The sequence below is a fragment of the Panicum virgatum genome, chromosome 9K (assembly GCF_016808335.1).
Source record: "Panicum virgatum strain AP13 chromosome 9K, P.virgatum_v5, whole genome shotgun sequence".
In the NCBI taxonomy this organism is placed as follows: domain Eukaryota; kingdom Viridiplantae; phylum Streptophyta; class Magnoliopsida; order Poales; family Poaceae; genus Panicum; species Panicum virgatum.
Genome location: NC_053144.1, coordinates 56382345 through 56521954, shown reverse-complemented (window position 1 = coordinate 56521954; position 139610 = coordinate 56382345). Strand labels below are relative to the sequence as shown.

The 139610-nt window shown below is 48.4% G+C and overlaps 9 protein-coding genes, 5 long non-coding RNA genes and 3 pseudogenes across 20 annotated transcripts; 6 read left to right on the top strand and 11 right to left on the bottom strand.

Annotated features, from left to right (window-relative positions):
- The first annotated feature begins 18389 nt into the window (after nt 1–18389).
- Nucleotides 18390–19673, top strand: LOC120652548. Its single transcript, XR_005666605.1, has 2 exons — nt 18390–18833; nt 19252–19673. It is a non-coding gene; the product is annotated as an uncharacterized LOC120652548 (long non-coding RNA).
- Nucleotides 19674–25309: 5636 nt separating this feature from the next.
- LOC120652546 (endoplasmic reticulum-Golgi intermediate compartment protein 3-like) lies at nt 25310–30263 on the bottom strand. The gene is made up of 13 exons (XM_039930400.1): nt 29997–30263; nt 29088–29161; nt 28574–28657; nt 28375–28455; nt 27713–27793; nt 27436–27528; nt 26817–26996; nt 26657–26724; nt 26501–26561; nt 26302–26355; nt 26136–26225; nt 25789–25855; nt 25310–25702 (listed from the first exon to the last, which is right to left on the bottom strand). Exons 1-13 carry the CDS (start codon nt 30133–30135, stop codon nt 25611–25613), a joined length of 1164 nt encoding a protein of 387 aa, XP_039786334.1. The 5' UTR covers nt 30136–30263; the 3' UTR covers nt 25310–25610.
- A 1672-nt stretch (nt 30264–31935) lies between these two features.
- On the bottom strand, nt 31936–32264 carry LOC120652547. Its single transcript, XR_005666604.1, has 2 exons — nt 32146–32264; nt 31936–32056 (listed from the first exon to the last, which is right to left on the bottom strand). It is a non-coding gene; the product is annotated as an uncharacterized LOC120652547 (long non-coding RNA).
- Nucleotides 32265–41185: 8921 nt separating this feature from the next.
- On the bottom strand, nt 41186–48011 carry LOC120652545 (protein ROLLING AND ERECT LEAF 2-like). 2 transcript variants are annotated; one of them, XM_039930399.1, is made up of 6 exons: nt 47798–48011; nt 44920–46444; nt 44611–44685; nt 44050–44264; nt 43374–43597; nt 41186–42244 (listed from the first exon to the last, which is right to left on the bottom strand). In XM_039930399.1, the coding sequence occupies exons 2-6, from the start codon at nt 46307–46309 to the stop codon at nt 41590–41592; spliced, it is 2559 nt and encodes an 852-aa protein (XP_039786333.1). In that variant the 5' UTR covers nt 46310–46444; nt 47798–48011; the 3' UTR covers nt 41186–41589. The 2 variants fall into 2 exon arrangements, with proteins under 2 accessions (XP_039786333.1, XP_039786331.1); XM_039930397.1 differs by having other exon boundaries at nt 44920–46449; nt 47798–48010.
- Nucleotides 48012–57183: 9172 nt separating this feature from the next.
- LOC120652543 (probable WRKY transcription factor 35) lies at nt 57184–58925 on the top strand. The gene is made up of 3 exons (XM_039930395.1): nt 57184–57740; nt 57866–57970; nt 58236–58925. The coding sequence occupies exons 1-3, from the start codon at nt 57697–57699 to the stop codon at nt 58747–58749; spliced, it is 663 nt and encodes a 220-aa protein (XP_039786329.1). The 5' UTR covers nt 57184–57696; the 3' UTR covers nt 58750–58925.
- A 965-nt stretch (nt 58926–59890) lies between these two features.
- LOC120652541 (octanoyltransferase LIP2, mitochondrial-like) lies at nt 59891–60995 on the bottom strand. The gene has a single exon (XM_039930394.1). It carries the CDS (start codon nt 60904–60906, stop codon nt 60160–60162), a length of 747 nt encoding a protein of 248 aa, XP_039786328.1. The 5' UTR covers nt 60907–60995; the 3' UTR covers nt 59891–60159.
- A 73-nt stretch (nt 60996–61068) lies between these two features.
- Nucleotides 61069–63105, top strand: LOC120652544 (tRNA-specific adenosine deaminase TAD2-like). The gene is made up of 7 exons (XM_039930396.1): nt 61069–61264; nt 61353–61390; nt 61500–61566; nt 61673–61832; nt 61931–62033; nt 62257–62360; nt 62758–63105. The coding sequence occupies exons 1-7, from the start codon at nt 61220–61222 to the stop codon at nt 62796–62798; spliced, it is 558 nt and encodes a 185-aa protein (XP_039786330.1). The 5' UTR covers nt 61069–61219; the 3' UTR covers nt 62799–63105.
- Nucleotides 63106–63355: 250 nt separating this feature from the next.
- On the bottom strand, nt 63356–66421 carry LOC120648158 (annotated as a pseudogene).
- Nucleotides 66422–67948: 1527 nt separating this feature from the next.
- On the bottom strand, nt 67949–70731 carry LOC120652540. 3 transcript variants are annotated; one of them, XR_005666603.1, is made up of 7 exons: nt 70720–70731; nt 70431–70576; nt 70183–70267; nt 69592–69714; nt 69156–69220; nt 68539–68706; nt 67949–68435 (listed from the first exon to the last, which is right to left on the bottom strand). It is a non-coding gene; the product is annotated as an uncharacterized LOC120652540 (long non-coding RNA). The 3 variants fall into 3 exon arrangements; XR_005666602.1 differs by lacking the exon at nt 69592–69714; XR_005666601.1 differs by lacking the exons at nt 70183–70267; nt 70431–70576; nt 70720–70731 and having other exon boundaries at nt 69592–70176.
- Nucleotides 70732–74380: 3649 nt separating this feature from the next.
- On the bottom strand, nt 74381–75313 carry LOC120652539. Its single transcript, XM_039930393.1, has 2 exons — nt 75188–75313; nt 74381–75023 (listed from the first exon to the last, which is right to left on the bottom strand). The coding sequence occupies exon 2, from the start codon at nt 74991–74993 to the stop codon at nt 74673–74675; it is 321 nt and encodes a 106-aa protein (XP_039786327.1). The 5' UTR covers nt 74994–75023; nt 75188–75313; the 3' UTR covers nt 74381–74672.
- Nucleotides 75314–79292: 3979 nt separating this feature from the next.
- Nucleotides 79293–81867, top strand: LOC120652538 (14 kDa zinc-binding protein). Its single transcript, XM_039930392.1, has 5 exons — nt 79293–79494; nt 80066–80123; nt 81185–81274; nt 81405–81522; nt 81592–81867. The coding sequence occupies exons 1-5, from the start codon at nt 79439–79441 to the stop codon at nt 81657–81659; spliced, it is 390 nt and encodes a 129-aa protein (XP_039786326.1). The 5' UTR covers nt 79293–79438; the 3' UTR covers nt 81660–81867.
- A 392-nt stretch (nt 81868–82259) lies between these two features.
- LOC120652536 lies at nt 82260–84847 on the top strand. Its single transcript, XM_039930388.1, has 9 exons — nt 82260–82494; nt 82634–82809; nt 82882–82986; nt 83098–83154; nt 83249–83329; nt 83905–83939; nt 84038–84127; nt 84242–84398; nt 84540–84847. The coding sequence occupies exons 1-9, from the start codon at nt 82359–82361 to the stop codon at nt 84663–84665; spliced, it is 963 nt and encodes a 320-aa protein (XP_039786322.1). The 5' UTR covers nt 82260–82358; the 3' UTR covers nt 84666–84847.
- Nucleotides 84848–84858: 11 nt separating this feature from the next.
- LOC120652537 (ABSCISIC ACID-INSENSITIVE 5-like protein 2) lies at nt 84859–88846 on the bottom strand. 3 transcript variants are annotated; one of them, XM_039930391.1, is made up of 4 exons: nt 88216–88846; nt 87527–88114; nt 87323–87394; nt 84859–85232 (listed from the first exon to the last, which is right to left on the bottom strand). In XM_039930391.1, exons 2-4 carry the CDS (start codon nt 88064–88066, stop codon nt 85152–85154), a joined length of 693 nt encoding a protein of 230 aa, XP_039786325.1. In that variant the 5' UTR covers nt 88067–88114; nt 88216–88846; the 3' UTR covers nt 84859–85151. The 3 variants fall into 3 exon arrangements, with proteins under 3 accessions (XP_039786325.1, XP_039786324.1, XP_039786323.1); XM_039930390.1 differs by having other exon boundaries at nt 88225–88846; XM_039930389.1 differs by having other exon boundaries at nt 87527–88846.
- Nucleotides 88847–98669: 9823 nt separating this feature from the next.
- LOC120648817 lies at nt 98670–99697 on the bottom strand. Its single transcript, XR_005665097.1, has 2 exons — nt 99183–99697; nt 98670–99091 (listed from the first exon to the last, which is right to left on the bottom strand). It is a non-coding gene; the product is annotated as an uncharacterized LOC120648817 (long non-coding RNA).
- Nucleotides 99698–100358: 661 nt separating this feature from the next.
- LOC120648157 lies at nt 100359–113892 on the bottom strand (annotated as a pseudogene).
- A 14581-nt stretch (nt 113893–128473) lies between these two features.
- Nucleotides 128474–130955, top strand: LOC120652535. Of its 2 annotated transcripts, none has more exons than XR_005666599.1 (2): nt 128474–129009; nt 129710–130955. It is a non-coding gene; the product is annotated as an uncharacterized LOC120652535 (long non-coding RNA). The 2 variants fall into 2 exon arrangements; XR_005666600.1 differs by having other exon boundaries at nt 129277–130955.
- Nucleotides 130956–138923: 7968 nt separating this feature from the next.
- LOC120652534 overlaps nt 138924–139610 on the bottom strand; it is a 2740-nt pseudogene continuing 2053 nt past the window's right edge.

The following is a 139610-nucleotide window of genomic DNA, read 5'->3' as shown; positions in this document are numbered from 1 at the left end:
TGCATCATCTATGATCTCAGGGCCAAAGAGCTGCTTTTCACCAATCTGATCCCAATAGAGAGGAGTCCTGCACTTTCTGCCATACAATGCCTCAAATGGGGACTTCTTTAGACTGGCCTGATAGCTGTTGTTATATGAGAACTCAGCAAATGACAGGCACTTATCCCAACTAGTACCATACTGAATAGCACAAGCTCTCAGCATATCCTCCAACACTTGGTTGGTTCTCTCTGTCTGTCCATCTGTCTGAGGGTGATAAGTCGTACTGAAACGCAGCTTCGTATCCAACGAATCATGGAGCTGCTCCCAGAACCGAGAAGTGAACTGAGACCCTCTGTCAGATATGATCTTCTTGGGCACACCATGCAAGCAGACAATCCGAGAGATGTACAACTCTGCAAGTCTAGCACCGGAGTAAGTAGTGTTCACTGGAATGAAGTGAGCCACATTCGTCAGACGATCCACTACTACCCATATGGAGTTGTACCCTTTCTGAGTACGAGGCAATCCAACAATGAAGTCCATAGTGATTTCCTCCCATTTCCACTCTGGAATCTTCAAAGGCTGTAATAGACCTGCTGGCCTCTGATGCTCAGCCTTGACACGCTGACAGGTGTCACAAATAGCCACGTACTCTGCCACTGAACGCTTCATCCCGTTCCACCAGAAACATTCCTTCAGATCATAGTACATCTTCGTGCTGCCCGGATGAATAGGGTATGCTGTATCATGGGCCTCACTCAGAATCAACTTCCGGAGATCATGCACATCAGGCACGCAGATCCGGTTCTTGTACCACAAAGTACCCTGATCATCCTCTCTGAAATGAGGAGCCTTGCCCTTCTTGAGCAACTCACGGATCTCCTGCAGCTTCTCATCATCTTTCTGATGCTGCCTGATCTCTGACTCTAGAGTCGGTACTGCCTCAAATGCTGCACTGGAAGTATGATGCAAGAAACCCAGACTCAACTGCTCGAACTCCTCGCATAACTCTGGAGGCATCTGGAAAGCAACGGCCATGTTGACATAACTCCTTCTGCTCAAAGCATCTGCTACAACATTGGCCTTGCCCGGATGATAGTGAATCTCCAGATCATAGTCCTTGACCAACTCTAGCCATCTTCTCTGCCGCATGTTCAGCTCATTCTGCGTGAAAATATACTTGAGGCTCTTGTGATCAGTGTAGATATCACACCGCTGCCCATACAAGTAATGCCTCCAAATCTTCAGAGCATGCACAACTGCGGCTAACTCAAGATCATGAGTAGGATAATTCAGCTCATGCCGACGTAACTGCCGTGAAGCATAAGCAATCACTCTGCCCTCCTGCATCAGAACACACCCAAGACCATCCTTCGAAGCATCACAATATACCGTGAACCTCTTCGTCTGGTCTGGCAGAGTCAGGACTGGCGCCGTAGTCAACCTTTTTATCAGCTCATCAAAGGCCATCTGACGCTCATCAGTCGATATGAATGCCACATTCTTCTCTAGCAAAGAAGTCAAAGGCTTCGCGATCTTGGAGAAATTCTCGATGAACCTCCGATAATATCCAGCTAAGCCCAAGAAAGATCTGACTTCCTTCACTGTCTGCGGTGTCTCCCACTCGAGCACATCCTTCACCTTGCTTGGATCAACAGCAATGCCTCCCTGAGAGATAACATGACCGAGGAATGGAACCTCGTCAATCCAGAACTCGCACTTGCTAAACTTGGCATACAGCTGATGCTCTCTCAATCTCTGCAATACGAGTCTCAGGTGCTCCTCATGCTCTTCTTCTGTCTTGGAAAAGATCAGGATATCATCAATGAAAATCACCACGAAGACATCCAGATAGTCCATGAAAACCATGTTCATCAGATGCATGAAGTAAGCCGGGGCATTAGTCAGGCCGAAGGACATGACTGTATACTCATATAGCCCGTACTTGCAGGTGAATGCCGTCTTCGGAATATCCCCAGGACGGATCCTCAGCTGAAAATAGCCCGAACGAAGATCAATCTTCGAGAATATACGAGCACCTCGAAGCAAATCGAAGAGATCCTCAATACGGGGCAGTGGATGCTTGTTCTTGATAGTAACTGCATTCAGCTCCCGATAATCGACACACATCCTCTTCGAGCCATCCTTCTTATCTACCAGCAATAATGGAAAAGCCCAAGGAGAGAAGCTGCGACGGATATAGCCCTTGGCTAGCAACTCATCAATAGTCTTCTTGACTTCTTCATGCTCTATAGGTGCCATACGGTAGGGCCGCTTTGCAATAGGAGCTGTGCCAGGCAAGAGATCAATACAAAACTCAATGGCGCGTTCAGGCGGCATACCTGGCAGATCATCCGGAAAGACATCCGGGAATTCAGACACCACGCGAATACCGTCCGTGGGTCTAGCCTCCATCTGATGAAGAAATCCAGAAGGCTCTACTGCACTGATAACAACCTCTTGGCCACTGGAAGCTGATAATAAGACTGTCCTCTGAGCACAATCTATCCGAACTCCCCATTTGGCCAGAGTCTCCATTCCCAGAATGACATCAATGCCCTTGGTGTCTAGCACCATCAGATCAGTGCAGAACTCTACTCCCCTCAAAGAAACACTGACTCTCGGGCAGTAAGTGTGAGACCTCAACTGTCCTCCCGGTGAAGATACTAACAGGCACCTCTTTAATGTGCTAGTATGAATACCATGATGCTCGACAAAAGACTGAGTAATGAAGGAATGCGTAGCACCAGTATCAAAAAGCACTGTAGCTGGATATGAATTAACCATGAACGTACCAATAACCACGTTGGGAGCCTCGGCCGCTGACTCGGCCGTCACGTGGTTCACCTGCCCTGTGCTGGCGCCCTGGGCTGAGCTGGGCGCCCCTGCTATCCCGCCTGCGCCTTCCGGGGGCAAGCGTTGGCGTAGTGCCCCGGCTGGCCGCAGTGAAAGCAGGTGCGAGGAGGTCCCTGAGCCTGCTGTCCGGTAGGAGCTGCCGGACGTGGAGCCTGCGGTGCCGGTGGAGCTGGTAGAGCAGTACGAGCCGGAGGTGCCGGTAACCTCTGGCCCTGACCTGCCTGCTGCTGTCGAGGCGGGTACTGCTGCGGTGGCCTCTGCTGGTACTGCTGAGGAGGCCGGTACTGCTACTGGTACTGCTGGGGCTGCTGGAGTCGAGGGCGAGTGTTGCTGCCGGAAGCAACGGGGACAATCTTCCTCTTCTTGTCCTCCATCTCCAAGTGCTTACGCTCGGTGTTGAGCGCGCTGTCAACCAGATGGTTGAAGTCGTCGAAGCGGAGGTTGAGCAGCGCGTACTGGAGGTAGTCCTCAAGACCCTCCATGAAGTGCTCCTGCTTCTTGCGGTCATCCGCAACCTCGGCAGGGGCGTAGCGAGCCAGCTGAAGAAAGCGATCACGATACTCCGTGACCGACATAGTCCCCTGAATTGACAAAGACAGATAGATATCGGAAGATTAACTCAAGATTCATAAGGATAGAACAAGGGGCATTAGCTCAAAAGAAACCGCTGAATAATTATATTTAAGGTTACCTGCTTCAGTGCAAGGAACTCCTTCTGCTTCATCTTCATAACGCCCGCGGGGACGTTGTGGCTGCGAAAGCGCTCCCTGAACTGGAGCCAAGTGAGAGACTCACGGTCATGGACCGGGTGGGACTCCCACCAGTCCAAAGCTGCCCCTCGCAGCTGTCCTGCTGCGTACAAGACGCGCTCACGATCATCGCACTGGGCGATGTCCAGCTGACGCTCCACTGCACGGAGCCAGTCGTCGGCCTGAAGAGGGTCGGACGTGTGAGAGAACGTCGGCGGGTGACCCCTCAGGAACTCAGCACGCCTGTTGCGAGGCTGCGGCGGTGGAGGAGGCGGAGGCTGAGTGTGAGCGTGCTGAAGAGCCTGAACAGTGTTGTTCAGGGTAGCCATCATCTGCATCTGGAGCTGGAAGTACTGCTCCGGAGTCAAGGGCGGAGGCATCGGGATCCCAGTACCCTGGTTGTTCTGACCCTGCTGCTGGCCAGAACCGGAACCGGTGCTCCTGGTGTTCACCATCTGATTTGAACAAAAGATTTCACGAGTAAGGATATTGCAGGAATAAATTCAGATGGATATGATAACTCTTTGCGGAAAAAGACTCAGTCATGATAAAGTAGACAGGATAGAGTGGACTGTTTTACCCCCCAACGATCTAACTCCTTTTATTAATTAGTTAACTTTAACATCTGAGTAATTTTCTCTAAACAAATTTAAACTACTAAGCTATGCAATCAGTCAAAAATCCAAATCAACCATGTAGCATAATAACAAGCAGACAATTTTCACAACTTAGCCGAGTTTAGCAATAGACTCGACTAACACAACGCGTCGCAGAACGTGCTATCGTATTATTATAAAAGGGTCACCTAGCTAATACTCATGGTGGTCAGATGACTGATTCAGGCCAAAATCTACGAAACTATTCTTCAGAGAGAGAAATCAAGGCAAGAAGGGTAAAAAGTCAAAGAAGTCAAGGGGTATAATAGTAAAATAGTTTCAGCAGACAAGGATTGGTGAGGAGAAGTCCTAAAACTCGACCAGTTCTATCTAGGCTTCGTCCTACAGTCGATATGGCTCTGATACCACTCTGTAACACCCGGTTTATAAAAGAACATAAACCGAGCAATCATATACGTGCCAGGATCAAGTCACACGTATATACAACAGAATGAACAGTATATCATAGCACATATCACGTAAAAAGATATAATAAAGCGAATACGAATGTTATTTATTACAATAATGACAAAAATGTCTGATACAGCGGAAGCGAAGTACAAAATACGAATAAAGCTCTCCGAAGCTGAAGCAGGGCGCCACAGGGACGTCGACTGGGAGACGAAGCACCTAGAAGTCCTCGTAGTCCTGATAACGCTGGACGAACTCCCTCGTGTCGGCAGGAACTGAGCAGCAGTAGCGTAGCCAAGAGGAAAAAGTAGAGAAGAGGCAAGAGTGAGTACACAACTTGTACTCAACAAGTATAACACAAACTATGAGGCTCTAGGCTGGCTAACTCAACTGCATTAGCTTTTAAGTGTTGGCAAAATTTTATTAAAGCTATTTACTATGAGTTGATGAATTACCATTAACCCAGTTACATAGTAATTAATCAGAATTAATTAAGAAACTACTGAGAACCAAACCGAAACCAAGCCACCAAGGTAACCCCGAGAAGCACCTCCCTCGTCGGAAGGAGATAACTCCACTAATCAAAAGGAGGATCTGGGCCGCTCATAACCGTGATCACGGCTAGTATACCAGTTTTACACTCTGCAGAGGTTGCACATCTTTACCCACAAGTCGTGAGCTACGCCAGTTGTTCATCACACTTCCTTAGGTGAGATGGCCAGCGACTCACTACGAGGCCTTTAAAAAGAATCTCGTTGGTAAGGCGTAACCGCGAGAGTTAGGTCGGCGACGATGGGGCCCACCTCCGGGGGTACAAGCACAGGAGCGCAATCCAAGCACAGACCAAGCCGGAGGAGCAGGGACCATTGAAGCTTACTCTCAGAATTAAGTTCAAGTAAACCATTAATCAAATTAATTAAAAAGGACCAGAGTGTGTTATAGCGCAGCAACCTAGCACAACTAACCAAAATGCAACCCAAAGGTATATATAAAGGATATAAAGTGGCTAGGAAAGTCCTTATAGGCATACAATATTAAAATGCAGTATGAAAATGTATTTAAAGGTGATGGGTTGTTCATGTTATACTTGCCTTCCTTGTACTGCTCTGGCTGCTGCTCAAACTGCTCAGAAGACGGCTGCTCCTGGTACTGGTACTGGGGCTCCTCAGATGGATCAACGTCTACTCACGAACACATGGCCAAAACAATGCACAAAAATAAGCATACAAGCAAACACTAACAAAAACTAAGAAGCAGTACAACAATACATAAAAACAGCAAGAAAAACTAAGCTAAAACTATTCTACGCGTTACAACGATCGCGTGGATATAAAGAATGCTAAAAACGGAGCTAAAACGCGTATTCTAGGCTAAAAACTAGTTCTAGGGGCTTATTTGTAAGAAAACTGAAGTTCCAGGGGGTCTAACTCGCGAAAAGGACAGGTCTGGACCGCGGGTTCAAAAAGGGAAAAGCTCAGGGTCCTATTCGTTAAAAACCGGACCTATCTGGAAATATTTTTGAACGCGACTGGACGGCGGGTTGAATCAGGGAAAATCCAGGGGCTCTTTAGCAAAAGACGCAGGCCGAAGGGGTATGTTTAGATCTGGATCGCCGGATCTGGATCCGATGGCTCAGGATAGACTGGATCCCGATCTAATCTCAGGCGTTGAGACGAGATCTGACGGCTGGGATTGATTTGGGCGCGGGGCGGCGGCGGGACGTCGCCGGCGGCTCTGTTTCGCGGCGGCGCGGCGGAAAACTCGCCGGACTTGGCCAAATCTGGCCGTCCGGGGGTCAAATCGACCCGTTCTTGGGTCTGGGGTGACCTACAGGGCATGTGTAGTCTACCTGGGCTCTAAACGGAGCTCGGGGAGGCTCGGCTGAGGCTCGCCACGGCGCGGGGCGGACTGCACGGCGGCGCATCGCCGGAGCGAGCTCGCACGGCCTCTGGGGTGCGCTACAGGCTAAAGCAGCTAGCGCAAAAGTACGGCGGGGCCTTGGGGGCGCTCACCGTGCTTTGGATTGAAGGGAAGGCCGGCGCGGTGTGCTCGGCGACGAGGATCGGCGGCGGGGAGACGGAGCTCGCGTCCTGGGTCGAGGGAGGGGGTGCGCCGGGCTCCTGGACGCCTCAGATCGACGCGGGGTGCTCCTGCGGCGAGGCCAGGGGTTCAGGGTGGCCCAGAACTCAACGGCGGTGAGCAATTGCTCAAGTCAGAGAGCTCACCGGCGTGGCGGAGTGCGGCGGAGCGGGATGGAGGCGGCGCTAGGGTTTATGGCGGCGATTGCGAGGCGAGGTGGGGGGCGCAGAGGGTCTCGGGCGGTGTTTAAAGGAGGGGGGGCCGAGCATCCTGGGCGTGCGTGCCCAGCGTGATCCCGGCGGGGATCGCGGCCATCTGTTGCAGCGCGGGCGTTGCGGGAGGAGGAGGACGGCCCTGACAGCGGGGCCCTGGCTGTCAGCGAGAGGAGGGGCGACGCTGTGGTGGGGAATCGGTGCCGACGGATGGGCCCGGGGGCGCAGCGAGACGGGGCTCTGCGGGCGCGAGGCGACGGGCTGGCTGACAGGTGGAGCCGGGTTGCAGCGGCTCGGGGGAAAACACGGGGTGACGGGCGGCCCAGTTGACAGGCGAGCGTAGCGCGCGGGTAAGGGAGAGGGTGAGGGTGAGTGCTGGGCCGCGCGGGCCGTGCGGGGTAGCCGGCTGGGCCAGCGAGCTGGGCCCATGCGGGGGAAGGAAAGGGCCGGGTTGGGTTGCTGTTGGGTTGGGTTTTGGTTGTGGGTTTGGGTTTGTTTTCCTTTCTATTTCTACTCCTCTCTCTCTCTATTCCTAATTCAAACAGGGTTTGAATTCAAATTCAAATTTGAATTCGAACCACACTCAAATAAAAAATATGCACCAGCATGAATGCAACACAAATTTCTAAACCTATGATAAATTTTAATTACTTAAGGAACAAAAATTAGATTAAATGCCAACTAAACACAATAAACCTTAGAAAATTAAATAAAGCCAATTAAATTTATTGATAAATGCTGAAATTTAAATCAGGGTGTTACAGCCGATGCCGAGGAGGCCGGCCAAGGTGGCGTGGATGGCGCCACCCTGGCCGTCACTGAAGTTAAGGCCGGTCGGGGTGACGCGGCCAGCGCCGCCCGACCGGATACGGAAGGAGAAGCTGGCTCGGCGCGCAGAAGTGCCCTGCCTGCCAAGCAGAGGAGGACACCCTCGTCCCCGAGCCCCTGAGGGCCGAGGGCGAGGGCGTCACAGAGGAAGAGACAGCGCAAGGGGTGCCAGTGGTGGAGGGAGCCCCCGTCTCGGAGCCCAACGAGGCCCGGGACGAGAGTATTGTCGCGGTAGTGGCCGTGCCAACGGCGCAAGGGAGCACAGCGGCGGTGGTGGAGCTGCCGGACAGCAGCGAGGAGTACGGGGACTCGATGGACATCGACCCCGCTGCTGCGGCAAGCGCCGCCGCGCACATCGCCGAGTTCACGTCGGCCAGCGCGGGCACGCTCGAGGCGAGGACTTCCGAGGGGGGCCATCTCGGGGCGATCGTCCCATCCGGGGTCCCCTCGGAGTTCCTCCGTAAGGAGCAAGAGGAGGAGGAAGCCTGGAACGTGCAGATGCGCGTCGGTTGCGAGATCTTGCAAGCCCTCGACCGCGCCTTCCAGCTCCACCAGAATGCGGATTACCAGGTCAGCCAGGTAAATATCCCCCCCCCCGAAAATTGCTCGGATTCGGTTTAACTTTAACGTGTCTTTACCCACGTCCTTCCTTTTGCAGCAGCAGAGGGGCATATCGCGCGAAAAGAGTGCCGAGATGACCCGGCTATACTCCCAGATGAGCCAGCTCGGGCAGCACAATGCTAAGCTGGTGCTCAAGAACATTGATGCCAATACGAAAATGGCGGATCTGGGAGCGTGTCAGCAGGCGCTGGAGGAGGAACTGGCGCGGGTTGCCGATGAGCGGGACGTCCAGAGGGCGGCAGCGGAGCAGAAGGCCCGGGAGGCCGAGGCGCAAGCTGCCGAGCTGCAACGCCTTCGGACGGTGCTCGAGGATAGGGCTCGGGAGGCTGAGGCGCAGAGCGCCGAGCTGCAGCGCCTCAGCACAACGCTCGAGCAGCAAAAGGCCGAGCTCCTCCACAAGGAGGTGGCCGTGGTTGCGCTCACCGGGACCCTCCAGGAAGAGGGCGAGGCCCTCGAGGGGAAGGAGGTGGCCCTCCAGAACATGGGGGCCGCCCTTAGGGAGAAGGAAGCCTCCTTGTCCTCGCTCAAAGAGGCCGCCCGGACCCAGAGGGAGGAGGCGCAGAGGAACATCATGGGTGAGTACATTCGAGTTTTGTCGATTTGTTTCTTTTCGTAACTGACGTTGATTTCCTTTGCTCAGAGCTGAGGCAGAAGGTGGCGGACAAGACCGCGGCGAAGGAAGCGGTCCACACCGTGCTCACGGCGGCACAGATGGAGTTTGCTGAGTTGGAGCAGACCGTCGTGAGCGTGTGTCAAGAGCTCGAGGGGGAGGGTGCCGTCTCGGGCAGTTCGGTGATCAGCCGCCTGCGCGCTAGGCGGCCGGATTGCCGAACACGCCATGAGCATCTTCCCGTCTCGGTGTCCTGCGGGCTCTCGCCATGGCCTCGATGCATTACCTCATGGATCTCCAGAGGGTGTCGTCGGGGTATCTCATTCTCGATGTTGCTGATGCGGACGCCGCATCGGCCATCATGGATGAAGCCGACGCAGCCGCGGAGGAGTTCGCCACCGTCCTCGCCGAGAAGCTCGAAGCAGACATCCCTCCCATCGCCGAATTCGACGCCCCTGAGGGCCCGCAAGGGGGGGATGGTAGCCTGTAGGAAAACTCGGCCTCGAAGCCCTATGTAATAGATTAGTGATTATTGTAGTCGCACTTTGTAAGCGTACTTTTTGAGTATAAGAGATTTTATTTCGTTGAATTGACTGCGTGGCCCATCGAGGCCTTTGTGCGTTCGAGCCTATGTTTCTTTACTTTATTTCCGTGTTCTTCGTATGCGACTTAGATAAACATCTGCGGGGAAGTTCGCGTTCATAAGCAACGTAGGCGTAGGGTGGTGAGGGGGGTGCCATATCCCGGAGGCGTAGGCGGCCCCACGACTCGGCTGGCCCCGTACCGTAGTTGCTTACGCCTCGCGTCCGTTTTTTCCAAGGATACGAGAAGCTTAGGGTCGAGACGGAAATATTTCGAAAAAACATTGGCGATTTTTGGGGACGTTCGGGGGTTCCCCCGTAGTAGCCCCCGAGGGAGGCTTGGCTTTGCCGAGGGTAAGGCCAAGCATACCTCAGTGTTCGTGTGCATCCGAGCCCTCGAGGGTCCGGAAGGTTCCCAAAAATAAACAAGCAAAGCGTACTTCTTTTTTATTTCGGGAAATTGAAAATGCGGGCACAAACAATGTACAAAAAGCTCGAAATTCTAGGGATAGAAGCGACGTAGCTGTTGTATATTCCAAGCGTTGGTGAGGACTTTGCCTTTTTGTTTGCCAGCTTGTACGTGCCGGGTTTGAGCACCTCGGCGATTATGTACGGTCCTTCCCATGGTGGTGAGAGCTTGTGGCGGCCCCTGTTGTCCTGTCGAAGCCTCAGCACCAAGTCCCCTTCGTTGAGGTCTCGGCGCCGGACCCTCTGCGCTTGATACCTTCGCAAGGATTTCTGGAAGCGCACAGAGTGTAGGAGTGCCACGTCTTGAGCCTCTTCCACTTGAACCAGCGAGTCTTCGCGAACTCGCTGGTTTTGTTGTTCTTTGTATGCCTTGAGCCTTGGCCACCCGTACTCCAAGTCAGTGGGGAGAATGGCCTCGGCGCCATAGACGAGGAAGAATGGGGAAAAGCCCGTGGCTCTGCTTGGGGTTGTCCTCAGGCTCCAAATGACCGAGGGTAGCTCCGTGAGCCAACTCCGGCCAAACTTGTTCAGCTTGTTGAAGATTCTCGGCTTCAGTCCTTGGAGGATCATGCCATTGGCACGCTCCACTTGCCCATTCGTCTGTGGGTGTGCCACAGCCGACCAGTCCACACGTATGTGGAAACTATCGTAGAACGCCAAGAACTTCTTGCCTGTGAACTGGGTGACGTTGTCGGTGATGATCGAGTTCGGGACCCCGAACCTGAAGACGATGTCGGTGAAGAATAGGACTGCTTGCTCGGATTTGATCTTGCCGATGGGTCGAGCATCGATCCACTTGGAGAACTTGTCGACCGCCACCAGCAAGTGGGTGAAGCCCCCGGGCGCCTTCTTCAGCGGACCGACGAGGTCTAGTCCCCACACGGCGAACAACCACGTGATGGGGATGGTCTGCAGAGCATGGGCCGGGAGATGTGTTTTTCGCGCATAAAACTGGCAACCCTCGCAGGTCAGCACAACGTCGGTGGCGTCGGCGACCGCGGTGGGTCAGTAAAAACCTTGCCGAAACGCGTTACCCACGAGGGTGCGCGGCGCGGCGTGATGGCCACAGATGCCGGCATGGATGTCGCGGATTAGCTCCCTGCCCACAGGGACGGGGATGCATCGCTGCATAACGCCCGAGGGACTGCGCTTGTATAGCACGTCGTCGATTAGGACGAAGGACTTGGCCCGTCTAGTGAAGCGCCGCGCCTGGGCGCGGTTCGAGGGTAGGGCCCCTCGAATCATCCAGTCAAGGTACTGGACGCGCCAGTCTCGTGAAGTGGGGGCCTCATCGACTTCCATTGCTTCGGCCTCGTCCGCGAAGGCGGTCTCGAAGTCAATGTTCATGGGCTCGACCCCGTCCGTCGGGGGGTTCCCGCCGGGGGACCCGGTGGACGAGGGGCCCGGCTCCGCCGGATCCTTGAATTCGGCGGAGGGCTTGGTGATGTCGTGAGTGAAGATGTTCGGGGGGATGGTGGTCCGCCCCGACGCGATCTTGGCTAATTCATCGGCGTCCTCATTGTACTTGCGTGGGGCATGATTGAGCTCTAGGCCGTCGAACTTGTCTTCGAGGCGGCGCACTGCATTGCAGTATGCCTCCATCTTCGGGTCGTGACAGCTAGACTCCTTCATTACTTGATCGACGATGAGTTGAGAGTCACCGCGTACGTCGAGGCGTTTGACGCCGAGCTCGATGGCGATGCGGAGGCCACTGAGGAGGGCCTCATACTCCGCCATATTGTTTGACGCAGGGAAGTGTAGGCGTATCACATATCGCATATGTTATCCGAGGGGTGAGATGAAAAGGAGGCCGGCACCGGCGCCGGTTTTCATCACCGACTCGTTGAAGTACATAGTCCGGCATTCGCCCTGGATTTGCGATGGGGGTAGCTGAGTGTCCGTCCACTCAGCCACGAAGTTAGCCAAGATTTGGGACTTGATCGCCTTGCGGGGGGCGTAGGTGAGTGTCTCTCCCATCAGCTCCACAGACCATTTGGCAATTCTACCCACGGCTTCCCGGTTGCGGACTATCTCTCCCAAAGGAAAAGACGAGACTACGGCGACGGGATGGGCCTCGAAGTAGTGGTGCAGCTTGCGCCGAGCCAGAACCACTGCGTAGAGCAGCTTATGAATCTGCGGATAGCGTGTCTTAGTTTCAGACAACACCTCGCTGATGTAGTACACCGGCCGCTGGACGGGCATTGCATGGCCCTCCTCTTGTCTTTCGACTACGATCACCGCGCTGACCACTTGGGTCGTCGCAGCTACGTACAGGTAGAGGGGCTCGCCGTCTGTGGGTGGTGTGAGAATGGGGGCACGAGTGAGTGATGCCCTCAGCCTTTCGAGGGCTTCTTGAGCTTCGGGGGTCCACGTGAAGTGCTCGGTTTTCCTCAAGAGTCGATACAGGGGTAAGCCTTTGTCGCCGAGACGCGAGATGAACCGGCTAAGGGACGCTAGGCATCCCATGACCCTCTGTACCCCATTTAGGTCTCGGATCGGTCCCATCCGAGTGATGGCCGAGACTTTGTCAGGGTTGGGTTCGATGCCCCGCTGGGAGACAATGAAGCCCAAGAGCATGCCTCGAGGCACCCCGAACACGCACTTCTCGGGGTTAAGTTTTACCCCTTTGGCCCGTAGGCAATCGAATGCGATCCTGAGATCAGCAACCAGGTCGTCCGCCTTCCTGGATTTTACAACGATGTCATCGACATATGCCTCCACGCTGCGCCCGAGATGGTCTCCGAAAACGTGGAGCATACACCGCTGGTATGTGGCTCCGGCGTTTCTGAGGCCAAAGAGCATCGTAACGTAGCAGTACATGCCGAAGGGTGTGATAAAAGAAGTCGCGAGCTGGTCGAACTCTTTCATCTCGATTTGGTGGTAACCGGAATAAGCATCAAGAAAGGATAGGAGTTCACATCCTGCAGTAGTATCTACAATCTGATCAATTTGTGGCAAAGGAAAGGGAACCTTCGGACATGTCTTATTTAAACTAGTGTAATCTACACACATCCTCCAGTTTCCACTCTTTTTCTTCACTAATACTGGATTAGCTAGCCACTCGGGGTGGAATACCTCTTTGATGAATCCGGCCGCCAGAAGTTTCTGCAACTCCTCGCCGATCGCCCGGCGCTTGAGCTCGTCGAAGCGTCGCAGGCGCTGCTTCACCGGCTTGGAGTTGGGTCGGACATCAAGGGAGTGCTCGGCGACCTCCCTCGGTATGCCAGGCATGTCCGAGGGGCTCCACGCAAAGATGTCTGCGTTGGCACGGAGGAAATCGACGAGCACCACTTCCTATTTGCCGTCGAGGTTGGCGCTGATCTACAACGCCTTGTCGTTGGGGTGGCTCGGGTCGAGGGGCACCTTCTTGATACCCTCGGCGGGTTCGAAGCTCCCAGCGTGTCGGTGCGTGGAGTCCAAGGCGTGTCGAAGCTCCCGCCGTTTTGTCGAGGGTGGCTGCGAGGGCCTCGTCCTCCGCTTGAGCTTCCACGCGCTCAACGCACTCAACGTCGCACTCGTAGGCGTGCTCGAACGAAGAGCCGATGGTGATGACGCCCTTTGGACCCGACATCTTCAGCTTGAGGCAGGTGTAGTTGGGGACGGCCATGAACTTGGTGTAGCAAGGACGACCAAGGATGGCATGATAGGATCCTCGGAGTGAGTACCTCCTTGCGGAAGTTGGCTGCCGTGCCGAAGCAGACGGGCAGATCGATTTGGCCGAGGGGTTGGACTCGCTTCCCCGGCGCAACGCCATGGAATGGCGACTTGCTGGGGCGGAGCTTGTCCAGTCCGATCCCCATAAGCTCCAAGGTGTGGGCATACATGATGTTGAGGCTATTTCCTCCGTCCATGAGCACCTTGGAGAAGCGCGTGTTGCCGATGATGGGATCGACAACGAGCGGATACCGTCCCGGATGCGGGACGTAGTCGGGGTGGTCCTCGCGGCCAAAGGAGATGGTATCCTTCGACCAGTCGAGGTAGGATGGCGTGGCTTTGGTGACGGAGAAAACTTCCCGGCGCTCACGCTTGCGCTGCGGAGAAGTCATGTTCGTCGTTGCTCCTCCAAAGATGAAGAAGGCGTTCTCCACTGGGGGGAACTCATCATCTCCACCTTTGTCGCCCGCATCCTTCTTCTTGTCTTCGTCGCGATGCGCGACACGGTTGTAATACTTCTTGAGCATTTCACACTGCTCGAGGGTATGATTGACTGGGCCCTTGTGGTAAGGGCACGGCTTCTTAAGCATGTCATCAAATTGGCCACCACCACCTCGAGGGGGGCCTCGAGGTCCTTTGCGGTCTGGGGCGGCAGCGAAGGCCTCCTCGGAGTCCTCTGCCTGCCCCGACCCATGCTGGTTCGGTGGGACCGGCTTCTTTCCCTTCCTCCCCGGCTTCAGTTTCTTGGCGGGGGCGTTGGGCTTGACGTTGCCGCCCTCCGCGGGCGCATCGTCCTTGCGCTTGCTCGATTTGTCGTCGAAGATGGCTCCAACAGCCTCCTCGCCGGCGGCGTAGTTGGTGGCAGCGTCGAACAACTCATTGGTGTTGACGGGTTGGCTTCTCGCGAGCTCATGCACCAGGTTTCTGCACGTCGTACCCTCGAGGAAAGCGTTGATGACCTCGATGTGGGTGACGCTGGGGAGCTCGGTGCACTGCTTGGAGAAGCGTCGCACGTAGTCACGCAGGGACTCGCGGGGCTTCTGGTGACACCCTTTGAGGTCCCAGGAGTTCCCAGGGCACACGTACGTGCCCTGGAAATTGCCCACGAAGATATGGACCAAGTCGGCCCAGTTGTGGATCTGATCCGCAGGCAGGTGCTCGAGCCACGTTCATGTGGCGTCAGCAAGATGAAGATGAAGGTTGCGGATGATGACCGCGTCCTCCGTCGCGCCGCCTAGTTGACACGCTAGGCGGTAGTCGTTGAGCCAGACTACAGGATCAGTCTCGCCCGAGTACTTGACGAGGGTGTTGGGTTGTCGAAAGCGCGGGGGAAAAGATGCAGTTCGGATCTCCCGGCTGAACATCCGGGTGCCCGGAGGCTCCGGGGACTCACCCCTGTCGTGCTCGGGGTCGAAGCGTCCACCCCGTCGAGGGGTGTACCTCCCGCCGTCGATGACGTTGCGGACGTCGTCGTCGCCAGCGTGCCCGCGAGTGTCACGAATTCGCTCCCTTACGGGAACTCTCCCGATGCGCTCGTGCACCGAGGGTGCCTTCGCGCCGGGCGCTACGGCTGCCTTGCCCTTCCCTGCTAGTGGTGTGTGCACAGAAACCTCGCGGTCCTGGTGCGCAGTCCCACCAGGCTACTCCAGGGCCCTCAAGCGCATACGAGACGTAGAACTCTCGTCCTGCTGCACGGCAGCTTGCTCGATGAGCTCCTGTGCCTCGCGGCGCAGGTTGCGGCCCGAAGGCATCGTTGGCTCGGGCATAGCTTGAAGTAGATAGGCCACAGCGACGAGTTTTTCGCCAGCCGTTTGCAGTTCCGGAGATTTGTCGATGTTGTCGTCGGCCAGGATGCGCCCCCGGGCAACACGTCTCGCCTCCTGGGCGTGTGCACCACGCGCGGTACGCTGCTGCTCGAGTGCGGCGCGCAGCTCCTGGGTTTGTTGATGCTGCTCGTCGAGCTTGGCTTGAACCTCGTTGAGCTGCGCCAGCTGAGCCTGTCGCGCCGCCGAGCTTGACGAGGAAGGGGCTGCAGGCGGGACCACCGGTCGGTTTGCCTGCGCGTCCGCCCCGCCGTCCCCGTCGTCGCTCGGGGCGTTGTCGTTTTGCTCGTCCGCAAGGTACGCCATGAAGCACTCCCGGGAAGGATTGAAATCCCCCTCGCTGGAGTCTTCGGAGCAGGTGAGGCAGCAAGCCATCGCCAGCTGGAACGAGCAAAGAGCGTCGGGGTCGCGAACCCCGGAGTAGTCCTCGGCCTCCTCGGCCATGAAGTTGTTCATGAAGAAGTTGACGTCGTCGGCGATCGAGCTCGCCGTCTCGGGGTAGGCGCCGTCTCGGGGTAGGATTCGTCAGGGGACGACGCGATGAGGCTGCGGATCGACAGGAGATGATGACCCGGCAGATCCTCATGCTCGATGAAGTTAGTGCTGGTTGACGAGGCGTGGTCGGCAGCGTTGTGCATCCCGAAGGGGAAGGGCGACGCCGAAGTCGAGCACCCCTGGGAGGCACTAGTGCTGCAGCAAGTGACGATGCCGGCGCAGATGACGCCGAGGCACGTGATGACGAAGCGGCGGCCCCGTTGGCCGTGATGCTGAGTTGCGACATGCCAGCCTCGACCCACGTGGGGGAGCAGTGGCATGCCGCGCGACGTCGCTCCGCGCGTGCTTGTCGCGAACGTTGGCCTGAGCGCCTGTTGCGCCGGGCTGGTGAATTCGGAATGACGGGGTTGCGTCCGGGCGAGAGGAGCTGCATGAGGTAACCGTTGCCGGTTGCTCTAAACTCGAGACTCCCGAACCGGATCATGTGTCCCGCTGGGAGCAGATCCGAAACACCCATAGGGTATGGGTTGGATCTGCCCGCCATCCCTGGAGATCAAATGGGAAAAAGAGAGAAAAATGTCACGCATCGGCCCCTACCTGGCGCGCCAACTGTCGGTGTCCCGCCCCGGGGGGGGGGCGAATCCGAACTAGTAAATGTTGCATGTTTCCTCGTCCCAGATGATGATGCAAGAGGCAACACAGTAACACACGGTTTATCCTGGTTCCGGCCGCGGGGCCGTACGTCCAGCAAAGGGGGTGTGCGAGGGCACTGTATTATCTTGCACCCGGAGTGCTTGTAGTAGGTGATACAAGCGAGGCGAAAGAGGGAGGGAAGCTCCCAAGTCTCTGCTAGAAGAAGGGTTGAACGTGGCGAATAGGGGTGCCGGAGTGTAAGTGATGACGGATCACGTCGGGAGGCGTTTGAGCGTCCTCAGAGTGAGAGAAAAACCAGACCGCGCTAAAGGAAGCCCGCCTCCTCCTTTTATAGTTACAAGGAGGGGCGGTGCACATGAGTGAGGGCATGGAAGTCGTCGTTTTCCCCTGAATCGCGGGGGTACAGTGGTCTGACACTGTAGGAAGTACATTGTGGAAAGGCGGCGTGCATCGCAGTCGTCCTGGATATCGACCTTGGTCCTGCGAATATCGCGACGGCCGTCCTGCAGTGTCCCTGCAGGCGGCGTGGTCGTGGCTGATGTATGGTCTTCTATATACGGCGCGGTGGCGTTCGGTGGGCCCTACGGACTGGGGTCCTGCATGCACCAACGGCAGTGGGGCGCGCGGCGGCCCCGGACCCCCTGGTCGGAGTGCGGGCGTGCACACTAGGAGGTCCGGGGGACGCGTGGAGGTCCCGGACTCCTGAAAAGGGGGGAGGTCCGGGGCTCCGTCCGTGCGTGCTAAGCGCCCCTCTCGGAAGGACACGTGACGTCGCCGGACCCCTTCGCCAGTGTGAGGCGAGTCCGGATGGTCGGTGTCGGCAAAACAGTAACGAGAGCAGTGTCGAGCCTGTCTTGTCCCGCGTCGCATGTCCCACAGTGCTGCTACAGCCTCCGGGATGGCGGAGCGGTGACCGAAGTCAGCGGATGGGACCCCGGTCACATCCACTGTGGGAGTGGCGGCCTGACGCCGCCTGTCCTGGGCGCCGTGGCGGAGTGGCTGGCTTTTAATGCCTTCGTACGGCGAGTGGTTGGGTGGCGGGGCTATTTGTTCCTTGTGCCGAGGGGTGGCCTCGAGCGAGGCGGAGATGGCTTACCTGCTCGAGGGTAGATTCGCTACCCTCGAACGAGGCGGAGATGAGTCACCCGCTCGAGGGTAGATCCGCTACCCTCGAGCGAGGCGGAGATTGCCCAGCGGGCCCGAGAGGGACCCTTGAGCGAGGCGGAGATCGTTCCGCGGGTTCGAGGGGATGTGAATGGGCCGCACGCTGGACTTCTTTGAGCCCTTTCTTTTCTTCCGAATGGGAAGCAGGCCGTGGGCCTTTATGGGCCCAGGTGCTTGCGTTTTTAAAAACGATCTCAGTACCCCGATTAGGGTGTCCCTAATCGTGGTACCCGACAAATATAATTTTGTTTCTCTCTCAGGGTTTCTGGTGTAAGTTAGATCTGGGTTTGGCAAGTGAATTATGCCAAACTGTTGGAGATAAGCTCTTTTTTTACATGGCATATTTTTTTAGAAGTTGGCAAAACATAAAATATGTCAAATAAAATATGGTAAACTAATGGAGATGCACTTAGCTCCCGATTATCTGGTTGGCAAAACGATTGGTGAAACGACTTTTCCAGTTATTTAAAATAATAATATGTACATATTACCTTTATATTGTCTTTTTTGTTTCTTTTTCCCTTTTACTTCCATTAATTCATTCTCTCTCCTTCTTATCCATTCACCCAGCTCCATGACTCCATCCATTCATCCCCGTCCGTTAGGCTTTAGCTGCTGCCCTACGACCTAAGCCTCTCGCGTAGGCGTAGCTGTCCGCCGACCGCCGCTCAGCCGCTCGCGCAGCCTCCCGCCACCTGCACTCGCTTGTACTCCCGCGCCGCCTGCTGCTGCCCCGCCCGCCTCCGCTCGGCCTCCCACGCAGCCTCCAAGCCAGCCCCACCCGCCGCTGCTCGGCCTCCCGTTGATAGCCGCGCACACCGAGGCCGGTGCCGGGGCCGGGAGGGGCGGCCCCGCGAGCCGACACGGACGCTAGCGGGGAGGGGACAGGCAGTCGCTCGCGCCGAGGCGCCGCCGCCGGCGAGGATGCATGGGGCAGCGTGTGGCGTGGAGCGAAGGGAGTGGAGGCGCTACTCATGGGCGGAGCTAGGGGTATGCCCCTGTATTCCTTGGCATACCCAAGATTTAGAAAGAAATACTAGTAAAGATATATAGATGTATCTTCAAGAGTCTTTCTAAAACACACTATCTAAATTATCATTTGAGGAGCCTTCTACATCAAAGTTGTTTTCTATATGTTTTCACTCTCCAACAGCTTTTATATATCTTGTGTACACTCTAGAAAGTCATTTTCGTTATCTATCTTTAGTTAGCAAGAAATACAGAACAGGGGATGGCTACATTTGGACAACCACTTAGAGAAACTGTTGTAGGGTATTTTTCATCAAAATCTCTATTCCTAGCAATGAGAGGAAAGATATAGAGAGTCTCTTGGAGTTGCTCTTATACTGTCAAACATGGTTCATTGGCTCAATACACCAAAGCTCACGAACCAAACCTAGAAATGCAGAAACTTACATCCCTCATGTGATCTCAACGCTGCGGAGTACCGCTCGTGTCCTGCTATGCGAGTCGCGTCCAGTCGGTGCTCGGTGCTCGACGGGACGGTGGCTCTCCGCTCGGATGCTCCCCCACTCTGGTGATCAGCAACCGGAGACCTGACGGCCTCGCGACCTCATGTCCTCGCCCACATGGGCCATGGCTTGCGTCCTCTCCTGCTAGCGCGAGTTGCGAAGAATAGAAGGTGCCTACCACCAGCCCACCGGGCACCGGCGGCCAAGACAACGACGTCCAAAGCCCTCCTCTGACCGGTGGCCCTCTCGGACCACTGTTCTATAATATTGTTTAATTATTCATGTTTAGAACTTAAATTTTGGTTACTATTATGGATTTGTTATGATCATTATAATTTATCGTCCATTATATTGTGTATTTGCTTTGAAACTTGGTATACCCAGCCACAAATTCCTGGCTCCGCCACTGGCGCTACTGCAGGCTGATCCTCTTCAGCCTGCACGCGTTGAGACCGCCATCGCCGGCGAGAGCAGCGCCGCGGCGGGAAGGGGCGGCAGCGTGGGTTGAGGCATACGCCGGTGGGGAAAAGTGGCTTCGGGGAGGGAACAAGCGGCCGCGCGCGCCGTGGCCGTTGCCGGGGCCAGGAAGGTTGGCCGCGCGAGCCGATGCGGACGCCGGCAGGAAGGAGCAGCGTCGTGGAGGGGACAGGCGCGACGTGCCAAGCCGCCGCCGCCGGCGGTGAAGAAGGGGTGGCGCGCGGCAAGTGGATATTTTATTTGGGATGAGGATTTTTTTTACTGTGAGGTGGGTTTATCGTCGCCGTTTATTTTGGATGCAATGGTAATGATTTTTTTTGGACGACGTGGCCCTATCGGTAGGCCACCGCCCTTCGGGGCTTTGTCATATGGAAAAGTCGCCGATGGCTGCAATACATGGCGATCTTAAAAAAAATTTCGCCAACGTGACTTAAGCATGTATTTCATTGAGAGGAGCAGATTACAAATATAACTTGATGCTAGCCAAACAAGAGTTGACCGACACAAGCACACAAAAGAGTAACAATAGTGAAAAAACTGAAAAGGGACCAACGAAAACAAACAGCCACAGTACTAGCAAAACGACGACCACAGAATAGAAGACCACCAACCTGCCAAGACCTGCCAAACAACCTAACACAGATGAACCTACATGAAGAACAACATCACCGAGGCCGCCAACTGACCACGGAAACAACCAATGGGTGGCCAAGCATCCACCAGAATAAGCAGCTCAACAGCAGCGAAGCATCCGCCAGAGACGACCAATCAGCAGCGCAAACACGACAGCAAAGCATCCGCTAGAGTAGGAGTAACAAGGGCGGCAAAGTATCCGTCGGACCGAGCGAAATAGGGGCGGCAAAGCATCCGCCATCATAACGACGGCAAAGCATCCGTCAAGGTAGCCGCTGCGTAAGCAGACCAAGGTGATGAAGCATCAATGGAGCACGGTAGGTAACATCCAAAGGCCGACCCCCCTGAGCGTGAAGAAGTCCCAAGATGACGCCCTCAACAGGGACCATGACGCGGCAGGCGCCAACGTCGTCAGTCCGAGCACCGTAGCCCGGACATGGTTTTCACCAGGGAACCAATCTGCGGATTGCCGCAACCGTAGCCCGAGGCAGGCCCGAGGACGGCGGCCGAGATGCGGAGACCAGCAGAGGAGGCATTGGAGGTGTCCATGGCGACGCCCCCAACAGGGACATGACGCACAAGGCGCCAACGTCGCCTGTCCGCAGCACGGACATGGTTTTCACCAGGAGCAAAAACCTCCCTGCCATGCCGAGCCAGCATCCAAGCGCCACAAGGGCGGCGCAAGCCGCGGAGTGACCCCGGTCCACCGACCACCAGTGGGGCGGCGGCGGCGTGGCAGAGCACCCACGCCAAGAGGTCGGCAGCAGCAGCCACGACCACCATCCACTGAGAGCGACGAGGACCGGAGGCCGGCGGTCGGCCACCAGACACCGGCCCCGACAAGGGCAGGCAAACAGAGGCGCGGCCAAACGAGGTGGCGCACGGCGAGCCCAGGCCAGCCGAGGCGAGGCCCACCCAGGGCAAGCGGCACCGCGGCCAGGCGCAGCGGCGACGGCGCAACCGGGAGCCCCCAGCCACCCGAGGCGGCGGCGGCATGGCCAGGCGCCCCCGGCCCACCGGAGACGACGGCGGCGACGCGGCCAGGGCCACCGGCGGCGGCTATGGCCACCCGAGGACGAGGCGCGGCCAAGGACCTCCAACACCAGAGAGCAGGCAGGGTGAAACCATCTAGGCCCCTAATTCTAGTTTTGGTAATTAATGACAACGGTTTGTGGATTAACGATTTCATTTGAGATAATGAGTATAGGTTGATCCACGGATGAAAGAGATTTGGTTGTGAACATATGGAGTTTTGGAGATGATAAGCAAAGCTCGGGCTCAAGGCAAAGGTAAAATAGGGCTTTTGTATTTTACCGGTCACAAGGCGTTTAGTGGATGAAAAGTGACCGGATTTGTTGGATTGATAACCGTACTATCAAGAGGGGTTGTGTACTCATGCTTGACGGGTCTTTAGTGCCATTTTGCTCAAAATGTCTAGTTGCATGCATGAGGGCTAACGGCGTTTTGAAAAGATTTGAAAAAGACTAAAATTGAGAGCTGACTGAGTAACGGCGGACAGTCCGCACCCGACGGGTGGACAGTCCGCGCTCGTTCCAGAGAGCTTGCAAAGGCTCTGGTGGGCTGGCGGACAGTCCGGCCCAAGTGGGCGGACGGTCCGCCACTATATTTCAAAATTGTACCAGAAAGGGTGTCTCTCTGGTGGGCTTCAAAGTTGAACGGCTGACAGTCCACCCATGGGGCGCGGACGGTCCGCCGACTAATCTTAAATTTGTACCAGAGAGGTTGTTTCTCTGGTTTGGGCTGAAAAGTGAACTGCGGACGGTCCGCCCTTGGGGCTCGGACAGTCCGCAGTCTAATTCAAATTTGTACCAGAGAGCATGTTTGTCTCTGGTGAGTTAGATCTCATAACCGCGGACGGTACGCCAGGGCTTAACGGCTAGTTTTGACACGCATTAAATGCACTATGACTCACTGGTTTATAATGGCGGACAGTCCGGTTTTTGAAACGCGAACGGTCCGCGACTTCGCAAAAAAAGAGTGTAACGACTAGTTTTTGAAGGGATGTCTATATATACCAAATGCCCGGCCATTGGGTGGCTCTCTTGGCCATTTGGACTGCATACTTGACATCATAGAGCTAAGGCATCCCTCTCTCACACACACTTGCTTAGAGATTGCATTCTTGAGGGTGTGAGGGCTTCCTAGTGCATTGCATCAAGAGTTTGAGCTTTGTGGCACTAGGGAAACTTCAAGCAAGCGTCATCGACTTGTTACTCTTGGGAGTTGCTGCTCCCTAAACGGCTTGGAGAAGAGGATTTTGTGGAGCTCTTCCAAGGAGATTATTGAGGAGCCCTGATTTCGGTTGTGAGAGGTCTTGTGCTCACCTCACCGGAGTGGTGAAGAGCAATTCTAGTGGAATCGAGGTGTGGAGCGGTTCCTTGATTCAAGCCGGCTCAAGATCAAGAGGTTCTTGATAGAGGAGCGGTTGATTCTTGGAATCCACCTCAACGTGGATTAGGGGTGACCGGCAAGTCATCGACACCACGGGATAAATTCTTGTGTCAACCTTGGTTACTTCTCTTGCTCACTTTAATTCTTGTTTTTACTTTGAGCAATTTACTTTACTAGAGTTTGATTTGTATCTTATCACCCTAGGTTGCAAACCCATCTAGAGATAGTAATAGCATGACATAGGGCTTTCCTTTGTTACTAATTAAATTTCTCTAGTGTTATTGGCTTTAGTTTTTAAACCGCATATTCATCCCCCTCTAGTCGGTGTTCTTGATCCTACACAGGGGCACAAGGGCGGCGGCGGCGGCACCCGAACCGCGTCCCCCACCCGAGCCAGCGGCGAAGGAGCACCCGCACCCGACGGCAGATCCGGCCATGGGGGACCCGAATCTGGCGAGGAGGAGGCCGGATCCGACCCCAACCGGCGGCGGCTCCGAGGAACGGTGAGGTCGTGGGGAGGGAGAAGAAACGGGGCGGGAGAAGAAAGGAAAAGACGACGGCGCAGGCGGAGCCGACTTCGGCTCGGCCACGGGCCGCCGCTGCCGCCCGGACGGTTGCCGGCGGTGGCGGCGGCCATCGGAGGCGGGCTGGCGAGGGGTCATGGGCGGCGGCGCGCCGCGCCCCCGTGTCGCCCAACGAGAGCGACGCGGGGGGAACGGTCGTTTACGGGCCTTGAATGTGACAACCCGCGATCTTAAATTCTTAGTGCCATTCATGACCTGCATTACGAAGCAGCACTGTCAGCCAAGGGAAGGGGAAAAAAAGATAGAGGAAGAAACGGAGACGTTGCAGTAGCCGTGCCACAAGTGCCCGCGCTCTCGGATCTGCAGAGCTTATCGTCCCCCGACGGGTTCCTATCCCTGAATCCATCGTTACAAGGATGAAGCGGCCGACACGTCGTCTCCCTCTCCCCTTTGAAACACTGTCGATGCAAGCATCCCTGTCGCGTCGAACAATCAATGCGATCCCTTCGCCTTTCTCACTTCAATTCTCCCGCTGAACTGCACATTCAGCAAGAGGCCAATCGTTGCAAGGTCAGTTGGAAGCATACACTGAACTGAGCAGTCGAGACTGGGCTTTGGGCGATGTCCGGAGACATCCCTTCGGCCGGCGCTGCGCATTCAGTGGGCGTGATCGGGACAGTTCACCGACGCCGGGGGGGCCCTCGCCGCCGGCCGGCCGGAGCAGCCCGTTCGCTCGTCCGTTGCTCCGATGCTCCGCCCCGACAGAACACTTCACACTTGGATTGGGTGGCATCATTGATGGGGAGACCATGCCTTAGGGCGATATATTCCTCCTGTCCGGGCCTTCCTCGGCCGGGCACATCAGCACATCCATTCTCGCCCGCTGCGGCGGCCGAAGGGGGGCAGCCGGAGGAGGGAGTGTCATCGCCGAGGGGGCCCTCCCTGCCTGCTTGTCTGACCACGGCATCTCTCGCCTTTTCGGGTTGGGCGATCGCGCATCTCCCCCGTCGACGGCCGCGTTGATTGATGGAGAAAAAGGCCGTCGACGGCGACGCCGGACGACCGGGGGCCCCGCCGCTGCCGGTGACGTCGCCGTCAGACGACCACGTGAAAAGGGCCGCGCGGCCGCCGCACGACACCTCCTTTTCGGGGGGCACGTCGCGACGTGCAGCGAGGCGGCCACCCCGGGCTCCCCTGCCTGGCTGGTATGGCAACGGGCGGGCGACGACGCCGGGGTGACAAGCGCTGGTCGCCGAGCGGCAAGCGCGGCAGCTGGGACGGCAACGTGGGCGGCCGCGCGGCCGCTGGGCGCTGGCCGGCACGCCGCCGCTGCGTGTACTTGCGTGCCGGGAGAATGGTTCCGGCCTCATCCGAATCCAGAAAGTCTGATTGGTTGCCGTGGCCCAGCGCATGCGCATGCGCATGCAAGATGAAGTCTATTGGTTTTTTTTTTTGAGCCGAACCTATCCACCTTTATTAATTATCAAATGTATAGGTATTACAAACACCAAAAGGTGGATTCAAGAACCATACATGACGACCCACATCACCATAGACGGCGCTACGAGCTATGTTATGAGCATCAGCATTGTGCTCCCTTCTCTCATGAACAATTTCAGCAGTATCAAAGGAAGTCATCCGGGCTCTGACTTCCAGCCAGGCCACAAGCAGCATGCGATTAATTTCATGTAGTATGTGAGACCACAGCAGGCAAAACTAGACCACACAGCAGGCAAATTCCTCGCACCGAGCGAGCCAAGCTGAGAAGCGCCGAATGCATCTCGGGGGCCTGGCGCCCTGGCCCGGTACCTGATGCACGCATCCAATCACAGGCTGATTGCATCAGGCAGCCATCCAATGAGCCCCCTTAAATGCTGGAGACCGACCCAAGCAAAAAAGGGATACGCGGCGCGGGGCAGGATCACAAATTTTAACAGCGGTTTGAGAATGTTGCAACAGGATTGACTTATATATATATGACAAAACATCGGTCGGAAGTGATCCAGCTGCCTACACGTCTTTGGATAATAATAGAGTGGTGAGGTGCCGACCTCTCTGCACCACGATGGAAGTCGCTGAAACGTGAAGCTCTAGGTCCAAAGAAGTTAGCAGGTCTGAGTGATTACATATGTATTACAGCTTATCAAAATTCCTCAGTTCTCATCGCCAAGCCTTTCGAGGCAGTGCAAGCACAAGTTAACTCAGTTTTGACTAGGGTCCTAGTGACTAGTATATGCTAAGAATCGGAATTACCCAAGCTTTCCGAGCTCCATCTTTTTCTTGATGGCACGATGACCATGGTACACGAAAGAATCGACGATGCCAGCAACTGTGAAAATACCTGCAGAAGTGTAGATGGACATGGGGTTGGCAATTTGTGACTTTCGTTTATCAGATGATTATGCATGGCAGCAAGTTATGACAAACCTCCAACAATAGCACATATGTTTGTCAGGAAGTGAAGGAGCGATGTATTTTCTTCAGTAAAATCAACCTGTCAAGGAGCAGTCAGACCAACTAGTGAATTTAATGCAGAGGATGACATATACCTGTACAGATGGTGATCTTCGCATGTTATCTTGAAGAGGCCAACATGATAAGAAAACTGGAGTGTCGATTCTAAGAAATAAATGCAGAGTATGCTTTTTGCTTTTAGAGCAAAAGGATGATTGAATGTCAAAAGTTGCCGGCTATCAATAGATGAACCACAACGAACAAAAGAGAAATGCTAGTCTGACAATATAAAATCACAGCACAGGGATATCCTTCATCACCTTAATTGGTGAAAATTCGTAGAAGAAATATACACCAGGTGGAGGCCTAGGATAGCCAATTGCCTCTCTGAAGTGCTCAGTTACGGAAAACTGCAAAAAGAAAGCAGCTAATTAATCACAAACTTAGGCTTCAGAAGTACAACTAGGCATGGAGAATGCTACTTACCTGATTTGAGTGAATCTTCCGTCCCCTAATATCCGTGTAGATCGTAGGAACAACCTGTACAAAAGAGATGGTATCAGGTTGAAGCAGGCAGGATCAATATCTTCATGTCCCCAGCAGCTTACATGTAAGGAATTGTATTTAAGAATATCACCAGTAGTTACCAAAAAAAATTTTGAAGGGGTAGTTACCAAAATTTTACCTTCACAAAATACTGGTACATCCCTGTTAACCCATTGGAGTTATCCTGTGTCCACCCAACTCTGAAATATTCAGCAAAATCAGGCATTGGAAAAGTTGTAGAGCAAAGTGAAATATAAATTATGTTCTGAAATGTAGTCTAAATTCCAAAGCATACCCATCAAGAGGATTGACAACACCGGGGAACTCTTCCCCAAAGGACAGTTTGTTTATCTTGTGACTTATCTGTTTCCAGGAAAGCGACAATTATCAGTTTATGGTTATGAACAAAATTATAATTGCTCCGATAAGGATAAAGAGAATTTAATTCTACTTGCATTGTAAGATTCAGGTTGGAGGTTCAACAGATCTTGCAGGAAGTTGAATGACTGCTCCAAGCTTTTCCCAGGGGCAAAGTGAAAGTTGCCAGCTACTTTATTCACATTTACAAATCCATGGATTTTACAACCTTCCCCTGTCTCATCTTTTAACCTTTGTACGAAGCCCTCTCTCTTGCACTGGAATGTGAGGAAACTAACCAGTTAAAAAGAAAACACAACAAAGTAAAACCAAAGACGTCTACATGAATCAGCTGCATGCAGAAAAAAATCTTAGCTAAAGCTAAGTAAAAGAATGCAGTATGCACAAACAAATTAAGGTGGCTCAAATATTTTTGTAGCTTTAAAGTTTAAAGAAATGAACACCAAGTACACATTTAAAGAAGGCCACCAATAGTATACTGCAAAGAAATGAATGCAGGTGTGTGCAGAAACCATTGATTTGATAAGCATAAGGGCTCCCTATGTACCAGAAAACCTAACTAAGGACTCGAGGACAAATCATGCATCACAATTCACAATAGAGTGCTGCACATACGGGTTTTGTTAAGACACATTTGATTGAACATGATTGTGCTACTTTCATAAGACTGGCCAAAATTAATAGAGCAAATAGTACCTGATCAATTAATTCTACATTGGTGAGAGCCCATCCTTTCTTCCGATATGCATCACGAACTTCTTCACAGGAGTTACAACACTGATCATCTGACTGGTGAAGTGGCAAATGCAAACATTAGGGCTTCTTACAGGATGCAATGAAATTTTAAAGGAGAAATCTGGTGGTGTTTATTAACTGAAGTGACAGAAAGACCATGGGATAAATAACATCAATGTGAAAAAATTGCATGTATAAAAATAAGTAGCATCAGCGTAACAATGTCACAGATGTATACCTCCTCAGAACCATAACAAGATCCACAGTAAACCTCATTGTGGTCAAGCCTACCGCCATGCTTTTGTAATGGTCTTTCAATCTATAGAAGAGGGAAACCAGGATGGGGGGAAGGAGTTAGTTCAAGGAAGAATCATCTTGGTATAGAAATATGCTGCTATTCCACATTTGACAATTAATGAAAGAAGATGACAGCCTCTTTGCGCCACCAGCAAGTTTGAAATCACTACCTATTTACAGTCGTTCCCAACATACGAATTTAGGAATGCAATTTAAGCAGATCGTCCACCAGTCAACAGTTCTTTATCTTAAATATTAAAAAGAGTTTTATACTGCCCTTGTGAGGTACCAAATTTTTATGAGAACAAAAATAACAATAACTAACATGATATCTCTCGGTACCTCTTCAAGGTCATAGAAAGCTCACTGAAAAAATATTAAATATGAGGACATTTATAACTTCATTAATAAATAAAACAAGAATCGTAAATGCTGCAACAAATCAAAATAGCAATAAAAAGGTAATGATAAGAAATAACAAATGCTGCACAATTTAGTACTAAAAGACATGGTTCTTGCTAAAAGCAGGTCCAAATTTGGTAAATATTAAACCAGACCAACTTCACTCACATTCTAGTTCATGTTAGAAGTAGAATGATATACCTTAGGGGCACCAACTCCATCTTTTCTTGATTCAATTACATTACCAAGATGATCAATTCTTTTCTTTATAATGTCATGTTTCTGCAAAATGGATGTTTATCCAATCAAGAAACAGTTTATGCAGTAAAGCTTGAGATACAATTTAGAAGATGTAAAACAAAGCATAAAAGAGGAAACTGGCAAAAATCAGTGCACATACTATATCATAATGTTGCTCTCCACTGACATCCATTGTATCAACAGCAACTAGAGAGCAAGGAAGGGCCGGGAATGTAACATCAAACTGCAAAAGCAATCATGCATATTAAGAATCAAAAAGAAAAGCAGCATCTTCACATACAGCAAAAGATGACATATATTATGGGCTGGGCCTCCCCAAATTAGTAATTTTAAATATCTCAACTAGCTGCCTACCAATTGTTCTTTCACATTTGAAATGTATAAACTCTACAGATATTTTGTTCACTAGCTGTCAAGTTGCAATGTGCCAATAACTAACATGAAGAAAATCTTAGCTAAACTTGAAGAGAATAATTCCAAATTTCACACTACTGATAGTTCATAGACTAAATTGAAGTTGATGAAAGATGACAAAAAAACATAAATTTTAGCATAACTAGATTTCGATGGGCTGCTTTCTAAATATGGTAAGTGGTACTAGAAAGTACAAGAAAATTGGAAGATTTGGGAGAGGAAACAACATTGGCACTAACATTGATATGTAGTCTTTCCCCTCTTGAGGTATCAACAGTGAGCTTACTCTCTGTAGCAGAATATAGATACAGCCCTACAGGAAAGTTATCATAACAATAAGTTAAAGTACAGTGCATGAAGTATTATGTAGATAAACAAAGAAAGGAACAAGCCCCATTGCGAGAGAAGGTACTTGCAGCATCTAACAAGTTAAAGTGTTTCTCTTGATTTAGCATGAAAAATAGTAAGTATCAGTTATAGTCCATAGGTATGAATAAAGGTGATCATGCATAGCATCACATAGCATTCGTGCTTGCAAAAACGAATGCAACAGAAACTTAGCACAAGCACAAACACCAAAATGATGTAGCAATCCCTAAGATCTTATGACAAAACTATTAATCCTATGAATGAAGAAATAACTTCACAGTACTAACTGAACAGAAAATCTAACTCACCGTGAGTGTTAAATTCATATGCTAACTTAAAAACCAAATCATCACAGAAGGGTACAAAATCATTGCCTATTAAGTCCTTGTTGACACCAAACTAGGAAACAAAATCAAAACTGAAACAAAACCACCATTATGTTGTTGCCACATCAATACATGCATGTATTTCACACTGGCCCCTATTACCAAATGCCTTCGATTTAGCTTCCATACCCGAATTTCAATGCATGTTAACAGGGCCGCTAATTTTAACAATTGCTGTTGCTTCGAATTCACGCCATTGGTATGAAAAAGCACAAAATTCATTACACCACAAAGTACTCTTGTTCCGCATCCGAATACATTCACTTTTGTACGCAAAGCCAGCGAGATGGTACGGCGAGATCAAAGCTGCACCGCAGCTAGGTAGGGCGAAATTAAAATGGATCTGAGGCGAAGATGTCAAGGGGGAGAACAGCGAGGGGGAATGATACGTACGGATCTCGGAGAAGAAGAGGAGGAGGATGGCGAGGGAGGAGAGGATGGTGATGAGGCCGCCGGAGAGGGTGCGGCTGTAGAAGTCCTCGTTCACCTTCGGGTAGGCGTCCAGGTTCCGCAGCTTGCTCCAGAGCTCCATGGCTTGAGCTCACGCTGCCAGCGAGACCGCCGGAAACCTGGGACGAGGAGGAGATCTACGACGTCGGCGTGGCCGCCGCGAGAAATGGGGAGGGTATCTCTGGAATTTTTCGGAGCGAGGGGGGCTAATCGGCGATTTTCTTTGGAAGTTTGGATTCGTGTTGGCCTGTTGGGTGGGGTCCACTTGGAAGTGTAATAAGACAGGAGTGAGGAATTACTGGCATTTTATTTTGTTTTCTCTAAAACATACTAGATGGCTAGGAATAGATTATTCTAAAGGTCCCGTTTGTAATCTTGGAATTAAATTCCATTCTAGTAATAATCACAGTTTAGATATAAAATTATTAAGTTAATATGATTATATACGAAATATATTTGCAGAGCCGTCTTCAGAAATTTTAGATCTTGGTGCGAAATGCAAAATGGGCCACTAGAATTTTCCAAAGAACAAACGTCAATTTCATAAATTAAAGAAAACATAGTTGAATTCATTGATTTAATTGGGCCGACCGTGATAGGGAACACTGCTCACCTCACGTTGAGTCTTGTTGAGCCTAATCACCGCAATGTGCAGATAGGAGTTTTGCTGAGCCTGATCGCTGGAGTGCTGGTGGCTGGCCGCCGATGCTGGTCATGGTGATTCGCTAATGGCGATTTGCGGACTGCCGTTGCCCGTTCTTCCAAGGTTGGAACAAACACATTTGCTACAGCAATGGCGACGTATCTTCCGGACGAGGAATACAAAGCAAATAGCAATAGATATAGTATAGACCTGTGGGCTGTTCAAATTTTTGACCCTACATTTTTTTTTTGCCCCAGAGAGATTGCCCACCTCGCTCTTGGCCTTCAATGGGCCTGTATATTTGTATATTATAGTTGGCCATATGAGGGAAATACTTATGCACTATGTTTCTACTATAGAGTAGTGAGTCAGAGTGTGTAAGTTACATAATAGAAACATAGCTTGGTGACGTATATAATCAACTAGGACAGCAGCGCGCTCCGCCGCGCGCAGCCGGAATTGCGGAATCCATGGGCCGGAAGCTGCGCTTGTATGGGCCGCAGAATTGTTCTGGGCGGCGATATCATTTATGGGCTGGCCCGTTACCTACGTGATGTTGTGTGAAGCAAGTCGGTTAGCTGACGGCGATGGGACAGAGGCGGTTTCAAGAAGTTTGGTTTCTGCCTTTGGTTTCGTCAACGGCAAGGCAAGGGATCTGATATAATGCTTGGTTTTTCCTGCAGCGGCAAACCAAAGGAGAAGGCTGTTCTTTTTTCTTTTCGGCGTCAGAGCAGTGGGAGAGGTGTGGCTCCGAGACTCACAGCGGTGAGGAGATGGCTGGCGTTCCTGCTGTGCATAGTGGCCATTTGGGCTGGCACTTCTGCGGTGCAAGAGCTGGCTAGCGAGTTCATGGTTGAGACTTGAGTTCGTGAGGGTGTTCTTTTGGCAAAATAGAAGATGCAGTAACCACCTATATGCCTGTGAACGGGCAGCCGAGCCTAGTTGATTTTGTATGCTATGTTTCCTGTATTATCATGTGAGACTACATGTACGCGTATCCATATATTGGACTATATGAAGTATTGTTGCAATTGATATTCCCAGTGTGATGGTTGCAAAGATTCAAGAATTGGTGTGACCATTGTATCTCTGATTGCATATATACTGGCATTTAAATGTTTAGGCGCATGTCAGTTAGCAGGTTGCAGAAAGCAAAAAAAGTTTATAGACTGGACAACACAGAGTTTTGATAACTAAGCTGCAGCCTGAAGCATGATAGGTGAAGTGAAGAGAGAATCATTGGATACACTTAACAAAGGAAGTGGGTGTGCACCTCAGGCTTGATGATGACAGGTGAAGTGAAGAGAGAATCATTGGAGAGATCGTGAAATGATTTCTTATCATCCAAGCACAGAAGCACCTGTTGAGGCAATGTACAGAGGGATAACAGGTGTGTTAGTCAGAATTGAGGAACATCCAAGCTTGGTACAAATGAAAGATGTTGATTACCGTTTCTTTTTTGACACCTTCACCATGAGAGGGTGGCTTGAAGTTGCTGGCAGTGGCGCGATCGAAAAGATCGGCGGGCACATCTGCTCCCAAGCTGCATCGCGGATCTGGAAGAGCCAGTGTCTGTCCCATCTCTGCCTTGTTCAGAACAGGGGCATGCAAAAAGGCTGCGCATTGATTGCGGCGTGTTGCGAACTGTCCATCTTTTGGCAACACATTAAAAAGGAAAGAAGTCAATAGTTTGTTTGCTGCAAAGATCCAGAGAAAGTGACAAAGAAAGGTAGCTTTTTTTCAGATGATGCTACATACATGGCCTTCGGTTGTTTTGATCCCAAGATCGCCATCATCATGCAAATCTTGGACGGGTACATGGATCTGGGCTTCTTTGTTTTCAGCAGAGGTCATGTTCTTGTTTTGAAAATGAACAACATGTGCATTAGTCCAGATGGTCATGCAGAATAATTATAAGTCATTCAACATGGTGAACACAAATTAGTGAAGAAGGATGAATCTGCATTGTAGTGTTGGATAATGCAGCTAATTGTAACTGGAGTACAAAGAGCAGAGAAATCTTTACCTGGTTCATGCCGACTGGTCCACGCAAGGTCCACTGCCTGAGTATTTTTTTCTTTGAGTGAACTGGGTGGTGGAGATCCATTGCCGGTGTGGGGGAACAGGGAATCCAAGGAAAACGTAGTATATGTAGGCCTACTCCTGCAAGGAACAGGGAAGTACATCACGTGTCGATCAGTGAGAGGTCTCCTGGGAAAACCGGCCAGGGGAAACTGGTGGCGGTATTGGTATTTTCGGTATGGTGGAACAGGAAGGCAAGAAAAAGCTCGTAGAACCGGGCTGAAAGATAGTTGGGCTGGGCCATAGGACTCTGTTTGTGCATAACATAACACAGCTATGCTCTACAGCAATTAATTGCATGGGCCACTAACCTCTGCAACACTCACGCACGACGGTTCAGCACATGCATTAGACACTATCAGCATTGCCAATAAGAAGTCTCAGCTCTAAGTTCTAAGTTCTAAGTTTACATTACAGACTCTGGAATCTGGGCACAGTAAGCTGCAGCTAGGCAAGTACAAAAGAGTTAGTCCAACAACATCTTAGAGCGGTTGAGCCTGCGGCCACATGTTCCTGGCCTAGGAGTTTTAAGTACAATTCATGTTATAGAGTACACACTAACAGCAGCTGCAGCCTCCATCTACGTTAATATGGCTGGTCGCCTATTCACCGTCTTCGTCGTTGTTCATGGACAGCTTCCTAGCCGCACGTGGCCTCTTGTTCTTCATAGAGAGCATGCTGATGAATTGAATCATAAAGCAAGTAAGAGTTCGTTTGAGATGGCAGATATGTTAGAAAATGTGATGGGGGAGAAGGTGACCTCTCCTCACCTTCTCTATAGTATCAGCAACTACAAACAAACAAAACAACGGTAATGTCTAGACAGTTTGCTTTATGAGCAGGGTAGAAGACAAAATGTTGTAATCTTAAATTCTCACATGATGTGACAGGACCGTACGCTTCTCCGCTCCTAATATCCTCTATATATTCTTGCAGTTTCATGTGGAATACACGGCTAGTGATATCAGCACGATCAGGAGGTTTTTGGCCAGGCTCACATCTCAATGCCTCTTCAACCTCTGGCCAGTTAGCATTGCAAGTGAAAGTTGTGAACAAAGTGGGACAACCATAGACTCTAGTAATGGTCAAGCAATCATGATAGTTCTGATTCAGATTGCGTCTGCTGCCTGGATAAGAAGAAGGCAGCACTGTTTTGACCCCTACATCCTTACCCGTTGAGGCACCTCTACCAAGTGCATCAGAGATTCCTTGATACGTCTCACTACGGAGGAGTTTCTGATTGAAAAAGTGGAAAGAAAGTCTATTGGCCTCAACACATGAGTAGGCGTTGACACCATACTGCTGTGAAAGACGGCCTGAACAGAGGACTGGGTTTGGTTCGCCTCTACGGTAATGCTGGTAATAGCAATGAAATTCCATCATGCTCACTTCATCGCGAGCACCTCTACATCCTGCGGAAACCTCTCTGAACTTTATTCCCAACTGGTAAACCCTTATCACCGTAAGGAAACATAATTGGATACTGCAATGCCATAAGAGCAGGATGTATAGGAGATACACGCGTGAACTTTCCCTGCTTTGATTCTAGAACTATATCAAAAGGATGTGTGGAAGAGGACATATCCCCCACAAGAAGCGCGTCCAATTCATTTACCGCTGGTAGACTGTATCTATCTGCACTTGTATCAGATGATCCATAAAGCTTGATACGAACATCTGGAGCAGTAGGAGAAAGAAGTCTATCCCTAGCCATGCGAAATTGCTTAACCAAAGGGTTGCAGCGATCGAACATGGAAATCAGAGAGTCGACAATCTGAGCATCCGCCCCAGAATCGCGGCCTGCATCAGAAGAGTGGATAGCAAGCCTATTCTGCACCTCATTTGCAGTATCATATATGTACAGCTGCGCATACTGCGGTCTATTCCCTTCTTCTGGAATCAAAGAACCAATACGGTGGTGAACCACTCCATTGATTCGGAATATGTAGGGGCCTCGACCAGTATTTATGGATTTGTCAATGTCTACTCCTAAAGAGGTAAAGGAAAACATAGAATTGTTCTGCCTAATAAGTTTCATGAAATTGTTAGCTACTGGACCTCCATTGAACTTTATCAAATCACACAGCGGAGGAGGGAATGGGCGGTGCTTTGGAAGAGAGATACGACCACCACGGCAGCAAGAATGGTACACGATGCGTTTCTGCACATAGGAACTCAGACTAACTACGCGCTCTTGGTAAAAGAAAAAGCGTTGCAGTGCTCGCACTCGTAATCTGGGCCCCCATAGTAAGAACGGGCGGAATAGTTCTCTACAGCAGAAAGGTAAGGTGGTAAGATGCGCAGGCACAGGAAATGGCTAGGAAACAAAGAGAAAGAAGAAATCAGAACTGCACCTTTTAGCTGACTGGCATATTCTTTTGTGAATGCAACAATAGGCTCACTAAAAGTATCAAAAGGGATACAGGCTGCATGTTTGAACCGGAGTGTTAAAATTTAGGCCACCAAATCATTTCAGCAGAACAAAATAGTGCGGTCCAAACAAAGCAAACCTTTTCTGAGCAGGACCTTTTTTTTGTTCCTGGACATTCTCCTGGCCCTGTTTTCTCGAGCAGCGGTTGCAGACAGAAGAGGACAAAAATGGTCTCCTAAAGATAAGGTCCACCCAAATCATATATATAGGAAAAAGCATAGGTAAGATAAATTTCAGTGGTCTGAGCTGAACTCACGGACGACAACGTAACGTCGTGGAGCAGCAAAGCTAGGATTTTGAGCAGCAAAGGCAGGAGCTGTTGTTCCAGAGAAAGGAACATGCGGCAGAGGCACATGCTGGCATACATTTCTAGCAGAAACGGCTCCGGCACAAGCAGCTAAAGTAGCCGCTGCAGCCTCCTCGCGACGTCGACGTCGCGAGGCAGCCAAATCTAGCACAGGACACCTAGCACGCACATTCCTCGCACTGGAAGGTATATCTTCTCTGCAACGACGCCGAGAAGGACCAGGAACATCCATCTAAACACTTACAGGGAAAGTTCTTGTCACGTGAGAGGCCAAAGAAACAGGAACCAAGAAAATATCACTACAGCAGGGTAGGAGGGCTCAGGTGCAAAAGCAGGCACAAACAACACCTAAGCACACACAAGAGCAATCTAATGCGACAAAGATCCTGAATCTGTGTACTGGCTAACCAAACAGCATGGGCCAAAAACAGGAACAAAGAAAGCAGCACTACAGCAGGGTAGGAGGGGCCAGGTGCAGGAGCAGGCACAAACAGCACACAGCCAGAGATAGCGGCAATACAGCGGACCGAAAATCCTAAATCTATATACTAAAAAGTAAACAGCAGGCGCAGCTCCATGAAACACAAAAAAAAGTGTATAGACAACTACACTCTGCGCATCTCAGAAAGGACAAAGTAGCAAGCATCTCCATACACATATGAATGGCTATATCGCAGCCCAGATCCATAAATAGACCATGGAAGAAGGAAACACACACCTGACGAACTGCAGTCAGAGGTCACCCACAACAATGCGCTCCACAGCCACGGCACCTAGACATAATAGAGGCAGAAGGGAACAAATCAGCCGAAAGTTAAAGCAATACCAATCCCAACATTTGCGCAGACACAAATTCGCAGGCAATACTCTGGAGAAGCGAGCACGAAGCACGGGAGAGGAGAAGCAGTAGCACGAACCCGTCGCAGATAGCAAAGCCAGGCAGCAAGCGACGGCCGAAGCAGGTTCACCAGCAGCACGGACTTGCTTCAGAGCCCGCAGGCAACACCACCGGCGAAGGGAAGAACGCACGGAAGGGGCACACGAAGGAGGAACGCAAGCATCAGTAACAAATCATAGAAGAAGCGCAGGGCCAACGGATTTGGAGGCGACATCTCACAGATCTAGAACTCACCACAGGGCCCGGACGTAGAGAGGCAGGTTCACCAGCAGCACGGACTCGCTTCAGAGCCCACAGGCAACACCGACGGCGAAGGGAAGAACGCACGGAAGGAGCACATGAAGGAGGAACACAAGCATCAGTAAGAAATCACAGAAGAAGCGCAAGGCCAACGGATTTGGAGGCGACATCTCACAGATCTAGAACTCACCGCAAGGGCCGGACGCAGAGGCAATGCAGTGGAAGACCCGCGCTCAGGCATGAGCGCGGCGGCTACACTGCGCCGTCGTCCGAGCTGGCCGCCCGGCGCACCAGCGGCGGGCTCGCCGCTGGCGGGCTCCTCCACTGAATCTCACCCCCACCCCGAGAACTGCGAAATGGAGCACTCCCCAAACCCTAGACCGCCTCCACCGCAGCGAGGCGAACCCGAAAAGAAAAGGGGCGAGAGGCTGCGGCGGCCCATGGAGACGGGTTCACGGGACCCCGGCGGAGCCCAGCCCGAGCGGCCCCCACCGCGTCTGAGACGGGCGCGAGGCGGTGCGACAGGGCTGTGGGCCCCGACACGGCGCGTCCGCGCGATGCCGATGCAGCAAATCAACGGACCGCGTCTGGTGTCCCTCCCGCGGAACAGGACACGCGTCGTCTCACGGGGAGCAGAGTGCTCCCACAGCTTCTCCTCCACGCTGTATAGAGTATAGAGTATTTCCATCTTCTATCCTATGAATTTAGGATAGGGTTATATCTAAACTTTGGAAAATGATTAAAAAGTGGTAGAATGTCGAATTAGCTAAATAGTCTAATCTATTAGGTAGATTTTAATTCCTCCCAAATAACAGGATCCAAACAACCCCTAACAGGAAATAGAAGCCTTCAATCATCACGCAAAAATAAAGTTATATTATCGAGCAATAATTTGCTCTACCTCTACATATGTTATAAGCCTATATCATTCAAATGATTTCAAAGAGTAAGCAATCGAGTGTGCAATACGCTTCACTGGTTGTGCAATTTTTGCAACACAGCCCGTGTTTAGATGCAAAAACCAAAATTCCAAAAAAAAATTCCGGCACCTGCATGGAGACTTAAATCTAGACGAAATAAAAAACGCATTGCGACTGCTGTCTGTAAATAGCGAGACGAATCTAATGAACCTAATTAGGCTGTAATTAGATGCTAAATTGCTACAGTAATGCTACAGTAAATAACCTCTAATGACGGATTAATTAGTCTCATTAGATTCGTCTCGCGATTTACAGACGAATTCTGTAATTATTTTTGTAATTAGTCTATATTTAGTACTTCAAATGTAGAAAGATGCTTTTTCAAAAATTTTACATCGCGCAACTAAACGGGGCCACAATTGTGTGTCCTTACCGAATGATCGAGCCTTCCACCAGCCTCCAGTACTTTGTATCAAGTACTTTGGATTCTAAACTTCTAATGTTACATTTAATATTACCACCGGGTCAGTTTCTCTTTCATGTTTAGGAGGTATGTTAGGATTTTTAGATGTCAGATTTTATGAACTCACTGATTGGTCATTGGTCAAACATTTGCACGCATAGTGTATTAAGGTATAAATATTGTATGAAATATATTTTAATACGAAATTGATTTTTGTAGAAATTTGTGATATGTTTTTAGCGGAAGTGGTGGACAAAGTATACCTCCATAAACTTCTTTTCAAATCCTAATACACCTACTAAAAATGGACAAAATTAGCATAGTATTGTACTTTTATTGCTTTCATATATAAATCATTAAAATTAAAAGTTTCTTTTATAAATATCATATTTAGCTATGTTAATTATAATGAAAGATGGCAATCAATAATGAATTTCAATAAATGGAATGAATGTGGTGGATTTTATTATGGTAGATTGAAGACAGCTCATTATGTACTTCATCTTCAACATGGATATACTTCCTCCGATTCATTTTAAGTAGGCATGACTGTATTTTAGATGCCAAAGTTTTTACAAACTTTGACCATTTATTAGTCAGACACTCAGAACTATATTAAGCTTGGTGTAAAATTTACATGAATAAATTCATATTTCATATGAATTTTAATATGCCTTTAGTTTTTGCAGGACTTTTGAAATCCTAATATGCCAACTAAAATCAGAACAAATTGATATAATATTATACTTTTAAAGCTTTAATATATAAATCACTAATATTGCAGTATTTGTTTATAAATTTTAATGGAAGAGCAAGCACCATATTTAACTATGTAAATTATAACTGCGTAGAAGATAAATCGACATATTTCAATTTATTCGGTATGTAGAAATATTTTTTGTAATAAATCGTAAATGATGGATAATAATGAGGGTTAGTTGAGATTATGGGAATTTATGAAAGACCGATGGCCTGATGACTACTTTTAGTAAAGAGAGAGCTTTATTGGATACTAAAGCATTCTTACAATTGATGAAGAAATTGTTAAATATAAGATGGGTATTTCCTCACTAAACTACTACGAAACAAACGTTTTGCCACACTAGCACGGTCGTAAGCAAAATCGTACTCAAATTCAGATTCCTGTTGGTTGCCAAATAATATGAAAATGTTGAGACGGACATCATCTGGTCGACTGGTCTAGCGCGATGAGCACAGCAGTGGGTTGTGATTAGGGGTGGTAAAGGGCCCTTAAATTTTACGCTATATAATCTAAAGATTGAGTCCTAATTTTATACAATTTTAAGCTAAAAGTGTATAAAGATCAAGTTAGATTGTGAAGAGAGCACTAGGGTCAATAATCCGTTTCCACCTACTACCAGGGTTTTACATACCGACCGGTCCGGCCAAACCGGTGCGCTCCGGTACCGGTATACCGGTCCGGTTTGGCCGGTAACCGGTCGGTACCGGTGGAAGTCAAATTTGAATTCAAATTTCGCAGTTCAAATGGTTCGTACCGGTCGGTTTGACTGGTAACCGGCCAAATTCAAATTTTTTTCTTTTTTGGTTTAAATTCAAATGGCCGCAAAGTATACTAAATGAATGTTTGTATAACATGTTTTAGTCTAAATGAACCCTCCAATTCTTTTTTTACTACTTTTACATTGTATTTGTATACTTTTGTATGCACGTTTTTTTGTTTAACTTCAAATCCCCGCAAACTATACTAAATGAACGAATTTTTGAGAAAAATTGACACCATTAGATTCGTCGCACCTTTAAGTATTTTTAGAATTTTTTATTTTTTTAATTTGAATTTGAGCCGGTTTGGTACCGGTCCAAACCGAACCGGTTCCCACCAGTTTGGTGTACCCTGCCTACTACTTGCTACAACAAGACCAGAGGAAGATACATTCTGGTGGCAGCAATGCGCTGATAAGGGTAAGGGTCAGGAGCCGCATCCACCTACTCGAAATCAGATTTTTTTGGCCTTTGCAGTTATGGTCCAACTTCAACATCAAAAGCATCCAAACACCACGAAAACGAAAGAGCCTTTTTTTTTGCAAAAGGGGGTTATATTAATAAAAAAGCACCGTACATCCCTAGAAATTTGCAAGGAACACCCTGGAATAACTGGAATTTACATCACAGCACCCCCAAGACCGAGCCACGGCTCTGAGCTTCCGGTCGCCGGCGACGAGCGCCCCGACCAAGGTTGATCCACCATCCTCCTCCATGAATGGCTCCAAATCATGGATCTGCCGCATGAACCAACGCCTGGACCTCCAGCACGCATCATAGATGCTGAACGAGCATCGGCCACCATCACGCAGAGAGGGGAAGGGGAATAGCAGTCCCTCGCCGCCGACACCGCCGACGACGAGGAGAACCGAAGTCCAGCGTCGGTGACTAAAGCAACGACGCAGACAGAGGGCGCAATCCCAGGGGCGCGCAAGAACTCCACCCTTTCGCAAGGACGAAGGACACAAGACCTGGATGCCGTCGCCAACGACATTGGGGAAGGAGACGGTGAAGCAGTCCATTTCGCCGAGGCCGAACATGGATCCACCATCTTCCCATCCACCGCCGGAGAGACAGTACAGGTAGACGCCGCCTCCCGCCGGATCCTCATGGACCAGCGGAAGCAAAATCAACCGCCATGAAGCCAAACTCGCCACCGTCGCCGCCGCGGCCGCAGACGCCGGCGCTCGCTTCACCGGCAACACCAACTACCTAGCACTAAAATACCCTAATACTAGGAGCTATATGTACGCCAGCCACCGATTCCCACGCCGCTCGGCCGCCGGAGAGGCCGCCGGCGAGGGGAATCGGGCAGATCGACGGCGGCAGCGAGGATCCCATTTTTCGCCTCCCTCTTTACTGTAGCGCTCAAGAAAGATACCCGGGCCAGAGTTTCGCAAACCAAACAGTCCCTGGCGCATCAGTCCCCTTATTGTGGCTCTGGTGTTCATACTGCTTTACGTGATCTATCAATTACCATGATTCATCACTTGGTCACTTAGCTACAGTAAATCGGGAAACAAGTACCAACATCGATATCAAATACACAAAATCACCAAAATAAATTAGGAGTGACTGATCGAAATTTTATTTTTCAGCACATGCATTCCATAGCACGAACTACATATAAATTACAAATATAGCATTCATTGTCCTATCATGTACTGGTGAAAGAGATGGAGAATTGCATTGCTTGTATAAAAACTCTAAAAGAAATGAGAAGAATGAAAAAAAATTGATCCCACATATACTGATATAACCACAGGAATGTACATCTTTATATCCCCGCATCTTTGAATTTAATTACCACCACGTCACATTTACAACTGCAAACTTAAGGCGGCATAGCACTAGGCAGTAATCTACAATTCTTTCCTAGCCTTAGCTTGAAATTTAAAAAATGGTAAAAAGTAATTTATCCCTATTATTTTGGCAAACATATACTACACCCGGATGATTTAATTATCCATCTATAAATGACTGCTATGTTCAATTCCAGAAATTAGAGCCACTAGTCTGACTGCACCAAATCTACTTCCACTTCTCATAATTCGTCTTCGCCTCATCAATTTTCTTTTTGAGATTCATATACTCCTGCAACGAAACCTCCGAAAAGGTTTCAAGCTTCCCTAGGAATATCTCCAAACTTGATTGTAAATCAGTAGGCGGGTCACTCCTCTGGACTTCCCCCATATCGCCATTTAACCTAACACTATGGGATAATGAGAAAGTCAGCTTTGAACTACCACGTCGCTTCTCTTGGTGTGGCATAGAGCGGTTTATATCTGCGGCAAGGCCTTTAATGGAATCCCCCAAGTCCTTGGTTGGTAAGTTATCCAATAAGTCTATCCAGCTCTCACAAGTTTTAAATATGGGTGCAACAGCATACTTTGTTATTGGATCAGCTTCAACCTTCTTTTTCCTGGAACTCTTCCTCCTCCTCTGTAGTGACTTCACACACTTGAGTAGCCACGAATTTAGGCTATTCAAATATGTTCTGTGGGATGATATCCATTTCTGGAAGTGTGAACATAATGTGCTTAGCTCAACCTGGAGGAGCAGACTGGCTTGTAACTGTGATTCTGACCGAATTGAGACCTTCATGCTGCCACTGTTGCATATTAGCTTAATAATCTCATGTTGATGCCGGTGACACTCAAGCATTGTTGCCCACATGCGAGTTAAGCTGCAAATGAGACAAATATTGTGTTCATTCAATAAAGATACCATAAAAAAAGATTACCAAATTTGAACATGATTAATGCACTACATAAATGCTAAACCAGATATTGCAAGCATCATTACATGAAAATTTTTGGTATTGCCGCAAAATAAAAAGGCATTACCCACCATGTAATCATAACTAGTAATTTATCATTCATTAAGATAGACCTGAATGAGCAGGAGGACCAGGCCAGAACATAGCCCAATTTCATTCAGGTCATATTTACTTGCTGTAGCATTTATTAATGTAGATCAAAACAACACCAGAACCAGGCCAGTTTCATTCCGGCCACATAGCGAGACTTCTCTTTTTTTTTTATTGGGTCCAGACCATAGCCTAAGTGTGTAAATCAGTTTTAAAACTGACCATAATTATACTGGGCCAAAAGGGTAATCAGGTCTACATTAAGGTGCCAACTGAATTGTAGTCAGGGTTTTAAATCCCGACCGGAACCGGTCCGGATACCGCGGTTACCAGTCAAACCGGTCCGGACCGGTTCCAGTTCCGGCCGGTTTCAAACCGGCCCAAATTCAAAATTCAAATTTAAATTTAAAAAAAATAAAAAATTCCTAAAAATACTTCAAGTTGCGACGAATCTAATGGTGTCAAATTTTTTCAAATATTCGTTCATTTAGTATACTTTGCGAGCATTTGAAGTTAAACAAAAAAAAAAGCATGCATACAAAAGTATACAAATACAATGTAAAACATGTTATACATTGTATTAATGTAAAAGTAGTAAAAAAGAGGGTTGGAGGGTTCATTTAGGCTAAAACATGTTATACAAACATTCAGTTAGTATACTTTGCGGGCATTTGAATTTAAACCAAAAAAGAAAAAAATTGAATTTGACCGGTTACCACTCAAACCGACCGGTTACCACTCAAACCGGACCAGTAAACCGGTCGGCTAACCGGTGGAAACCGGTTGAACTGCCGTTTTTGGTTTGAAATTTGAATTTGGCCGGTTTTTTCCGGTAACCGGTCAAACCGGTCCGGTTTACCGGAATCGGAGGGCGGCGGTTTTGTCAGACCGGTCGGTAAAAAAAACCCTGATTGTAGTTCGGTCCAAACTGAAGGGATAAATATACCTTCCAATCAATTCCTCTAGCTGTGGTTGAAGCTCTTTGTCCCTTAGATCCTCTATATTCTTCGAAACCATGTCTATTCTCTGAATGGCCACTAAAATTCTGGAGTGCAAATCCTTCACAACAGCACGGGTTTTGTCAATACTCATTTGGCTTTCTCCTCTTGATTCCTGGTGTCTTAGGTGCCTACATTTCTCATCATATTGCCTGCAAATTGCACTGCTCGCCTGGAGGAATGGAAAAGAAAAGGTGTCAGATCAACATATTTTGGCTATCTAAAGCAAAAAAAGTACATGGTTCTAGAATGTACAACAATTATCTAATTGTAACTAGATAAAATTAAGTTGAACATTTGGTGAGCATTTCACTGTAGGAGGTATGGGGTAGTGTGCACTACATAATATAGCCATATCGCATTGTAAAGCAGGTTTCCAGGGCAGTCACAGACATGTATCTCCAATTCGCCATAATATAATAGTGTGCCACCATATCGCATTGTAAAGCAGGTTTCCAGGGCAGTCACAGACATGTATTGCCACCATATAATAGTGTGCGAGTGTGGCAGCACTTCAGTTAAAATACATGCTGGGCATCAGTATGGTCTATTTGTTCCACCCTCTAGTCATCTCAAATTTGGAAACTCGTCAGAGAACAGATTCTGAAAAGACAGTCCTTTTACCTTAACTTCGTCATAAAGCTTTCTCTCCCATGCATACAACCTGTCCAGTGTGGACGCATGACTGCCAGCATTCATGTATACGCCACTAAAGATATTTCCAGTGAGACCATCAGTGTCATCTTTTGTTGTTGTCCCAAGAGGATTTCTGGATGAAGAAGAAATTGAAGACATTGATCTATGCCAGGTAAGGTACTTCACTTCAGCCTGAGGAGGAGCTGCATTACAACATTAGGCATTTATATGTCATTGTGGACAAGAATACAAGCCCTACTACTGCTCATCACACAAGTTAACTACTCCCTCCAAACTTGCATTAGTTGTTTCAACTTCAACCATACTATATGTTAGAACAAAAAGTGACCACATGACAATGAGATCGATATAGTTCTCCAAACTACCAACACATCAGTGCATTTAATGAGCAAAGCTATATGCCAGGGTAATAAATATTGCGTTGGATCAAAATAACAATATATTGTGCTACAATTACTTACAGGAACTTGTGTTATAATAAGGAAAAAGGAGCTGTAGTAATTACTAGATAAGAGTAAAATAACTTACGTTGAGGAACAGGGACTTCCTCTCTGCAACAAGCAAATAATTTTGCAAAAAAACCTGATGCCGTTGATCGAGGTGCTGCATCAAAAAATCAAGATAAACCCAATAGTAAGTGAACTAGAATAGATGGAGTGACAAAAAATAATGGCCACTAGTGAAGTTTTAGCTGTGGTAACTGGTAACAAATAAATAGTGAAATTTCATATCATTGTGTGTATTCATCCCAAAACCTTTCTAGTTCTTATCTTCATTTTAAGCAAAACTTGAATGCATGTGTTATGGAACAGTAATGTAAATCTACTAAGATATAACCTTTTTCTTCTGGAAGTAAAGGGCGGAAATTGACTTTATCTGCTTCAAGCATCCTCGGAACTTCTTTTCCAGAATCAGATGCCTTGATAAATAAGACCTCAATCTCCTTCATGCATGAGTTTAAATCCCTCACAACATTCCTTACATCACGAAAAGTTTCCTTTGATTTCCCATTCATAGGAAGAGCAGCAGTTGAAGATGGAACTTCTTTCACAGGGCTTGCCACAGGAGTTTCGTCACTTTCATACATGCTAATGTCCAGTTCCCTCGTGTCATCTTTTGGTCTTACAGTCTGAGAATCAACTCCAGTGTCATCTTTTGGTCTTTCAGTTTGAGAATCAATTCTCATGCCATCTTCTGACCTTTCAGTCTGAGAATCAACTCTCATGTTATCTTTTGGTGTTTCAGTCTGAGAATCAACTCTTAGGCCATCTCTAGGTGTTTCAGCCTGAGAATCACCTCCCGTGCCATCTTTTGGTCCTGCGGTCTGAGAACCAATCGTTTCTGAAGTTAACTCATCCGTAGGAAGCTGTACAGGTGACTGACCTGTTGCAGTATATCCAATAGGTGTGTCATTGCGATTCTTGAACACACGTACTAAAGATTCAGAAGTTGGATTGTCAAAATCATCTTCTGAAAATGCAAGATCATCCTCTCCACCATTCATAGGAGACTTCTCAACATCTTTGAGATCTGGAGCTTTCTCCTCTCCTAGCCGCCTTGTTATAAAATCAGAATGAGCAGGAGACTTTTCCACTTCCTCTTCAAGCTCTGGGATTCCCTCCTTCTCACGAAGACGCCTGATATCATCGGAATTCTCAAATTCATGAACAAGTTCCTTTTCATCATGAAATGAGATCTGGCTCTCAACAGGTTGAAACAGGCCAAAGTAGTCCCATGGTGGTGTACCGGGCGGAGCTTCAAATGTGGAACTATCATCCAGATCATGGATAGCTTGTCTACGCACAGGGGACGATGTTTGCAGAGTGGCTCTTACAGGTTCAAGCAACTTCTCCTTGACAGTTGTCACTGAGCTCCCCCCAGCTTTCATATGGTTGACATGGAAACGTCCTGAAGATAAAGGTGATGGAACTGGGGAGAAAGAGTCACTAGCATGATGTGAAAGGGATGGGGAAAGGTTCATCGATTTCTGCCTCATGGTAGGAAGCTCTGGAGTAGCAGATGTTGATGTGAACAGGGACGAATCTGTTGGCACTTCAGGCTCCATGAATTTTCTCAGGGCAAATCCTGTGTGCCTAAGTGACTGAATATAAGCGAAATGAGCAGCTGCAAAAGCGCATCTTCCATCAAGAGCTTCTCTGACAAACCGTTTTCTTTCCTGACACAAGACAAGAGCCTTGTCATCTTCGCTCTTTGATCGCGAGCCCATTGTCAGTGCACCACCCTCAATAACTAACAAAAATTACTGGTCAATGCAAAGCCTCAGCCATGCACTGTAGATCTATGATAGTATTGAGGGAAGCTGATCTGCAGGGGAGATCACCCAGGCAGTACACCTTTGTGCCTGCACTAAAGTAGTAAAGAATTTTGCTATTAGATTGTATCCAAGAATTGAGTAAAGCTGCCATGTAAGAAAATTAAGCTGATGTTTCCCCAGATATTTTGTATAACCATTAAAGTACATTCTGGGGGAATGGAAATTGCACGAACTAAATGCCTTAATGTTGTAAAATTAACTTAAACGTATAAATTATAATGCACAAACTGGTCACACGAAAACCTAACACTATAATAAGGCGATACCATATATCATAAACAAGTGCAATGGCAAACTCTGGACAAGTCATCCATATCAAAATCCAAAAGTGACCTGCAGAACTCAGGCCATAAATTCTATGTTTTTCTTAGTGGCCACTGGCTTGTAATGCACCCATGCTTAGAAATAAATTTGGAAGGTGAAACTTACGTAAATGAAAACAGCTTCCTAGACCATTGTACCATACTGATATGTAACGGAAAACTGGCGAAATAGGCACATACTAAAAACAAAACAAACAACCAGGTGTTCCATTTTTGGAAATTTCTTCGGTCGTCTCAAACTTGAAACGCAATCCTCGGAAAATCCAAGTGGTGTAACGGACAATCATATCCACTACACAAATCAGTTTTACACCCAAGTGTACACGCTCCAACCTTCTTGGCTTCTTGGCATGCCAATAACGACAACACGTTTGGCCGTATTCGGAAATCTTAAACGCGTCATCCGAATCCTTCACTAGCAAAGGCCTAATCTCAACTGAGATAATTCCAGGCACACTGAATTCACCAACGAGCGTTGCAGGAACCCAACCCTCAAGAGATTGGGACTACACAAGCTCGGATTGCACCGAGGGCAGTACTGACCAAGGGTTCCGGTGATGAAGTACATGCCTAGAACCACAAGCGGCGCTGTGCTGGAGCTTTACCAGCCATCCAACGGGTGAGCAAAACAGGTTCAGATGTATAAAACGGATTCAGATACTGCAGTGCCCGCTGCGCGATTACGCGATTCCTCGCGCGCGGAACCAATCATCCACCCTACTTTCCACGGATACCCTAGTAGTAGTAGAACACCCACTGGTACCCTAACTGGACCCATCAGTGTTACCAAGTAAATCAGGAAACGAAGTAGCTAAGTCATCAACGCCGCGTACTACAACTACAAGCCCAGGACGAAGAACCGCCAGCTGGAGAGCAGAGAGATCCGATTTTCTGCTCGCATCCACCACCACGACCTCGACTCCTCCCCCCAAACCGCCCGCCACCGCGGAGAGCGCGGCCGCGCTCCCCAATTCCCCTCGAAACGCGGAGCGAACCGCCCGACGAGGCCGAACCTGGGCGAGTCCGAGAGAGAGAGAGAGAGAGAGAGAATAGTCACCTCGCTGGGCCCTGGGGTAGAGCTCGGCGCCGGGCTCCCGCGGCTGGACGCAGGGAAGAAGAAGAAGACGACGAAGAAGATCGCCGCTGGCCCGGTGGCCGTCTCTCGTCGGGGTGGTGTGGCGAGGACGGGACGGGAGAGGAGAGTCAGTAGCGAGAGGAGAAGGTTCGACGGTGGGCAGGGTGCGGGGCGCCGACTGCGAACAACACTAGCGGAAGGATGGGGAGCGGATGCGTGTGTGCGTGTGGGCTTGGGGATTCGTGTCGCGGCTTGCGGGCTCGGTGCCAGGTCTCTGACAAGAGGGGCCCGCCCGGGGCTCGCGGGTTGGTTGGGGCGCGTCACCGCAAGGAGGTCAGGTGGCCCGCTAGCCGGCCGGGTGTGTGGCCGCTAGCCGGTGGTGGAAGGAACGAGCCGGAAGGGCGGCGGAGAGGCTGGCGTTTCGTTGGCTTTGGGGGTTTTTTTTTTATGGGGTTTCGTTGGCTTTGTTTCGCCTCCTTCCCCGAATCCCCGTTGTTTTCGCGTGTTCTCTTCCAGGGGGTGTGCCGGCAGGGTGGGCTGCCATTCGCGCCCCACAGCGCGCTACGGGCTAGGAGGGCTCGCGCGATCTCGCTAGCCCGTCTCGTCAGATTTGTTTGGGTCTGCGCCAGCCCAGCCTCGGCGCCGGCACCACCGCAGCTGAGGCCGTGTTTGGATGAAGGGTGGAAAAGTTTTGATGAGAGAGAAACGATGCTTTGACTACTAATTAGTGGTATTAAATAAAGTCTAATTATAAAATTACCTCCACAACTGTGGTACTGTAGCAGTTGCTCTAGCTAATGAGGTCTTTGACCGCATGATTAGAGGATGATTGAGCGCGGTTACTGTAGCATCACTGTAGCCAATAATGATGAAACTTGGCTCATTAGATTCGTCTCGAAAAATTACACTCATTCCTAAAAGGGTTTTGCAAATAAACTTCGTTTAGTACTTCATGCATGCATTCGTCTTTTTTGCAAAAGTTTTGATAGTTTTATGCAAACATGGCCTGAGGTGGATTCGTGGTCCCCGGCGAGGAGAAAAAGGAGAATTTTGCCTTTGGAGACCGCAGGGGTAGTACGTACGCTTGTCCACCGCTGGTGGCTACTGGTTTGTGTTCGGGTTCGTGTAACTCGGCAGAGAAAAAATTACACACGGTCGAGATCTCCACAGGCATTGGATGGGTCCTGGCGCTGACTCACATGGGGATGGGGCGTGTCACGTGTGCACAGTGCGCTCATGGGGGCGACGCTGTAGCAGTTTGTCTTGGCTAACATCCCCGTACGGGCTCTGAATTTGGTAGCGAGGCTGCCCTCTGCTCCGGTAAAATCTCTCTAGGCTGGCTTGCCCCCAACCCGTTGGTGTGTCCAACGGCACGACGAGATGCCGAGAGTTGTTTACACTAGAAGCTGTTTGGAAAAGCTAAAGTTTGCACCCTAAATATTAGCATCTATTAGTCCTCACATGTTTGCTAAAATTTTAGTAAATTTTTAGTCCATTCTATTAGCACTTGAATCCAAATGGATCTAAAGCTACTAGATACTAATCCACAATTATCGTTTCGTAGAAATTCAAACATACTTCAAGCCATTATCGGTAACCTGACTACGACAAACAGATGGGTTTCTTGCACGGCACGATGACTGTGACCCTAGTCGGTTGCAGAGCTGGCTAGTCAACGCGACTTTAAAAAAAAATTTGAAAAAAAAAGAAGAAGGGCAGCTTCGACTTTTGACGCCTATTTTTCCCTTTCTATCGCCCCAGACCTACGCGGTTAGGACTTGCACTTCTTTTTTCCGATGATGATTTTCCGTGGCCGTCGACTGGCTGTGAAGACAATAGGGCCTAATTTGCCCATTGACTCCTAAGGGTGCGTTTGGTTAGAGAGCGAAATGGAATAGAGTGGTTCCATTCCTGATTTTAGGAATGAGCTCGTTCTATGCTATGTGTTTGGTTGGAGGGATGGAATGGCTCCATTTGTTGTTTGGTTGGAGGAACTAGCATCAAACTATCATCAATCTGTCAAACACCGTTACATGGGTCCACATGTCGGTCACCGATTCCTTTCCTCTCCTCTCTTCCACCCTATTCTCTCTCCACACGCTGGCCGCCGGCCGCCATCTCCCGCGCCGCCCGAGCTCCCGCCCCTGTGCCGGTCTAGCTTCACTTGGCCGGGAGCCCGAGCTCCGCCCCACGCCGCCCGTGCTCGTTCCCCTGTGCCGCCCGAGCTTCGCCTGAGCGGGAGCCCAAGCTTCGGCTCGCACCACCCGCGCTCCGCCCCGCTCGAGCTCCACCCCTCCCTCCCCTCCAAGCTCTTGTCAAGCTCATCCCTGGTGCTCCCGCATGCGCTCCACTCTTTCCCTCCGAGCTCCGGTGGAGCTCCGTGCTCTGCGCTCCAGCCCAAGCTCCGCCCCCTCCCTCCCTCCGTGGTCCGCCCGAGCTTCGCTCGCGACTGCTCTCCACCCGCTCCGCCCGAGATCCGTGCACTTCGGTCGCGCCGCCGGGCTCCAAGCGTGCCCGCGCCGGCGAGGGGCAGGTGCGGCGGCCACGACGCGACGTGGGAGGGGAGCGACGCGCCTAGGATGGAGATGACGCCGTCCAAGTGGGATGAGTGCGTTCGGTCGATTTTCTGGAGCGAGCTCGTCCTAGAATCTGAGGGTATATTCTTCACTCGAGCCACTCTATTCTGTCCGCTCTTCAACCAAACGCGGGACGGGATGGCTCCATCCTCACCCGCTCCTGAACCAAACACATCCCAAGTCGATTGCGTGAGACGTGACATCCAAACGATCTTACCACGCATCATGGTACTCAACGGATTCGACCCAACCACCAAAACAGTCGTCGCGCTATTACCAGGCGCCGAGACCCAACCACCGACGGCGACGGCGCACCCAACAGGTCCTCCCCTAGCGCCGAGCCGGACGTGGCTACAGGCAGCACATCCACGAGGTTGTTAGAGCAACTCTAGTAGGGCTTCTAAATTTGAGTGAGCAAATATTCATTTAAAAGTCCACTTCTAAATTTTACTCACCCAAATATGGGCCTCCACTCCAGCAGACTGAGTAAATTGGGCTTACAACAGTTGGCAGCCCAAATAGAGGGCCATTAAATTGGAGGTGGTGGGGGGATATAGAAGGTCTACCAAAATAGTAGCCAATTTAATCCTCCTAATGGAGATTTATTTTTTATATTTACCGAATAAATCTTTATATTGAAGCACATTTACTCTCTTGCACTTATCATCATCGATCGATTGGCGCGCGACCGCTCGCTCCAGACCGAGCAAAAGCGCCAAGATTCCCTCAGGGATGGGTGCGGAACCAAAAGCTGCTTTCCTTCGGGAACGTACGGGTCGGTGCAAATGCGGCGTCGCCGCCCGCACGCTGCCGATGCTTTTCTTCCCGTGCGCGCGTTGCGTTGCGCTCGTGGTCGTGGGCGCGGGGTGGCGTCCGGTGCGCGCATCGCTTTGCTACTGTACCAGCCACCGCCAGCGGTGCGCGGCGGTGGCTCGGAAGCAGTTTCGTTGCATCTAGCCAGTGATGACACGGCAGGCGAAACCACGTGGATCTGCCAGTGCCATCCCCCCGGGCAGCCGATCGGAAAAGCCTCGCGTGCTTTTGCAGATTTTTTACTTCAGAAAAAAAACACTTTTCCAGATGCGACGAACGCCACGCACCCGTTGGGAAAAAGGCAAAGGCGCGTCGTCGACCTCGGTCGCGGTTGCTCTGTACCGTACCCGTTGGGAGTACTTCTCTGCTCTGGAGTCTGGAACGTACCAGAACCACATGCGTGCACGATTTGTTTGGCTTTAACATGGGTTCGCTCCGAAAGGAGGCTCTCGTTCTACTCCGGTTCATGTGGCGTCCACTCCACTTGAGAGAAAAATGCACCCGGAGCTGCCGCGTCACGCTGAGCTGGAGCACGGAATCTCCAGATCTTGCCCGGCGGAAGGAAAATGAAAAGGCCAACTCGAGCGGACGTATCCCGTGCCCTGCTGGATCCGGTTTCCAGTGAAAGCAACGCTTTTAAGTTTTAAACCCACATCAGCGAGACAGCGTGAGAATGGGCATTTTCCCGGTGAAAAGTCCTTGCACGAAACCCGGTGTCTCGAGCAAAGCCTTGAGAGTTTGAGACCGATTAAAGGCAGAGGCAGTTTATAACTGTCAGCCCCCATCCCCAGCGCGAACAATGGTTATCATCAGATCATTTGCCTTCGCTGTTTGAAAAATCTAGTATGCTCAGCTCGTGGATAATAATTGATTAGTGTGTGATGGCGACCAGATATATCAATACTATGCAGGGCGCTTTCTCCAAAAGCAAACGAATATGATGGACCAATGCGTGGTAAGTTTTTTTTTTCTCAACCACCAGAGCTAACTAACGAAAGCCTTTGTATTAACCGGTCAATTTCGGGGCTTTTTTTACGGCACATTCTGCTACACCTCAGTGCGCCAGCGGCGGACATGCGTCCGTTTTCTCCTTTTCCTCCTTTTTTCAATAGCCACGGGATGCCGGTAGTAAAAGAATCCGAGGACGTTGGCGAGTTGACAGCATCGATTGCATGTCCTCTAAAGTAGAAGAATGTTCTGCTCCCCACATCACGTCGCTGGCACGAGATGTTTTTATTCTTCACGGAGGGGAAGCCATTTTTCCTTCTTATTCCTCCGTTATGCTTCATGCTTGTTCGTCTCGCTGCTTCGTGGAGCATCAGATCTGATCTCTCACATGCCTGCTCAAGAAAGGAATCCGGACGATCGTGTCAAGTGTCATTGGGCTGCGCATGTGCGATGAGTTTGCAAATGCAGCGCTGTACCCCGGGTGCTGTACTGCTGTTTGGGCTGCTGACTCACCGTGCAATTGCAAAGTGGGCCACAAGTGTACTACCCTCAAGTCTCAACTACTCCCAACTGTAAGTCTAGAACGGTAACTGTAAGTTTTGTACGTAGAACTGTAAGTTTTGTACGTAGAACTGTAAGTGGAAGTGTACCGTTGTACAGTACGTTTGGTGTATAGTATACCCAACTGCAGTAGCTTGCTCGTGCCAGCCAAAAAAAATAAAAATAAAAAATAAAACTGCCGTAGCTCGTGTCTTGTCCAGTCCATGAGACGAAAACAAACGCAGGACTAGCCGAGCGCGCGCAGGCTTGATTGGGGCCCGGGCGCCCGGCCGCGGTGCTCCTCTCAATTTCTTCCGCAGGGCAAGCAAGGAAACGGCCCATGGGCTGAATATCATGGCCCGTGTCCATTGACCCCTTTCTCGCGTTCCAGCAGCCCAGTCTCGTTTAGGTAAGAGACTAAGAGTTGCCATACTGTCGTAACTGGGCCTCATTGCAGATTGGGCTATCCAGAGCTTTGGCACTTCCTTTGAGCGATGTTTGGGGCACACAGATTTCCCCTGAGAATTGAACAAGGGAACCTAGCAAACTCTGAAAACTGAACAAACCTCTCGTGTTCACTTTAGAAAACCTCATATCACACGAAAAAGGGGTTGTGCACGTGCGCAGCAGCAATTCTTTTCCATTTTTTGATGCGCAAATGAGTAAACAAAAGACGGCAAAGAAACCTTTGGAATCTCAATTTTGGGTGTTTTCACGTGTTCCTGTACAAGCAACGCTACGAATAAATGGCGCAAAGGAAATCGCACTAGCAAAAGAACGCTATGTCCTTTATACCTGCGAAAGATGCAAAAGCTCAGGAATTCCTGCCTTCTATCCGAGTTTTCAGTTGTGTTCAAGTTGGGTAAACATAAACATCCCATTGTATCCGAGGGGAATCATTTCCAGGTAAGGAGCGAACTGATAATCTCCAAACGTGGTGACGACTTGAGAGACTCTGATGGCTACAGCTGCGCACACTTCGCGCTGGTCACGTAATTATGTGCAACTGATCCGCTAACTGCGAAAGCCACTTCCTCGCGGTCCAGCCACTTTTTCCGGCCGCGTGGCAAACCGGCATCTATGGACTATGGGCGCCAACAGGAAAATCACAGCGGTATCCCGGTGTCCCAATAGCGGTAACCGCCGGCCTCCGGTTCCGGTTTACCAAACCGTCAGTAACCGGTTCGGTTTGACTAAAATATATAAATATAATGTAAAAATAGTACAAAAGGAAAAAAATGTTTTTTTATACAAGTATACCTGTTCCTTTTGTTCAAAAGGAAGAAAAAAAAGGCTCAAAGCTGTTCCAGGAAACATTCAAGGCTGCTGCGCCCAATTTAGCTCTGACCAACGACGGCCCTCTTTTAAAACATTTGAATTCGTTTCCATCTTTTTGCGAAAAACCTAACATTTGAAGACCGCTGCAAATTTAGACCGGGGACACATCTTTTCCGGGTGCAGGGAACGAGAGATGGGCGTCTTGGTTTTATGCCACTGTCTTCATCTCATCGTGTGTCTTTTTCTAAAGCAATGATTTTTCTAATTTTTTACCTTTTGTCGTTGGCCGATGGCCGCCGAGCGCTAAGCTAAGACTGTGCCTAAAGCAGGGTCAACTCCTTAAAAGGCCGTCGAGGCGTCGACCTGACTCGCGGCCGGCTGGTGCCACGTCGATGCGTCGTGTCGTTTGCTCTGACCGCAACAACACAAGCGGCCCGGGGCCGGGCGCGCGCGGGGTCAGTTTTAACAAAGGCTAATGAATCTAAAGGTGCTTTTCAGATAAGCAAAGACTCGCCCAATCGAAACGGTTCGATGTAGGAGTATGTAGTATAAGTTTACCACGGTGCCACGAAAATTCGGTCACGGCTCTAACAAGGGAAAAAAAAGAAGGCTAGTAGAGTATTTTCCAAAGGCTACTCGGTACCAGGGTTAACAATTTCGTTTTTACTGTTCGGAATTTCGTTTGTTTGACCAAAATTTGATTTTTATATTTTTGAATTTGGAATTCAAATATACAATTTTCCGAACCGAAATTTCCGTCCCGATGAGTAGCGAAAACGGAAAAAATGACCGAAATTTCGGTCTTCCCGACCGAAATTGTTAACCCTGCTCGGTACTCGTTGAGTAGCTTGGCGCTATGTAGATCCAAACTTGGCCGTCCGCTTCGTGGTTTGACGTTTGGCCGGAGCTGTTGCATGCCGGCACGGCAGGGACGGGCACAGTATTTTTCCACGAGTATCATTACTGGCACGCATACAAGGCAGAGGGCATCAAACTTGTTATTGTCATCTTTCTGACTATACTGCGGTTATTATATTTTCAGATGGGTGGTAAGTACAGTGAATGGCATGATATTCCAAACTAAAGCTTTGTTTAAGTGATTCCAGTGTTAGGTTCCAGTGGCTCTCATGCCAGTTTAGTTTTTTAATCCCTAGTACTTGACATCAACTTTTTTCGCCCTATTTATATCTCTTACTACTAGTAACCAATCCAATAAGTTCATGGAAATATCAGCGGATTGATTTTTAGTTTGATTATTGTTGAAAACTTTGGTGAGATGGTTTTGCGTGTGCGAGCGGGGAACGCCGGCAGCTGCATGTCATCACGTACCGGCTGGGATGGCACACGTAGGCCGGCCGCAAACTAGTATATACGCCTTTTCTATCCCCGGGTCTCTTGGCCCCAAGTTGTTAATCGTGTTGTTCATTGTGGCCACACTTCTATGCTTGTTTTCTCCCGTTTTATCAGGGACTGCGGCGCCATAGTTTAGTCCGTTACTATCTGCATTTATATTTATGTTTAATATATCTGCAGGTCAATGAATAAGCCAAGATCTGGATTGCTGAAGGAGCTGAACGCATCGCATGCAACCCCACCTCCGCGCGCTCTCTCTCTCCTCCCCCACCAACCAGCCAATCAGGAGGCGATACCCGTCCACTCTCTAGAAGGGCCCGTTATAAAATGGGCTTAGCTAGCGTGTCCCAGTCTTCCTCTAGCGTTTTTTATGCCTTCTATTCGCTGTGGTGTGGATGGTGACTGGTGCTAATTTGTTGTGAAAGAAAAGTACTGTTGGGTGGCTGCTGTTTGGTGCTGGTTTAGTGTGAGAGAAAAATACTATTGGCTGGTTATAGTGAACAGAGTGTATGTGTTCAAAGTATTTGTAAATATAGTAAATCCCAAGAGGAGATGGGGGGAGAAGAGTAGGACTAACTGCTCCGGATGCATAATCAAATCCCAATCCCGACTTGTGGTTTGCGAGGCCGGGTAGAAAGTCAGATCTCTCTGCTGAACGGAGAGTCTTATTCAGTGATGCGATGCATTAAACTAAGTCATCTCTGGTGGCCCTGTTCTACTGTTAGCCTGTCCCCTCCCTCCCATTTTCTCCTCTGACTTCGCTGGCCCCGGAGCCGGAGCGGAGCTAGGGTTTCATCGTTGATGTGCGTCCGCCCCGCCCATCCACCCACCGAGCCAGTTCCGAAGAGATTAGATTAATTAATTATCTCCGTGGCTGTCATTTTCACCGCACAGAAAAACAGATGGTGCGGTGCAGTGCAGCCCTCTCAACATTTCTTCTTCCAGCTCTGCTTTTCTTTTACCTGCTCTCTCTTTTACCGCTTCTGCGTCTCTGCGTTCTTTTCACCGCGTCATGGACGGCCGCCGCTCGATCCGCGGCGCATCAACGGCCAAATCAACCACTGGCACCAAGCTTATCGCCATCGTGATTCGCGGCGGCGCGGCCAATTGGGCCCGGTTGCCTTGCCTCCAAGCTGCGGGATTGAAGCTAGTGGCCGCGTGGATGTTCCGGTGACCGGGCGCCCACCCGGCGAGCCAATCGTCGGTGGCCGGAGTTGGTTTGGTTTTAACTAAGACCCAGTGGGGGCGGGTAACATCAGGGCTGAGCTCACGTCCATGGTCCTAAAAAAGAACTCGGCGGCGAAGAAAGCGAGCAAAGGGGAGATTCCTTGCCGCCCCAACTTGGGCTCCGGCATGTGCAGGTCTTTTTAAAAAAAACCCCGGCGAGCGATCCTCCATCGGGAGGCGCGCGGTAGGTATCAGCATTCAGCAGAGAGCAGCAGCAGCTAGTCGCCCTCCTTCCCAAGCAACGAGACGATTCCTCTGGCCTCCGCCAGGGAAAGGCATCAATCAGGTCAAGCCCAACTGGTTACTTCTTTTCTTTTCTTTTTTTTCTTTTCTCCATCATGTGTTTGGAAACAAGATTTGAACCGGTCCAGCCCGTCCCAAAATAAATGCAATAATTGCATTTATTTTACTATCAGATATTGTTTTGACTATTCGTCTTATTCAAAAATTTTACATAAATATTATTTATCTTTTATGATTTATTATATCACTAAAGATATTTTAATAATAAATTATTTATTTTATAATTTATGTAAAAATTTGAATAAAACGAATGGTCAAACACGATGTCTGATGGTAAAAAAATACATTTATTTTGAGACGGAGGGTGTATATATATATAGACCCGAGTTCCGATCAGCCGGAGGCGTTTTTTAGTCCAAGTTGCGAGATCGATGACAGTGCTTAGGGCAATAAACAAACACGGGCGACACATCATCCGAGGCCACTTGTACGCTGCTCCGGCTCCGGCACTGCTGCGCTGGGGGCTTCTGCAGAAGCCGCAGCGAAATTTCGTCAGGGAGGGTCGCCCCGTCGGTGCGCGGGGGCACGTGACAGCGATACGCCCGGAGGCCAAGATAATCTTTGCAACGTTCTTGGTCTCGGTTTCGGGGAGTTTTATATGGCCGCGAGGGTTCAATTATTATGGAGTTCATTCATCTTCTCTCTCTCTGATGTGCTGTTAAGCTGTTAAGCTGCGAAGCTAAAAAGCGGTGCTCGTCTGCCGCCCTGGAGGCTGGTCAAGCACGCTTCCGAATTAAAAGCGCTCTGGCCCGCCTGCTCTCTCCTCCACGGCCGGCCGCGTCCCCCCCCCCCCCCCCCCCCCCCCCCCCCCGCATTTCTTGATTTCTTCTTCCACCGGGAACAATGTCTCCGGCGCCGACCTCGCATCAGTCGCAGATCAATTCGAGGTAACCGCCGCAGGGGCTTCCGTTTCTCTGGGTGGTCTTTGCTGTTGCCGCGGTTCAATTCGGAGTGGGCAGCGCCTGATTTGTGTTTCCTTCTGTTGTGGGGGAAAAAATTGAAATCTTGGCAGGAAGGAGAAGCGCATGAGGAAGGTGGACACCTTCGCGCCGCACAACGACGGCCACCAATGGAGGAAGTACGGCGAGAAGAAGATCAACAACACCAACTTCCCCAGGTCCGAACGGATGAACATCTCTCTATCCTGTTTCGTTTCGTCCTCGTTTGTTCCTGAAAAAAAAGTCTGCATCTGCCCGTGTTCCGAGAAATCGACCTTGAGCGGCAAAGAATCCACCTTTATCAGCCAGCCTTCTTTGACTTTATTACTCCCATTCACCGCACCCAAATCGGCCGTACCGTAATATACAGCCAAAAGAAAAGCTGGATCTTCTCTTGGTCATTCCGCTCACATGTTTGATTTCCTCCCCCATGTTTTGCTGCAGATACTACTACAGATGCACCTACAAGGACAACATGAACTGCCCGGCCACGAAGCAGGTGCAGCAGAAGGACCACAGCGACCCGCCATTGTACGCGGTCACCTACTACAACGAGCACTCGTGCAACAGCGCCTTTCTCCCGCTCTCCCCCTCCGAGTTCCAGCTTCAGACCTCGTCGGGGAAGGCCGTCTCCATCTGCTTCGACTCCTCGTCCGGGCCGGCCGCGCAAGAACCGCCGTCCGTCGCCGCAGCCTCCGCCGCGGCGGCCACCAATGCCAGCGGCGGCTCGCCCTCCTCCAGCGCCGCGCCGCGGCGAGGCACGCCGCCGGAGATCAGCAACCAGCCCGTGCTGCGGCGGTCGGAGACGTACCCGTGGGGCGCGGGCGCCGTGGAGCAGAAGCCGGCGTCCTGCAGCACCGAGTGCCACGACGCGTTCCCGGGTGGCGCCGGCGCGGTGCCGGAAGAGGTGGTAGATGCAGGCAGATTTGGGTCTATCAGGTTCTTCCACTTTTTGTAAATTGATCGGTGGAAGGCAATTGATTTTACTTCATCAAGAAACTAATATGATACAGATGTCTTTTTTCTTTTTGTTCCTTTATTACGTGCGGAAGAGTACTAGAGATTCGCATGTTACTTTTGTTCTCTTGGTTCAAGAATCGAAATGCCACTGCTAATTTAAATCCAGTTCATCTCTGCATGCAGTGTCACTAATTTTGTTCCGGTAACTAATGTATAGAGTGAAAAAAAATACTGTTCCCAGCAAATTGAAGTGGGAAAAGGGGAGCCGAATTAGACAAAGACGCAGCATGGCCACAAATAATTTTCTTTTGCAGAGGTGATGGTGCAGAGTTTGTGATGTTTAAAAAGACATGTAAATGCCAACCTCCCGAAGAATATGACCATGGACAAGGAAGTCGAGCACAATCTTATCTTCATCCAAGCCATATTTTGTGCGCTCCGCGTATGTAGTATTATCATGAAGGCGTTTTTTTAATAGTAGCATGAATTGAAGTCTGCTTTGTAATTTACCATCACAGGCACGGGCGCACGGCCATCACTCATCAGGAATTCAGGATGTCCAGCCCCAGATCCAGAAGCCAATGAAGAAGGTCTCTAAGAAGGTCGTTTTAAGTTTTTCTCAAGTCAAATATTTTAAATTTTAACTATAAATAAATTATTTTGGGTTAGGTTTGAAAATATGAAATCGAAGAAAGTAAATTCATTTCGTAATGTAATTTCATAAAAGTATATATTGATTATATTTTATAATTTTTTTTTAAAATACAGTGGTCAAAGTTGTTTTTTTGAGATCATATCAACCTTCGAAACAGACTTTTTTTACCAACATGGAGGGAGTAGAAGAGGAAAGTAGTGCAAAGATTCACACGAGTTTGATTCCTCGTGTTGTTCTTTCAGACCTCGGGTTAAGGTTTTCGAACCGTCCTGTATTTATCGAAATAGCTAGGCTTTAGGCTAGTCTCAGTGGCAAATGTCATCATATGGTTGCTAAGACTATGAACTAGGTAATCGCCGGAGCTCACATTCCATGACACTCTCCCTTCTCTCTATTATGTCATTAGTTGAAAAACAACTTCGCATATTCAGAGAACTGAAGAGAATTTCAGCATCAACAGTGATAACTGCGTCTGCATTCAATCTCCACTAACCACCACTAACGATTTCGAAATTCCAAACTGCAAAACAACGGCTGAAGCATATTTTGCTGTTGCTCTATCACCAAATACAAACAGATTTGTGCCTAATTCCATTAAGCAATGTACAAGCTGTCTAGCTGCAGATTTGCAGTAAACTAAAGCTTGCTACCATCTATCGTACATACACTAGGAATACCTTGAGCACAATCGCATGAAAAATATTCCAAAAATTGATCCGAAGACATTCTGAAGGATGCCGATTGCAGAGTGCGTCAGGATTGTGAAGCTGCTGCATCTTGAGCTGCACCAGTCATGCCTCCACACTCAGAATCGTCCTTGAATTCCACATCGGTGAAGCCCAAAGTTCTCCCCAGGCACCGGACAAGCTCGTCATGGATGGCCTCGTCGGCTGGAAGCTCCACTCTGTCCGGCACCTCCCGCCGCAGCGATGTGACCCCTTTGCCGGCGATGCCGCACGGCACGATGTGCTCGAAGTACCCGAGATCGGGGTCGATGTTGAAGGCCAGCCCGTGCCACGTGAACCCGGACGAGATCCTGACCCCGATGGCGCCGATCTTGCGGTCCCCGACCCACACGCCGGTCTCCCCGGGGTCCCCCCGCCGCGCGGCCACGGCGTGGAGCGCCGCCGCCTGGATCATCGTGGCCTCGAGCCCCTCGACGTACCTCCGCGCGCCGAGCCCCAGGGGGCGGAGCGAGAGGATCGGGTACAGCACGGCCTGCCGCGGCCCGTGGAAGGTGACGTCGCCGCCCCGCTCCGTGCGGTGGAGCTCGGCGCCCAGGGCGCTCAGCTCGGCCTCCGTGGCGAGCAGGTTGCGCTCGGCCTTGTCGCGCCGCTTGCCGAGGGTGTAGGTCGGCGGGTGCTGCAGCGACAGCACGAGGTCGCCGACGCGGCCGGCCTTGCGGTCCGCGACGAGACGCTCCTGGAGCCTGAGCGCGTCGCCGTACCTGACCACCCCGAGCCTCCACGCCTCCAGGACCCTCCTCGAGCCACCGCTCATCTTCCTCGCGGTCGGTGGGAGGGGGAGAACGGAGACAGGCGGCGCTGGCTGCCGCGACGGTGAGAGAGGAGAGGAGGGACACCAAGTGATGGGCCACGGCCCACGGGCTCAATAGACGCCGAGGAGGCGAGGAGTCTCGGAGACCTAGTTGACAGGTTGAACTCAACCCACCAGCGTCAGGGCGGTGGCGCCGCCGAATCGCTGCGCCGGCGCGCAGCGCGCTCCCCCGCCGATTGCCGGGCCGCTTCACTGAGCTTGTTCCGCAGCCTCCGCTGGGATTTGCAACCCGGTTTCTCGCTGGCCGTTTCGAAGGATGACCGCGGCGTCGGCGGCGTTCATGGAGCGGGCGCTCGAGCAGGTACGTTGCTTAATCCTGCTCATCTTGCAACTGGTGGACGAATGATTTTGCCTCCGGTGCTTAGCTTCGGCTTAATTGATTTGTGCAGGCCAAGTTCGCGCTGGACAACCTCGAGGTCCCTGTAGGGTACGCTTTTGTTTGGATTCATCATCCGTCCCAGCCCTTTCCTAGCTCCATGTGTGCTAACTGTTAACTGCATGGTTTTGTACTTGTTAATAACCTTTGCTGATATTAGATGCGTGATTGTTGAGGATGGGAAGGTGATTTCCTCTGGTAGCAACAGGACGAATGCCACTCGAAATGTACGTCTGCTCTTCTTGTTTTCGCTGGAGCCTGGACATGTCTGTTTTATAGTGTTTCTGTGCTCTTCTGCCTGGGACATTTACCTTGTGATATTCGTACTGCCAGGCTACCAGACACGCTGAGATGGAGGCCATCGATATCCTACTTCGGGAGTGGCAGAAGATGGGTCTTGATCAGGCACAGGTTGCGGATAAATTCGCAGGATGCGACCTTTATGTCACTTGTGAACCCTGTATAATGTGTGCAACGGCATTGTCGATCCTTGGTATGAATTCCGAAGTGTTTGAATCATATATTCTCCTGTATAAGCTGCTGTGCAGTATAAGTATTTATGATTTTAATTGTTTCACTTCCTTTGGTTAGGAATAAGAGAAGTATACTTTGGTTGTGCCAATGACAAATTTGGAGGATGTGGCTCAATCATGTCGTTGCACCAGGGTTCTACTTCATCAGATGATTTGTCAGGGTAAGTAAAAGGCAGCACGCCGCAACATGCTTGTAAAGCTGTACTTATTCATGAGAGCATGTCAATTGTGTGCTCTCATTTGTGCTGTATTTCAAAGTGCTGCGTACATTGTCACATTTAACACAAAGTTGAACTTGCTTGATCTTTCAATTTTCGTTCTTGTGATGTGATGCATGTTTTATGGCACCAACTTGTATGGCTGACATTGTTTTTGTCTTGCTAGGAGCCAACCCCCTAAACCAAAAGGTTTCAAATGCACCGGAGGGATCATGGCTGGAGAGGCAGTGGCTCTTTTTAAGTGTTTCTATGAGCAAGGAAACCCGAATGGTATGTGCTTTTGCATGCACATATTAATACAGTGATTTGTTTAATTATTGTTGCGCATAGACTTCTGATGCAGGTCCTAAGTTAAAAGGTCTGTGTTGCTTATTTTGTTTTGCGCAGTTATTTTGGCTCATGAATTTTTGCTGGCATTGTTTCACAATTAGTATGATTCATTTTCTTAAGCATCTCATGATCATGCAAAGAATGGAAACCATGTATAGATGTGCTACAAAGTAGATATAGAAACTTTTGTATGCCACATAGCAAGCACGGTTATCCTCCATCATTTTGTATGTTGGATCAGTCTTCATTTCATGTTTTCATACAACAACAAAAACTTATCATGTCATTTAACCTTCAGTGTTATGATTAAAATAATTCTCCCCTCTACATTTTTCAGCACCAAGGCCTCACAGACCAGTACGAATACCTCTACAGTGACAGGTTTCTTTAGCTTGACTACAAACTTAATGCGGAGGATATCAGTTCTCAGCAGCGCAGGCATACAGACTCTGTACAAGATACAATGCCACCTTTTCCACTTGACTCTTTAAACAATATGCATTTCTTTTCGCGAAGAATGCCTTTGACATATAATTTTATATTTTTATGCTTAACCCTTAGATAATTGTGAATTTGAGAGCGGAAACAGTTTCATTCTAGTTGCTCACAGGTTGAACCATGTCACAAAATGTGCAACTCCTTTCAGGAGCATGAAAATACTAAATTGCTTTTATTGGTTCCGAAAGGCTTGATGCGTCCTCTGGGTTGTCCTTGCGGGCAACAGAGCTGTATTGGCTGCTAAAATGAAGAATATACCGTATTGGCTAAACGAGCACGGCCATGAGCCGTGGTTCAGTGTTCACAAATATTTGAACTCTATGTAAAGAGCGATAAAAGCTATTTGTTATGCAATAAAAGCACGACTATTATCTTTGTACAGAAAGGAAAATAACATCCATTTCAAAATCAAGTTCTGCTATTTGTTCTGTGCAAATTTACTCCAAGCCAAACTGCTTCATGGACCGAGGGCTGCAGATGTCAAACGGTTTGTCAATACTGTCCTTTAATATTGAAATCTCACCGTCCCGAAGCAGTATCTCGCTCTCCTTGATCATTATATCCTCATCAAGCGATTTAATCTTCTGCTTCAGCGAAGCAACTTCATTTTGCAAGCCATTGACAGTTCTTTTCAGCTGTTCTGATTCCTGCCACGAAACATCTCTTTCATCGCTTACTGTTTTGAGCATGCACCGAAGAGCAGTCAGCTCCTTGGCAGATTCCTGGTAATCCTGCTCGATCTGATTAATTGTCCCGTCTTTCTTTAAAACCTGCAATGTGCAAAGTTGAAACCAAAGATGGCATTGGAATCATGGGCATGCGTACATATCGGCAGAACCAAGTGAAGAAAAAAAAGATGGCAATACTTGACTGTCCACCTTGAGAAGGATAATGAATGAAGATAGAAACAACATATTTTACGAATTTCTTAGATGATATTAGTTGAAGACTGGACAAAATGACAAATAGTGCATACAGTGACACAACCTAAGATTTATTTGACAAGGGAGAAATACTGTGAAAAAAATACTCTTCAGGGGGCAGGGTTTTCAGGTCACCTGAACTTCCAAATGTTTGGACTTGTGTGTAAGGCAACGTAGTTCGTCTTGAACTCTCTGGATCTCATTTTGCAGTACATCTTGGATCCTAACTGAAGCTGCTAGATCTGACTGCAATTGCTCAATGTCTAGTTCCTTGGACACTAGCTTCTCCTTTAGTATTCTACCGATCATAGCTTCTTCTCTTAGCCTAATTTCAATGTCATCCTGCATAAAATATACAAAAAGCGCAGATTGATTTGAGTTTCTGATAACAGCTTCAGTTTCACAAGCTATAATTTTGTCTCAGCAACTTGCTCCATGTTCAGAAATATCTTTTTTTATATTGTACAAAAAATACCCACACAGTATTAATTTATTACAATATGACTGGCAAGAAAATATTTTTCATATTCTCTAAATGAAAGTCATAATATCATTAACAACATCTAAAGAGTTAAGATATCAAGACCGCGGTATTATTTCTAAACATAAGAAACTCAAAGATAGGTCATACCCTGGCTACCTTTTCTTGTTCCAGAAGACAACCTCCAGCACTCTGTCTAGTCTCTTCTTTGTTTTGCTTCTCCATCAGCAGGGATTTGATTGCACGCAGCCTCTGTTTTACATTCTCAATTCCTCCATTCATGCTCTGGTACTTTAGAGTATGCTCGATGACTACTAATGCATCAACATCACCACTGTTCTTGCTACTCTTTGATTTGATCAATTCCAACAACTTGGCACAAAGTTGGCTAGCATCATCAAGTAATGATAAAGCTTGTGTCTGCAGACTTTCCACTCTAGCATGAAGCTCCTGGTCAAGACGAATTGTGGAAAATTTCACTCCATCTTCACTCTTTTGTAGACGATTTAAAATCCCTATATTCTCTTGCCTAAGAGACTCCATCTCATGGGTACAGGATTGAATTTCTCTTCTCAGATTTTGCTCAATCCCGGTAAGTCTATTAAGTTCCATTTGCATCCTATTTATCATATCACTATTTCCAGCAGCTCTCTTTTTTGATTCAGTGCCGAATCCTTGTCTCAGGCCAGTTATTGTTTTCTCCTGTTCGTTGCATGCCCTTTGTAATCTTGCAATAATTTTGTGTAATGCCTTATTGGCCTCCTCTTTGTCTTTTACAAATTCTCGGATTCTCGGATTGTATCCCTTTCCTTTATAGCTTGAGCAAGTTTATCATGTGATTCTACTAAGGAGTTGTGAAGGTTGTCGCGATCAACTTTTACTTTCTGTAACTCATTGTCCAGATGCTTATTTTGCAGCTCTAGACTTTTAATCCTACTAGTAGCATCAACTTTGTAGGATTGAAGCAAAGCAATCTCTCTCTGAAATGCCACATTCTGCTCTGCAAGCTCTCTTACCCTTTCCCGTAGTCTTTGTTCTTCAGATTAGCTTGACTGACCAATCACTTGACCTTCTATCCAGTTCTGTCTCCAAATCACTTTGTATGTCGATCATCTCCTTTTCCAGCCTTATAGTTCTAGTTTCTAATTCTAACTTGGATCTCTTATATTCTTCTTTGATTGCAAATCTTTCAGTGAGACGTGCCTTAATCTGTGAAGATAATTCAGATGCCAACTTTTTTCTATCTTCAATCAGACCCTGAATGAGTTGCAACATTTCAGTTGAACCCAACCTCTGGTCCCTGAGTGCATTAAGCTTACTGTTTTCTATTGGAGAAAGCACAAACCATGCATCAACGTCTTTGGTTCTTTGAAGCAACTTTTCATCAGTCTCTTGTTCCCAGCTGAAATCACGAACACCATGAGACTCCTCTTGAAAACTAATGTCTGCAGCAAAGTATCTCGAGGTAGCACTGGAAACAGGATCCGTTGAAGAGCTGTAGAAGAATGGAGATGGAGGTCGTACATCTTGCAAGTCCTCATAGATATCTTCCACAGTAGTCATAGTTTGTGATCTGGGCTCTTCAAAATGTGAAAGCTTCTCAGAAGATACTTTAAAATGTCTTGCATCATGGCCACCTCCATGACACATAGATGCAACCTTGCAGGTGCCATTAGTCCCCCCATGAGCAAGTTGGGAGTGCCAGGCATCATCAATATCAATGTTGGAGGGGCTTTCAATTGTCTCTTTACGCAATTTTGGTGAAGATGGCACTGTAGAATGTGGCCGTGGTGGCCGTCCCTGTCCCAAGTATGGAGCTGTAGATCTGCTGGGGAATTGCTGGTTCTGTTTCTCAAACCTGGTAACTTCTTGCTCACCATCGATGCACAGATCTAGCACCTCATTCTTATTCAATAAATTGGTCAACCTAGCAGGCCTGCATTTTAATGCAACAGGAGAACCGACAGGAGAGTGTCCTGTTGAGCATGACTGGCATCTTGAATGAGACTAGTTGGCGCGCTAAGCGCGCCTATAAAAAAAAACATTGACCTAAAATATTAATGGAAAGATATTATTTGCTACTATGTTTGAAACAACATCGTATCGATGTATAGAGTTAAATCAAAAAATTACAGTAAAACGGCATAGTAGTTTAGAGTCTGAGAACGCGCCAATCTCAAGCAATTTAGTATAAAGGTACAGACAATTTTTCCTTAGGAATTCGTTTTTTTTTGTGTCAGTAGGTATAGTTTGATTACTTTAGTAGGAAAAAAAAAAGATTAGAAGTGAATGAACAGTTCAAGTATATTTTGTGAGTTTACGGAGGGAAACCCAAAGCCAAAAAATAGTAAAACTACCACGTGTGAATGTAATATACAAAGTTTAGTTATTATTTTTATATGTAGGAAGTAGTTAAATATATTTTGTATTGTCAAATAATGGAAGGAAAATAATTTTTTAAGATAAAAATGCTCACTTAATAGAACTGTGGGCCCCACGTGGGTCCCGCCTGAATAGTGCGTGGGTCCCACCTGAATAGTATGTGGGACCCGCATAAACAGTGTGTGGGTCCCACGTGGGGCCACGATTCACGGAAACGCTCCGATTCTTGGAGCTTTAGTATAGTACTAGACAGGTTGGCGCGCGATGCGCGCATGTACAAAAAAAATTATTTAAAATAATTAAAAGAAGAAACATTATATAGTGAAAAAAGTTGTATGAAAATTAAAATTCAATTATTTGGATGTGAATATTTGTTGGGATTTGTACGTTACATTAGAATGGTTCAAGGCTTTTGGTAATTTTTTAAATATGTATTAAAATTTATGATTAATAGTATTTGTGTGAGTGTAGTTGTGAACAGTATGTGGGTCATTGTAAATATGTATTAAAAAAAATGAAGAAGGGTAATGTAGAAAGAGAAGGAAGCATTGAATTAAATTTAAAAATTACGTGGGTCCCACGTGGGTCCCACCTGAATAGTACGTGGGTCCCATGTGGGTCCCACCTAAATAGTACATGGGACCCGCATGGACAGTATGCGGGTCCCACGTGGGACCCGCGTGAACAGTGCACAGGCCCACGTGGGATCGCGTGCACAGTGCACAGGGCCCACGTGGGGCCAGAACTCACGGGAGGCCAGCAATTCTTGGCCCGATAGGTTTACGGTTGTGAGGTGTGGGAAAAAATTAAAATGGTGTTGCATATGACTTTTTGTATATCAATTATTAGTATAAGAAAAGAGAAAAATAAAAAAAATGAAGAAGGGTAATGTAGAAAGAGAAGGAAGCATTGAATTAAATTTAAAAATTACGTGGGTCCCACCTGAATAGTACGTGGGTCCCATGTGGGTCCCACCTAAATAGTACATGGGACCCGCATAGACAGTATGCGGGGCCCACGTGGGACCCGCGTGAACAGTGCACGGGCCCACGTGGGACCCGCGTGAACAGTGCACAGGGCCCACGTGGGGCCAGAACTCACGGGAGGCCAGCAATTCTTGGCCCGATAGTATAGTACTCAACTAGTGCATGACGCGCGCTATCGCGCGCGCTCATTGCCTATTTGCAATCAGCTTTTGTTTTAATACATATTCTTTTTTCACTGCCTGGTGTGATTAGTTGGAATTTCAATCGTCATATGGAGCTCTGCTTTTCTGTATTGAGTTTGTAAGGTAAAGTAAATAAATAAGCTGTTATAAGCGAAGGAATAATAATGACCGCTAAATCAAAAACGATTAACATTATCAGTTAGAGGAGCGAGGAATGTTGCTCAAATATCAGTGCTAACAATGACGTCGGCAGCCACATAATTACCTTAAAGGATCATACAGCCAGTATGCCATTGTCGTAGACATCTTAGAGTAGCAGCTAATTATAGGATAAGTACATTAGTGATTACTCATCATAAAGGAGGTACTCCTTGGTAATAGCATGCAAATGGTTCAAGGCTAGGCTGGTTTCATGGAGCAGAGAGCAAGATAGTGTAATGGCACTTGATCCTTGGCAAAATAGTCCGTGCTCCATAACCGCATAGTTTACCATTTGAGGTTTATTTATTCATAGGAATAGACTGCAATGGGGCCATATTTGGCTTCCGAGATAGCTTAATGTTCTGCACGAAGGAAGCATGGAAAAAGTAATGTTAGTACATTTAAGTAAACTGCAAGTAGTAGGATCGGAATTTGTCAGAGAAATTGAAGCTTCTCATGACGTACCAGTAGAGGCTAACACCTGGTTTTTGGTAATGCGAAAGCTCGGGCTTTGATTGTTTCTGAGGCGGCTGGCAATATTCATATAAACTGATATTAAAATAGGCTCAAATCTGAACCAAGATGCCTCCATCATGTTGGCCACTGTCAGCAGTGCAGGGATAATCATTTGACCTAAGAAGGTAGTTGTCAGTCTGATCTGCATGCTTGTTTCAGTGTTTGGCAAGCAAATGATAAATGTGGTTGCCCAGGTGAGCATGCCTGATTTGAAGCATCCTTCTATGTTTGCGGCCAAGGTTTTGCATACCCGCCGAAGTGGGTGTAAGCGAGGAGGCAGGCGTGAGTTTGTATATGCAATAGCAGCTTTTATCCATGCGGGGATAGGGGAAAGTTTGACACCATGATAGACAAAGATAAAGTGCATCATTCTCTTCCAAAGGATTGTGGGCTACAAGGAAAGCTAGGGCAGAACAGAGTGGTTCTTTGAAGAGAATTTTAAATGTTAACTGAAGTGACAAGGCAAGTGCAGACTGCAGACCCTAGTATAGGAGCAGCTAGTTCAAAGGTTGCCGGCTGGGATTTGTTTCCGGTTGCTATTGATTAAACTGTTTCACCAGTCGTACCTGTATCATTTGGTTGCTCAAATTGGCCTGTATAAATGTAATATCATTTGGTAGCTCCAATTGGGCTGTATAAATGTAATAGATAGTTAGATTGTAAATTCTAAGTGGGTCAGAAAGACTGTAGTAGCTGGGTAAATAAGTAAAATGAATATTTCCAAAAGGGGGTGGCTATATAGTAATTCTGTCCTAAGCATTGGGCATTGAAGGCTACAGCTGTAGATATATTGTAAATATGAAGGAAGAATAAATCCTTGTAGCTAAATTTTCAGTAAAGAAGATTGTAGCAATACCGTTGGTAATGCGAAATAATTAATTTAGTAGCAGCAAGTGGACATTGGTCAAATCTCAAGTGTGGGTAGGGTCCTTTTTTTTTGTAAGGCTGCATAGTAAGAGGTCAAATAAAAGTGAGTTGTGAATGGGAATTTAAAAGAGATACCTAGCATAAGTGTAAGTGTACAGTATGGTGCTTTTCTGAACTCCATTCATAGTATAACCAAGCTTTCCTAAGATGACATTGCTGGAAAAGCAAGTGCGGGCAGTCCAAGTTTTTCTAGCTTGCCTAACAGGAGGCGAAGTAAAAGTGAGTTGCGGATGGAAATTAAAGAGGGAATGCCTAAGATAAGTGCACTTAATCAATTGTGTAATAGGGGTTTTTTTGTGATCCTGATTTATAGCACAGCACAGTTAATATTTCTTAAGCTTACATTGATCTAAGAGCAAGTGTTAGTAGGACATTTTTTCTAAGCCTGCCTAATAAGAGGTCAAATAAAAGTATGTTCTGAGTAGAAATTAAAGAGAGGATACCTACAATAAGTGTATTTAAGCAAGTGTGCAGAAGGGTGTTTTTCTGAAATGCATCTGCAGGATAACCAAGATTTCTTAAGCTGTATATGGCAAGACAAATGTACTGCTTGAAAATGCTATATCTATCTAACATCATCTTTTTGTTGTTCCGTAATCTGATGTGCTGCAGTTATACCTTATGCAGACTTTGATATAATAAACCATAGATTTGAGTTTGATGTACCTGTAAGCTAGGCATGACTGCTTTGTGATGTGGAGGCAAAGGCTTCGTCTTCCATAACAGTGATGAGCTTAGCATGCTGTGGTGCCTGGGAGGGTAAGTTAAGCAGATCCAAGATTAATAACGTGGCCTCCATTTTTTTTAACCGGAACGTGGCCTCCATTTGGGGTGGAAATCACAGTTTGAGTGGGGTATATTATGGGGCATGCTTATGTGAATGAAAGTATGCTACCAATCGGAAAGAATCGCACCTCTTTTGCTGCAGATCTAAGCAGGCTCGCCCCTTCTTCTGCTCTCTGATTGCTGCTGCTTTTTGGCAAGAAACGAAGAGGAGGAGAGCTGTGATAAACCAGCAATATTTGGGGTCCATACTTTTAGTACTCAGAAACAGGAAGGCCTATGCAAAAAATGCAGAGCATAAATGGGGCTGGACAATGATTTGCTTAAAACAAATCTAAAAAACGTAGGCGGTCTAGAACTGCATAGGTCCCTAAGCAAGCAATGAAGCAAGTGTGAATAAATGCCATTGCGAGGGAATACCTTATTGTGTTCCCCACCCTCCACTTCTTTACCTAGGTGTCCACTCAGTTCGGCCTCACCGTTAAGGCCGTCCAGTGTGACAACGGGCGGGAGTTCGACAACTCCACCTCCCGTTCTTTCTTCCTCTCTCGGGGTGTTCAGATGCGTATGTCTTGTCCGTATACCTCTCCTCAGAATGGCAAGGCCGAGCGGATGATTCACACGACGAACGACGTCGTTCGCACCCTTCTGATCCAGGTCTCTCTACTCCCGCGCTTCTGGGCTGAGAGCCTCCACACCGCCACCTACTTGCTCAACCGTCTTCCGTCCACTGCTTCTCCTGCTCCCACTCCACACCACGCTCTTTTCGGTACCCCTCCTCGCTACGATCACCTTCGGGTCTTCGGGTGTGCGTGTTACCCTAACACCACCGCCACTGCTCCTCACAAGCTGGCGCCCCGCTCGACTCGTTGTGTGTTCCTTTGTTACTCCCCTGACCACAAGGGGTACCGATGCTTTGACCTCACCTCTCGCCTCCTCCTGATCTCCCGACACGTCATCTTTGACGAGTCGGATTTCCCCTACTCCACCTCCTCCACACCTTCTCCTGACACCGAGTTGGAGTCCCTGTTTCCGACTGACCTGGTGGTTCAGCCACCTTTAACTGTCTTTCCTTTCCCTGCAGGTTTTTCCGGCACACCGGCACCGCTGCTGGTGATCCCTGCTACGCCACGCGCGGCCCCGGTGCCAGCGGTCGCGCCACACGCGGCCCCCGGACCTCCAGTCGTGCCGCGCGCGGACCCGGTGTCTCCTGTTGTGCCACGCGCGGCCCCGGTGCCTCCCGTTGCACCTACGCGGTACGCTCAGCCGGTGCAGGTGTACCAGCATCGTCTGGCGCCGACTCCGGCGCCGCCACGGTACGCTCAGCCAGTGCAGGTGTACCGGCATCGTTCGGTGCTGGCACAGGCGCCGACTCTGGCTCCGGAGGCTCCTCCGACACCTACATTGGAGTCGTCGCCGCCGCCATCTACACCGGAGCTTCCGCTGGCTCCGCCTCCGCCGACTCGCTCTCGAGTCGAGCCGGAGGTCTACCACCTGCCCGTCGTCTATCGGGATCCTCGGCATATCCATCCCATGGTGACTCGGCGGATGGCGTCTCCGGCCGCGACTCTCTCCGCCACCGAGGGCGAGCCGCGGGTCTCTCCGGTACCCTCCTCTGTCCACGACGCCCTGGCGGATCCTCACTGGCGTCGCGCGATGGAAGAGGAGTACGCGGTTCTCCTTGCCAACCAGACGTGGGACTTCGTGCCGCGTCCGTCTGGTTACAATGTGGTCACCGGCAAGTGGATCTGGACGCATAAGCGTCGGGCTGATGGCACACTAGAGTGCTACAAGACTCACTGGGTTCTCCAGGGTTTCACTCAGCGGCCTGATGTGGACTATGATGAGACCTTCAGCCCTGTGGTGAAGTCTGTTACTGTGCGCACGGTCCTCTCGCTTGCGCTCTCGTGCTCCTGGCCTGTGCACTAGCTGGACGTGAAGAATGCCTTTCTTCACGGCACTCTGTCGGAGACAGTGTAATACTCTCAGTCGGCGGGATTTGTGGACTCGAGTCATTCGGATATGGTCTGCCGGCTCAACAAGTCCCTCTATGGTCTGAAGCAGGCTCCTCGGGCTTGGTACTCTCGGTTCGCCATATTCTTGCTGACTTTGGGGTTCACCGAGGTCAAGTCTGACACGTCTCTCTTCATCTACCACCATGGGGCTGAGACTGCATATCTGCTGCTCTATGTCGATGACATTGTGCTCACAACCTCCAGTCAGCAGTTGCTTCAGAGTGTCATCTCCTCTCTGCAGCAGGAGTTTGCTATGAAGGATCTGGGTCAGCTCCACCACTTTTTGGGCGTCACTGTTGAGCCTCGCTCATCTGGTCTTCTCCTTCACCAGCGGTAGTACGCACTCGATATTCTAAAGCGGGCTGGGATGACTGATTGCAAGCCCTGCTCCACTCCTGTCGACACTCAGGCGAAGCTGTCTGCTGATCTGGGTGGTCCGGTGGCTGATCCTACTGCCTACCGGAATCTGTCTGGCGCTTTGCAGTACCTCACCTTCACCAGGCCGGACCTCACCTATGCTGTTCAGCAGGTCTATCTCCATATGCATGATCTCCGGGAGTCACACCTTGCTGCGCTGAAGCGTCTCCTCCGCTACGTCCGTGGCACTGTGGACCTCGGCCTAGTGATTCACCGCCCGTCCTCTGCTGAGCTGGTGGTCTACACCGATGCTGACTGGGTTGGCTGCCCGGACACTCGTCGCTCCACTTCCGGCTACGCCGTCTTCCTGGGCGGCAACCTGATCTCCTGGTCGTCCAAGCGGCAGCCGGTTGTCTCCCGCTCCAGTGTTGAGGCGGAGTACCGGGCTGTCGCTAACGGCGTGGCGGAGGCGTCCTGGCTACGACAGCTCTTGGCGGAGCTCCACAACCCGCTCGCCAAGAGCACGCTCGTCTACTGTGACAATGTCAGCGCCGTGTATCTTTCCACCAACCCCGTCCAGCATCAGCGGACGAAGCATGTGGAGATCGACCTACACTTCGTGCGCGACAGAGTCGCCATCGGCGATGTTCGGGTACTCTATGTCCCGACTACCTCCTAGTTTGCTGACATCTTCACCAAGAGACTGCCCTCCTCGACCTTCTCGCAGTTTCGCTCCAGCCTCAACGTAGCCGATGGCTAATTGTGGCTGCGGGAGTATTTGTCATTTGTACTCTATTTGTACTCTCTGCTTGTCCATATTTGAACACCGTTGCGCCGGTAGTTAAGACTGTGGGAGGGTGTTGGCTTTCTTGTTGTCTAGTCTTGAATACCGCTGCGCCGGTAGTTCAGACAGCGGGGGGTGTTGGTGTATATGTGAGCTCATGTATAGAGACTCATTTAGAAGCCCATGTATATGATCTATATATCCCATTTTTTTTAAGATTTGAAGAAATATATTTTATTATTCTCTCCTACAGGATGTTCGATTTCGCACAGCACAAAAGGAAGGGAAGGGAAAGGAATGGGCGGACATACCCTTGTCGGCCGGCGAAGCGTCCAACGAAAGACTGCCAAGTGCCAAGGGCGGCGCCACTCGCTCCGTCGCCGCCGCCAAGAAAGAGTACCGAGAGAGAGAGTTGTTTCCACGTCGAAGAGGCCCAGCATAGGAAAGCAAACCAGAAGGCCCAGTTTGGCCCAGCGCGCGAGAAAGGCCTGCCTAGCTTAGTGTCTTACTATTCCATCCCTTATTTTGGACATCTTTCTTTTCATACTTTTAGTAATTCATTATTCCATAAATATCTGCCTTGAAAAACGAATAAGTGATTAATTAAATATTTTTTGGAGGATACTTTAACAATTCTAACATATATTTAACATTTCATGTTCAAACGCTGAAACTAATGCTGACATTGTAAATCCCAGATGTTGAATGATACAATCCAAAAAATTTGAAATATACTTTGAGTTGGCATACAGCCGAAAATTACACGTGCTACGGTCCATAAAATTTAAACAAGCGCACTGTATACCTATACAACTCTTTCGGATTTCTTTCATGAGGCTATCAGGTAGAGCAGACAATAAGTTGAGAGTAAAAAAGAAGCGCTAATTTGTACGCCTGCTGGATCCGTATGGGAATGCTGGGATCATATGCGAGAAATGGACACTCTTTAATTATTGTACACGTCTCTTTTCAAAAAGACTAAGGAAAAATTTTATTTACACGTCATGTTGTCATGCTGAGCCGGCAGCGCAGCACTTCATTATTCTAGATCTTGCCAAGCATAAAAAGAAAAAAAAGATAATAAAACAGAAAAACCTCCACACCAAAGTCTCGAAAATGACACAGAAGGAAGACGTCGGCGCGCCAGGGTGCGCCGTGTGAGCGCACGACGACGTACAAAAGCAAAGCGGCGGCGGCGGCGGCGGCACAGGAGAGCCTCACGACGACTTGTCCGCCTGCTGATCGGCGTCGGGCGCCGTTCCCTGGGCCTCGTCGTGCTTCGCGTCGGCGTCGGGAGCAGCGGGGGACGCGGCGGCGGCGCCGAGGTTGGAGGCGTGGTGGCGGTGGTGCTTGCAGCGGAAGGAGCCCGGGTGCGTGGTGGGCGCGCACACGCAGGAGGCCCTGCCGCCGTAGCCGGCGAGCGAGTCGTTGGACCAGGACTGGCGCATGCCCCGCGGCCTGGGCGCCGCCCGGTGCCCGTATCGGTACGCCCGCCGCTCGCTGTCCGTCATCACCGGGCTGCTGTCGCCGCCGTCCATCGCTAGTATCTCCCCGGCGATCGAAGCTCACTGCGAATGAGAAAAAAAAAACATGTGTTGGTCTGTTCGTATATAACTGTGCAAATCCATTCACCATATAAAAAACGAGCTCTGCAGCTGCAATGAATTTATCATGGAGAAGAAGAAGGAAGAAGTCGATGAACGCAGCAAAGATGTGGCTGGTCTGTTCGTACCTCAGTCAGGTCTGCAGGGAAGGTGGGTGGAGCCTTTGGCTTCCGCTGATGAACTCTTGGAACCTTGGAGGAGATGCAGGAGAGGCCGGTTTCAATAGGCGCGGAATGCGCCGCATCTGCCACGTCGGCACGGCGGGCGTCGACTCATCAGACGCGTCAACTAAAGAAAACGCCACCTCAACTCAAACCGGCCGTCTCGTTGGACCAGGCCAATATTTGTTTTCATTTGCAGTTAGCATTGGAGACACGTGGTGGTAGGCTCAGGGCGGCTTTAGTGTATGATCTGTAGAAATGTGCTAGAGAATGCCATGTCAGGTAGTGCTAACTCATCTCATTTCACTCCAATATTGGCCGTGTTTGATTAGGGCTCAAAAAAATTTCGCGAAAACTTTTTATATTTTTACCACTAATTTAGAGTATTAAATAAAGTCTAATTACAAAACCACATGCAGGACTTCTGGTAAATTCGCGAGACCAATCTAATGAGGCATTTGATCGCATGATTAGAAGATGATACTGTAGCATCACTGTAGCAATTATAGATTAATTACCGTCGTTAGATTCGTCTCGAAAAGTTACACTCATCCGTAAAAAGATTTCACAAATAAATTTTATTTAGTACTCTATGCATGCATTCGTATTTTTGTGAAATTTTTTTTGGTGTCAACCAAACACAGCCAATTTAGTAGTTTTTAGCACCATGCTATGGGACTCATATTAGCAATGAAAATATTTATCCAATAATTTATTGGACACGTGGTAGCAGTAGTCTATTTGACAATTGAACTGACATCTCAGCTTTATATCCTATAGCTGCGGTGCAACAGCTCCTGGTGCCTCGAGGTGCTAGTCTAGCACCATCTATACCCTGTTTGGTTGTGCGTACTAGTGAGACTCTGTTTGGTGGTGCGTCCTAGTGAGTATTAGGAAATTTTGATCGTTAATTATAGTATTAAATAAAGTCAATTTACAAAACTAACTTCAAAACCCTTGCACTAGGAACCCTGAAAAATCTAATGAGACCTTTGATCGCGTGATTAAAGGATGGTTACTGTAGCATCACTATAGCCAATTATCGATTAATTGCCGTCATTAGATTCGTTGCGAAAAGTTATACCATTTCTGAAAAAGTTTTGCAAATAGACTTCATTTAGCACTCTATGCATGCGAGATTTTTTTCTCGATTTGTGTGTACTAGAAAGCCCTAGTGCAAACCTAACAGGACCCTACTCTCTGACGCTTGCACCGGCTTAGCAAGCACGCTGGAGCTGCCCTCTAGAAACCTCACCATGACATTGGCAATGGTGTCAGGTGTTTGCAGCATGTTTAGTTTTTAAAATAATTACCAGTCACATCTAATATTCGGATACAAGCATGGAGGATTAAATATAATTTAAAAATAATTAATTATACAATATAACTGTTTCATACGAAATAAATATTTTAAACTTATTTAGTCCAAAAAATAAAATAAAATATGTTACGTATCAAATCCTAAACTTTTTCTTCAACTAAACACAACCTAACATATGCTCTTGTAGTGGTCAGCGTATACATATCTGAGACGTCAGAGTACTATACACAGGGACCTGTAGTCTCGGCACAGAACTACAGATCGAGGTAGTGTAATCCTGCTAGACAACCCGGACGATGGCGAACCAGTAGCGCGTCAGTCAACCTCTTACTCTTGCCATACAACAACCAAGCAACAAGGCAAGAAAAGGCAAGGGCAACCAACCACCCCGCAGGCATGACTTGTGTTGACCAACTTCATGGCGGCTTCGGTGGGCATTGACCATTGGAAGTCTGTGCGAAACGCAATGGTCAATTGGGTAGTAAAGATCCTCCTGGGAGGCCTGCAATGTGCTTGCTGGCTTGGAGAAGGTAGGAGAAGCAGGCCTTGACTGCCGGTGCCGGCGAAGGTGATGGATGACCGGTCGTTCAATTGTAGTTTGCCTGCGTAAGAAAAGGATGACAAACGCCAAACGCCATAATCCAAACTAAGACCAGCTGATTTACTGAGTTCAGTATCCAAATTTCAGTAAAAAAAAAAGAGGTGCACTCCAAAGTCCAAACGCCATGAGAAAACGGATCTAGTGGTAAATTTAGTTTCCTGTTTTTATCTCTGAGCTTCTGAACCGGAAACTCGCATACACGCGCAGTGAGCCAGTGACGGTATGATTTTTTTAAAAAGAAATGTGACGGTATGAATTCAGTGGTACTATATCTGCTGATTTGATTCAAATGCTTACGACGGCACAATACATTGACACTCACAGTTTTTACGTTATCAAAGCGCAAACGTAGATTCCACAACAAATCTGCTTCCTGCAGGCGTTTTTACATTTTTACCATTATAACGAATTGCACTCATCAGATTATCACTATTACGATGCCACCTACATCTATACCATAAGAGAGAAGTTTGACTTACAAATTTACCACATTTGAGGATGTGGCAGCCACGAGACCGGTCCACGCTGGCGCTGAGTCAGCAGGCACCGACGCCGTTCGGCCCCGTTACTGCACGCTGGGCCCCGGTTGACGCCGCCGCCTTCACCCGGTGCTCGTGTCCCTTCGCTCTTGGGAGAGGGAGCCCAGCCGGCTCTGCATTGCGCAGATCCGCTGGCGCAGCCCTTCGATTTGGGCGGCAGCTCGCCGATGATGGGGGCGGAGAAGCCGGCTCTGGGGTTCGCGGAGGTGGACGAGCTGGAGCTGTCATCGCCGGCGGGTTCGCCGGTGCCGTCGCCCCGGAAGATGCACACGCTGGACTTCGAGCACATCAGCTCGCTCGCCGCGGTGGCCGAGTTGCTCTCGCCCGGGAGCAGGTGGGGGAGGGCGCTCACCAGCGTGCGCGTCGTCATCTTCCAGGCCAGGATCAACGTGCTCCTTCCCTTTGGCCAGCTCGCCATCATGCTCCACTACCTCAGCGGGAAACACGTAAGAGCCGCACGTCGTTTCCGAATCTTGCACTGTTGCTTTCCGCAGGCGCTCGTCGACGCCTAGCGGCGCGCGGGCCGAGCGGCTGTGTCTGCTCGAGGAGGACGACGCCAGGCAGCAGCACGCGAAAACCAACGCGTCGGCGTGGGCAGCGGCGGCGCACGCGAGGCGACGCGCGCGCAGGCGGCGGCCGGCGCTAGGGCGGCGACGCGGCGCGGGCGCCGGTCGGCATGCAGGCTCAGGTGCACAGTATTGGCGAGGGCGGCGGACGCGGCACCCCGCAGCGGCCAGGGCCCGAGCGCAGGCCCGGCGCCGGCAGAGGGCTGTGTGGCCCCGCGCGTCGGCTGAGGGCGCGGCATTGAGTGCCCAGCTGCGCCTGGCGGCTTCCAGGCGGGCACAAGAGATGGAGTCGGTCGCAGGGATGAATGGATGGACAGGGGGAGTGGTAGGGCCGTCCCCCGCGTCGCTTTCCAAGGGCGGTTCGGGCGGAACTCTCGCCTGTGCGCCGCCGCCCCTCCCAATCCCAGCTCCCGCGCCTTGCCGTCGCCCGAGTGGCCACCGGAAGTCCGGCCGGCCGTGAGGAAGGCGGCGGCGGGGTTCCAACCTCTCTCCCTCTCTCTTTCCCTCCCCCCTTGTCCTCTCATGGTGGCTGCTAGATCCGCGGCGGCGGCGGCAGTTCTCGGCGGCCAGTTCCGCGGCGGCGGCAGCCATTCCCGGTGGCCTGCGGCCTGATCTAGGGCTCGGCGGGGCGGGGAGCGGTGGCGGCAGTGTGGCTCGTGGCCCGGTGCGCCAGTGCGGTGGGCGGCGCTCGCGGCCTGGCGCGGCGGGCAATGGTGGCGCTCATGGCTTGGCGCGTCCGGCGCGGCGGCAAGGGTTAGCGGCGGCGGCGTCAACCGGGCCCAGCGCGCAGTAACGGGGCCGAACGACGTCGGTGCCTGCTGACTCAGCGCCAGCGTGGACCGGTCTCGTGGCTGCCACATCCTCAAATGTGGTAAATTTGTAAGTCAAACTTTTCTCTTATGGTATAGATGTAGGTGGCATCGTAATAGTGATAATCTGATGAGTGCAATTCGTTATAATGGTAAAAATATAAAATCCCCTTCCTGCACGGGTCAGCGTAATCCATGCGTTGACAAAAGATGACCAAAATGCCATGGGCGTGACGCACCTGCGCAGCTGCTCTGCAACCGTGACACAGCTAGAAGGGTTTCTTCGGGTCCTTTCGAGGGGCAGGGCCGCAGGGGGCTTTATCCACGGAACACTTTCCGGCGGCGACCACTTGGTGCCCGGGGAGGCGATCGATCCCTCACCATGTCATCGGAGAAGGAGGCGGCGCTCGCCGCCGTGCCCAACGACAGCCCCACCATGTGAGCTCCCTGTGCCTTTTCTCTTTCGCGAATTCGCAGGAGACGCCCTTTTCTCCGCGGTTTTTGTTCGAGGACTGCTACTGATTCGTAGATGTCGAAGTATTTCGGTAGTAGCTGCTTGATCTTTCACTTGAGTATTGAGAGAGTGTTGATTTGTATAGTTTAAATCTCAAAATGTCATGAGTGGCCGGGATCCCTGAGTTGCCTCTCCAGTTTCGGATAAATTAGGGGCCCATAGATTTGGTTAGTGTAAGCTCAGAGCTAGTCTAACGAATAATTAATTAATGATAGAAATTTCTTTGAATCATGTGAGGCCAGTTGCTTGGCTCTAGAAATACTGTCATGGTGAATTGATCAGCTCTTTCTGAAGAACTAAGATGCAAAAAAGAGAAGGTCGATTTCAATGAGATATGGTGCTTTAAATTGAAACCTGTTGCTTTGCAGTAGTAATCTGAACTGTTCCTAAAAATTATAGAAAATGCAAAGAAAGGGTAGCATATTTCCATAAACACATTGCAGAGCATAGGAGTTTGGCAAGCATATTACTTTCTGAAACTTTTTGCATCTGCAGATTTGACAAGATCATAAAAAAGGAAATACCATCTACTGTCGTTTATGAGGATGAGAAGGTATTATATGGTATTTCTTTTCACAATTAGGTTGAGAATGTTTTGCTGAATGAAATTATAACTCCGTTGTCCACTTTCGTTCGAATACGTGCTTATCTTTAGGACAAGGTATTATGAAAATTACTTCACTGAAGAATGTGGTATTTGCTATTGTAAGAAGGTTGTTGTCAACTAGTGTAAGAATGCAGTAGATGCCCATGTGTTGAATTTTTATGCTGGGAAAATTAATTGTTATCTAGGAATGTAGCCAAACTTGCTATATGATGCAGTTAAGTTAGGAGGGCCATGCACTCATGCTTTAGATAATTTGTGTTTTGTTAATGATCTAGAGCACTAGGTAGGTGACAAGTCCTTGCTACTCTGAGCCATTTTTAAATATCATCGTCTCATCGTTCTTTTGAACCTTTCAGCTGCTTCTGAAATTTTTTAGCCTTAACTCTTTCGAAGTTATGTAAGGAAAAACTTTAAGCAACTTACTGAAGAAATATTAGACGCAAAGATGAGCAGCAACATGTTTTTTTAACTAGCTCAGCCCGGGGTCTAGTCCAAACCTAGGTCTGCTGCTGACTTTTAACTATTAGGTTTACATGTTCTTTAGTGTTGTTGGCCTCACTTCTGTAGAAATTAGTTTATTAGGACGAGAACAACTAACAGGTTCTGTACACAGTTACCATGCATTTTGCGCTGCATATTGATGTTTGATTTGTGGTGGATCACCATGTCAATTGTCATGTTGGTCAGGGTATGTGATGTAATTGATCTGTGGATTCTTTTAAGGAGCCTTACAGTGGTATAGGAATCAGTTAGGGGCCTTACAGTGGTTAGGAATCAGTTAGGGACCTTACAGTGGTATATTAATCTGTACTCCGCTTTGCCATCAACTACTGTATAATGGATTAATTGCAAGTTTCAAGTAAACTGGCTGTTCAGTTGAATTCTGCTGTTTATCGTTTTGTGTATGCCTAGCTCTTCAGCCTAGTTTGTGGTGCTTCTTTTGCTCTAGATTGTAAATTACTTGTTTGTAATATCTGAAGTGCATATATCTGATGCTTTGGTCACAGGTATTGGCTTTCAGAGACATCAACCCTCAAGCTCCAACACACATCCTAATCATTCCCAAAGTCAAGGATGGATTAACTGGCCTTTCGAAGGTACAGTTTACTAAGCCAAACTTTTTATAACCAGATCATACAATATATATCACTCCAGTTTGCTAAAATGTATTATCTTATAAGGTCAAAAGAAATGTGCCTTATCTGTGCCCATCTTCCCACTTCCCAGGCAGAAGAGAGGCACGTTAAGATACTTGGCCATCTCCTCTATGTTGCCAAAGTAATTGCGAAGCAGGAAGGACTTGAAGATGGCTACCGTGTTGTCATCAATGATGGCCCCAGTGGATGTATGTGCCCTTAAAACAGCTTTCTGTTAGGTATTCACCCCATTAACTGCCCAATGGCTTCAATTGCAGGTCAATCTGTTTACCACATCCACGTTCATCTCCTTGGAGGCAGGCAGATGAACTGGCCCCCAGGCTAAGAATCTCGTGTTGATCTGTCTCCATGGCGATGATTGATGCTGCATCTCTATCGAATAATTCCTGTAATTCCCACAAAATTTAGCGTGTTGACCTTGTGCTGTATTTGTGGAATTACTGGAACCACCCTGCTGTGATTTATGGACGAGAAACTTGCACTTGGAAGTTGGAATCATGGAATGACATGTCCTCGTTGATCCGCTCATCAAATTGTCTTTGCCCCTGTTGATCTGCTCAGTGTTATCGCAATTGTCGCTACTTCTCTTTGTTCAGTAGCATCGGTACCTTCATTGGCTTAGTATATGCACTTAGCACAGCTGATGCGCCTTTATAACTTTGATCCTTCGGTTCCCAGTGGAATTCGTGACTTCTTCTGTAGCCAATAATCCATTACCATGTTTCTTATTCTTTCTCCTCTTTTTGAGACGATGTTTCTTGTTCTTTCTTTCTTTTTTCTTTTTCTTCGAGTGGAGTTTCTTGTTCTTTTTTGTTACAGAATTCTGTCTACTGGATCACTTGGGCCAGAAGATAAAAACGAACTGGATTGAGGCCCAGCCCGAAGGGAAGATATTTATGCAGTTTTGGAGAGTTGTGACTGCTTCCGAAGTTTTGGATTGTGGTGAGAGGAGGGCGGGACGGCCTCTAGCCTCGCTTCGCTCTTCGTCCAGGTTCCAATCGAACACAGTCAGCTTGAAACCGCCATGGCCATGGGGCTCCCAGGCCTCCGCTGCTGCCACCTCCCCGCTCGCGGCACGCTCCCTCCCCTGGGTCCCGGCCTCCCTCGCAGGCCCCTCCCGCGGATCTCGGCTCTCCGCTACTCTTCCCTCCAAGCCCAAGGTAATTTTGTTCATCCACCGCTGCTCCTTCACTTCACCCTTCCTACCTCGCCTTGTGGAGGAGAAACGAATGCCAAGCGATTGGCACCTGGAATGTCTTCGTGCCTTGGCTTATTGATCCCGTGAACTGCCACCGACAGCTGGGGACAGTATTGGGGAAGAGGTCCTGCGCATGTTCCATGAGGAGAGGCAGCTGCACGGCGATTTCGTCACGAAGATCTCTGACATGGTCTGGAGGAGGAGTGGCGCAAATGTTGATGCGGTAGAGGCGACCGCGGTCCAAGGGAGTGCTGCGGATGTTGCTCAGCCTGAAGATGTAAGCTCTGCTAACCATGGTGTCTGTTCCTCTACTTAAGCAAAGAGTAACTGACACACATTTGGGATGTAGGTACAGGAAGATGTTGCGGATGAGGGGGTGTTGAGATTAGCGGCAACCAGAGATTGGGTGTCCGGTGACATTAGCCCGCCTGTGAGCAAGAGGCGTTCTGCTAAGGTCTGGCATCCTTTATGTGGCCGTTGCTGTTCATTGTTTTTTGGATCGAGAGAATGTTATTGCAGTGACAGCTGATGGAGAAATGGGACATGATTTTGCAAATGATGGCAGGATAGGCAGAATGAGAGTGACAAAAGGAAGGAGCTGAACCTTTTGAAATATGAAGCAGTATGGTTCCTTCCCAGCATTCTGTATTTTTTCTTCTTCTACTACACATTGCTCAAAAACGTAATTACGTCTTATTACCTTGATTTTCTTGCAGCTCAAGGATGAGTTGTTGCTCTTGACTACAGGAATTGGAGCCGCATGTAGTTTATATTGTCTCCTAGTCTTTTCTCTCGAGGTAGATCCAGATTTAAACCATATGCCTGATATATAGAAGAAAAGAAGCAAGCAAAGTAACTATATGTTACAATTAAATGTTTCCATGCCTAATTTAGAAATTCCGAAACCATCTGATATGATTAGCCCAACACAACAACCCGGTTTCCGAATGAAATGTTGTAGCTTGAATATGTGTTGCCGGAATTGACCAACTTGGTCATATGGGCAATTAGGTGTCACAGTATTCCATTTATTCAGTATGGACCTTGCCCCATATTCATGTTAGTTTAAGGGGATGCATCAAACACTAATTGATGTGTCTAATTTTGTCTTGTATCAATTTTTAAAATGATTTGTGAATGGTCTCAGCGTTTATTGCCTGTCCAGCCACCTAGCTAAGACCATCAGCTCTGAACCCTCATGTAATTTCTGTTGGCTGCCAGAAGCCTAACTGGATGGAATCATCAGATGGGGATATCTGTCCGGCTGTCCCCCCATTTACTATAAAAACAAAAGACTGTCGATTCTGCCTTCACTTAGAAATGGTTCAATGCCAATTAATGTGACTGAATCTTAAATCTTCTTATTGAACAGACTGCTGTCAGTTACGCTTTTGGGGTTGGCTTCAGGTAAGCATGCCCTTCACAACTTCAGGAGGCGTTTTATTCTCATAATATCTGGTGAAGTTTCGACTATTCTGAAATGGTTCCATTCTTATGTTGAACAGTTGTTTGTATCTTCAACTTCTGTGTCGGCACACAGATAACCTGTCAAAGGAAGATATTCCAGAAGTTTTTCTAAAGAAGAAAGTGAAGAAGTAGGTTTCAAGATTCAGACATGTTGCCAGCGGCAGTCTGTGCGACTGTGCCCCATTTTTTATTCCTCTCATTCTGATTGTTTAAATAATTATTCCTATTTGTACAAACGCTAGAATCGGCATTACAAGTGAAGATTTGAAGAATACAATAGAGAAGACATTGGGTGGCGCTGGAGTAGCTCTTTCATCCCCAAGGCTTGTGATTCCTGCTGTGATTTTCGGAATGTCAGCTTTATCAGATCACTTCCAAAATAGCCTTTTCAGTTTTGAGGTAAGAGCACCATTCGGCAGACTATGCAAAATATATCTACCCTTGAATACACACATATTCAGTACCTGTTTCTCCTTTTAATAATTATGTTTATTGTATAGCAAGGGCTATTATCATGAATGTCTGGCTCTCTTTATGCAGGTTCTTCCAGCTATGATGGGTTTCCTCGCATACAAGGCTGCAGCTTTGGTTCAAGTCTACAGAGATAACGAGGACCTGCGATTGATACTTCCTGAGGAAGAGGACGCTGACAGCAACAGCACTTGAAGAGTACCAGTTAGAGATTCTGTTAAACTAGTTGGTGATAAATACAGATCGGTGTACCGAATCATACTTCAGTTTGGAATAAATTTTTTTGCATCAGTGTATCCTGAGATCCACTTGCTTAGGCTACCTTTTTGGGGGGAGAAAGAAAGAAGAAGAGTTGAATATATTAGTACTTCATGTCAGAGACAACTGAGATAGAAGGAAGCCGCATTTTTCCCCCTTGGGTGATCATACAGCACAACTGCTTATCTGTTAAACACTTGCAATTATAGGTTGCAGAAATCATCGGATCAGTTAGATGGCAAGTTTGCCGCAACAACTACATGGTCGGGGTACAATGGTTTGCAACAATACCCAAATCGATGCTGCAAGTTGGGGACTGCATCGAAGAATTCTTACTACTTACTAGCTGGGTATTCCCAACAGGGAGGTTATAACTTGAACAAACCCTACTGCCAGGACAGTTGACTACTACTATTAACATGATCAGAAGTTGGCCGAGTTAGTCCGCCGGAGCTGTTTCTTCACCTCCTTTGGCGGCACATGCTGCACTACCGGTTCCGGTGCCTGCAGCAAACACAAAGCAGCTACTGCATCAGTGCCCTAAACTGTAAAGATTTCGCTGGACGTTGGGCATATCATACACATCTGAAACATCTAAAGTATGAGAAGAAATCCAGATCTCAAAGGGCAAATGTCTATATGAGTTCGTCGTTCTCGGAGAAGTCAAAAATGAATACAGTTATTCAGTGCGTCAAAGCATGCAATTTCGATACTGCTGCTGCTGCATGCCTATAAAGAACTTGTTCCTTGTACCAACTTGGAAGAGAGTGTCTCAAGTTTCTATGAAGCGTTGCCACAAAAAGCGAAGGAATCAGCTGCGGAAAAGGGTAGCACACTATTTCCAAACCCCACCTATCGCTGAGTGCTATACCATTATACCAACATATAAGTTTATATGTTCATGAATGTTTCTTTGGTTTGGTGCTCTTGCCATTTTTCTAGACAATGGTGTCAGGGTCTCACACTCCCAAAGTGCAGAGTAGGACACAGATCTCACCTTTCGGAGAGCTTGTCACTTGCAGAGTAATACATACTGTCTTCAGATTGCATGACACGGGGCATTGAAAGGAGCACGAAGACTACTACAAAACCAGCAAAGAAAAATAGAAAACGCAGCTCGAGATGGATGTGAAGATTTACATCATGGATACTAGTAAAATTTTCACATCGAGCTGAATCAAATGGGCAAAAACTATTACTTGCTGACGGGGAGTACAAGCCAATGCTGACTGCAAGGTATGGAGGGAAGTTGAACTATAGACAATGCTGTCGACTTTTCCAAAGGCTTTGTTTAAGCTATCGTAAGAACAAGGTTTAAGACTAAAGTATCCTATCTTTAGTAAGTGTAGTGACGGCTGTCCAACGAGCACATTAGGCACTGGCTGTTGCATGATAGAACTATTTTACAACAGTAAGAAGGGATAGGAGTGGTTGATCGTCCACGATGCCCTTGGCAGTGATGCCAGTCCAATGAGCACACACGACACACTAGTTGCGTCAGAAAATACGCGAGTGGCCCAAAGGTGGACAGGAATGGCTGGTTGATCATCCAACAATGCCATTTGCAGATAGCTATGCAACCCCAGCATTTTTGTCTATGATTCACTTTCGGTTTAACAAAAGGGACGGCTTCTTTAATTGCAAAAATGAGATTAGCAAAGCACAGGGCGGATTTTTTTTCGTACAAGAAGATCTGAAGGTGCACAGAAAAAGACTGGGACGGTGGGCTGGAACCTCAGCTGATTGGACAGAAATTTGTGGCCCATCCATCAATCAGCACTCCTTGCAGCAGCGGGGAGCCAATCGCGAATGGACAGCGGAAAAACGGGCAGTACCTGGCTCGTGGCAACTAAAAAGACCCCTACCGCCCTACGCCCCGGATCAAAAGGGCAGCGTGTGACACGAAGCAATTAAACGGCCAAAGATTGGGCCCACCCGATACCTCGCTCGTCACTAGCGTAACCACACTGTGTGTGTGGCTGTTTTGGGTTTTGGCCATCACTTGGCTTCATCTTCGCTGTATCCAGTCAATAATATTTCTCTCACACATAAAATCAGCACCAGCCAGTCAGCAGTACTTTTCTCTTAAAAAAATCAATACCAACCACCAGTACCAACCAGCCGAACACAATGCTCCATACCGAGCAAGGGGAAAAAAAGGTTTTCTTGTCGTGTATTACAGGTTTCTTAGCAGCCTTAAGCCGTCATTTCTTAGGGTAACAACAAAGGGGAAGCTCAAGGTGGCCTACATGCTGATGCCGCGTTGGGCGTGGTTTCATTTGATGAACTTCAGTCGAGTGTGAAAACTAGTAAATGATTAGCAGGGCCATCGTTAACTTTTTTTACACGATTCGCTATTGGCCACACCGAGGTTCTATCACAATCGCCATTGTGCACTAGATGGTGTCCGCCCCAGGTATTAAGTCAACTCGTCCACTTGGAGTGCTACTAGTTATTCCTATGTAAAGCGAGTACTTCAAGTTGTAGATTGTGACTACAAAACTAAACTAGGAAAGCTGGATTCATCGAGCCAAACTATGCAGATTCAATGTGGGCAGCAATTAGCATGGTCTGATTTGTTGGGAGCATTATACCTTGTGGCCACGCAGCCGCTCGTTCTCCTCCTCCAGCTGCGAGATCTTGATCTCCAGGTCCTTGGTGTACGCCTGCGTTTCATTTCATCGAATCCGGATGCAGACACCACAAATTTCAAACGAATCAGCTCTGCTCTGTGCCGCGCGTGCGTTCGAATTCAGTCTGGCAAGCGCCAGGACCAGGACGGAGGCAAGAGCACGCACCTGCTTCCGCGCGCGCGACCTCGCCGCCGACTCCCGGTTCTTGATCATCCGCTTCTTGCGCCGCTCGTTCGACCTCTCCGCCACGCCGCGCTCGGGGACGGCCCGCTTCCCGCCGGCCGCCGTCGCGGCACCGCCCTCGTGCCCGTCGTAGTACAGCGCGTCCAGCGCCGGCGGCCCGGCGCCCACGCCGGGCGGCCGCGGCACGGGGCGCCCGACGGCCGGGTGGTGGTGCTGGCCCAGCTGCGGCGTCGGGGCCGGCTGGTACAGCTGGTGCGCCCAGCCGCGCCCCCCGGCGCCGGCGGCCCTGGACAGGAAGTCCTCCAGCGTCATCTGGGCCCGCGGGCAGGCCGCGGCGCCCTGGATGTCGCGCCACACCTCGTCCACCGTCTTCCGCCCCGCGCGGAGGAGGTCGTCCAGGTTGACGCCGTGCGGCTGGGCGTCCGCGTCGCCGAACGCGAGGCTGCAAGCCGAGCCCTGCCGCGACGCGGCCCCGCCGCCGCCGCCGCCGCTGCCGTGGGACGACATTGCCTTGGCTCCCATTCACCAGCTTGCCTACCTACTCCGGCGCGCGATCATCACCATGCACACCTGCAGAAAATGCGCGCGCGCGATCAGCAGTTCAGCACCACAAAGGCCGCGCTCCTCAATCCTCATCGCGGAACACAGGTGGCACTGACTGACTGACTGACAGGAGGAACCTCTGACGACGGCGCATGGCAAGAACGGGAGAATCTTGCGGCGGCGACGAGGAGGGGAGAGCGGCGCGCATACACACGACGGATCGCAGAGGCCCGCCAGTAGAAGCGTGCGGCGGGTGTGGGAGCGGCTGCTGCTCTGGGCTCTGGCTGGCTAGCTGGCTGCAGCTAGTTGTTTTGCTTGCTCCTTTCCCTAGTTGGGGAGGCAGGTGGAAGGAGCAGAGGGGAGGCAAGAATTTAGGATTCCACAAAGGGGGAGGTGGGCTTGGGCCAATGAGGTCAGACAGGCGATGCCTGGGAAGAAGAATCCAAAAAGAGTGAGGTGTGAGGTGAGAACTGAGAGGGGGAGCGAGAGGAGCGAGCGAGAGACGGAGAGGGGGGAGTAGACCTGGCCAAACGTGGGGTCGGGTCAAGGTCGGGTCACGGGTCGCATAGGATGGTTTGCGCCCGACCCGTACCTATCACCGGGTCGGATCGGGTTGGCCCGTGCACCCTGCGCGGACGTGTCGGGTCGGGTTTTTTTCGGGTTGGGTCGGGTTTTTTGGCATTTGGGTCGGGGTTTTCGGGTTGGGTCGGGTTTTGGGTCAAAAATCACGGCCCGTGCCTGGCCCGTTGATTGTTGCGGGTCAAAAAATACGGCCCGCGCCCACCCGCCACGTAGCTCGGGTCGGGTCGGGTCGGGTTTTTTTTCGGACGGGTTGGGTCGGGTTGTTCGGGTCAGGTGACCCATGCCCAGGTCTAAGGGGGAGGCAGGAGGAGGGAGGTGAGTGAAAAAAAGCCTTTTTCAGCGGGGCGAGGCCAAGGTGCGTGGTGCAGGGTGGGTGCAGCAGACTGCGGAACAGAGACCGGTCACCGTGCGGGGCCCACGCGACCAGTCCCTTCCGTCGTACGGGCACGAATCTTGTAGCGAGTCAGGTGGAAGACAGATGCTTCAGGCATGATTCATGAACAACGGTTTAGGTTTTTTTTTTCCCAACGTCATGCACAGTTCATAGAACAACGGCTATCCCTATTCTTCTTAAAGTTTTGGACTAGAAGATGCGGATGCAGTTCTTGCTTTCGAAGTTCAATCTTTGGAGTCAAATGTTGTGTTTCAAACGGTCCAACTTGTGTTTGGTTGGAGAGGTAAGTACAATAGAATGGCTCTATTTGGTTTTAAAGATGGATGAATCCATCCTAGTTTTAAAGGATTGGACAATTACGTCCCAATTTAGAGCCTCAGCCTCATGATCATCTTTTAGGTTGGATGTCGGTCTTCTGCGTACAATTCTTTAGGATCATCTTATCCAACATCTAGATAGCGGAATATTTTTTCCATTTACATCACTTCTCATCTAAAATATAGGAATTTATTAAAAAAAATTAAATATAGGAAGAAGATGATCTATCCTACCTATCGCGCCCCTAATAAAATTTTAGTTGTCCTAAACACGAATTACAAAGACAAGTGAGCTTGCGAAAGGGCCTAGGGGTTACGGGAGCTTCAGTAGTACCTTAATAGAATTTAACAGTGTTGTGCTTTTAGTGGTAGACGATGTTCACGTCGACAGTGAGACATCTGTGGTGACTTTGTCAATTTTGAAAATTTGCCGGCTTAGACTTTCAAGATGCTCATACGAGTTTGCGTACGTATATTTATAGGGGTGAGTGTGCCTGTGTGTGATTGTCTAAGTTGTACTGTATAATTAAAAAAGAACACAAGTCATCTTGAAACTCGGAAAAGGAGGTGCGCCCAAAGGTTTGCACTGCCATAGTATGCTCTCTTCTGCCCCCAAGACAATAATGCGCAATACTGGGTGCATTTATCTATTGCTGTTTTTTTCTCTAGAAAAAAGCAGCACAAACGATCGGACTATCCAGATAATTTAAGCATATTTAGGAATTAGGAGTTGCTATTTTTTCACAAGCTAGCAGCTCTATGGGCAGCCGGTATGGATCCCTTGGTTCCTTTTACCAGTTTTAGGCATCTTTAGTGGCCTCGCTGCAACGTTTTTGGCAAATGATGCAGAGCGAGAGCATCCCTCATTCCCTAATATTTCAGTCACCAGAATCGCATTCTCGAAAGGCCTATTTCCGTCCACCACCAACATATAGGGGTGGTAAAGGGCCCAACATTTTGAACTAGAAAATCTAAGGATCGGGCCCTAAAAAGGCCGGGTTCTAAACATATGTATTTTTGAACTAAAAATTTTAAGGGTTTTATTGGGCTGTGAAGAGGCCATTAGGGCCATGGCCCATTACCACCCCTACCAACATATAGAGCTAGGAGGGTTAAAATATTGGCAGTTTTCTTTATTCCGACAACATGACTTTGTTTCATTTTTTTAGTTAAATGATTACCGGTACGCTCAAGAATAGTCAATCGTGGTGTTAATCGTAGAAGTCACTAACCACTCGATCCAGTGGAGGATGCGCATTTGAAAAAAAGTGATAGGTGTCCATGTGAGGGTGAGATGTGCTGTAAGGGCTCTACAATACTTTGACCGATGGTATAAGAAAACGAGAGATCTTCTATTTGCCATCGGAATAAGATGTCCTCCTTTTATTTGGCATTTAAAATTTTGAAACTTCTGTTAAGTATAAGTGAATTGTGTACCTCTTCTCATAAGTTTAAGCTTTTGGATTCAATTAGTTGGTGCATGCAACTCAATATGATATCAAAACCAAAGGTCACATGTTTGAATCCTGACGGACGTGATTAAATAAAATAATTGCAGCGGACTCCTACACGTTTGAGGTCTGAGGGAGCCTGCAAGTTAGGAGAGTGTTGAAGTATAAGTGAACTGACCACTTTTTCTCATCAAGTTAAGCTTTTGAGTTGGATTGATTGGTGCATGCAACTCAATAGATTTTTATCAGGCGTGAAGTTTATCCTTTGTCTCTGCTTTCGTCATAGGCGCGAAAGAAAAAAATTAAATTAAAGATGAAGCCATGTTTGACATTAGGCATAACCTTCAGATTGCACATCTATCTTTTTTTAGAAAATAAAATATTTTTATTTTGTAAAACATAGTATAGACGTAGAAGCTCCTGTATTACTTAGGCTGTGTTTATTTCGCGAAAAATTTGGATTTTGATAATATAGCATATTTCGTTGTTATTTGACAATTAATGTCCAATTATGAACTAATTAGATTTCAAAGATTCATCTCGTATGAAACAGTTATACTATAATTAGTTATTTTTTAAACTATATTTAATGTTCCATGCATATGTTCGAATATCTGATATGACAGGTAGGTACTGTAGGAAATTTTTTGGGAACTAAATAAGATGTTATTCTTGTGACGTTCTGCTATGAAAAATTCGAAGAGATTGGCCCGGCGGATTTGACCATTGGAGAGCAGCAGCAAGTAACTATCGACACGATATCAGATCATATTCTTCTGTTCGGTCTATTGACAATGACAATTCGCAAGAAGGCCCAGCCTGTTAGCCCAACAAAAAGATTGGAGCCTCTTTTTCTTTTTTATATTTAAAAAAAATAAAAATTTCAAAAATATATGTCCGTTTTGAAAAATTTCAAAAATAACCCCCGGTCGCCCGCCCCAGGGGCGACAGGGGTCCTGTCGCCCAAGCGACGGGCGATAGGACCTTAATGTAATTTTTTTTGAATTTGCAAAGAGATCCCTGGCCGGGGGTGTGTGGAGGGAGGGGGTCCTGTCGCCCCCCCAATGGGCGACAGGGGGTCTCCCACCCTATATAAGCCCTAGCCTCCATTCCCTTTTCATCTGAGCCCAAAAATTGCACCAAAAATTAAGAAAAAAAGAGAGGGGTGATGAGAAGAAAAGCGGCGAAGCTCTGCCGAATTGCGGACTTATGATCTACCGGTAACTTCCGTATGAATCCATTGATATTGTATAACAATTTAATTTAATTAGCGTATTAGCTGAATTAGATTTGGTACTTTAGAACACTCGTTTAGTATTAAAATTTCAGTACTATTACAGACTTGTTTTTAAATTAATTATGAATTAGAATAGAATTATGACAGTTCCTTATTGATATTGCAGCATAAGGCAATGGCTGCCTCTAATTGTGAAGGATTTTCATGGACCGAAGAAAAATCTAGTATAATACTTGATATCATGACCCATCTTGTTATCAGTAAGAAGTTGGATCCGTTAGCGGATGGTACGATAGAGATGGTGTTGTCCAAAGTAGTAGAGTTTAAAGATTTCACATTATTTCGAGGTATTACAACGCAAGATGTAAAGGGACATCTGCTAGAACATCGGAAGATATACATGAGAGTATGTGAATTAGCGAATCATCTTAATATCATTGGATTCTTACAAAGTTATTGTGAGATATGGATGCGGCCAGAGGTGTATGAGATGCACATTAAGGTAATTCTCATTCAGTTCTAATCCCGTCCGTCATTTGGAATCCATATTTATGAAACAGTAACATGGTTGTTTAATTATATGCTAGGATTACTCCGAGGACACGGAGTTGATTAACAAATCGATACCAAATTTCCGTAAATGGGTATGTATCTTCGGTGGACTTATGCCGCAAACTAGACGAAGGAGGTGGACAAGATCTTCGGGTGATAGTACTTGGCCTGCGCAAGAACAGATGACCGGAGGTTCTTCGAGTCATGCTGCAGCACCTCAAGCACCTCAAGCACCAACTTGTGTTAACTGGGATGACGACATGGATGACTTCATGCCCCCCAAACCATGGCCTCCAACACATGATGTTCCTCCCCGTCTACATGAACCTAGAACCAGAAAAGAGACAAAGGGAAAGACAAGAGGTTTGTCAAGTCATGTTGCACCACCTGCAGCACAAACTTATGTTAACTGGGATGACGACATGGATGACTTCATGCCCCCCAAACCATGGCCTCCAACACATGATGTTCCTCCCCCTGTACATGAACGTAGATCCAGAAAAGAGAGAAAGGAAAAGACAAGAGGTTCGTCGAGCCATACTACACCACCTGCAGCACCACCATCTGTCAACTGGGATGACGACCTAGATGATTTCATGCCATGATCTATAACATATGATGTTCATCAGTTTAAGATGTATTCGCATTTAGTATTGTTAATGTTGTATTATGCTTGTATGTATATCTCGTACCTAACTTGCATTCACTGGACATGTACATAATGTCGAGTTTGAATCGTACTTAGTCGTAATGGAGCATCGAAGCATAAACGTACCATCTATCGTATGTAATGAAAAATACGAGAGCGATCAGAGGGGAACGTTGAAGTGTACAAATAAGCGGTCCACAACTATCTCATTACAAATAAACCTCAGAGATACAAACATCGGATATATCTAACCACCCCTAGGGCGTCGGACCCTCTTAGCCCACTGCTGGGCACGGACATGGCCCTCGGAGTAGGTGTGACGATCCGAAGACCTCACCTGTTGCTCAGGACGCAAAGAGGGCTGCGGTGGCTGCTGCTGAGAGATCCCAAGTGGTGCTCCTCCTAGCTGTGAATACCCCAAGACATCGGGGTCACTGTACGCGCCAGGTGACTCTGGAGTCAAGCTGTCGAGTTCGTCTAAGGTGACGCCCTCGTTATCTGGAACAAATGTACTCGAAACAAACCCTGTGTAACATATATACGTAAACCAACATATGTTGCGTGGTAAATTAGTGAGAGTATTGAGAGTGTGTTTTGTACCAGGTCGAAAGGAGGAAGAAGGTCCGGCGCCCGCATCGGGGTAGAATCCTACGCATAAAATGTGGATGTTAGTGTACGCTCGTGTCTTTCGTCATGACATGCAGGAACCAAAATACGAAACATAAACTAACCTGGTGTGGCTGCGGGTGAGTGTCAACATAAACCAGACGAGCCCGAGTCCGGGGTAAGTACCAGGTGAGGTAAGCCTTAAAGGAGCTGTCTGTGTGTGGTCCTGTTGGATGGACCAAGTGCTCGTCTGCCTGTTCCCATTGGTCCACCCACGGCTGCATCTTGGCGAGCAAATCATCAGAGCACGACAGCCACTCCTTGACAACCTACAAAAGTGGATCACGAAGAATCATTAGATTCGACACGAATGTATGAGCCAAGTTCATTCATAATTACCTGTGGTCCTCGCAACTGACACGCTCTAACGCGGTGGGCACCGGAAACTCCTGGCGCTGCCTAAACTGTCTCCTGACTCTCCAGGGGCAATATGCCTCAACCGCGATGTCGTAAACCAGGACGGCTGTAGTAAGCCACAGGCTCGCATTCGCGGAGCAGTGCGAAGACAGGCCTGCTGGTGCACGGGTAGCCACAGCCTCTAGGCTGTAAGACTCCCAGACAACGTCGACGGGCGTCAGCATGTCGAGCTCCGAAACAAACTCAGGATATGCACGTCTAATCTGCGCATGCGCCCAGGACCTCTGCAGTCAGAATAAGTAAAATTAAAAGTGCGCTAATGCATCGTGTAACAATGAATAACAAAATTAGATTTGTTGCGAACATACCTGATGCCAGATCCAGAGAGTTCCGATAGTGGGCCTGTCGTCCTCCTCGTCGCCGTACATGGCCTCGTGGTAAGGCTCGCGGTTAACGATGGGCCGACCAACGGCTAGCCTCTCGTACGACCAAAGTTTTAGTAGTAGTGGGCACCCCGCTAGGATAGCATTCCCATGTGTCTTCCTGCAGCCGTCGCAGAGTCTACGGTAAATGGCTGCAAGTACCGCCTCACCCCAGCTGTAGGGCGGTACGTCCTCGTCCCCATCCGCAATCTCCCGTGCATACGGAAGGAGAATCCTATCGACCGAGTTGCCATGAGTGTTGTTGAACATGATGTAACCAAACAACCAAAACAGGTACGCCTCCAGCGATCTGGTCACACTGTACTCGTCGGCATCCACATGCAACAGGGTAGACTGCATAAACAATTAAGATTAATGGTTTCAATTGACAATGCAATATGTGAATTGTAACAATTAAACTTAAATATGCAATGAATACGTACTGTAAACTGTAGGAACCAGGTCTTCGAAGAACCTGCTGCTCGCGGGTGCGGGTTGATCGGACCTGCTTCTTCCACGCGGTCAACCAGGGCAAAACGGGCCTCTAGGTCATCCTTCCGCGAGGCCGCCACCACACGCGGACCTACAGCCTCCCCGACGATAGGGAGGCCGATGAGGTAGGCCACGTCTTGCAGCGTAGGAGTCATCTCCCCACACGGGAGGTGGAACGTGTGTGTCTCCGGCCTCCATCTGTCAACGAGTGCCGTCAGGAGGGATTGGTCGAGCTGAATTGTCCCACCCTCGACAAAACGGCCCAGAGTCAGTAGACCGGACTCACGTAACCTGCAATAAACAAAATTGTCGAAACAAAGGAATACCGACGAATACATAAGTGATAAACAATAATATTTCATTACATGATTGCCAAAATCATGCTCCTTCCACTCTTTTGGCAATGAGTACTGCTCGTCATCAGATGAGCCCTCATATTCTTCCATCTCCATTGCGGTTTGGTCTTCTGCCTCCATCTCGTCCACAATGCTATGTATCCTCTCTCCCTCATCAGCAAGGCCCTATGGTCCGATGTTTTGGTTCTCTTTCTCTTTTGACTCATCTTGCTCAACATAGTTAGTCTCTCTTCGAATACTCGGAGTTGCTTGATCTGCACCATGTTGGATTTCATTTTGTGTCTTCTCCCGGGTTTGAACAAGAATGGCCAGAGGCCACCCACGCTCTAGAGCTGCTTGCATGTACTTCTGCCAGTCATCAGTGCTGTGTATCATCATCATTTCCCATAAATCACTTTCTACCTCCCAATTAACAAGAGACTGGACGGTCATCACATGTGTCTCCGAATCAACACGGAACCCACGCTGCAGCCACTTATATATGGAACCAAAACTCCTCTTCAGAGGTTTATCTATGGCTAGATGTGCACTTAAAGGCAGAAAGGTTTACTACATTTGGCCCATACAAAACATTGTAGTCACCAAATAATACTTGAAACTGTATCTTGCTCGACATATCTGTATATCACAGAATAATTATCGAGTTATACTCTTTACTTCACTACCTTATTCAATAATCCGTAAAAACTAAGTATGGATTTCAATTACAATATATAAGTATTCATAACTACGTGATGACACTCAAATTCTATACTACATATGCGAAATTCTATTCTAAATCGTAATTAATTTATAAACACGTCTCTAATAGTACTGCAATTGTAATAATAAACGCGTAGTACTAATTTTCTAAACTAATTTACTACTACGTAACTAAAGTATCATTAAACTCCTACTTAAATGGTTCTACTATAGCACTAATTAAATTAAATTACTCTACAATACCAATGGAAAAATACATAAGTTAAATGTACTTACCTGCAGATAACAAGTGCGCAATCCGGCAGGACTTCGCCGTTTCCCTTCTCCTTACCCCTCTCTTTTTTTTCTGGATTTTTGGTGGAATTTTTGGGCTCAAATGAGGAGAGAATTGGGGTCAAGGGCTTATATAGGGGGCAGAACCGGTCGCCTGAGGGGGGGACAGGGCCCCCTGTCGCCTGTGGGTGGGGCCCCCTAGTCGCCCGAGAGGGGCAGGCCCCCCTTGCACCCACGCGTCCCCGGCCAGGGACCTATTTGCAAATTAGAAAAAAATACAATCAGGTCCTGTCGCCCCTTGGGCGGGCGACCGGGGTATATTTTTGAAATTTTTCGAAATGGACATATATTTTTGAATTTTTGATTTTTTTAAATATAAAAAAGAAAAAATCGCAAGATTGGATGGTGGCACATGGAGTCAGGAGCCGTACAGTATATGTATTCACCATGAGCGTTATTGCAACCTGATCTTGGCACACGATTTTCTTTTTTTCTTTCTTTCTTTTTTAAGAGAAGCTTGACACCCTTTACATTGCAGCCAAAGGTACACTAATGTCTGATTAGCAGGTAGTTAATTCCCTTCATGTGTAATTTTTCTAAAAAAAGTTATTTTCTGTTTAACTGTATTTATTTGTAACATCATTTTCATCATTTTATTAGTAGCGAATGCAGTCTTAGGACATGCACAATGGTTAGACGGCTGTTGTCTGTAAGTGTCTAGAATAACACACATATGACAGCGTAGACAACATGTAAATTGATGTGACTGTGTGGTTGTCTGCAAGCTATTTAATACATGCCTGGGCACATAAAAGCGGCGATCAAACATGTGAAAGGATCTTTGTCTATTATCTTGTGGCATATATGGAAGAAACACTTGTGGATAGAATACATGATAGAAACCTTACCATTCTATCAGGATCGGCATGAATTCATGGTTGAGTCAGTGATGGATGATTGTCCATACTTGACGACATTAAGGTTGGGCTGCCGGAGAAGTTCATGCCACTATTGTACCTTGAGGCAGCCGGAAGAAGAAATCTCCTGTTGATCTTAAGGCGGCGGCAAAGCTTTGCACAGGAGTGGATCCAGGGACAACAGTACAACGAGGCTTGAGGCGGCGCTAAAGCTTCGCCAAGGGGTCGATCTTGGGCCAGCAGGGAGGATCCTCCTCCAACCGCTGTTACGCCACCGGCGCATCCTTCCTCCACCGTCACATCATTCCTCCCCGCACCACCATCTTCGCAGCCTTCTTGCCCCGCGCCGCCATCACCGTCGAAGTCCCGAGCTTCATAGCCCGTGCCCGCGCAGTTATGTCCTTCCGTTCGCCCCGCCACGGTAGCAGCTAGGAGCTCACGAGCCCAAGCTGTGGATTCCTTCTGCGACGCCATTGCTCACCCTGATTCTGTCGCAGTTGGAGATGGGAGCTCGTGGGTGGGGATTTGACGATGGGGGCGGAATTGATCGAGAGGGGAAATGAGTGCGCACAACCGTGTTTTGCTGCCAAAATCGCACACGCTTAGGCAAAAATCATGGCCGGGAGCACAGGATCGATTCTGCATCGTCGGATCGCTACCGCCCCGTACCACGGCCGACGAGCCGTCTATACATGCTTGGAGCACGAGCCCGTGCCGTCGTCTTGCGAGACGACGACATCGGCCGGTTCAGCGTTTATTGTTCTTTGATAATTGGAATAAACCGCACATAGACGAGGTATTAATTACCATTGTATATTATTTTTCTCTCTTCCTCCTCTACATTTATTTTCTCCCTCTTTTTCTTTGCCTCCTCCAACGGAGTTTCCATGTTGCACGGGCAGGAGGCCCCCCGCCCCATGCTAGTCCACCCCGAGTAAACTTCAGGTACACTATAAATGAAACTATTCGAGCGCCCAGACGTTCGATCCGGACGCTGCTATCGGACAGTACCACATAAAAGAAAATCCCGCCGTAATATTATCTGATGTTGCATGCAACATGACCGGATCAAATGAAACATTTAGAATACACTGTTGCAATATTTGTTTGAAGCATTTGCAACATCAAAATTAGCTGCGACATCAAAAACATGTTGACAAATTGTTGTTAGCCATCAGTTGCCGATGAGCAAAAAAAAATCCACTACAACATCGGTTTCATATTGCATGAAACACATTGAAGATTCAACATCCAATTAGAACATCTAGATCTACTTTTAACACTCACATGAAACCCTGGCAACATTCTTCTAAAACATCACAAACACTTGAAACATACTATTGCAACATGTGCCGTCAAGCTCCTTCGCCTGTCTTCTACCTCTGCACTCCATGATCACGCCTGCGTCATGGCCGCCGCCGTCGCCAGCTGCAGCCCCGTGGAGCTCGCCACCGTTCCTCCTGACGCCACCGCGCCACCCGTCGCGCGACGCCGCCCGGGGCTCGCTGTAGCTAGGGCGGTACGGGGCGGGGCCGGCAGACTGTGGCCGCCGCCGTGCAGGGCGGGCCAGCCACCCACAGCCAGCGGGGGAGCTGCGCAGGCAGCCTGGCGGAGGAGCAAGCCGGTGGGGGAGGAAGCTGCGGGATCGACGAGCAAACATAAGAACAACGAGAAACGAAATGAGCTTTTGCTGCTGGGTTTGGAAGCAGACAGCGGTGGGTAAAGTACTTGGATAGGGAGCCACGTAGCATCCGATGGTAGGATCTGTTCCGGACGTCCTTTGTCTAGCATTTCCGAAATGGAGGTGCTAGCGCCCAGATGTCCGATCCGCGAAGCTAGCGTCGGACGGTACCACCACAACAACAAAAAATTCCTTCCACATCATTAGCTAATGTTGCATGCAACAGGACTGATTGCAACATGAAAAATCAACATATGAAACATCAAAAGTCAACTGTTGCAACATCAAAATATCTCAGAAAAATCAGTCGTGCAAACAAGGAAAAATGATTTCGTCTAAAACACCCCAGGACATTTGGAGCACTTGCAACATAAAAAACTCACTGCAACATCATAAGGTACTCATTGCAATATCATGGACCACTTGTAATATTTTTCTAAAACATTTGAAACACTTGAAGGATACACTTGCAACATGCAGAAACCCTAGCAAAAAGAGGAGCACTGCACTGCACGGGGGTGGAGGAGGATGGCGAGCCGGGGAGCTCTCGCCGCCGGGGGGGGGGGGGGGGGGGGGGGGGGGGGGGGGGGAGGGGTGGTGTTCGTGCTGCGCCTCGCTGGCCTGCCACCGCCGTAGTCACGCTTGCCCCTGAGTCTGCACTGCCGGGTACCTGGTCCCGCACACCCACGCACCGCCGTCGCGTCTGGACCCGCTCGCGCACGGTGGGCGTCGGCGCTGTGCGGTGGGGGAAGGAACGGACAGCGGCGCGGCGAGCATGGGCCGCCAGCTGCACAGCACGATGGGGCCTGCATGCTGCAACTTCGGGAGGGAGGAGATGGTGGTGGTACCATGGTGGCCAGATATCCTCGAGAGAGAAGCAGAAGCAGCAAAAGGCAACGCCGACGGTCCGATGTCTCGCGGAGAGAAAATGAGATGCGGTGGGGAGTTCACCAGTCAAATGAGATCGATAATATTTTAGAATATATGGATGGTATGGTGCCATGTAGTCGTCCGGAGGGAGGACGCGCGTCGGACGCCCGCATCCAAGCATTATCGTTTCCGAAAACTATTTCATAACCACTTTCAAATTGAATCGGCAATACAAAACGAGACTGTTTCAGGTCAGGATCGATGCAACAGGTATACACATGTTTCAGAACGTGATACTGGCATCACTAAGAGCAACTCCAGTAGGGAGAGCAAATGAATTTCCATATCAAAATTTAGTCTGTGGAAATCAAAAATCAATCTCCAATAGGAGAAGCAAATGAGCTGCCATTTTAGTAGGCCTTCCAAATTTCTCCCACCACCCCTCCAATTTGGTGGCCCTCTATTTAGGCTGCCAACTGTGGCCCCACCGATTCCTCTTTTTTTTCCATTCATTCTCATCCCGATTTGATCCTTCGGCCCCCGACGGCGCTGGCGATGCACCCACAACAACAGGCGACCAAACCAGCAGGAGACGACGACGGGGACTCGAGGGGAAGGGGACGCGAGGTGGGCGGGCAGCGACGCGCGTACCTTGCTGCTGGGCGCGGCGGCGGCAGTGGCCGCGGGATGCGCGGGCGCCGCGGGCTGGGAGCAGAAGGCGCCGTCCTCGCCACCGCTCGTGGACGCACCGGAGCCGCTGTAGTCGAGGGGCGACGCGGGGCTGCCCTGCGCGCCGCGCCTCGGCTTCTTCTTCCTCCCGTGCTCCTTTGACACCACCGCCTCGGCTTCTTCTTCCTCCACTCGCGCGCGCCTCCCCAGCTCGCGCGGCGCCTCCCGGTGCCCGCAGCGTCCCCGCCGCGGTCGTGCGCGAAGGCGGGGGTGCCTCGTCGTCGTCGTCGTCGTCGGAAAGACTGCCACTTGTGGCCGACCGCCTCCGTCTCCACCCAACCTAGCCGTCGCGAAGGACCCTTGATGATGGCGTCGCACGGCGGGAGTGGAGGAGGGATTGACAGCGTCGTCGTTGATGTTGAGTTGAGTCGAGTTGAGTCTCGCGCCCGATTGAGATCCGGGTTCTTGGCGCCCCCGCTCCAGGCCGTGCGCTGCTGCTTCTGCTTCTGCTGGCGCTACTCTTCCTCGGCATGCAGCTGCAGCTGCGGGAGGCCGTGGTGGCCATGGTGGTGGTGGTGGTGGTGCCTCTGCCGCTCGCGGTGGTGCGACAGCGCGACCATTGATGTAACCCGCTGGGGTTTGCTCCCGATCTTTCGATGAGAGTGGGGGATAACTCGATTTGAGGAGGATCGACGTTGTGCTTCCCGACTACAACACCACAAGGGTTGCGCTGCGCCTTAGCGACAGTTATACCGCCTCCGATTTGTGTTGTTCTTGCTGTGCCAAGAACAACCTTGAACCTGTAATCAAATCGAAGAACAAGCAAGAATAAGTGAACAAGCAAACAGTACACAGACCTTGCCCAAAGAATGAATCTGATACACACAAGATTGGGGTTCTGAATCAAGCAAACGGGTGGTCTAATCGACACACGCGCTCATCAGGAATTAGCAAAAGCTAAACTTACAACAAAGCAAAACCCAAGTCTCAAATGGTTGCTGCTGGTGGTTTATATAGGTGGGGGAGCAACCAAGAGGCGTGGGGGGGGGGGTATAAACCCTAACTTAAAATGGGCCTCTAGTGGGTTGAACTAGATACAAGGGCCTCAACCCAAGACTGGAAGACTGAACGTTGTTTTGGCAATTCTGCTTAACTCCTTTGGAATTTAGTCATTAGGTTCCATCTGAAAGTAGACTTCAGGATCTTTCCAACAAGTACTCATGGGCTTCAAACAATATTCGGAGCTAAGAGTTATGGCCTTCCGAAGTTGCCCCTTCCTGGAGGTCCGAACTGGTATGGTCCAAACAATATTCATCCATACTCGTTTTCTTGTCGTGTTTGCTCTCCCTCCAATCTGGTTCATGTCCCAAGTTTCTAAGAATAAGAAAAGCATCACAATGCAAGAATTTAGTAGTACTCCATTCATGAATGAAGGTTTATGGACAGCAAGGAACAAGTTTACCTGATAATTTAGCTCTCGTGCAGGGGCTCTTGTAATTGGTCCTTGCTGCGTAGTAGGCATGGTTGTATGTTAGGAGGGATGTCCTCATCAACCATCATGCCGGTCTGCAGTGCGTCCACGCGCGACCCCACCTTGATGGCCTTCTTCCGGATCGATGCCGCGGATATGTTGGCGCTCCTTAAGTACCCATTTAACTATATGATTAGGAGTTGTTTTGGTAAATTTTTCGGGATGATTCATGTAATAACCCGCCACTTTGCACCCGAACTTGACCGTTTTCGATTTTGTCCTGGATTTTGGAGCATGTTTCATTTTGACAGGAAATTGGATATTTTTGGAGATGTTTTGACGCATGGTTATAACTGGGCTAAGATGAGGAATAAGGAGAAGAGGCCGCACGTGAAAGATGGAACCGAAAGGGGCCAGAAAGGGCACAGGCCGGCCGGCCTGGGGCCCTCTGAGCCGGCCGGCCTAGCTCATTCTGGGGCCCAATCAGTCTCAGTTTTCTTCAGCACGAAGTATGCGTCAACCCTAATCTGTGTTTTACCAAAACCGCCGACCAGAACCGCCTATATATACCCCGAAGCCGCCGTCAAAGAGGGGGATCACAACAGGAGAGATCGAAGAGAGAGAGAGAGGAAGCATCTAGAGACGAGATCCAGAGATACATTCGAGTTAGACACAAGAGAAAGGCGACACCGGAGGCCTCATCGTCCCCCGGCGCCGCTGCAAGTTGGAGGACAGCAAGGGATCCATCCCTTGCCGGAGATTTCGTCACCATGATCGACTACGCTTCGCTTAGCTTCATGGGGTAAAGTCCTCGTTTGTTCATGGGGTTGTAAGGAGATCTTGAGTTGTAATTGCCGAATCCTTTATTAGATTGATCTATCACGATTCTTGTTGATGATGTTTTGATGCCTAATAGTTCGCGACTTGGTTTTGGGTTTGCTTTGCTTTTGCATGGTTTACTTAGATTACATCAACTATCGTGTTCTTGTTGATTCGTTACCGATTATCCTCGTGTAGTGACAGTATGCGGGAGGGAAAGGTTTTGATCTTGGAACACACCTTTGGTAGATTAGATCCGTTCTTCGTTGCTCGACGATTACATTTCTAGTGATCCTAGACCCTATGGACAAATGCTCTTCATATCTTGTGCATACACTTACCATTGCTCACTAGTCTAGATTATATTAGATTGGTTAGATTAGATCTATTTCACACTCATACACTCAATATAGATCTTTTACCAACATCATTAGTGCTTAGTTAAGCATAGTAATATATTTGTTCCATGGATGGATAAATCTTGGGGGAATACTTTAAGGGAAAAGCTACACGATCCGTGCGCTTGCGGTACATAAATTGGCGCTCTAAGGAGCGTCAACAAGCTTTTCTGGCGCTACGTTTAACTTTGTATTAATTTTATTGGTTACTAACACCTAACCTTTTCTCTAGAAAATTTTTGTTTTTGTTTTTGTTTTGATTGTCTAGATGGCCCATCTCATTCAACACGTGGAGGAAGGAGAAAAATCACTAAGGGATTATGCAAGCCCGCGATCGGAGGACTTCGACATGCAAAAATCAGATTCGGTGTTGCGAGCCACCGAGTACGAGATGAAGCCTCAAATCATCAAGATGGCGGCGGCAAACCCCTTTAGAGGAGATGAGATGGACAACCCATATAGACATATCAAGTGGTTCACAATGCTATGCAACATGGTACAACAAGACGGAGTTCCACTAGCTTGGTTTAGATGGAATCTTTTCCCATACTCACTTGTGAAGAAGCGAGAAGATGGTTTGCACTTGCATCCTTCGAGGTAAAAAAGAAATTGGGATGACTTGATGAAGAAATTTTGCGAGCGGTTCTTTCCGTTAAGTAAGGTTCAACATATTCGGAAGCAAGTGATCAACTTCGTGTAAGGAGAAGAAGAAGGGATAGATCAAGCATGGAATAGATTCTATGGATTGATTGAACAAGGACCGAAGCTCGGATTTTCCGGTGAAGTACTCTTGCATACTTTTTACTTTTCCCTAACCCCCGAGTGCATGCAATTTGTCCAAATGTGTGCAGGAGGAGATCTCATGGAGAAAACACTCACGGAAGCCGCCCAACTCCTACAAAAAATCAGCAAGGGTGCGGCCATGCGAAGAGATTGGGAAAAACGATGTTCGGCAAGCTCCGAGGAAGAATCTCAAGTGCGGGTGCTTGCTGGAATTTTTAGAAAAGAGGCATCAGAAGTGAGGGAAGAACAACCGAAGCATGGGAAAGTCATAGAGACAAATCACGATGAAGAAGCATCGATCCGGAGTGCAATGAAAGATGACCCAGAAAAGAAAGGAAGAACCTTGGGCACTGCCAAATCGCTAAGGGAATTCGAGCAAATAGATTGGATACCAATTGAGTTCGAAAGATTGTTCGACAAAGCAAGACCGCATCCAAATCAGCGAGGAATGGCGAAGGTGATAGTGGAAGGCTTCCCGCCGAATAATCACACGGGATATACATTTGGCAAGGAATCGGCCGGTGATATTATTCGAAAACTTTTTAAAGAAAAAGAGGAAGATATTGACTTGGACGAAGTGTTGGAGATCAAAAAGATCATGGGAGTGAAATCGGAATCATCACCCTACGTGCACATAGCCCAAGTATATGCGATTGGAAGCGATCAAGGCGAAGGTAATCCATCACCCACACCTCGTGTTGATTGCATGATAGACGGAACAAAATATTGCGATGTTTTATATGACATTGGCGCCCATGTTAGTGTGATGAGTTCCAAGGTTTATGTTGAGCTTTTTAACGAAACATCAAACCTAGATGCCACAACCATTAAATTGATCATAGGAGATGGTAGATTAATCAAACCGCTAGGAGTGCTTAGAAATCTAAATGTTGCTATAGCGGGTAAAAAACTTCCTACCGACTTTTTTTGTGATTAATGCTAGTGATGATGAGCATGAAGGCATAATCCTTGGAAAACCCTTTCTCAAATTAGTAAATGTTGTTCTAGTTGTTGGAAAAGGGATTGTCACTTTTGATCTAGATGGAGAGAAGCGCACTTTTGAATTTCATTCAAAACCGTCTTTTGCTTTACCTCTACCTCTTCATAAAGAAGAGGTAGAGAGCATTCGTTCCATTGATTCTTTCAGGGATCCTCTCCAACACGCTTTGGAAAATGGAGATGCTCAAGACGATCAAGATGGAGAACTAGTTGAAACAATGGAAGAGTTGAAGCTGCAACACGGGAATTTGGAGGAAGAAAAATTTGAAGACATTGGAGAGTTAGATCAAGAAGAGGATGGTGCGCCCGATGTTGAGATGAAGCCACTCCCCAAGGGATTGAAATATGAATTTTTGGGAGATGGCAAGACTTTTCCGGTGATTATTAGCGATGAATTGAGCCTGGAAGAGATGGAGAAGTTGCTGAATTTATTGAAAAAGCACAAAAAGGTGATCGGCTACTCGATTAATGACTTAAAAGGTATTAGCCCCACTTTTTGCACACATCGTATACAACTCGAGGAGCAATACAAGCCGGTCGTAGAGCATCAAAGAAGGTTGAGCCATGCTATGCGTGATGTGGTGAAGAAGGAGGTTATCAAATTGTTGAATGCCGGAATAATATACCCCGTGCCACATAGTGAATGGGTAAGCCCCGTGCATTGCGTTCCGAAGAAAGGAGGACTCACGGTTGTGAAAAATGAGAAGGAGCTATTCATACCGCAAATAACCATTACGGGATGGAGGATGTGCATCGATTATAGAAAATTGAATAAGGCAATGAGGAAGGATCATTTTCCACTACCATTCATTGACGAGATGAGAGAAAGGTTGGCAAAGCATTCACACTTTTGTTACCTTGATGGATACTCGGGATTCTTCCAAATACCTATTAATCCGGATGATCAACATAAGACCACGTTTACTTGCCCGTATTTAATTTTGCATATCGGAGGATACCTTTTGGATTGTGCAATGTGCCCGCTTCTTTTCAAAGGTGCATGATGGCTCTATTTTCAGATTTCATAGAAGAGATTATGGAGGTATTCATGGATGATTTCTCGGTGCATGGTACTAGCTTTGATAATTGCTTGGCAAATTTGGAGAAAGTTCTTAAAAGATGTGGAGAGGTTGATCTTGTGCTTAATTAGGAGAAGTGTCATTTCATGGTGAAAGAAGGAATTGTTCTCGGTCATGTTATCTCCGAGAAAGGGATAGAGGTGGACAGAGCAAAAATAGAAACCGTGGAGAAATTGCCACCACCTACGGACATCAAATCTTTGAGGAGCTTCCTCGGTCATGCCGGATTCTATAGGAGGTTCATAAAGGATTTTTCAAAAATCACCATGCCATTGACACAACTTCTCCAAAAAGATGTGGAGTACAATTTTGATAGTGATTGTCTTCACGCATTTCGAACACTCAAGCAATCCCTCATAAGTGCTCCTATCATGCAACCTCCGGATTGGAATCTAGCTTTTGAAATCATGTGTGATGCAAGCGACTACGCCGTAGGAGCCGTTCTTGGACAAAGGAAAGAGGGGAAGGTAAATGCTATCTACTACGCAAGAAAGACTCTTAATGAAGCCCAATTTAATTATGCAACAACGGAGAAAGAATTGCTTGCCGTGGTATTCGCCTTCGAAAAATTCAGATCATACATAGTAAATTCAAATGTCATAGTTTATACCAACCATGCGGCAATCAAGTATCTCTTGTCCAAGAAAGATGCTAAAACACGCTTGATTCGATGGATCCTATTGCTACAAGAATTCGATGTGGAGATAAGGGACAAGAAAGGAGCAGAAAATATTGTGGCCGACCACCTATCAAGGATGAACCATGGAGATGATGGAAAGAACCGATCGAGGATGAAATGAGAGATGATCACCTATATAGAATTCTCGACAAAGATAGTTGGATGAATGAAATAATAAGGGCAATAAAAGGGATGCCCTTGGATCACTTGGACAAGAATGCAAGGAAAAGAGTGATCGCGGAAAGAAGAAAATACTATTGGGATCCACCATACTTATATAGATATGGAGAAGATGGAGTCCTAAGAAGATGCATACTGAGGGAGTAACGTGAAGAAGTTCTAAGGAAGTGTTACTCGTCGGGATATGGATGACATTGTGGGCACTTTAGAACTCAAGCTAAGGTATGGGCTAGTGGATTCTATTGGCCCGAGATGCATAAAGACGCGAAAAGATTTGTTTCGACTTGTCCGGAATGCCAAAGGACGGGGAATATCTCGCAAAGGAATGCCATGCCGTTGAACTACAACTTGCAAATAGATCTATTTGATGTCTGGGGAATTGATTTCATGTGACCATTTGTGAACTCACATGAATTTGAGCATATATTGGTGATGGTGGACTATGTTTCAAAATGGGTTGAAGCTATGCCATGTCGGAAGGCATCAATGGAGGAGTCCATAAACATGATTAAATCGGTAATCTTCCCTCGATATGGCGTCCCGAGAATCTTGATAAGCGACGAAGGAACACACTTTACGGGCAAAGACTTTGGTAAATGCTTGAAGAAATTGGGAATTGAACATAGAGTGTCCATGGCTTATCACCCCTAAACAAATGGACAAGCGGAAACTTCGAACAAGCAATTGAAGGACATTTTAAAGAAGACCGTGGTAAAAGGAGGAAAAGATTGGTCGAAGAGATTAGATGATGCACTATGGGCATATCGTACGGCACACAAAACCCCGATTGGTATGACTCCTTATCAATTTGTTTATGGAAAAACATGCCACTTGCCGGTTGAGCTAGAACATAAGGCGTATTGGGCAATGAAGGAAATGAACTTTGATGCGGAAGCCGCTGGAATTAAAAGGAGAATCCAAATAAGCAAATTGGAGGAGTTAAGATTGAAAGCGTACAATAGTGCATCAATTTACAAATAAAGGATGAAGAGGTGGTACGACAAGCGATTACAAAATAAGGAATTCAAAGAAGGAGACAAGGTCCTACTCTACAATTCAAGATTCAAACTTTTTGGCAAAGGAAAATTGCAAAGCAAATGGGATGGACCATACGTCGTACACTCAGTTTCACCCACGGGAGCGGTGACAATCATGGATGTGAAAGGTGATCAATATGTGGTGAACGGACAGTGACTAAAGGTATTCTTGGAGCCCGACGTCGTGCCCCTTCATTACATCGACATATACACCATGGAGGAGGAAACGGAACGTCAAGCCTAACGACGTTAAGCAAGGTAAGTTTGTAAATACTCTCTTTTAGATTTTATTTTCATAGTTTTATTTTTATTTTGGACAAACTTTGAGTAAAACATAGGCTTCTAATTTATTGGTGAGCACCTCGGAAAAAGTTGGAGTCCAGGGGGCTGAAAAACCCCCTGGGCCGGCCGGCCCAACACCCCTAGGCCGGCCGACCTGAGCCTTCTCGTGTGCAAATCGGTCTCGATTTTTGGTAGGTGCGAGATAAGGAAATTTCAAACCTGTGCCTTATAGATTTCGCATGCCAAAACCGAAGAGATTTTGGACTTCTCGTCCAAGTCTTTTCGAGACATAAATAGAGGCGCGGGTTAGATCTATTCTCTCATACTTTTCAATCTACACCACCACCTCGTGAGAGACGTCGACAATGGCCGGTCCAGCGAGTGCAAGAGCTATGATTGAAGCGATGGAGATCAATGAGAGGGGCATGACGCCCGACACCCCCACGCCAAGGACGCCTAGCCCCATCTCGGCAACCGGTGCGCAACCCCTCCTTGTCGAAGCAAAGCGATGTGAAGCGAAGGCCTCTCCAAAGAAATTCAATACTCAAGCAAGGATGAGCATCGGAGGGAAGGGCCTTCAATGGTGCAATGAGAAGCTAGCTCAAGCCCAAAGGGTGGTCGTTGTCATCAGCAGCGACGAAGACGAAGGTGAGAAGCGACAAGACAAAAAGCCACCCGCGCCTAGGCATTCCTTGCGCCTCCTCGGAATTAAAAGAAAGAACTACATCGAGCACACCCCGGAGCCGAAGGATTATGCGGAGGACAGTGATTGGGAGAGCATCATGAGCCCTAGTTCATGGGGCGCCACCGGTCGTGACTACAATGATGATTGGCCGGGGTGGGCCGACGAGAGAGAAGGGAGGAAGACGACCCCTCCGAAGGTGACAGCGGCAAGAAGAAGAAGAAGAAGGACGATGACGAGCCCGAGGACGACAGCCCCAACCGCAGCGGGCATCACTCCGGGTGCTGTTTCAAGTGCCGCAATGAAATCGCGGATCTCCGCGCCACCATCGATAGGTGTCACGATCAAATCGTGGCAATGGATTGAAGGATGGACGACATCGAGAGCTTGGTTGAGAGAGACTACAACTTCCTTGTCTGTAACATAAGGAAGTTATTCAGGATGGTCGGAGATCTACAAAAGCAAAGAGGAGGGCGCCCTAGATGCAATTGCCCTAGGTGCCGTTGAGAACACCGACGAGCGTCACACCCGTCTTTTGTATCATTGCGACGAAGACGCCGCATAATCTAAGCATGGGGGGAAGGTGTGATGACTCGTAGATTGAATTTTGGTCTTTGTTTACTCGAAAGTTCGTCGTTTGAGTGTCTTTAATTCCGCATGTGTGAGATTCATAGTTTAGCGTTGTGTGCTTTATTTTTCGCTTTGTGTGAGAGTGAGTCTTAAATTAGTGTTGAATCATGAAAACAAAATAAAAAGAGTCTTTGTTTTTTTGTTGGATCGTGCATTTTATTTATGCATTCAGTTTTACTTTATTTTTTTAAAGCAATTGTTCACGAGCATGGTCATGAAAATTAATTCATATTTGTGGAGCTTAGTAAATTATTCGTCCATGTTAATACCCACACTTGAGCTTTGATCTAGCGCTTGGTTTTGATTACGCTTGCCAGTAAGGCATAATTTGGAGGACTTTAATTTAATAAAAATAATAAAACCCCTACAAACATAAGGTTGATCAAGTTCTTGGCAAGTTGAGAGTAAAAATCCTATCATCCAAAATCTATATTCGTTCCACCATAAGCATTGGATGTACATTGAGTTGAGTTAGGATTTCTTTCTCTTGGGAGTTTTAATTTCGAGCAATGATCGTGTCTGTATTTTCCATCTCTGAATTGCTAGCCCCGTCAATATTCGGTAATGATAATTCCTCATTGAAACAACTCATGAGATCTACCGGATTCCAAAACCTGAACCCGAGATTTTCTTGTTTATTATCGTCTTCCTTGACCACAACCCAATTATGAGGATACGTTTTGTTTCTGCGCATGATTTGTATAAAACATAATTTTGGGATGAAGAAAGGAAGGAGTATTCAAAAGATGGACCAAATCCGACCTGGGAAAGCCCCAGGCCGGCCGGCCTACACCTCCTGAGCCGGCCGGCCTAGGCCTCTCTGGTCTCGGTTCGGGCTCCAAAAATTCAGGGAGCCACTTCGGAGATTTGCTTATCTATGTTTTATAGAAAGTGTCCTATGAAAAGGTTCGGAAAAGAGAAAGAAAATTCGGGAGAGACAAAGAAAGAAAAAAATGTATGAGAAGTAAAGAATAAATGAAGGGATTCTATGGTTAGAGAAGTGCAAAGAGATATCACCTTGTTGTTTGAGAATAATATCCTCAATTCCAACCATGTGCAATCCGACAACGAGGACTATGCTTGTGCCTTGAAGTCAATCTTTTTGTATGCCTTTGCACTATGTCCACCATTCTAAATCTTCTTACCCTTGAACCCTTTACATTATGGAGAAACTCTCATGATCATTGGCTCGGAAGGTAAGCAATCATTAGAAGGTTTTCTTACTTTGACAATATATGTATATACTTTGCAAAGCCTCACCTATAGCCCCACTTTATACTTGAGAGACTTTTGGGAGATGAGAGTTTGCAAATAATAATAATAGGATAGCCACTTATATCGAGAGACATGAAAGGACTTGTGCAAGAATTTTTGGTCTAACCTTTGTTGCAGGGTATTTTGCTTCTAAAAACTAAAAAAAAAGAAAAACCTCCAAGGATGGCAAGAAAAGTAAGTGTTGTCGATATTCAAGTTGCCGGCTAAAGGTAAGAGTCGTGGAGTAATATTGGATGAGTTTTTAAAGGCCCATGATATGATTATCCTTGCTGCTCCTCTGACCTTTGTTTGAAGAAATATTGTTAGACTTCTTTGCATAAGTAAATTTTGCAGTTTGAGAACTCTCGAGCAACCCATGGAAGGATTTGATGATTTGATTTGCTCGAGGACGAGCAAAAGCTAAGCATGGGGTGAATGTTGGCGCTCCTTAAGTACCAAATTTACTATATGATTAGGAGTTGTTTTGGTAAATTCTTCGGGATGATTCATGTACTAATCCGCCACTTGGCACCCGAACTTGACCATTTTCGATTTTGTCCTGGATTTTGGAGCATGTTGCATTTTGTCAGGAAATTGGACATTTTCGGAGATGTTTTGAAGCATGGTTATAACTGGGCTAAGATGAGGAATAAGGAGAAGAGGCCGCATGTGAAAGATGGAACCGAAAGGGGCCAGAAAGGGCCCAGGCCGGCCGGCCTGGGGCCCTCTGAGCCGGCCGGCCCAGCCCATTCTGGGGCCCAATCAGTCTCAGTTTTCTTCAGCACGAAGTATGCGTCAACCCTAATCTGTGTTTTACCAAAACCGCCGACTAGAACCGCCTATATATACCCCGAAGCCGCCGTCAAAGAGGGGGATCGCAACAGGAGAGATCGAAGAGAGAGAGGAAGCATCCAGAGACGAGATCCAGAGATACATTCGAGTTAGACACAAGAGAAAGGCGACACCGGAGGCCTCATCGTCCCTCGGCGCCGCTGCAAGTTGGAGGACAGCAAGGGATCCATCCCTTGCCGGAGATTTCATCACCATGATCGACTACGCTTCGCTTTGCTTCATGGGGTAAAGTTCTCGTTTGTTCCTGGGGTTGTAAGGAGATCTTGAGTTGTAATTGCCGAATCCTTTATGAGATTGATCTATCACGATTCTTGTTGATGATGTTTTGATGCCTAATAGTTCGCGACTTGGTTTTGAGTTTGCTTTGCTTTTGCATGGTTTACTTAGATTACATCAACTATCGTGTTCTTGTTGATTCGTTAACGATTATCCTCGTGTAGTGACAGTATGCGGGAGGGAAATGTTTTGATCTTGGAACACACCTTTGGTAGATTAGATCCGTTTTTCGTTGCTCGGCGATTACATCTCTAGTGATCCTAGACCCTATGGACAAATGCTCTTCATATCTTGTGCACACACTTACCATTGCTCACTAGTCTAGGTTAGATTAGATTTATTTCACACTCATACACTCAATATAGATTTTTTACCAACATCATTAGTGCTTAGTTAAGCATAATAATACACTTGTTCCATGGATTGATAAAACTTGGGGGAATACTCTAAGAGAAAAGCTACACGATCCGTGCGCTTGCGGTACGTAAATTGACGTTGTAAGGAGCGTCAACAGGATAGCGTGCCGTCGTCTGGCTCCCCCCGCTGCCACCGCCGCCGCCCTCCGCGAGCCCCAGCGCTGGGATCTCATCGGGGAAGTTGAGCCGCGTCGACCGCCCGCGCAGGTAGAACATGGCCGTTTGGTAGGCGCGCGCCGCCGCGACAGGCGTGGCGGAGGAGCCCAGCCAGATGCGGGTGCGCTTGTACGGCTCCTGGATCTCTGCCACACACTTGCCCCACTTTCGCATGCGCACGCCGTGGTACTGCCGCCGCTGCTGCATCTGCTGGAGCGGCGCTGGGGAGGTGGCGGCCGAAGGAGAGGGAGAGGAGCGAGAGCGCAAGGAAGAGGACCGACGGGAGATGGGGTATGACAGGTGGAGCCCAGTTGTCAGTTGAAAAAATGGAAGTATAATTTACTCAGTCTGCTGGAGTGGAGGTCCATATTTAGATGAGTAAAATTTAAAAATAGACTTCTAAATAGATATTTACTCACCCAAATTTAAAAGTTTTGCTGGAGTTGCTCCTAACTCCGAGTACGAGTTCTGGTCGGCAGCCTCAACGCCGAGCCATTCATGCACAATTCTAGCAGCTACCACGGCAACCAGCTCTGGAACCGCTCCTCCACCGGCTGCGGGAGCGGCGGTGCTCGGCACCACGGAGGACGAGGCGACCGGGCTCTCCGCCGTGAACCCCATCTTCCGCGAGATGGCGAAGATATCGTCGCTGCCGCTGCCGCTGTCCACGTCGCCCATCAGCCCGGACGCCACCAGCGGCGACGAAGCGCCGCACGACGCCTGGAAGTACCCAGCTCCGGCGTCGGGCATCCCCGAGCCGAGCGCGAACAGCCCCAGCGACGAGCCGCTGCTCGTAGCCTCGTACTAGGAGACGCTGGCGCTCCCACCCATGGCCAAGGGGTATTGTACGGCGCCAGAGGGAAGGCCGACGGTGGGGCTAGCCACCGAGCTCTGGGCCGCGGAGGAGCCGGCGGCCGCGGCCTGCATCTGGCGCTGGCGACGCCGCGAGCGGAAGTGGCGGTTCTGGAACCAGTAGAAGACGTTGGCGTCGCCGACGGCGCCGAAGCGCTCGAGCAGCTTGCGGATGCGGACGATCTCGTCCTTGGGCGGGTTGACCATGCCGCTGTTGAAGATGGACTCGAGGATCAGTATCTGCTCCGGCTTCGGCGTCCACCGCGACCGCACCGGCTCCCCGGTGCCCCGGCCCCCGCTGCCGTTGCCGCGCTCCTCCGGGCTGCCGCCCGACGACTGCCTGTCGGCCGGGGCTATTGCTGCTCCCCTCCATCGATCGATCGAACTGGTTAGGCGGAGGAGAACGTTGGTTGATCGATTGAAATTTTTGGGTCTGGAAGGTTGTGGGTTTGCGCGACACACGACTAGCACACACACTACGTGTGAAGTGGCTAGCTTGGATCGATAGAGAGAGAGAAGTGGCTAGCTTGAGGCGCCCAATTTAGAAGACAACCACACTTGCGCAGTGAATATGGTGTGTAGCTCTTTAATTGCATTCATGAATATGATATGCGCTAGTGGGGTAGTAATTATTAGTAGTGGTGGGTTGTGGATTTTACTAGCCGGAGTAGGGGCAGCGCCACCAGTATGTTGAATATTATTCAACACCCTGTGTGTAGAATAGACAATAGGAACTGGTCCATTTAGCATTCCGGGTGCCCTCCTCCGGCGGCATGAAAATTACGGTTAATGCTTGAGTCGATAGTAAATTTTAGTGTTTGGTTTGCTTTCAATATAGTTTGTGGTAGATCTGGTCAATTCTCATGGGTTGACGCGGCCATGGAGTATTTAATACATTTTAAATGACTTGCATGTTTTTTAGAATTTGTTGACCAGTGAATATGGCGCCAAGAACGTATCGTTGCCTTGCCCGCGTATCACTGAAGTATAAATTGGATTGTCATGGAGTAAAAAGTAGTTTTGTCGAAAGCGATAAAAGTAGTTTTCCGGCGTCATGGATATTACGATTAATGCTTAAGTTGGTAGTAAAATTTAGTGTTTGGTTTGCTTTTAACGTAGTTTGCAGTGGATCTGGTCAAATTCTCATGGGCTGACGCGGCCATGCGGTATTTAATACATTTTCAATGATTTGTAATTTTTTTGAGCATAGGTTGACCAGTGAACATGGAGACATGAGCGTGTCATATCTTCCCGTGTTTAATGTAAATGTTTAGATGGAGTATAAACTGGAATCTGCGGAAGTAAAAAACTATGACACACTTACGTGTGGATCGTGGCATCCAAAAAAAAATGTTGTTCCAGTCGTGTGTGTCTTATGGGCTGCCTTGAATGTGTACCGATGAAGTATAAATTAGAGCGTGTGGAAGTAAAAAGTAGTATTTCGAAAGTCTAAGCGCAGTGAAAGAAAAATAATACTCGGCGCTCCTGTCTAGGCATTATGGACGAAGCCTGCATGTTACATGTTATAGGCCATGATAAGTAAAAAGATGTATCCAAAGCAGTAAAAAAGGTGTGGTTTTTGTGTACTACTCGTTTGGTTCGCTAATATGTGAATCGTTCAGATGGATTACTTGTGTACTCTAGAAGTAAAATGATATATCCATATGATTAAAAATCATTTCACAAGTGCGTGTTTTATGTGCTCTTGATTAGCTTAAAAATCCAGGTCCTCCATAAGCAAAATGATTTATCTGAAAAGGAGTTAATTTATGGGCTCTCAGAGTAAAATAGTGTGATTTTGTTTACTCCACAATTTGTTTGCTTATATGTGGATCGTGGGGATGGATTAATACAACCATAGAGTATGAATGCTCTCATGACCCATTGAGCACTAATGTAAATATACCTTGAATACTCCACTCCCCTATTACTTATTTGCTAGTTGCCATCTAGGATACTATTCCCCACGTCGCTCCGGTTGAATTACTACGATTTTTCTAAGATTAAAGCATTTTCTAGAATTATTAAATGATTATCAAAAAAGGAAAAACACAGAGGTGACACGTGGCAGAACCAGAGCGTGCCACATGGCATGATGACGTCAGCATGACGTCATCATGGCGTCACCAGGTGGGCCAGGTCTGCTGACGTTTGAAGTGGGCCCTGCTGACGTCAGTGTTGACCAAGTCAACATTGGCCGTTGACTGGTCAACTGGGTCGGTGGGGTCCGCAAGTCAGTGGGTCCCACTAGTCAGCCTCACACTATAGACCTACATGTGAGGCCCGCATGTAAGGATTAACCAGAAAAAGGCAAAAGGGTTTGGGTTCGTTGGGCTTGAAAAGTACTAGGGCCGGCTCGGTGGCCCAACTCGGCTCGGCTCGGGCTGCGGCTCAGGTGAACAGGCCGGCTCAGGAGCAAAAGGGCCGGCTCGGCTTTAGCGGACTGGACCGGCGTCGGGCTTTCGGCCCACCTTCTCCTCTCCTCCCCTTCTTTTCCTTTCTTCTTTCCTTCTTCGGCTGACAGGGATGGCCCGCCCATCGGCGTCTCGTCTCTTCTCCCCTGTCTGCTTCCTCCCGCAGCAGACGGTTCCAGGCGATACGGCGACGACGGCAGCGGCAACGCGCACCCGCGGCGGCTTGGCTCCGGATCCGGGTGGGCGTCCTCGCGAAGCAGTCCTTCCTCTTCGGGCAGCGGCGTCGACCCTTGCTCCTCCCCTTCTCCTCTGCTCCTTTCCTTCCCTCCTTGCTTTCCTCCTTGGTTCTTGGCGTAGCGGCGGCGTCAACAAGCTCTTGGTGGCGAGGTCGTGGCACGGTGGAGCAAGGTTGGGACGGCACGGGCTAGCAGGGACCAAGGGTGGTTGCGCGCGCGGGACTCGGGTGTTCCCGGTCTGCGGCGGCAGCACGCCCGACGCGGCGTCGCATAGCCGCGACGCGTCGGCGGTAACCTGGTCATGGCGAGGCGTCGAGGGTCCGTGGTGGAACAAGACGGCAAGGCCGGGTAGGAACCAGGGCTGGACTCGCGTGTGTGCGTGGAGAGGGTCAGGCGGTCGGTTAGTGTGGCTCAACACAACGTGGCGGGGCCACGGCATATCGGCGGCGGTTCAGTCCCGATGGGGCTCGTCCTTCACGGAATCATCATCTCCTCCCTTCAGTGCTCTTGGTCTTCTCGTGGCGGCGGTCGGTGATGACTCATCGGCGGCGGCAGGGGCAACGGCGGCCGGGCCAAGGCGAGGTGAGGACGGGGCTCAGGGATGTGTGCGCAGACGTCGCGACGGCGACGCGGCGCTGGCTTGGTGTGGTGGAGCCAGGACAAGGCCGTGCGGGCTGCGGTCGGCACGGGGTGTGCGTGTGTGCGGGTCGGGGCGTGTGGTGGACACGATGTCGTGGGCGTGGTACGGCATGGACGCGGCCATAGCGTGACGGTGGCGGCGGCAGAGCAAGGCCAAGGAAGGGCGTGGCCCCTAGGCTAGTGCGGGCACGCGCGCAGGCCTGCGCATGGCATGGCCATGATGTGGCCGCGGTAGTGGCGACGGGAACGAGCGAAGGCTCGGTCAGTGAGGTCTCGCGGTGGTGAGGCCGCTGTGGTGCGCGCGGGCGTTCTGGGTGCGGCGAGGGCCGAGGCAGGGTCTTTGGCCGGTGGGCGTGTGCGTTCGTGGTGAAAATGGCCGTGGCGAGGCCAAAAGGCTCGGTCTTTGGCTAGTTGTGGCGTCGGCGCGTGCACGCGGGCGTCCGGGAAACCGGAGCTGCGGCACGGCCGTCTGGTCACGCGGCGAGGCAGGGCTACGGCACACAGGCAAGCGACGAAGGAAAACGTGGCGAGCTGGTTGCACCTACCGGCGGTTGAGGATGAAGGGTGGCGGCGCAGTGATGATGTGAGGCCGTGGAGGGGCGGAGCAATGCATGCCGCGCGGGTTCGTTGATGTCGTCGAACGAGGCGCAGGCGTGGTGAAGGTCTCTGCGGCGGCGCGTCCTCCTCCTCCTTTGCGACGTCGGCTCTGGATGCAGCGGCGGGTGCTCGGCGCGCTCCTTCTCCTCCTCTTCCTGGCGCTCGGCTTTTTCTTCTTTCCCTCTCCCTCTCCCTCTCCTCTGTTTCCTCGAGAAGGCAATAATGGGGACGTGGGTTCCCGATCTTTCGTCAGGTTCTGGATAACTCTCATTGTAGGCGGAGCGAGACACACTGATCCGGCTTCAGATCCTAAGACCCGAATCCAGCAATCTTAGCACCACAACTCCTCTGGTTATCAGCCATGTCACAACCCGGTTGACCTCGTCAAGAAGGCTAATCCCTGCAAACATAATAAAGAACACAAGCAAGAAGTCGAAAGAACGCAGCTCAATTGAAGTGACTCTGCAGATGAATGATTAATCTCACAAGTTGGGGTCTCACAAACCGATGAACGGCAATAACTGTTCTTGACAGAATGAATCTAAGCAAAACCCAAGTCTCACAATGGTGGCGTCAGATGCTAATAATGTTTTAGGTCGTGCAAGACCCCCTGGACGCGCCCCTATTGGGCTCCAACACGATACACGGGCCATCGGCCCCAAAAACAGTGACACAGCACCGGAACAGATTCTGGACGTCAAATTCCATGGATTATTACCGTCGACTCCGGATGAATTTAGCCCTGAGACCAGTGCCATCGGAAGCATCTTTAAATTATCTTTCCATCCATATCAAGTGCGCCCAAATCCGACTCCGTATGCAACTTGGGCGTCTGTTTTAGTGCGGTCTGTTCCTGGAGTTCGAAACTGAAACGAAGTTGAATCGGTTTAGGCCTCCATCTTGATCCGGACGTCCTTGCTGGTCCTCCATGCCTACAAAGCCTTCTCCACGCCCTTGCTGGTCCTCTCCTTTGTTCCTAAGTACAATTAAGTCATTAGGCAGCAATCTATTCTCAGATTCACAATAAACATTACTTAGGAACGAGCTCACCTGCAAGTTCAATTGTCGAGCGCGTGCGCGAGTAATAGGACCTTGTATATCATCTTGAGGAGGGTCATTTGTATCCATAGGAGTGATGTCCTCATCAGCGGCGACGGCTCTGGATTGGGGAAAAGCACTGGGGGTCTAGGGTTTACGGCAGCCGGTGGGGGTTTTATAGGCGGCCAGCTATGGTTTGGGCTCGGCGCGGGGCGCTCCTAGGCACGGACGCCGAGGATTGCCGGCGTTGGCTTGGGCGCCGCGGGCATGGCACGTGGCGCGCATCGCGCGGCCAGGTCTTGGTGCGGGCGGTCAAAAGGTGGGGCGAGGAAGGGTGCGCGGCAGCCTCCGCGCGTTGTCGCGGAGCAGCGCGGCGCCGGTGACGTGAGCGGCAGAGAGGGGTGCGGCGGTCAAAAGGCGTAAAGCGGAGCAAGGCGGTCGCGGAGGGAGGTTGGGGAAAGAGGAATAGTTTCCCCTGGCATATGGGTCCAGGTTGTCGGTGGCACAGGTGAGAGGAAAAAGGGCCGCAGTGCGGGGCTTGGCTGGCTCCCTCGCGAGGGCGAGGCGCGTGCGCGGTTGGGCCGGAGTTGCCGGGCCGCGTGGGTGGTGTAGCAGGCTGAGGCTGGACAGGCCGAGCGGGGCAGTGAGTCGGCAAGCTGGGTTGCGGGTGGTAGGGCAGGCCGAAACGGTTTGCAGGCCGGTTAGCTAGCTGGGCTAGGCTGGCAGGCCGGGCTGCTGCTGGGCCAACAGAAGATCACAGGCTGAGGGAAAAAAGAAAAAGGGCTGCTGTTGGGTCTAGGTGGGTTTTGGACCGGGTTGAACTGGGTAGCGGGCTCATCCGGTTTGAGTTAGGGCTAGGATAGGTTAGCGGGTTTGGGTTAGAGATGGTTAGTGGTTTGGATTTAATTTGAATGGCATAATTCAAATTAAATCCCACTCAAGTGTTAGGAGATGAAATTAAATTGAGGGGCACATCTCAAATTAACTTCCACACAATTTCATACAATAAAATAAGTCCAAATTCGAATTAGAATTAAACAAGGTAGAGCCAAATAAATTCAAATAACTCCAACTATTCTCACACTAGCAATTAATAACCTTAACTATATTAGAAATTTTTAATTACTAGGATTTCTGAGGAGGCAGAAATCCTACTTAAGTTGATAATTACAGCATTGCCATGAAATTTTTTTGAAATCCATATTTTTCGACTTTATAACATTCCGGAAAAATCTGAGATGTTACACATGGACTCTAATTTGCAACCACCAGATCCTAGAGAACGTAGAAGGCAACGGGATAGAGATCGATATGCACAAATGTCTGATCAGAAGAAAGGTGAAGTACTCAAAAAGCGTCATGAGGCCCGTCGACAAAAGAAAGCTGCAGCCTCTCTTGATATTCAGAATCACTGTCCATCAATTACTTTTCAAGACAATGAAAAGCATAAGCAACCAGTGTTAATAAATTTAGAGTAAAATGCACTGGGGGTCCTTAAACTAGTTGACCTATTTTGTTTAGGTCCATGAACTTCAAAAGTGCATTTTTAGGTCCACGATCTATTCAAGTGTGTCACTTGAGGTCCAAAATGCCTCTGACCAGCGTTGACTGCCTACGTGGACCACCATGTCCGACCAAACGTGGCCGTTGGCCGCCACGTGTGCTCCGCTGGCTCGCCCCCTTCTCCCCTTCATGCTCCGACTCGCCAACTGGATCCGTGCGCAGCGGGGTGGGTGGCCGGCGCGGCGGCGGCGGGTGGGCGGCACGACGACCGGCCGGCACGGCGATGCGGGTGGCTAGGGCGGGGGCAGCCAGCGCGGAGGCGGCGGAGAAGGGGCGTCCGGCGGAGCGCACGATGACGGTGGAGGGCTCGAGCTCCGCCGCTCCCTATCCTCTGTGCGCTGGTGAGGGCTCAAGCTCCGGGCGGCCCGCGCCATGGCTGAGCTCGCTCGAGCCGGCTGACATCTCCCATGCCCCAGTACAGGTGGCCACCGGCGGAGCGGCACCGGGAGAGCACAGGTGGTTGCGGAGGAGCAGGGGCCCCCGACGGTGGGCCTTGCGGAGGTGGAGGAGCAGGCCCCACCCCCGACAGCGCCGGCCCCTCCCTCCCCACGTCTTCTCCCTCCCCGACGGTGGCGTATCGGAGGAGCACGGGCCCCAGCCGAGCTCTCCTCGGCTCCGCGCCCCTCAAGCTCTGCGGCGGCGACGGCGAGCTGTGCCGGCCTCCGTCCTCCTCCCTTCTCTAGCGCGCTGTGGCAGAACCACCTGAATTATCCCGGCTCAAGTGCGCTGGCCATCACCATAAAGGCAACACCGACTCAAACACACTTCAAACAGAACAATTCTTGGTCTGTCGGGTAACGTCCCGATACAACCACCGGATCTCGGATTGAACAAGCATACCCCGCACGAAAGCGAGTCCAGAGATATCACAACCATATATTTTACAACACAGGCATAGCAGTTATTACAACAAGTTCAAAGTATTATTACAAATACAAATTCAGTAAAACATTATACAAAACATAAGTTTAAAGTTTAGATTTTAAGCAGCAGAAAGAAAACTCGATGGCTACAACACGTCGCAAAAGTATACTTCTGCCAAGAAGTATGCAGAGATTTATCTCGACCAGATTGTCCATCTGCATGGAGTTCCAAAGACGATCAGAACAGTTCATTGCACGTTTCTGGGAGCAATTGCAAGAATCCCTTGGAACCAAATTGATTCGTAGTTCAGCCTATCATCCACAAACAGATGGGCAAACCGAAAGAATCAATCAAATCCTCGAAGATATGTTGAGGGCATGTGCTATTCAATATGGCAAAAACTAGGATAAGTGCCTAGCACCGGCAGAGTTCTCATATAATAACAGTTACCAATCCAGCTTGCAAATGGCACCATTTGAAGCGTTATACGGTCGAAGGTGTCGAACTCCTTTGAGTTGGTTACAAGCCAGAGAACGTAAAGTCTTTGGACCAGATCTAGTCATTGAGGCAGAAGAGAAAGTCAAAGTTATTCAGACTAATCTTAAAGTAGCCCAATCAAGACAGAAAAGTTAAGCAGATAAAAGAAGAGAACCTTTACAGTTCGAGGTAGGGGATTTCGTATATCTGCGAGTATCTCCTACTAGAGGTGTTCAACGCTTCGGCATAAAAGGGAAATTGGCACCCCGATACATCGGAGCATTTGAAATCATTGAAACTTGCGGTCCGGTTGCTTACCGACTCCGTCTTCCTTCTAAGTTGGCTGCCATTCATGATGTCTTCCATATCTCTCACCTTAGAAAGTGCATCAAAGTGCCCACTGAGATCATTAAACCACAAGATATCGAAATTGAACCCGATCTATCTTATGCTGAGTATCCAATTAGAGTTATTGACACCAAAGAAAGAAGTACTAGAAGGGAGAAGGTTAGAATGTACAAAATTCAGTGGAATCACCATACGGAGGAAGAAGCCACTTGGGAGACTGAAATTTATCTCCAAAGAAATTTCCCGACTTTCTTAGAACCAATCCAGGTACTAAATCTTTCCATCCTTATTTTTCCTATAATCTCGGGGCGAGATTCCTTTTAGGGGGAAGGCTGTGACACCCTAGGTGTCTGCACAGTAGAACTGTATTTATTTTATGCATCATGTGCATAATTGCTTGAACAAGAGTCTTATTTTAAAATATAAGGTTAATTGTGTAAATATGAATTAATACAAGGTCTTTCCTATAAATTAATTTGAATAGGATGTGCAAATGTTGGTTTTGTGGAGGGTTTATTTGCAAAATTCAGTGTAATCATTACTTGACAGAAAGTTTTACTTTTTAGTCTAAAATTTAGGTGAATTTGCTTTAGAAAAGACAAAAGTCCATTAAATTCAAATTCCCTTCTATGTTTTCAAAATAACTCTCCAACCTTTGGTCAAATCAATTTTTGCACAACATCAAAGTTGTAGATCATGAAAAGTTGAACAACTTTGATGTTGGGCACTTTTTCATTTGAGCCCTAGTTTAGGAGTTATTTTTGTTTTACTGTAGGACCTCTGAACTTTTCAGAATTTGCAACCAGGTCCACCCTTCATCTTCCACCTGCCTCCCTCCCTGCTTCCTCTGCCGCCGGCGAAGAGCGGCGCCACCCACCGTCGAGGAGGGCCGCAGGCCAGCTCCTGCTTCCCCATCGCCACACGCGGCACCTCCGCGACCCCTTGGCCCAACTCCCCTCCGCGCTGGATCCCTCCTCCCGTCGCCACGCCGCCCAGTCGAGCTCCGCGGCTGCCACCTCGCCGCCGCCGTGGCTAGCTCGGGTGAGAGCCCCAGTTCCCCATCTCTTGCGCGCCTCAGCACCAGGGGACACCCCGCAACACATTCCCCTCACTCATTCGCCAGTTCCCCAACCAAATACCCCAGAACACCGCCGCCGTCCACCCGCATGCCGGCGAGCTCGAGCTCACCGTTGCCCCACTCCTCCACGACTCCTCCGCCCATGCAGACCCCGCCAATAGCTTCGTCTCACTCTCGCGCAGCTCCCTGACCGCTCCTTGTCGCCTATCCTTCACCAGAACGCCCTCGCCGCCGATCCCGTACACCGACAGCCGCTGCTCGCCGTCGACGACCTCCTTCCGGCCGCCTCCTCCTCGACCCAGACCCACCAGCAGGTAGCGCTCGGCGTTCTGAAGCTCCACAGCCCCTCTACCCTCGCCGTCGGCGACCAGAGTCGCCGGAATCGGCCGGTCAAATTCCTCCTCCTACTCTGACTCCGGCCAAGGGCCTTTCTGCAAGCATCTTTTTCTTTATAGGGGCCTAGCTGTAATATTTCAATCCTTTTCTTTTTGTTTCTAGGTTGAACTTTGAAAATGCCTAGAAATTCGTAGAAAAATCAGAAAAATACAAATCCAAATGTTTTAGAATCCTTGTTACAAGGCCTACAACTTTTGTTACATGCACATCTTCAGTTTAGGTCTGCTTTTTAATCCAAGAAAAAGAATAGAATAAATAGGCTTTAATTGTTCTAGGAGTTGTACTCAGTAATTTTATGTGGTTTTTGGCTAGAAAGTGTCTTTCAGTGCTACTTGTGCCTGGTAAAAATTTTGAACCCTTTTTGACATCTTTAATTAGGTCAAAGTTTCAAGATTCCTAAATCTCCTAGTGTTACTAAAGTATTTGTGCTGGTAAAAATATTAAAGTTCTGAGTGTGAAACTTTTTCCATACGTTCATGTCTAAAACCTTCTTGTTGCACAAGTTTGAGAAATTTTTGATCTATTTAGATATATCTTTGAATTAATTCTTGTTAAGTAGGCTTTAATTGTGATAAATAGTTTCCTTGCTTAGAAAATTCTGAGAATTTTTGTAGAACTTTATTTTTTTTCATATATCCATGTCTGTAAAATTTGAGAACCAAAAACTTTATAGAACTTTCTGTACTAATTAGTTTTACCATATGTGGTTTAATTTTGCCAAAATTATTACTTCTGTTTTATTCCTAAATAAATTCTGAAAAATTTATAGGATGTTCTTAAGAATATGAAGCATGTTCTGAGAAATTTTGAGCTTCATAGTTAATGAGTTTGTTCTGTAGAAATTCATCTTTGTTTAAACATAATCTATCTTGGGTATTTTTCATGTAATCATGCCTTACTGTTTTTAGCTAAGCTTTTTACTGCAAGCTGCAGATTAGATGTACTACCTTGCATAAATTTTGTAGCTGCAGAATCTGTTCTTAGCTTATGTTTTAAAATAATCAAATTCTTTCATGCTTTTTCATTTCGTTTTTAAAAACTACCACCCAATTCATTTTTATGAAGTAAAGTTAAGATTAGAACTACTCTATAAATGATTGCCCATATGCTAAGTATGATTGCTATTTGTTAGACTACAACTTTATCGTGAAGTGTATGTGTTTGTAATACCGTTTCTTGCATCACATATAGATACGACTGTTTTAACGGACGGGACATACGAGCTGATCCCGGATTCCGAAGAAGGTGATCAAGAAGCCCAGCTGAACACCACTATACTGACTGAAGACCCGGACCAAAGTCCGGAAGAGCCCAAGGCTGTTTTAGCTAGCGACTACCGCGAAGGCAAGCCCCGGACATAAACCCAGTATTTCAAATTATGCACTATATATATTACTTACTTGTGCATTTACAGTTCTTAGGATTTGAATTGAAACCCTAGATGCATGATCCTAGGAACCTATGTACTAAAGACTAGACTTGAGTTCGATTAATTGCTATGCTAATAGGACCGGTAAAAGTCGAGTGATTGCCTGTCACTCGCGAGCTCTATAGGAGTTGCTTGTTTACTTTCTGCAATCACTATAAGGACGTCGGACGGGGTCATGTTCGATATCATGACCTTGGGTGAGACCCCGTCTGTGTTGATGAATTCTTCTAAGGTCACGGTGTGTGGTAGCGGTGGTTAAGTGTTTGAACGTACTAGCCACATGCCGTGAATATGGTAAGCGGTAAGCCTAGTAGCTGATCGGACCGGTGAGTGGATAGACCTTTCACTCTCTCTTAGAGATAGGTTTTTATTTATGTTTATGTTGTGCAACACCACGGGTACAGGGAGGAAGTTGGTGCCCTGTAGTCGGGGAGAGTGACCCTATCCACAAGCCGGAATGAAAGGTCAACGGTTGTTTGGGAACGACTCGACGGTGTTCCAAACATGTGTGTTAGGTTTACCTTGCAAGGTTGGAAATCCGATTCGAATCGTCCGTCTCTCGCGGATATTGAGACTACTTGATCCCTTTGCCACACAAAGTAATTAGAGTAATATTATTATGATCAATCTTGATGTTTGACTAAAGTTCTACCATGGTTGATTAGAAGTAGTTGCTTACATAGAATGGTTAATCAACTAGAATGTTGAAAGCTAAAATGAGAAATTAAGGACCTACTCTTTATTTCTTTTCAGCAAAAGAAAAACCAGAGCCTTACAGAACCCTGCATAGTCTAGCTAAGTGGACTAAGTATATCCATTGACGGTTAAGTCTTGCTGATTATTAGTATACTCAGCCTTGCTGTTGAATCCTTTTTCATGTATGAGTTTTGAGGACCAGATCGCTAGTGTGACTTGGCCCTGCTCTTTGCCCCCTGGCTAGTCCGTAGAGTGGGATCCATCTTCGGCCGGCAATGACCCCGACGAGTGATATCTTACTTGGGCTAGCTTGATATCCTTTTGCGACGTGTTGTAGTCATAGTGTTTTCTTTCCGCTACTTCAACTCTGAACTTTAAACTTATGGATTGTATAATGTTTTACTGAGTTTGTATTTGTAATAATACTTTGAACTTGTTGTAATAACTGCTATGCCTGTGTTGTAAAATATATGGTTGTGATATCTCTGGACTCGCCTTTGTGCGGGGTATGCTTGTTCGATCCGAGATCCAGTGGTTGTATCGGGACGTTACCCGACAGACCAAAAATTGTTCCGTTTGAAGTGCGTTTGAGTCAGTGCTGCCTTTATGGTGATGGCCAGCGCACTTGAGCTGGGATAATTCAGGTGGTTCTGCCACACGCGCCCTCCTCCGACCACGCGCGTCTCGGGGCCGCGCCACCATCCCCTGCTCCCTCCGCCGCTCGCATCGTCGGGGCGGTGGGCGAGCCCCAGCCCCGACGTGGGCAGCACGTGGCTCGGCGCGGACCCGGCGGCTCCCAGAGCTCTAGCGGCACCGCACGGACCCCAAGTGGTGGCCGCGACTCTAGGTTCGGGCGGCGCGGAGTCCTCGTCGGGCGGCAGCTTCCTCCCCCTTATCCCTCTCCCTCGTGCGCGGCCATGGCATTGCGCCGAGCGGCGGCGGCGAGCTGCTGTGCGCAGGGCCATGGCGGTGAGCTGCTGTGTGCTGTGGCCGTGGCGGCGACGACCGGATCTGTGCTCCTTCCATTCCTCCATTGCCGCCGACATGAGCTCCTTCCCCGACGCTAGCCGCCGTCGATTCATCCTCTTCGGTGACCCATTCGTCGATTCCTCGCACCCACAACTCCTCCTCCCTCCCCTATACCCGTTTGAGCCCTCACCCGTTTGAGCCCTCACTTGGTCATTTGCCTCGTCGTGCAGAGCTCCCGGCGTCGAAGCTCCGCCCGCCACCACCATCCTCCGCTGGGCCGCCTCCTCACCGCCGTTACCCGCCCTGCGCCCGGCCGGTGAGGTTCGCCGCACCCCCGCACAGCCCACGCGTGCGCCATCCCTGCCCCTGCTCGCCTCCCTCGCCGTCTCGCCGCTCGCCGCCACTGGTCCAGCGCTGGCCGATCCACTCCACGCGCTGACAGCCGGCAGAGGTGGAGCGCACTCGGCAGGACGCCGGAGGTGGAGGAGCAGGAGCGGGGGCCGCCAGAGGTGGTTTGCATATAAAGGAGGGAGGGGAGCGGGGGCCGCCGGAGGTGGTTCGCACTCGGCAGGACGCCGACGCAGCATGGCTGCGCGCGCAGGAGCGGGCGAGGCACGCGCCCGCGACCACATTGGATCGGACGTGGCGGTCCACGTAGGCGGTCAACGCTGGTCAGAGGCGTTTTGGACCTCAAGTGACACACTTGAATAGATCTTGGACCTAAGAATACACTTTTGAAGTTTATGGACCTAAACAGAACAGGTCAACTAGTTTAAGGACCCCCAGTGCATTTTACTCATAAATTTACAAGCCATGTCAAATACCGACATGCTAGGCCAAGAAAGCACAGTGGATTGCGTCTAAACACTAAATTACTCTGCTACAGGTATATACTGATGACTTATCTAATTTGATAGAAATATTTCCATACATAAGAAAATAGTACAGAGCATATGCAATACATATTTATAGGAAATACATTAGAAATTGATGCTAATACCTTATTTATCACTTTTATTCATTTGATATGTAATTCCATTCTAGGAAATAAGTGTGCCTGTCATCCTCAACATTATGCTAGCTTGTCAGTGGAACAAGAAATAATATCCAAGAAATTTGAATCTAGACGTGCAAAAGATAGAGCACGTTATGCAAATATGACTTTGGAACAGAGCCAAGCAATACGTGATCGTCAAAATGCATGAAATGCTACAACCGACCAAATTGAAAAAAGGCGTGCACGTCAGAGGGCGCGTTATGCAAATATGACTTCCGAGTAGAAGCATGTAAAGAGAGACCGTGAATATGCACGTAGAGAGTTCCAACGTAATACTTTGGGTCCCAAATCTATTGCTATAGAGAACCCTTTGTATAACCCATCGGATTATCCCTATGATTGACAAAAGCAATGATTCTTTGGTCGTCAATCGGAATCTAAATCCCAATCGGAACTCGGACAACCATCAATACCTCGCGGTGTCACGGCACGGTTTGTACATGAAGTGAAAGAGCAAAATTTGTTGACCTTATATAGATCTAGGTAAAATTTATATTACCCGTAGCAACACACGGACACTCTGCTAGTATATGTATATAGTACTATATTGTACCCTTCAGTACCCAGCCAGTCAACCCAAGTCCGTGCCACCTCCGACGCGGGGGAACGCAACGCACAGTTTTTCTCCCGCACAACCCACCCCGGTTTTGGTCCCGCATTTTTTCTTTTCCGTCGGCCAGCCACACCCAGATCCCCCGCCACCTGCCCGGGCTAGTATTTCTGCGGCGACAGTTTTGTACACGCCCAGCTCGGGATCAGGATTTTTTTTTGAGTAGTAATTCTTGCTGCTTTATTCAGGAACCCCGAGCTCAGCCAGATCGCGAGTCAAAATAACGTTTACAAATTCAGAGAGGGGATTCATCCAGACACTCGGATGATCCGGGTCCCGACATCGGCCAAGTTTAGCCAATTCGTGAGCAGCAAAATTACAAGAACGAGAAAAATGTTTCACACTAGTAGAATTAAACAAAGTTGACATAAGAAACTTTGCCTCTCTGAAGAGCACACCACCTAGCGCTTGATCATGCTCAGTCAACTGCAGCGCCTTCACCAACACAAGCCTAGCACAATGTTCTGCACCCCCACCTCCGCTATCGCATTCAGAGCCTCGACACATGCCGGGGGGGGGGGGGGGGGGGGGGGGGGGGGGGCTTCAGCACAGAGAGCATCTGCTGCGATTTCGATGCATCCAACCCCTCCCATGGCCGCCTTTCCTTCCGAGTCCGGCATCACAAAGCCCCAAGCACCTCTCTTATTTGCCACACTGAAAGCCCCATCCAAACACCTTCCGATGGAGGATCCCATCTTTTATCCTGACTTTCTGACTCCGACACAGCATTCCCCATAATCTCCATGTCAGTGGAATCTCAATTTCTCTCCAGCATTCGCTTTGTTCCTGTCATCCCACGATGACCAAAGCAGGCCAATAATCGTCAGCCGCACTGCTCCTCCCGTCGGCCGTCGCCGTTCCTCCGTGAGGTCGCTCCATCCTCCCGTCGTCGGCGCCATCGCCCCCAGGAGAGTTCGGCTTGCCTTCTGCTCAGGATCTTCCTCAGCACACCCTCAATTTCCATTTTCTCCCGTGCGCCTGACCCATCTCCCGTGTGCCTCCTCACAGACGACGACAGCGCCCACGCCTCCTCCCTCTCGTCACCGGCTGCGACGCCAGCCGCCTCTTGAAGCCCCCAGGTGCAGTCTTCTCCCCCTCGCCATACCCCTTCCCTCCTATTTCCCTCACGAGCCCACCTCGTAGTAGTTCTTCTTGGTCTCGTTGTGTTCCAAGTCCGCACATGCGCGCCGGTTGCCGCGGCTTGCGGATGCTAGATCTAGGGTGCGGTTGGCCTGGAGAAGCAAGCTCAGCGCTAGAACTAGCTAGTTTATAATTATGTTTGATTCAAATTTCTTTTAGGGGTTCATGTCACTGCGTGATTTCAATTTTGTTTTTCCGTTGGTCAGGTGGAGTTCCAGAAAGATTAGTCGTAGCTGACTCCTGGTCCCTACCTCGACCTGATCTGATAGGGCTGCCACCATGGTGGATGGGTTGCTCGATTCTGATCGTTGATTGTTTGTTGGTTAGATATAAGATTAATCTAAACACCATGCAACATGCGAATAGGAGTGTTCCTTTATTTGCTTGCAGTTTTGGAGTATAATTTTCTCGATTCTTCTAATTTAATTGGTGAATCAGCAAATCTGCCCCCTATAGACTGTGTACAGGCCCCTATTTGTAAAATAACTAAACAACACATAATTGGCACTGCAAAACAGTTGACAGACACAAACTGCTGAATTGAAAGTGGTGAAGCATTGAAGCCATATATATTACTTTACACTTGCTGATCCCTGGTGATTTGTTTACTGATTTATGCTCATTCACACTGCTTTTCAGGCAGACCACTGTTTGTTGGTTCCTCAATTCTTCATCTAGCACTTCGGTTGGCAGTTTCAGTTGTTACTTAGTACTTACCACTTACTTCCTGAGGTATTATCGTAAATGAATTGTGGTTACAAAACACACTATGCTTATGATTTGTATTCTTTGATTCCATTTTACCTTTTCTAGACAAATTAGTGTAGCTAGCTGCCACTATATGTCATACTGATTTATAAACCAGCTTATATGTAGTTGTATGTACATTTTTCCGCTAAACATTAAATTGATCTCATCTTAGGTTCCTCGTAAATCCTAAATTTTGAGTTTTTCTTCTCTGTGGCCCTTCAAATCTCTCACTGATTGGATGGGATTTATTTTGCTAAATTGCAGTTTAAATCCCTGATGACCTGCTACATATGCCCATCCTTGACTGCAGAGCTCGGCGAGCGCGCGGGCGTGTGCCTTGAGCGGATGTATTGTGACGCACGGGAGGCAGCAATGGTGTTCACCATAATGCACCTTGCATTTTTTTTCTTGCACTTCTGCTGATTTGCTATTCCAATATTTCTTGACAAGAAAAAATATCCAGTATCATACCTGAAACAGAATTATTTGGACTTTATTGCGATGTGCTAATCTGAAATCTTGATATGTCTCAAGTCGGTTGGGTTTTACACATCATCAAATTACTGATTTCAGTATTATCTACATATGTGGAGAGCGAGGCGAAGAATGTGGAAGGCCATCAGAGATGTTGCCAAGTGAAATGACATGGCATCTGCAAAGTTGTGACTAGTTTAATCATACATGCTTTATTTCAGTTTATCAGCTCCTAACACATCTCTCATTCAATGTGTACCTGTACTTCTATATGCTCAGTCCTTCACATATCACAAATCTGCTGGAGAGGGATTGCGTCTGAAAAATAATTGTTTTGTGCAGCAAGTTGGACGGCAAGACTGCTTGCTGGAGATTGAACATGTGCTGCAGTTGCTTGCTCGCTGGAGATCGCCCATTTCTGGAGCCTAGAGTTGCTTGCTTGCTTGCTGGAGATCGCGCGTGCAGATTTTTTTTATGGAGAACAAAGTTTGGTGCACAGATATTCGTTGGCCAATCTGAAACAATCCTTTTCTGTACATAAATCAATCAGCTGTATGAGGGCCACAAGAACATGGAGTACAGACGGGATTAGTTTGCTTTCGATCATAAATACTCATATGTTTACAACATCGATGAATGAATGGAGCATGTGCTTGCAGTATTTGTGTTTTGGTGACTCCTTTTTTAGGAAAAATGAAGAACGTTGGTAGCTACCTGGTAATATATGTCTCTAATCGGCTACTGACGTATTCATAGATACGGCTGAGAAACCATCGGACGCCATCAACTTTTAAATTTAAATTAGTTTCCAGCTGGTACTAATTATTTCACAACATGGAACCTCCATCGCACGTCCCTGATTAAACACGTCCCCATGAATTTTCCCCAATAAAAAAAGAACCCCACACCCAGACTTACGTGGTCAAACCTGACAGGTGGACAGAGGAAAAAGTTGGAGCCAGCGGACGGAGGGGAGGCGGCCGACGCAGGCGCGGGGTGGGTGTGCTCGGCTACTGATGAGTATTATTCAGTACCAGGGTATTAGTGGAGTATATATATATATATATATATATATATATAGGCTCTAGTACTAGAGTAACTTCTCTGGTGTGATGCAGGACCTTTTTTATTGCAAGGTTGTCTTTGTAATAGAAAAAGGTCAAATTGTCCGTTAGGAGAACTGGAGAGAAGCTCTTTGCTAGTGTTGGTTAGGTGCCACCAGCTTAATGAATTCATCTCTACTTGTTTTGTATGATGCCTGGTAACCAAACACTGTACATGTTTTTTTACTAAGAAATGAGAAATATCGAGGAGAAGCCGTTTTGCAAGAAGTCTAGCATCTTCAGCAGTCCCTCAATAATCCTTTTCCAATAACTGGTATTGGGATATCTCCCAGTAGAAATTTTAGAATTATTTGGGAGCTTGTTTTTGCGGTCTCCTAATAATCTTGTTCCAATCCAACTATTTTTTTTTGGGAGAATCACAACTCCCCCTTTATTTAGAAAAAGAGTTGGAGTGAATTATTGTGTTGTCCCAATAGTTATTGGAAAATGGGAAAGGTTTGGAAGACTGCTGGAGCATTATTTTCTTATCTACTCTCCTAATATGGTAGTTGGATTGGAAATTGGGAGATTGCTAGAAATGCTCTTAGCACGAGCTTACAAACAACTTTACGCTATGACTTTACTTGTGAAGCAGTTTTGGGAGAGCTAGCGAAACAGACGGTTTCAGCTTCACCGGTGAAACCCTGTACACTACATCGCATATAGCTTCATCACTGTTGGAAAAAATGTTTTTTCAGCATTCGCATGAGATATATTTTCAAAATTTACGTGCAGAGGCTAATATCTATCTATATTCGCAGACACTGAGCATATCCCTCCATTTCAAATTATAGGTCATTTGACTTTTTCGATCCCAAATTTGACCACTCATCTGATTCAAAGATTTATGCAAATATAGTCAAAGTTAAGTCATTCTTGACTAATTTGATGTCAAAAAAGTCAAATGAGTGGTCACATTTGATGTCAAAAAAAGTCAAATGACCAATAATTAGGAACGGAGGGAGTGCGTATTTGTAGACGGAGTGGAAATAACCGTTAGCACAGATATGACTACACGAGAAACAGCACAAGAGCGACTCCGACTCCTACTCCCTTCTTCCCAAATTCTCCATATTATAATGTTTTCTAGATACATAAATTTTACTATACATTGAAATATGAAATATATCTAATGTTGCTAAGAGCCTGTGAGAACTTATTATAATAAATTAAGCACGAAATGGGTAGCTGTTACACTCATATGAGCCATAGAAGGTTAATTCGTTTTCATTTGGAATTTTGGTGTTTGTATCATAACCAAGGTTCTAAGGGCAGGTACATCGCTATACGTTAGCGGTATCAAAGGTTGTCTCATGCAATGCCACGTAGGATTTTTGGTGATATGGAGGAGAGAGAGTGAGGTGAGAGAAAGAGGTGGTTGCCTCGCGAAACAACCACATCATAGCCTAAAATTTAGGAGTATGAGGTTACTTATAACCATTGTACGAGTTGTTATTACCATGCAACTTAGAATATTTTTTATTTAATCCACAAATAAAGGAATGTGGTGTGTTTCTTCAACGATGTAACGAGGGAATGAAGCTCAAGACGTACTTCAGTACATGAAATTTTCTTGATTTCATGTTTATATGCAAAAAGGGTGTTCAAGTGGAAATTTTGAGGCTAGATTTCGAGAAGGCATATGATAAAATAAATTGGAAATTCCTCTTGGATTGTCTAGCTCAAAAAGGCTTCCCTGAAAAATGGTGTTTATGGGTGAAAGAGGTGATGGTCAGTGGCACACTGAGTGTTAAAGTGAATGACAGGATGGGGGGCTATTTCAAAAGTGGAAAAGGGGTGAGACAGGGTGACCCTTTATCTCTCCTCTTGTTCAATATAGCTGCTGATGCTTTGGCCAAAATGATGGCGACGGGGCAGGATAATGGCCTGATAAAAGGACTTGTACCAGAATACATATCGAATAGGGTAGTGCTTTTACAATATGCTGATGACACCATCCTTTGTATCCAAGATGATCTAGAGATGTCTCAGATCTTAAAGTTGCTCCTCTATCTTTATGAAAATATGTCTGGTTTGAAAATAAATTTCAACACAAGTGAAGTGATCTTAATTAGCCAGAACCTTGCCAAATCTCTGAATTATTCAGAAAAGTTCAATTGTGACATTGGATGGCCCATCAAGTACTTGGGAGTTCCTGTTTCTAGTTCTAGACTACATGTTAGTGACTGGATTCCCTGATTGAAAAAATCAATAAGAGATTGGATGGTTGGAAAGGTGGATCTCTGTCACTAGGTGGAAGGCTAACTCTTTTAAATTCCTGTCTGACCAGCATCCTCCTATGTAGCATGTCCATGTATCTCCTGCCAAAAACAGTGATGAAAAAAAATTGACACAATCAGAAAACGTTTCTTCTGGCAAGGTAGTGGAATAAAAAGAAATATTACCTAGTGAAATGGATAAAGATCTGTAAAAAAACAGCAAGGGGGTCTTGGCATTAAAGATCTTAGAAAAATGAATATCAGCTTGCTATGCAAATGGTGGTGGAAATTAGAAAGTGGATAAGGTCTCTGGCAGGAAATATGTTGGAAGAAATATCTAACGAATACTTGTGTTACCAGGCTGCAGAAAAAGTCCTCTAATTCTCCTATGTGGAATGACTTATTGAAGGTAAAGGACACTTACACAAAGAGTAGGAAAATGGTTGTGGGAAAAGGTGATAAAACTGATTTCTGGCAAGATATTTGGTGTGCTGATAACACTCTGAGTGAGAAATTCCCAGATTTGTTCAACATTTGCAATGAACAGGAAGTGACAGTGGCCCAGATGGCTGGGAGGGGGTGGAGATTCTCCTTCCGATGTTGGCTGGATGTAAGACTACAAAGTGACCTAAAATCTCTAAGGGATATTCTAACTTCATTTGCAGTCAATGAGGAAAATGACCAGCCAAGATGGATCTGGGAAAAATCTGGAGGTTTCTCGGTAAAGTCCACTTATAATAAGTTGTGCAATGATGACACAGGGGTGCCTTACAAGATGATATGGAAAGCTAAGATTCCACTAAAAATCAAAATTTGGATGTGGCTGATTGAACATAACACTATTCTCACTAAAGATAATCTTGTTCGAAAAAACTGGATTGGTGATATCAAGTGCCCCTTCTGCAATGCTAATGGAACTATTCATCATTTGTTTTTCGACTGTGACATGGCAAAAATATGTGTGGAGTCTTGTTGCTTTTGTCCTGAGGGCTGCTGACCGACCTAGCTCTTTCGAGCAATACTGGGTCTGGATCAAAAGGCAGCTGGGGAATAGAAAACAGTTCTTTATGGTTGGCCTGTCAGCTATTTGTTGGGCTATTTGGAGAGATCGAAATGCCTTTTGTTTCAAAAATAAACTAACTCGATCACCTACAGAGGTCGTTTGTTCAGCCAATTCATTCATAACTTATTGGGCAGGCTTAAAGAAGGTGAGAGACAAGGAGGAACTGGAGGAAGGCGCAGAGGCCCTCAAGAAAATGGCGGTGCACTTCCACCCTCACGCCCACGGAGATGATGCTGGCATGGTTCTTCTACAGTAAAACAGCCAAGGGATCGTTGGCCCTATGATGGTATGTTCATTTTGTGTTGCACTGTGTGGCAGTTTACTTTCTGCTTGATCTATGTTTTCTTTGCGACCTGTTAACTGCTCGAGCTTAGACTCTCAACGAGAGCGTGGATCGCATCCTAGGCTACTCTGAACTGTTGAACTCTGTAATTTCGTTACTCTCAGTAATGAAATTCGGGCTTTTCCCATGGTGGAAAAAATGTTTATATGCGAAAATACTCATAGTTTTATGCATGGTGCTCAAGTAGAAATGCATAGTTGTAAGAAGTTTCTAGAAGATTAGAGAGTATGCATGACTATGATTACCATATTTCATGGTGAAATATGGAATACTCAAGAAATTTGATATTTGTATGGTTAGATAAGTATGAGAAAAGTCTAGAGTTAGATATTTTATAAAAAAGTGTGTACAACATGGACACATGACAAAATCATATAAACCATTAAGGCCTATAAATAGGGGCGCTCCGCTCCCCTCTTATCATGGCATGGCATAAGAGGTCTCAAGTAGGAGATGATAAAGTTGCTATATAGTATAGTAGTGTCATGGTAAGGTAGCCACATAAAGAGTGTAAGTATTGTGTTGTACTGGTCCGCCTGTGTAGCAGTTCTTTTGAGAAGAAGTGTGCACACATCTTAATTCCATACACACATAGTGAATAAAGAGTTGAGTTCCTATAGAGTTGGTATCTTATATTAGTGTCTATGTGAAGGTCTTCTTTGTGTAATGTGCTCAATGATTGTGGGTATAGAGTCCACAGAACAAGTGGTATCACACTATTTTGGAAACAACTGCTCGGAAGTCGGTGTAAAGGTTAGGGGCGCCGATCTCTCAACACTTGTATTTACAGAACCGTTAAATGGATTACCTGGGCTATATCCTTTCTTAGTCTTTACAAACATGGCTTAGCCCAGTATTTTAAACATGGATCATAGCACGAAATATGCACTACAATTTTTAACAAAAGAATGATAGTCACATAGAGGGGCAATCAACCACTTATCTCCAGCCCATGGTAACACACAACAGACGGCAATCAAAATTGGTGAGGAAGAGGAAAGAGATCGCAAGAGCAGAGACGGCTTGGAGAAGAAGGCACACATTCAAAATTTCGAACCTGAGAGCGAAGCTGAGGGGCTGGAGAGGCTGGAGGGAGCAATCAAACTTATACCCGGATCGGCTTCAAACTCGGCGTCGCCCACACGCCAGCGCCGAATGGCTTAGAGCCGATGGATCGGCTCCACCGGCTCGGCGTGGGAGCCCAGCCGATCCGACTCCACCGGCGGCAGAAGCGGCCTTGCACAACGTCGGCCGACGGCGGCGCTCTAGCTGCGCCAGCGCCCGCTATGTCGGGGCATGAGAGACAGTCGTGGAGCACCACCACCAGCCGAAGAAGCTACAGTCACCGCCGGGGGCTAGCCAGCAAGCCACAAAAGCGTGTTGACTACATGGCCGCCAAGAAATGCACCGGGGACGGAATCATTCACAACCACCTTGTAAAACCTGAAACATGAGACAAATTATTATGTGATGCACTCAGGACTCCGCATATATAGGTATCATAACACAATAACGTGAGAGAGAATATAGTAACACATGAGTTTTCAACTAAGTCAGATTGATCGATTTCAATATTTGTAAGGATACACTTCTAGAAGCTGCCTCACCCACAACACTTTGGGAGGTCTTCAACTTTTAGCAAGCCACGTCTAAAAAAGCCAAACAGGCAATGAATGCACAAATTTGTTGAGTGGCACTCGGGTACCGATATAAATTGGATATACAAACCAAAATCATTCAACATAGCTAATCAATTGACTGAGTCAAAACTTGAGCAATGCTCATCCCCAACACAGGACAAGCATTTCATGTAGGCTCGCGTCTCCACGACCGCGAGGCAACGTGGAGGCCCCAAGGCGACCGCGAAGCGGGAGGATTAAATTTGTACCCTACCGTCAAGCTGGAATTTGAGCCTGTCCCCATGGCTAGTAGGATGTAGACAGTTTAAAGGGCGCACTAGTAGAAGTAGTAGTGGGCGTGCTAGTAGAAGTACTAGTGAGCTCGGACTAGTATCTATCTTCTCGAAACTGTTCGCAGAACCGGAACTTCTCCGAATGAGGAACAACGATTTTTACTATGAAGGATTTTTACACTAAATTGTTCCCGAAATGTTGCTGTTCCCGTTTCGGAACGAGGAACATGGAACGAGGAACGAGGAACGAGGAACGAGGAACGTGGCCACGTTTCACGTTCCCGGCTTCTATGGCTCGGAGTGGCTCTAGCTACTCGTCCTCGCTGAGGACGCCGTGGCGGTGCGCCGGCGTCGGCGCCGCGACAGCGAAGCTGTAGAGCTCGCTCGCAGGAGCCGCCTCCCCCGCACCAGCGGCAGCGGGGCCGCAGCTGCATGCCGCCGCGAGGAGGAGGGGGAGGAGCGGTGGCGGCGGCTGGCAGGGCCCCGGAGGCGGCATTCTCGACGGCGGCGTGACAGAGGATGCGCCTTGTCCGCAGTCCGCTTGAGTAGCGTAGCGGAGGCGGAGCCTGCATGCCTCCGCGGCTGGAGCTCGACATGCCAGCGGCAGCCTCCCCTCGGCAGCGGCCCGCCGGTCTTGTCCTGGGTGTCGTCGCGTGGTGTGAAACTGTGAATTGTGATGGCCGCGCGACTGCGAATTCGATGGTCAAGTCGACGAGTCCGGTCGGCTACTCGTCCCCACCTAGAATGTCGGAAGGCCGCCGGTCGGTGGTGAGAGAACGTGATAAGGCGGCAGAAGGAAGCTTTTTATCTCACGAGAAACCTGACCGCTACTGCTGATCCAGCAAGCATGGGCCGATGGGCGTGGACACGAGCCGCGGCGGCACGCACGATCAGCGGTGCGCCGAGGCACTCTTCCTCCCCGCCACAGCGGCGACGCTCTCGCGCGCTGGGGTGGCGGCGAGCCGCCGTTGTCGCCCGCGTCGCAGTAGCCCTTGAGCATGTCCACCTCCTCGGGGGTGAACCCGATGACGGGACAGCATGGCGTCGGCGGCCGAGCAGCTGTGCTCGATGTCGCGGATGGCGCGGCAGCACCCGGGCCCCAGGTACGCCTCGCCGTTGAGGAGGAACAGGATGATCTCGCCCGTGCACGACTTGATGTCCACCACCGCCTCCCAGCACTGCTGCGACCCCTCGCCCTCCAGCCGCTGCGCCAGGCCGGCCACGTCAGGCGGCGCCGCGGGCGCGAGAAGAGCCAGGCAGTAGAGCACAGCCAGGGGCATGCCGGAGAATGCCAGGGGCGATGACGGTGGTGGTGCTAGCTAGCGATGCACTGGTGATTATCTGCGAGTGGGCATTGAGGCTTGCGGCTGTATTTATACAAGATGAAAGGGCATGCAAGCGAACAGACGCAATTAGCTTCAGAGTAAGCGAAAAGGCTTCAGTTTCAGAAATCAAAAGGTCACATTCATGGCGCATAATGAGTATGGTTTAACCTTGTAGTGGTGCTCATTACAGAATATGAAACAGTCTCTGCACGGCATCATTTCTGCTGCTTCCTTTCATGTTTCAGCCAACATTGTTCCTAGCCATTATCTCCAGCCTCTACAACTTTGCCATGGTTACTAGTTTTGTTGTTTTGGCATTCGCAGTTGCCTCGATTTACTTCTGATGTCTTTGTGGCGAAATGGATTGGTGGCCATCTGCGGCTGTACCAATTTCGTCTACCGAGCTGGCCCCATGCTCTTCGGCACTTCCAGTTGTAATCCCCCAATGGGCGTTCGGCTCTCCAGCCAAACTGCAGTTCAGTTACCACATGTACCGCCTTCTGTTAACAATTTACGGAATGTTATTCATGTTTTTACAAGTGCATCAATAGCTTGTAGTGGAACCAAATTTCAATGCATAACTTTTCTACTGCAGACCCTTTTAGGATGTAGTGAAACCAAGACTGTATTTCTCAATGAAATGGATATGTTAGCAAGGTCAAAATTTGAACAAGAGAATAGCTGCTGTTGTAATTTGGCTCAACGAACTTAACACGCATTATTACATTTTTGACTAAATTTACCAGACCAGTTCAGATATAGCATACTCCTCCAAGAAGTGGGGCACCAGAAATTGTACCATTTTACGAATACTATTGTTTGATGGTGCACCAAGATTTTGGAGTACATGCAATGAGAGGCCCAAAGAAGAACTTTTAAGGCTCGATTTGGCCTCAACGACAAAGGTAGGCAGCTACATCAGACTATAAACAAAAAATGCAAACCCAGAAAACTAAAAACCGAAACATTGGCCAATGTCAGGTGCAAAGAAGTGGCAGCAGAAGTCCGAATTGCGAGAGGAAACAAGCAATCGACAGATGGATCAACAGTTGTTATCAAACATTGGCCATTGAAGTCGCAGCTGTCCTCAATCTGATCATGCTGTTGGTAGTAGTTGTTGAACGCATATGACACATTGCTAGGCCAGCCAAGGCCAGAGCAGGAGCCACCAGGTGACAGAACAGTGCAGTCACCATTGGAGCAAGCTGCAGAAAAACTGGCAGAAACATTGGAGAGGTCCTTGTTGTTGTCGATCACACACCATTTTGATGGAAAGTAGCCCACATCAGGGGCATTCTTGAGTGATTTCGGGCCTTGACCTATGTTGGCATAGTACTTTGCCTGGCCATCA

Excerpts from the sequence above, each read along its gene's own strand:
- LOC120652546 (XM_039930400.1), bottom strand. The coding sequence starts at position 30,135 with ATGGAGCTCTGGAGCAAGCTGCGGAACCTGGACGCCTACCCGAAGGTG. Across the intron at positions 29,162-29,996 it reads CCTCTTCTTCTCCGAGATCC|GGCTGTATCTATATTCTGCT; the intron begins GTACGTATCATT and ends ACTTTCCTGTAG. Across the intron at positions 28,658-29,087 it reads GGGAAAGACTACATATCAAT|TTTGATGTTACATTCCCGGC; the intron begins GTTAGTGCCAAT and ends TTGCTTTTGCAG.
- LOC120652545 (XM_039930399.1), bottom strand. The coding sequence starts at position 46,309 with ATGGGCTCGCGATCAAAGAGCGAAGATGACAAGGCTCTTGTCTTGTGT. Across the intron at positions 44,686-44,919 it reads TTTACTTCCAGAAGAAAAAG|CACCTCGATCAACGGCATCA; the intron begins GTTATATCTTAG and ends TTTTTGATGCAG. Across the intron at positions 43,598-44,049 it reads AGCTTTATGACGAAGTTAAG|GCGAGCAGTGCAATTTGCAG; the intron begins GTAAAAGGACTG and ends CCATTCCTCCAG.
- LOC120652543 (XM_039930395.1), top strand. The coding sequence starts at position 57,697 with ATGTCTCCGGCGCCGACCTCGCATCAGTCGCAGATCAATTCGAG. Across the intron at positions 57,741-57,865 it reads CAGTCGCAGATCAATTCGAG|GAAGGAGAAGCGCATGAGGA; the intron begins GTAACCGCCGCA and ends AAATCTTGGCAG. Across the intron at positions 57,971-58,235 it reads AACAACACCAACTTCCCCAG|ATACTACTACAGATGCACCT; the intron begins GTCCGAACGGAT and ends GTTTTGCTGCAG.
- LOC120652541 (XM_039930394.1), bottom strand. The coding sequence starts at position 60,906 with ATGAGCGGTGGCTCGAGGAGGGTCCTGGAGGCGTGGAGGCTCGGGGTG.
- LOC120652544 (XM_039930396.1), top strand. The coding sequence starts at position 61,220 with ATGACCGCGGCGTCGGCGGCGTTCATGGAGCGGGCGCTCGAGCAG. Across the intron at positions 61,391-61,499 it reads AACCTCGAGGTCCCTGTAGG|ATGCGTGATTGTTGAGGATG; the intron begins GTACGCTTTTGT and ends TGCTGATATTAG. Across the intron at positions 61,567-61,672 it reads GGACGAATGCCACTCGAAAT|GCTACCAGACACGCTGAGAT; the intron begins GTACGTCTGCTC and ends TCGTACTGCCAG.
- LOC120652539 (XM_039930393.1), bottom strand. The coding sequence starts at position 74,993 with ATGGACGGCGGCGACAGCAGCCCGGTGATGACGGACAGCGAGCGGCGG.
- LOC120652538 (XM_039930392.1), top strand. The coding sequence starts at position 79,439 with ATGTCATCGGAGAAGGAGGCGGCGCTCGCCGCCGTGCCCAACGACAGC. Across the intron at positions 79,495-80,065 it reads CCCAACGACAGCCCCACCAT|ATTTGACAAGATCATAAAAA; the intron begins GTGAGCTCCCTG and ends TTGCATCTGCAG. Across the intron at positions 81,275-81,404 it reads GATTAACTGGCCTTTCGAAG|GCAGAAGAGAGGCACGTTAA; the intron begins GTACAGTTTACT and ends CCCACTTCCCAG.
- LOC120652536 (XM_039930388.1), top strand. The coding sequence starts at position 82,359 with ATGGCCATGGGGCTCCCAGGCCTCCGCTGCTGCCACCTCCCCGCTCGC. Across the intron at positions 83,330-83,904 it reads TCCTAGTCTTTTCTCTCGAG|ACTGCTGTCAGTTACGCTTT; the intron begins GTAGATCCAGAT and ends CTTATTGAACAG. Across the intron at positions 83,940-84,037 it reads GCTTTTGGGGTTGGCTTCAG|TTGTTTGTATCTTCAACTTC; the intron begins GTAAGCATGCCC and ends TATGTTGAACAG.
- LOC120652537 (XM_039930389.1), bottom strand. The coding sequence starts at position 88,066 with ATGGGAGCCAAGGCAATGTCGTCCCACGGCAGCGGCGGCGGCGGCGGC. Across the intron at positions 87,395-87,526 it reads GGTCGCGCGCGCGGAAGCAG|GCGTACACCAAGGACCTGGA; the intron begins GTGCGTGCTCTT and ends AATGAAACGCAG. Across the intron at positions 85,233-87,322 it reads AGCGGCTGCGTGGCCACAAG|GCACCGGAACCGGTAGTGCA; the intron begins GTATAATGCTCC and ends TGTTTGCTGCAG.